At 46.8% G+C, this 142,289-nt stretch overlaps 2 protein-coding genes across 2 annotated transcripts in view; both read left to right on the top strand.

Moving 5' to 3' along the window:
- The first annotated feature begins 57,889 nt into the window (after nucleotides 1-57,889).
- LOC149349441 (solute carrier organic anion transporter family member 4A1-like) lies at nucleotides 57,890-125,520 on the top strand. Its single transcript, XM_089575455.1, has 11 exons — nucleotides 57,890-58,275; nucleotides 62,852-63,060; nucleotides 63,379-63,478; nucleotides 70,384-70,522; nucleotides 70,587-70,728; nucleotides 101,888-101,977; nucleotides 106,562-106,754; nucleotides 106,814-106,952; nucleotides 108,327-108,511; nucleotides 110,389-110,453; nucleotides 125,249-125,520. Exons 1-11 carry the CDS (start codon nucleotides 57,890-57,892, stop codon nucleotides 125,518-125,520), a joined length of 1,920 nt encoding a protein of 639 aa, XP_089431581.1.
- A 14,498-nt stretch (nucleotides 125,521-140,018) lies between these two features.
- LOC149349440 (solute carrier organic anion transporter family member 4A1-like) overlaps nucleotides 140,019-142,289 on the top strand; it is a 26,351-nt gene continuing 24,080 nt past the window's right edge. The window contains exons 1-4 of the mRNA XM_089576779.1: nucleotides 140,019-140,710; nucleotides 140,773-140,894; nucleotides 140,951-141,106; nucleotides 141,171-141,260. Of these exons, the coding sequence (XP_089432905.1) occupies nucleotides 140,019-140,710; nucleotides 140,773-140,894; nucleotides 140,951-141,106; nucleotides 141,171-141,260 (1,060 nt within the window). The remainder of the gene's footprint in view (nucleotides 140,711-140,772; nucleotides 140,895-140,950; nucleotides 141,107-141,170; nucleotides 141,261-142,289) is intronic.

Here is a 142,289-nt window from a genome sequence, read left to right as displayed (position 1 = left end):
TGATTTCGGTGATCTCATTGCGCGTTCAGGACTCACAATGTCCCTTACTCTGCATACAAAGATTAAAGAACCCATGCTTTATGTACGTCGCAGGGCACCTTTAATATCCCGCAATGGATTTTACGGTAGGGTGTCTCGGATTCAGTGCATAATTCTGCGCAGATTTATATCATGATCGCTCTAAATTATCTCCCACACAGCCTACACAACGGCCCTGCCGACCAAGGAGGGGCGGGAGCTCTCCGGAAAGCTGCTATTGCTGGCCGTGGGCACTAAACTCAGCGAAATAAGGAGCGAGAAAGAAAAGCATCGACGATAAGAAGCATACAGAACTATAGAACCACAAGAGCATTAAATGTACCCCAATAAAATTTCCTGCGCAATTTCTGTGTGGTAGTTGTGTTACTTGTGTTACCTATGCTACATGATTATCAGGAGCTTTAGAGCAGCATAAAACCGAGTGGTTTTTCAATTTAAGGCAGCACTTAGAGATGTATTGGATGACATTTTTTAACGTTTACAGATTTTTATTTTACAAAGTGCGAGAGATATGTCGGTTTGGTCAGTGAAGGTGGACCGTACAGCAAGACGGGCATTATGTACGTAATAGAGCTCAATAATCTGAAAAATGATTAATTATTTTTAACTAATCAGCTTTCATAATTTTGATTTTGGGGCGTAAGTCTGTATCGCGAAAATGAAGGCCGTCAGTAAAGAAAGATAACCTTAGCTTTTAAATTTTCGTAATCGTTAATGTGGTTCGAAATACTGAACATACACACTTGCAAGCTCAGTGAATTGCCTTGTCCGCTTCGCATATTCATAAACGCGTCGCTGCGCGTCGTATCGTCGCCGAATTCAAAGAAACTTTTTCTACATCATAAAATACACAAACGGTGTCCGTGTTTGATGCATAAAAAAAGTGACCGACAGTTTTATGCATTTTCAATGCGGGTAAACCAACTCAGCGAGCTTTGAAATGCGCAAAATCTGGCGCTCGATATTTCAAACTCCTATACCAATTAAAAAAAAAAGTTAGAAACTGGGCTCACCTTTTACGATGACGGCCTTTAATTTGGCAACATAATATTGCCCCTTAGAATCAAAATGAAATGTTCATTAGTTAAGGTTAGCTAATTAATCGTCTATTAAATCAGGTTTATCGCTTATATAATGTTAACCATCCTGTATAACCCCCCTACACACCCCCCTATAACCCCCCTATCTCTCAAAGTTTTAAAATAAAAATCTGCGTCAAAAGTTTAAGCTGTATTACATATCTGAAGTAGTAGCGGCAAGGACGTACTGCACAGTCGCTTACGTCTGCATGTGGCGGTAACGGCATATGTATGACAGCATTCTGCAATGGTTGTAACTAATTTCATTACATCTTTTGTTTGGCCGCCCTCCATCACTGTTTGGAGACGCCACGCCCCAGGCTCACTCTTTATTAGCTAATGTGATAGAAGGCCGCGTCGCTGTTGCAGGCAGTCACTGAGAGCGAGGAGTACAGAACTCGAATGAGAATAGTTTTACTCGCTGTGATGCTGGTGTTGTTCTAAAGTAGCAGCCTGCAACATTGGAGAAGGGGAGCCTAGGTGCTTGCAGAGATTGCAGATGAAGCGCGCCGCAAATCGTTGGATTTCTTCAATTTTTTTTGTACCGTCTCCTTCGGTAGATCTCGCCGTATGAGGGCACATATACATAGGGTGCCATTTATTATATATTTCCATATGAAAGCTTATAAGGTTTTAATAAGGGAGTAATCACTCATTTTCATTCCGCCAAGCAGTCACACGGCTACAAAGGGACCCGACACAGCTTCCACAGAAACTTGCTCTTTCGTAAAAAGATTCGTCCTGGTCTGGGGACATGCTGTATGACTGTGCTTGGATGGATGCGAATAAGTAATTAATAGCTTAATGGAAGTCTGCTCCGCCTTAGGGGAAATTTCCCCTCAACATTTAACCAAAAGTATATAAGGTTATGTGCAGATCTGTCAGTATATGTTCGTATATAGAACTAGCTCCATATATAAGCTCCAGCCAAATATGGACATATACAGATTTATCTATATTTGGCCATATATGGCCCATATAAGTATATTCATCCATATATGACTGTTCGCAGATATGGCTATATACGGATTTGGCCGTATCTGGGTATATAAAGACCATATATAGAAATCCCATATATGGGCTCCATCAGATATGTTCATATAAGGATAGGACATATCTGGCTATATAAGGACCATATATACATATATTTCCATATATAAGTTCAATCCATATATGAATATATAGAGAATGGGGCATATCAGGCCATATATGCCAGATATATCCATATATGAGTTCAATCATGATATGGATATATAGGGAATTGGGCATATCAGGCCATATATGCCAGATATATCCTTATATGAGTTCAATCATGATATGAATATATAGGGAATTGGGCATATCAGGCCTTATATGCCAGATATATTCATATATTGTCATATATGAGTCAGTCATGATATGGATATATAGGGAATTGGGCATATCAGGAGATATACGACCATATATACATATATTTCCTTATATGAGTTCCATTCAGATCATGGTATATAGGGAATTGGGCATATCAGGCTATATACGCCCGTATATTCATATAAGACCTTATATGCCCAATTCCCTATTTGTTCATATCTGGATTTTTTCATATCAAACCAGATATGACATTTCCGTACGGGTCACCACCGGTGCCCCTCATAGCCTGAGTTGCTTTGGGAAGTTAAACCTCCATAAACCCATCCTGCATAATGGTGTTGCCGAAGGCATTGTCCAAATACTTCAGTCCACACTCACGAAAGTCACTAGCATAGCTTCAGCTAGCTCAACAGATACTAGTCAATTATGCGACAGCTCTACGGAAGACAATAGTTTCTTCACATGTACAGCTACAGATGGGCTGTGAATTGAAGTAGCATTCGCCGTGCAGCACCCAGATTTCACTTCATCAGTCCTGCAGAAACAAGCAATGCTCATGCAATAGAGAGAGCTCATGTCATGCCTTGTTCTTGACTATATGATGCAGCTTTGTCTGAACCCTTCATCCACGATCTTCCGGGGTCATCATTGATGTAGCAGACACAAATATTTTACGCGTCCATCTGCGGGGTAGCCAGTACTGGACTTGCCTCCAAGAGCATGTCTATTCTTATCTTGGTACCCCAGATAGTTGGTATCATGGTAGTTTTCTGGGGAACTTGTCTACGTCTACAGAGCCAGGACCATCTTTACTTGGCAAGCCCAGGATGCAAGAATTTCTCAAGCTTAAAATTAATGAATAAAGTTCACAAGCATTGTCACTGTGCACATTCCCCTCTAGCACCTCGCACATCACTGCCTGGTTAGAGGAGCTGCTCTAATAGGAGGCCGGTTGTGCACTTCTTTATTGTGTTAGAGGGTCAGTTCAATCATTGCGACGTATTATGATGTGATGTGTACTGAGTGAACTTGTGCACAGCCGCCGCGGTGGCTGAGCGGTTATGGTGCTCGGCTGCTGGCCCAAAAGACGCGGGTTCGATCCCGGCCGCGGCGGCTAGAATTTCTTTGGAGGAGAAATTCTAGAGGCCCGTGTACTGTGCGATGTCAGTGCACGTTAAAGAACCCCAGGTGGTCGAAATTTCCGGAGCCCTCCACTACGGCGTCTCTCATAGCCTTAGTCGCTTTGGGACGTTAAACCCCATAAATCAAATCAAATCATGAACTTGTGCACAGAGTGAACTTCTTCATTTACTGTTAGTTTCCAAGTGTTGTGTGTGTATTGTAACTGTGGAAACTGCTTGAATACAAGTGTAGCAGTGTGCACATGTTACTTTTCATACAAAACATTTTAGCTCTGCACAATTGTTAGCCCAGTTCCTCCCCTCGTTTCTTTTTTTTCCAGAGGCAGAATGGGTAAATTAGCTGGGTACAAGTGGTGCTTGTGGAATACCAATACAAATGGCATTGGTTTATTGGTCCCACATATTCTGTGTACCTGGAGTAGCAGGCTAGGCTAATAACCAGTCAGACATCTCTTTTATTCATTAAAGTCTCTCTTTCTCTTGTTCTGTGTACATGCTGATGTCTATTTATAAGAAAAAGTGGCACTAAACTTTTACTTTAAATGTTGAGTGTGTTTCTGCACTGCTCCAGCTCCTTGGTGAGTGCCAACCCGAGCTGGTGTTGAAGGCTTTTTACACGTCCAACTATCGTTTACCTGGTGGACAGCTCTGTAACATTCCCAATGGTTCTTTTCACATGTTGTTGAGTATAATCTGCATTGCAGTGTCTGTGCACCAATTTGCGGCGTATTATAGTTTACATTGACCATATAACTTGAATAGGTGTTCCTGAATAGGTGCTGTCTACACGCTGCCTTATATTTGGGGCTGCGGACTCGTCAAGTTGCCAAGTGGCAGCTTTTTTTCCGTAGCCCTCCATCTGTAGCACCGATGGAAATAAAGATTTGATTTGATTAGATACCTTTTTGCTGTTAACTTTGCTGTGTCTATTGTGCGGCCCTTTATCCTAATTAAGCGGACTTCTGAGAAATGTCATTAGTTAGCATGAAGCGCAAGAGATGAGAACATGGCATTGTCTGCTTGTCCTTCTCATAATTGAATATATTTCAGTGCGCTTATTTCAGCTCTGAAATGAATCACGTTTTTAAGTGCCTGACGTTTCCAGTGTCTTTGCAGTTATGCTGCAGTTATCGTTGTAATGATGCCATGGCAACGACTGTGCTTGTTTTCACCTGCCCATATGACATGCTCTCTTTGTAGTCATTTTCAAATCACATGGTGCCTGTCAGCACAAGTGCAGAAGAATGGTCTTGGGCACTGCCCATTCTTTCTGCACATACTTTTGCAAGACTCCTGCTCTCTAAGTACAGTGTTGTCAAGAGAGTTCACAACAGAGCCCAAAGCCATTGTTGTTGAAAGAGGCAAAATTATAATTCAGTCCATGACACGGCACTTGATTCTGTGCTGCATGCAATATGCGATGTGCAGCAGTCATAAGCAAATATCTTTTGGGACTGTAGGACTGTATCAGTGTTGTGTGAATGAAGTATTGATGGCCTGATGTCATAGGAATGGAATATGTCAAGCTTTGTTGCGTGCTTCCTATGTAGCTAGGCCAGCTCTGCTGTCTTGCACAAAATCTGTTTCTGTACCTGAAAAAAAAAATCGGTTTCCATGAAACTTTTGGTACATATGCACCTGTTGTAATGGTTGGCCACATGCAGTCCTGATTTGTTTAGCACAATGACACTTTCTTTTAGTCGAATGCTGTATGTTCATAAACGAAAAGGGATTGTGCTGCAGTTAATGATCATGCATGATACAAGTCTTGGTACTCATGGGTTGTTCATACTGCTCTAGAGAGCAGCTTTTTAAATGAAAAACAGAGAAGTTAGCCAGCGTTTAAATCTGCTGACATACCACACTACTTTTGCATTGGTGCTTTACGCCAAAATTTTTGTGGTTGGAGCAGATGTCTGAAAATATTTGTGCTTTCTTGTGTTACTTCTTATTGAAACATAAGAAATCCGTGCCTCCGACTAACAGCTTCTTGCACTGCAAAAACATAAAATGAAAGAACTCTAATGGTGCCTTACATTTTTATGTTTACGCAGTTATAGGCGACGACACATATCTAGAACCCGTTATTCTTCAAGACATGCATAACCAACATCGTTGCACACCAGCGGCAGTGCTTTACAAGGTATGCAAGTCTGGCTTAGTTGTCTGTTATGGAAGTCATAAAACTAGTACGTTTACAGAGTCTAAGCTATTGGTATGTCTAGACGCCGCACCTTTCGGTTCAAATGGAAAAAGACCAATAACAGTATACCCAATTCATTTTTGGAAGTTTGTTTCAACCAAGAAGGGTCAGTATCCTCGAGATGTCCACCACTGCTTGCTGGCTATCGAGTACGAGTCACATTTGAATATAAAATAAAGTATGAGAACTAGGAGCATGGTGGGAAAGTGGGATTGTCAGACTAAGTAATGCTGTTGGACACTGAGGCATTACTCCGCTATCTTATACACATAGCGATGCATAGGGGGAGTGTCACCTGTTCATAGACGTCGCTACCTCATTAGAACTGTGGTGTATGGGAACCAGGCAGACATCCTTGCCCAGTTTCCACAAATATATATTTGTAGGCCCACTTTGCAAGGCGGGAAAATAGACTGTGTGCCGAATCTCTTCTGCCTGCGCGCACACGTAAGTTGTCACTAGTCTTCTTCTTTTTCAGCCGGACCATCGTAGCAATTGCATGGTAGGCCGCTACAGAACCATAACGTCGGATGCCACCGGCGGCAGTGGTTGTTTTATCTTCTGCTTTTCTAATCAGCTTTAAGTGATAACATATTCAGTAATATTCTAAATTGATCAACACCACAAAATAAATAAATAAATTAAATTAAAAAATATCCCCTGTGCCCCTTGGTTTCTGTGGCTGTTGGCTTCTTTCATATTTATAACGAGCCCCTCATACCCCTTCCCTTGTTTGCTTAATTGCTTAGCGAGGGCCTCGGTTCTGGCAGCCTTGACGCCATAGGAAGCATAAGAGGGTTCTCACGCAGCTTCCACCCTCTCCGTTCGATGACGTTCTACGTCACACCTGCGGCAACTCAGGACGTTCTACGTCCACCGCTTATGAACGTGGGTGGCGCTGATGAACACTCTCAAGGTTAGGTTACTTGTAAACATAAATACCCCCGAAAGCAGAAGATTTGACAGCCGTCGCCGTAGCTCAGAGGTAGAGCACCGGACACGTAATTCGGAGGTCGTGGGTTCGGATCCCACCGGCGGCAGTGGTTGTTTTTTCTTCTGCTTTTCTAATCAGCTTTAAGCGATAACATATTCAGTAATATTCTAAATTGATCAACACCACAAAATAAATAAATAAATTAAATTTAAAAAAAAATCCCCTGTGCCCCTTGGTTTCTGTGGCTGTTGGCTTCTTTCATATTTATAACGAGCCCCTCATATCCCTTCCCTTGTTTGCTTAATAACGTTGTTGAGGTGGTTATTGCACTGCATGTGCGGACACCAACAATATTCATAACTATAATAAGCCAACATCAATGCAAACCATGCACAAACATCATGGAAAAGTGTTGCATCCTGGTTTCCATGGCGGTTCACTCATCAGCGGATTTCTTTTCATACTGGGTGTATTTCTTTTCAGCAGAAAAATTTAATTTTTGGGAAGTGTTTCCTGCTTTCACGTTTCCTTCCATGACTCGAAGCAATGAACAGTGATTTGGAAGCAAGAAATAGTTGTGAACTGATGAATACCAGATAAACTGATCAAGAGGGGAAGGGGATAAGACAGACATGCCATTCCACTTGCTGAAGTGTGACAACTTTAGATGCACATAGTTTACCTTTTGTTTTTACTCATTTTTAAAATTAGTTTTAGGCTCAACGAGGCTTTTGGAAACTAACTTGGATTTATCTTTTAGGTTCAAGGCCTGATCACTCGACTCTTGCTCTACTACATTCCCTCTGACGATAGCAGTTCATTTTGTAAGCACTGCTGTATATGTAAATACAAAAATGTGGGCATTAAATACAGGTAAATCAAACATTGGTACTAACAAACTAGCAAGCTGAACTGCATGTCAGTTTAACTGCATACAGATGCCACTTATGTCACCGAAAAAATTCTGGCAATTCTTCTGTCAGAAGTAACCCAACAAACACAAAACCTCCTCAGAAACTCCAAAAAAGGATGGAATGTCCCAGTCCCAGTACAACGTTTATCAAACGTTTCCAGACCATAGAGGCACGACATAGAAACACAAGCAAAAAGGCAGTGCTCCCACTAAAGGCCTAGAAACGTTTTTTCTGGAGTGTTAAGCAGCAACAAAAGCGAGTTAATGCATTTTCGTCCCAGAAATGTAACTGGGCATAACGTTTTGGGACCAATGATTTTCAACAAGAAATAAAAATCGACTGCTCGCGCTCTCTTTTCTCTCTCCTTCGCGCCACAAGCTGCGGGGAGAGAAGGTTTTGCTCTTGCACTCGTCGTTTTGAGAGATGAAACGGCAGTTTCATTCGAACAGCCGAAGGAAGCGGTTAACCCCGCATCTCTCTCGGTGCATGCGTTTCTCGCACGTGGGCCGTCGGCTCCATTGCAGGCAGGCGGCGGCGGTCTGCATTTTCATCGCGCCGCCGGCAGCGGCGGTCAACATCTTTCCCGTCTTCTAGCGTTTTCCCAGCTTGCGCCCAACTTCAAAATTGTGTGGTGGTCCCTCCAGGCGTCTCCGACTATCGGCACTCCTCGCTGCGCCGCTGTCTAGCAGAAGTGCGGTAATGGCCTCCCGTCGCTCGCCCGGCTTCCTCGCTGGACGGACGCCATTTTGCGCGCGCTTATATTCGCGCTGCCCCAGACGTTCGAGCACAAGCCCCAGCGCGCGGCAGTTCTTGCTCTCGTCGCTGCGCCAACTGGGCTGTCGTGGACTTCGTAGCTACGGATTCACGGAAGTTTTCCCGCGCACCTCGGCGTGCCCACACCATTCCTTTTGGAACTGATGCCGCGGCTGCGCATCGCAAGTCCTTTGCGCAGCTCCACGGCCCTACTGATGCCGCTGTTCGAGGCGGCGTTCGTGGCAGCGGAGTTCGTGGCAATAGGTGACTCCTCGCACGCACCCTGCATTCCTCAGCGCCTCCGACGACTGCAGCACGTTGGTGGTGGCAGCGTGGCCGTACGTCTACTACGGTCTGAGGCGGGAAGGACCTTCCGAGACCCACCACTCTCTTTCTGCGAGTGCCCATGGATTAGCCTGCTCTACCAACTTCGCCACCGCGCAGCCATCCTGCCGCAGCGGTATAGTTTGTGCAGTGTTCGCGTGGTTATATTGACTCTCTCCCACTGGATTAATCGTGCCTTGATCTCGACTCCCACGCTGGACTGTGCCGCATGCGCGGTCTGCCGCACCATGGATGCAGCGCGCCACCGCACGTACTACCTGAGCACGTTCACCTTCCCGCCTGGTTCCAAGCAGTCTTATCCCCACACTTAGTCACAAGAAAATAAAACTCCCAGGATCGTTACGAGGGTGTAACGCGTAGTTTGAGCGCTCGCTGTGCTGTGAGAAGGCGCAGGACAGAAGCCTGCGTTTAATTTATGGTTTCAGCTGTTGCAGCCTTGTATTTCATCCCTGGGTTTCCGTAGGCAACGTCGTCAAGGTATGTTGGTTTATTTTAATTATTTATTTAATTTATTTATTTAAGCATACTGCAGGCCCTTTTCGCATTTTTTTTATTTTCGCCTATATAGTAGAACTAATATTTTTTTTCTGTTTTGATAACACGTCGCTGAAGCTTGCTCCGAGTCTCTAAGCGTGAGGGGGGTTTCAACTTGCAGAAAATCCGTGAGCTGAAACTGCGTGTCTGCAGCGTACGCCCATCTCGTCTTTTCTTTTGTCACCGAAGTTGCTCTTTACATACGTTTGCTTTTGCATGTGCATATCTGCTTTTGAAGACCTTAGAATGCTCGTTTAAGGTGCATCAACTTTCAGCCTGTATTCTGTTTTACTTGCTTCATATTGCAGATTTCTCAGGGCTGGAGAAAAAAGTGGCCATCATATGCATGGCGCCGTATGTACACTGTGTATTAAATGGTGCATACGTTTGCGTCTGCTGTTTGTATTCATTCAGATTGGCGCCGTTGAACGTAAGTTTTTCGGCACGGACTTTCAATTCGGTCTGTATTGTTTTTCTTTGACTGAAACATGAATGCATTTTGATTGTGGTGGTGTATGGTGCGGTCGCCGGCATGGACGACAGGATGCAATTCGTGCTAAGAGCACACCTAGTAAACTGAAATTACTTCTGTATGGCGCTGCTATTTGCTCTTATATGAGCCAAATTGGGTGACTTTTTGAGTTCATATTTCCTTTGTGTGCAAAATGCTAGGACATTTCACGTAAACGGATAAGTGCAGAACGGCCGAGCCAGCACGCATTCAGACGAGTGGAAAGGTGGATTACACCACCTGTAACGTAAGTATGCACCTGAAATTTGTCACATATGTGCGCTTGGATGCCTGCAGGCTGCACGAAAAATAAGGAATAATTTTATTGAACCAGAGCCGAGAAATTGAGCATTAACCTTTTGGGGCTTTCCATGGGACGCACAACTTTTTGGACATTGCTAGTTGTGGGGACGTTTTTTAGATGTGTTCGGGAAAAATGAGCACCTCCTGGGGAGATTCCAGATGTCCCGATGGGTCATTTTTGGGAGATTTTGAGGAGGTTTTGTGTTTGTTGGGATTAATATTCACCCCCCCCCCCCAAAAAAAAAGAATGGGTTCTGAAATTAGCACCGGGAAAAGGTTACTGCATTTTTAAATAAAAACTGAAATGTTCAGCACCGAGATATAATTCAGTCCTTATGTATAAACTGTACAATATAAGTTGTATATTCTTGTGCTTAACCTGACAGCTTTCTCAAGCACTAAAGACAAACATTGTATGAATAGTATTCATAGACTTTTGTTTTTGCTAACCTATGTTATGATCAACGTGCTAACATTCTATTCTGCATGCTCCTTTTTTGTGGATGGTTATGTGATGTTGCTGTCCTTGATGACCACATCACCCTTTAAAATGACTTAAACGCCATGTTTAGATGACGGAATGCTAGGCAAATGGCTCCTTACACATCTAAGTGAAAATGAGGTTACCTTTTCCGTGAGAGCTCCGGCCTGATTTCTCATACACTGTTATAACACCATAGCGGCAAGGTAACGATCCTTTAACTATTCGACCCGCTGCTCCCAGCGTTCCGGCCTGCAGGCGTCGGCGGGTGGTTCGCCCAACTGGAGGCTGCGATGTACCTGAACGGTATTACTATCCAGCCGTTTAAACACGCAGTCCTTTGCGATTCCTCCCGCCCGACCTCCTGCGTCGGCTCACCTACTCTGCCTTCGGCTGCCGGACATACGATGAGCTGCGTGCGGCCGTCTTGGCTGACTTCGGCGCCTACTATGTTCCACCGCCGCTCTACGACGCAGCGGACCCGTTTTCGCCGCCGCCAGCCTCTGGCCCTGCACCGGCCTCGCTCGCACCCACGCAGCCTTCATCAGAACCCGGCCCGCCTCAGCAGCCCCTCGCCGCCACTCCAGTCCAGCGTCTCCGGCCCGGCTTCTTTAGCACCGACCGCACCAGACGCTGCCGCATCGCTTCCGACAGCACGTCCTGCTACTCCGGACACGCTAGCAGCACTGTGCGACGACTCCACGGTCCCAAGTCCGCAGTCATTCCCTCAGCAGCTCAGTGATGTGCCTGGCCCACCGCGGTTTGCCACGTCAGCGAACTCAGCGACAGATGCGCCTCGCACCACCCTGTTCAGCGCCTCCGGCCATACCGCCTCCAATAAGGACGATACAGCGTCTTCGCGGCACAGCCCGATGAGCAACTTCTCTCATCTCCAATAGTGCTGCCGTCAGTGGAGCTCTTCCTCGACGAGTGCCCCATTCCGCCAACTTCTGTAACCTACTGCGTGGCATCGCTGCCAGCCGAAAGCTCACCTGCCGCGTCATCGCTCATTCTGCCAAAGCCGTCTGTCACTGACCTGAGCGATCGTGCTAAAGGCGAAGTGAGATTGCCGCCACCGCAGCAGATGCCACATACCAGCCCCACTACCCTGGCGGCCACATCGCCTTCCCAAGAGGCCCCACCCCAAGCCCTCAGTACTGTCAACCGCTTCTCGGAGTCTGACCCTGGCAGCTCGACACTGTCGCAGCAAGCGTCTGCTTTGGTGCCTGACTTAATTGAGCCACCTTCAGCAACGAATGGTCGAGCCACCCACACCGAGTAGTGCGGCAGTTGTCCATCCACCAGCTGTGTCTCTTGCTGTCAGCCAGCCATCTGATGTAGCAGTCTCAGCTGTACGGCCTGTAACTGCCACAACCTTCTTGCAGCCACCCACTGCCGACCATGCCCACACGCGAATCACCATTGGCCAGTCGCTCCGGACTGCCACTCCCGCTTCACCCAAGCGCCTGGCATTGAGCCCAGGAGCTTCTTCCGGCATCGTCACAGCTGTCGCCGTTATGTTGACGGTCCCACCACAGCTCCCAGTAAACCATAAAACGTACCATAGACATCAGCAAGATATTTACGCTGGACATTAGACACCTCCATTAGACATCCATATTAGTACCGTTTACGAAAAATCTACGTACCTACAACATGAAAATTGGGGTCCAGTTCACGTTGTAGGTACGTACTGCAGACATCACGCTCTACATTTATCAGATATTTGTGAACATGTAAGTACGCCCAGTCTACGTAGCCTAGACGTCTATATAAAGAGAATATGACTATACATAGATCAATATCCAGGTGAAAATTTCTAACTGGTTCCAGTCCTACTGTTTTAAGAGACACATTTCCAGACTGGAACCAGCTGACACCTGTTACAATTCCAGATGGAACGGAGACCTACTGCATCCCAGCCACAGACTTCCCTATGGAGTCGTCGGGACGTCCAAGCACTCTAGCTAGCTCAAATACAGTTGAGTAAGCGAGTACATGGCCATCATGGGAGCCCAAAACACTACAGATGACTTCCGAGTGCGTCAGTATTTTATTGCGCTCGGCGCTTTCACTGAATCTTCTCGTTGAGCATAATCATCAGGTTAACAGCTGCGGTGGCATCAATACTCTTCTGCCGAGCCCAATAAGCCAGGGTTGCTGCAAAAGAAAGCATAATTGTTCACTTTTACAGGTGACAAGAGAATGGCACAGCAACCACAACAAACAAACCCAGTAATTTACGCCACTTTTACCGACGCAAGTCTATGAGGCGTCGAAGGTTGCCCTTGCAGCACTAAAAGGCAGTCGTGCTGAGCGGAGTGTGCTTGCACACGCACTTCGGCACACCATCCGAACGCATGCCCACATTTCGGTAGTAGAGGCCAGTTGCATACATCACCAGCCTTTGTTTCAATACACAGCGAGTTTGGCAAAACAGCCAAACGAGTGAGCGTAAAAATATAACGTGCCGATAAATGCGTTAGAATTTTTTCATTACGAACGCAAAAATAGCATAAAATACACTTCAATGAGTAAACTGAGACTGAGTACGCACCAAGAAAGGTCACGATCCCAGCCGGTGAAAACGACTTGTAGTCCTAATTCGTACTGACGGGTCCACTTCGCCGAGTAGTAAAAGCAAGCAAACTGTCTTCCTTCAGCTCCATCAAGGAAAGAACGGTTGAACAATCTCGCCAGCAATAATAAGGGAATAATTAATTCTGTGTCGAGGTTCTTCAAACACAATGTTCCCACGGAACACGATAGAAACCGCACACGCCCTGCGCTCTACACTGCCGCCATGGCTGAACCTAGCCTCGTGCGGATGTGCGAAACTGTCACATATTTTGTATCGTCTCTTTTTTGTACTTAGTAGCAGGCTTGCTGTGGCACGAAAAATAAGTTTATTTTTAAATTGTAGCATATTACTTTTTTCACAGCTGCAAACGCCATGCGCAGTTTGCGCTATTATTGATAAAATACGATACGAACTACAACGCGATGGCGGCTTAGACAATTCACCGCACTTTCCCCGCCGCCGCCTGTCCGCGGCATAGAACAGGCATATGGGCAGCGCATATTGCATGAAGGCAAGATAACCAATTATCGTTAGGGTAACGGGCTGGATTCAGAGAGAATGCAAGCACAGCAGAGAGGATCAGGGCAGGTGGGCAGATGAGGTTCGGAAGTTTGCTGGGATAAGGGGGCCGCCGCTCCAATAGTTATCATTGCTAGCGCGATTAGCAGATTTAAGACATTTTTGAAAAAAAATAACTCCCAAAAATTGAACTGAACCAATTCTTGTACTTTAAATAGTTGGATAAGTTGAATAAAACATGCTTAATCAGAAAAAATGGTTATTATATAGTCCTGGCTGCTAAATAACAAAAAAGTTTTTTAGTGTGTCCTCACTTTTCAGTGTGGTTGAGATAGCTTGCAGGCTGTAGCACAAGGTATAAATTGAATGTAAGAATAGTAATGAAATAACAATGCGAATCCTGACCAAAGTGACTGGCATTTCAAACCAACTGCGTACAGTTGAGTCAGAAACCTGATGCGTGTGCATTCAGATTTGTCTTTACTACTTCCCGTATTTTTCTTCTTTCTAGGTAGGATAATGTTGTCGTGAAGCGAGCACGAAAAAAACACAAAAACACAGGCAGCGCTGGTCATGCCTCCAATTTGTAGTCAACAGCGATTTCCAACTTTAAATGCAGTAAGGCAACACGAAATATTTAACGTTTGAAAAATATGGAATTCTTAAATTATTATCTCGCTTACATACCCAGGACGTGACAAGTAATATCTACGAGGAGTCTAGGTTAAGGCAGATTTAATGTCGTGGGTACGTCTGCAGCTTTTCCACGAAAAAAGGTTGGTAGATAAGACGTCTGAGAGATTTCGGTTTGGTACATAGACGTTCAGACTTAATATGGACATCTATGGGAAGTTTGTGGTTTGCTGGGCTGCTGTCAGTCCATGGAGCCGTTTCGGCCGCTCCTGTGCTTGTGACCGCGTACACGGCGCATCATATCCTCATGGACATCAGCCGCAACGTTCCAACACTGACGACACTTGTGTCAGCGGGCAGCACTACAGCCGGTGACGGCCCGACCATGGCCTCCCCTGCCCCCATGACCCTTGTCAGCTCGGCACCCTGCATCCTTCGCCCGTTGCGCAGCAGCCAGGCTCGTCCACCTGAGCCCGCGCACTCCACCCGACAGCTCTTCCCGGCCCCTGACATGAACTTACCGGACCTTGTAGCGACCCCGTGGGGACACTGTTCCTCTAGCTGCCTGCTTGCTTGCCGTGGCTACTCCATCTCTGCCCCGTCGGCGCATACATTTCGATGTTCCGTCTAGGCGGGGGGCCCTATAGCGCCCGGCGGCGCTATAAAGCGCAGGTGCTGAGATCGGCGTTCCCGCGATAGAAGAAAGTAAAGATGGACAGCGCGTGCTCGGAGCCCAAGCCCGGCACGGGCTGTTCGGAACTAGAAGCCTGCCACGTTGGTCATCTTGCTCTGGTGCTCCGCTGCGACCCCGCAAATCCTCAACAAATGTATTGTTTTCTTATTAACATTTTCAATATTAACTTTATTTTGGCAAAAATAGTTTAACAGAGTGGACAGAGTATGTGCGAGCATTTGCTGGCCAAACGTCGTTCGTACGAAAGGTACTGTCCAGTTATGAGCAGAACGCAAAGGATATGTTCGTGTAAGTGTTGTTAAATTGGCAATCAAAAGCATTGTACTCTCAGAGGTAGTTATGTGCTGTTTGTAGCGAACTGCAAAGTTATACGAGTAGAGGTAGTGTACTGACATTATTTTGAAATTCTTAAAAAGCGGCTTTTGCTACTAAAACTGCACATGATAGGGCTCGATACTGACGTACTAAAATGGCTTGAGTGCTTTTTAACAGACCGTCAGCAGTTTGTAGCAACTAATGGGATTAACTCACATTTACACCCCGTTCTTTCTGGCGTTCCGCAAGGTACCGTGCTTGGGCCCTTACTCTTCTTAATGTTCATTGATGACCTGCCTGATTCTGTTACATCATCAATTCACTTGTTTGCAGACGGCTGCATCCTTTTCCGTGAAATAATAACCGATGATGACGCACGCGCAATTCAAACTGACATTAACAACATCTCCTCTTGGTGCAAAGCATGGCAAATGACGCTAAACGTTATCAAGTGTAAATTCCTGCACGTATCAAGGTCATCTAGCAACTCACCTACGTATCGCCTTAACAATGTAGCTCTCGAATCAGTAGCATCATGCAAGTACCTAGGCATTCATATCGCTTCTAACCTTAGCTGGAACAGTCATGTCGAATTCATTGTCAACAAAGCTAACCGCATGCTAGGCTACTTAAAACAGAACTTCCGCTCGGCCCCTTCTAACACCAAGCTTCTCTTTTACAAAACGTTAGTTCGTTCGCAACTTGAATACGCATCGTCAGTTTGGGACCCAGGCACTACTGATCTCATTAACCAGCTAGAAATTATTCAAAATAATGCAGCTCGTTTCATCTTCTCTAATTATCACCGCACCGCTAGTGTATCCTCAGTGAAGTCTAATCTCAATCTGCTACCCCTCACATCTCGTCGAAAGCATGCACGGTTCTGCCTCTTTCATAAGACCATGATGGCTTACACGGTAAATTGCTCATTCCGCCTTCATATCTATCATCACGCATTGACCACGTTCACAAAGTTGGCGTAAATTCATGCAACACTAAATGTTTCTCTGATTCATTCATACCCCGCATATCTGAAGACTGGAACCGCCTTCCCTCTTCAGTTGCAACAATCAATAAATTTTGGTTATTTCAGTCTGCCGTGCCCAATATAGACCATGCCAGTTTTTCTTAACATTGTATAAAAACCTACCTCTCTTCCTGTGTGTTCATATATTATTTAATTTCACCACTGCCTACTCTCAAACGTTATCGTGAATTTCGTTGTGTTATATTAATTAAGTGTTATGGGACTGTTTAGATCCTTTTGTAACCAACATCAACTGTCACTTACAGTGTTACTTGTATGTTCTTATTAGTGTGCATATTTTTTGTTTCTTTACTGAATACAACCCACTCCCCTCTGTAATGTTTATACCCTGAGGGTAATAATAAATAAATAAAATAAATGAGTGTAGTAGTCTTTTCCAGCTATATGGCAATGGCAAATAGCCTTTTTTTGTAGTGCATATATTCGATTTAAATTTGTTCGTGTAGTTGTTGTATCCCATGGAAGGAAACAATAGTTTATTTGAGACAAGAATAACTATAGGTATGTAGCTTAATTTTCGGCAGTAGGAAGAAATGGAGTTTTGCTAAAATACCTACCGTTTTTGCCAGGCGTGAAATTATTTCATTTATGTGCCTACCCCAGGACATATTTTTGTTGAAATAAATGCCTAGTGTTCTCATTTCATCAACAACTTCAATAGGAACGTGGCCAAAAATTAGATTATTATTTGAGGGCATGATAGGCATCGGAGACTGCCTTGTGGAAAAAAGCACGGCTTTTGTTTTGGTTGCATTTATCTCCAGTGAATTCAATTTGCTCCAAGCATTTAAATTATCCAATGATTATCCAAGTTCTTGTTTGTATGTGCACTTTAATAAAAGTTATAATTTTTTAATTTGGAAACCATATGTTGTATTATTTCCTACTGTATTGTTTTTCATTTGCACCATTTATCATGCAGCACCTGCCACCTTAAATAAAATCTATAATAGTCGCACAACACAAAATGGTGCAACGAAAATAGTTCAGTTTCAGAAACAATTTTTTAATATGGCCAGTCAGGTAATGTCTCCAGACTAAATTTTCCCCTCATCCCTTCCTAGGGTGGCTCTGGCCAGGTGTTCATGAGGTGGCTTTTTTTCTCTCTGAGCACTCTTACCATCCTTTGATTTTGCCGCCATTTATCAGCCTAAAGGTTTTGAAATGTCTGCTGTTCTCCCCGCCGGTGTTTCTATTTTAGTACAGTGTGATGTAAGCTCTGGGAAAATTAAATGGCCTACTAAAAGTTGTTTAAATGCCCAGTTACACTTATTCATTGCACATTGGCAGTGAATGTCAGGTAATATATGGGAATGTAGGTGTCTGCAAAAAGAACAGGCGAAGGGAGTAGTTGAAATTGGGATGCCCTTACAGATATACATGTATCCTCTATTGCCAGGTGGATGGAAGAGAAAACAGAAATATGAAAAAATTGCTGACTATTACGTTACTTTCTAATGCGAAATTTGAGCACAGCACATCAGTTGTTTCAGCTTTTCGATAGATTGAGGCAAATAATTCGAGCAAGACATGCGTTTACAATTACATACAACTTGTTATTTTTCACACATATTCCTTCCTCAAGAAATAGATAAATATATGCTCGACTTGCTGCACCAATGCCTGGTTCTCAAAGATGAGGTCTGTGCAAGTATATTGCGAGGTTGTCACAGCTATGGGAGCCGTTACGAGCGAGAGGAATGGGATGTTCTCCTACATGAGTGGCAAGGAATTCCTGTTTGCTTGTTTTTATATCTGCATTAAAGTTCCCACCCACCCTGCCACCCTGGTAGGTGGCAGTTAATGGTTGATCGCGAGACTTCGTTCACCGTTGTTAACGCTAACACATACGGCTAGCACACATCTCTCTCTCAACGTTGTGAATGCCTGCAGCCCACATCTCTCTCTCATCACCCCACGTACCTATAAGCGCGATTCAGGCGTCCACTGACCCAGGGAGCCAGTTATGCGCATTTCCTTTCCTTAAAATGATCGGAGCGTAAAACGCCTACGCCAGTGAACACAACGGACGCCGAAGGGCTATGGCTTCAGTGCCACGTTTCTGGTGCAACGTTGTCAATGCCAACACATGCAGCGCACATCTGTCACTACCGCCACATAGCTTAAAGCACGATTGAGGTGTCCACTGTTTCAAGAGGGCAGTTATGCGCCTTCCATCTGGTTCAGGTGTCCACCAAGATGTGTGAGACAGATAGTACGCCATTTCCTTTCCTCAAAAACCAATTTACCCATTTTGCCTTCTACTTTGCAAGCTCCCGCTCCATTGGTTTCGCAGCTTAAAGTGCGACTAAGGTGTCCACTGCTGGTTACAACGGCGATGCCACGAAACGCAGAAACAGGCGCCAAAGAGCTGCGCTCTAAAAGGTAATGAGAAGGGGGAAGAATTTCAAGGCAAGGTGTTATGCATTGTTAAGTGCCTGAGAAGGTCTGAAACGGCTATTTAGATGAAGGGTAATCAAGACTGTATTGTTGTAGCGCCGAGAAGCTGCTAAAATTGATAACAGCACCACTGTTAATCAATGTGATAAAGGCCCTCAGTTAGTCTTTACGCAGTTATATCACTCACGCAAATAAGTAAAATGTCCGTATACATAAAAGTATGTTTACTTATGCTTTCACAACGCAAGTATGCATCGCTTGCGCGAGCTTATGCACGCGCATAAGGCTGAAGCAATTATTAACGTTTCTTTCGTTGCCCAGGTTTGGAGATGCTGACCTATATTTGGTTCAGCATACATTACACCTGTTCGAAGAACTACGCTTGGCGATTCGGCAGCAAACAATGAACCATTTACAACAAAAAAGACGTTTAAATGAGCATGGACATTAAACCTTCAGTTGCGTGTTTCCTTCTTTGAAACGGTGCATAGCACACTAATGCATATCGATCGTAACTTTCAATTTGTGTGCGCCTACAAAATAATTTCAAATTAGCATTGTTGTTTCTGTATGCTTATAACCTGTTCAGAATTGAATTAGTCCATGTTGCTAATCGGCTGCTGAACACTGAAACCAGGACAGGAAGAAATCATTTGCTATTTACATGAATTAATAATTTTCGATGTGGCATCCTATATTTACTAATGTATTATGCTTAATTACACAGACAGAACATACAGCCGAAATGCTGTATCTGTACTGTTTTAATGACTACACGTCTTGAGGTGTGCACGTTATTCAGTGCTAGCGAAACTAAAACACGCTAGATTCCGAACTGCTGGCATGCATTTCGACAAGTTTTCAAAGCACATTACAACCACGGTGATTACAGCATTGCAGACATCTTTATTTTCTTTTTCAAACGTGCTTGTATTCACCACTAGGAGCCCCAAAAGCGCTCGACCATATGGCCGCCCCCATGCTACTTGTGCTGCATTTCAAAATGTTGCGAATAGTTCGCAGTCTTACGACAAGTAAGTGAGCATTTCAGGTAATGTAAATTGATTCAGTGCCTGCTACTGTTGAAAATGGGTTCACAGAAAGTTGCGTAGCTGGCTTTGCATGATTTTGTGGCTCGGTAAGGCAGCTGCAGGCAATTGCGTGGGCAACAAGTGTAAAAGCGGAGGTAAGCTTTCCTTTTGCGGAAGAATATTTTTGAAATGGTGGAAGGTGGGCAGTACATGAAATACAAGTCTTTTATGGTGCAGATTTAAAGCACTGATGATCATTAATTTCAATCGTCAGGTCCTATCAGTTGCGTCACGCATTGGATGTTTCATTTTTGTGTATGCATTATACAACTGTGCAGTGAACCTTTCACCTTGTCTGTCACGCCTGCATGCTACTTTGCACTGAAAGTTGTGTGGATGTGAATGCCAGGCGTTCAGTTGAGCTTCACGTTTAAAGAATGCCACAGCAAGATTGTATTGCCGTTGCGGTTGATGAAACGGCCTGAATGTGTCCATTTTGATTGCTTCGATGTAGAAAGTTGCGGAAAAAGCTGTGCCTACGAGTGTTGCGACAAAGATAGGAAGAAATTGTAATTAAGACTGCAGCCAAAGGTTTCACGACCATTGTGTCCCTTCGTTGGCTCTTGTGGCCTTAGGTCTGTGAGCCAGTAGGCAAGGTGAAAGATCATGTTGGGATATCACCGAGAATTTCGGACATTGGTTGGCCTGCTGCTTTTTCACTTGTAAACGAAGGTATACATGGTATTCGACAACCGAGCCAAATGCAGGTGGCCTGAGCCTACAAAGGCTCCACCACCCATGTAATTCTAAGGAGAAAATAAGAGAAAAGCGCCACATACCAAAGTGTGTAGGTAGATATTACCTTGTGCCCATGATATCTGTCTGCATGCGCAACAGCACAGCTTTCCATCTAAAAAATTGCTGTCACGTCATGGTCTTAGTTTAACTACTAACATGGATTTGCCAAGACACATGAATGGGCTGTTTTGTGCCACTGTTTATGAGGTACCAACATTTAGCAAGTGTGCCAAAAAGCTTCTATTCTCATATCGACCGTACAATGAAGTTTTCACTGTTTCATGCATTGCTGTGCTTGGGAATCGTGTACTCTGTAATTTGAAAAATGCACACCAATTGCCACTGTGATAATACAACCATGGATGTTTTCACCACCTTCCAACCTGTAATTTCTAACTGTTTAATGGTTTGATTGCAAAATAAGTGGGGCTGATGCTGTCTATGCTGCCTCGCCATTCATTCCCTTAGGCATTGAGCTTCTACTCCCTAGCCTTGCTATAAATTGCTCTGCAATTAGCTGAAGCAATTGTTGCCCTTCTCTGGTAGGTTCTCAACAGGGTATTCATTTTTCAAAACACTCACAGGCTCCCAATAGGAGTAACATGTGAGGAGGGAATATACAGGAAGCGAAGGACAGAATAAAGCAGTCCGCAAATCATTATTCATATATACCAGCGTCGCACATGTAAGGCATTCGCATCCACCCAAGCGCAGCCATACGGCTACAAAGGAAAGCTAGTTTTCTCAGAAACTTCGTAGTTAAAGAAAAATTCGTCCTGGTCCGGGGTTCGAACCCGGGACCACCGCTTCACCTGAGCAGTCGCTCTACCAACTGAGCTAACCGGGACGGCAAGCTTATGGCAGGGCGAGAGCGAATTGATCAATAACTCGAAGTGGGAACAGTGTTGGTCAGATGTTTAGGGGAATCCCCCAAGGTGGAGTGGGTGGATACTTGGGTGGATGCGAATGAGTAATTACTCCCTTATTACAAATTTACTCCTCCATGAGTTTTTACTCCATGGTTGCCTGCTCTCTGTAACTCGTTCTTGCTGAGACTGGCAGCGTCGTTTCTATGCCAGAGCGCCCCTGGTGGTGTATTTTTATTTTACTTGCTTTGCAGGGCTTTTATCTAAGACAAACAAGTTATTTTTGTTGACCTAATATAAAACGCAGACAGGTGAAAAAATGTGTCTCTATTTATTCACACAATTTGCAGTATATTTACTGTTTGTCCGATCATCAAGCTCGCGCCAGGTGATGTCATATCCGCTGCTAAAACCCGCCACTGTGTGGCGACACCATCAGAGCCATGAATTTGTTTTTGGGAGGACATTAAAATATTAAAAAACGGAATATACGAGGTATTACCGACGCTAATAGCACAATTATAACTCACTGTATGCGATCAACAGGCAAAACAGTCAACTAAGATTGTGTTTCTGGGCCCCTTTAAAGGTTTTCGCCTTAAAACACCTGTGGCTGCGGAGCACTTTCAAAATCGACGTGGCAGCGGCACGTCAGACTGTCACGTTTGAAGCTTACGCTAAAAAGTCGCCATGTCCTCGTCATCGCGTTCATGATCCGCTTCTCAACCAACCTTGCCACCAACCTGAAGAAAATGGTCTTAATTGCAATCAGCACTTCCATCTACAAAATCAATAATATCCCAGGTTCAATGTGTTCGCTTCTGAAACCAGGCCTCGGCTGGCAAAAAATGTTTGCTCACACACAGAATTCACATTGAAGCTGGTTGCGCTGTTTTGACAATTTATCAGCAGGCTAGCGTCAACCCGTCGTTTCCTTGTGCGGTAAAATTGCCGCGCACGACTATCGGCTGACATCGTGAAAATATACCGCGTGTTCCGTATTTATCTGTCCTTGTTACGAAAAGTTCTGCTGCGCAATCTACTCAACGCCGACTACAAGGTAGCTTATGATGGACTTCGTCTTTCGATAAGTAATTTAACATCTAAACTTGCCTGCATTTTCAGGAATCGGCGAAAAACTGCATTTGGGTGCGGCAGAACTTTTCTTCCAGGCGAGCAAAGAAGCCAAGTTTAATGCATGCGTGTTCGCAGATATGTCCTCGAAATGACATTTTGAGGACAACGAACCTACTCCCCAGATAACCACTTATGTCCTTTGAACATCCTAAGAATGCCTATAGTGCTGGACATTGTGTACTTCTTATAGACATCCTAATTAGTGCACGGAATGCACCGGAGATGTTCCATAGATCATCAGAAATGCATCGGCACCTCTGGCATAGGATGTGCATTAGATCAAATGGTTGCATATTTGTTGCATCCAGGAGATATCCATGATAATATAATGTTCTTCTAATGGATATCCTAATTTGTCCATGGAACACACTGAAGATATTCTATAAATCACCAAAAGTGCTTCTTTACCCTTAGCAATGGATGTGCACTAGACCTCGCAGTTGGATATTTGTCGCATCCACTGGCCACAAAAGTACATAGCCAGCGTTGCAGAGCAGCAATCGAGAGCTGCTGAAGCGTAATGCAGCCCTCTTACAGCAATACAGCAGGTGCTTGCAATCAATAGTGTGTGCACTAAAGCAAGGAAGGAAAAATAAATGACCTTTGTAATAGAACTGCACCATTTTAAAAAACAATGACAAGTTACTTAGCAGCAGTGCTTTTTATTTAGAATTTCTGCATCAGAAAAGTCGTAGGTAAAAATGTCATAATAAAGAAAATAAGAATATGCTGTGACTCTTTTTCAGCTTCAGACATTCACAAGCACTCTTTCTACAATTCTTGACACACTTGTCGTATAGCTCTGGTCACTTACAATGCTAAGCAACTTAGAGTGCATCTTGTTTCAGACACTGTTAGGGATCGTTAAGCCTCTGCCGATCCAAGAAGGAGTTAGTGCCGACTGCTGGTACCTGTCACCATAATTCCCTAAGTAGGGGGGGAGGCAGTTTGCAGACAGGCTTTGCAGACAGCCACATGAACATGTGTATGTTTTGCCGAAGCCAATAATTAAGGAGTAATTAAGTTTAGGAAACGAAAAGTGTGTGCGAGCGCCGAGATCGAAGGCGTAGCACGTATGAGTGTAATCTGCATGCGTCTCGCGCTCTGCTCAAGTAGCTCAAGGTCAATAGGTCACAGGACCGCCACTACATCTTGGTTACATCACAAATGATGGCAATGTTTTGCATTATCAATGTTCTGCATTATCGCCAAAAAGCGCTCAGTAATTGCTGATGGAAGAAAACTTTAATAAATTCTTTCCATGGTGCACATCTTAGGATTCAGGCTTTTCTTATATGTTCGAATGTGGCACTAAAGCCGCCGAAGATATATGACGCGTCCAATGTCTGCGTCTGGTGGACATTAACATACTTTGCACATCTATTGTTCACGCTTGGTGGACATGCACGAGATCATATGTTAGGCATCTAGTGTCCATGCTTCGTGGAAGTGCTCTAGATTTAAAAAACAATCATATTATTGACGTCCTGTAGACGTCTCGCGCGTCCAAACTTGCCGGTGATCCTTATGATGCACATCTAATGGACGTCCCTTTTAGGACATGACGTTTGGATCTTTCCGGTACGTCGAATGGATATTTGTGGTTCACTGGGTCGTATGACCTGGGGACATCGTTATGAGGACGTTTCCAGGACAATCCAACCTAGGACATTATGAGGACATATTGAGGATGATTTAGAAGCCTTGAGGACGTTTGGACCATGTGAGGACGTCCTCAGGATGTTTGGTGGTTTCTAGGTGGTCCTCTTTTCTGGTTATAAAACGTGCTGTGCAGAGGTTGTATTAAATATAGGCTTGGCATGGGGACCAGACAGGCGAGGCGAATTCGAGTTGGGAACAAACAAAAGTCTGATGGGCAAGTTTTTGGGTGATTAAAGGGGTACTAAAGAGGAACCTGAACTCATCTTTTTGCAGTGGGAACTCGATCTACACGTTCCGAGCATTCTTAGAGACTTGAAATTATTGTCCTATGTGGCTGATTTCAATAATTTAAATCGGATTCAATGTCCCGCCTCCCGCCTTTTTTTGAACTCGCCGCAGACGGTAGGAGTCAACCAAGCCTTCAGCCAGTCCCATGGCGGCTTGTCACAAAATTCGGCGCAATTTTGAAAAAAAACAAAAACATCGCTGCGCGGACGGCTCTCGCCGGCGCACGTCGTAAAACGGGGGAGAAGGAAACCCTCCTTGTGTGTGTGGCTGCCCCCTCCACCACTGCTCGCCGACACGGCGCGCGGGGGGATTGCGTCATCCTTGACGTCGAATGTTCTGGACTGTTGGAGTCGTTTCTCCGTTATCTTGACGGAGAGGGCGTAGCCTTGCGTGTGCTAAGAGATGTCCTCCCCCTACTCACGAGTGCGTCAGCGGCGGCGCCGCACCGGAAAATCTGGATGCTCCTTGAAGCCACTCCCGGCTTTTGACCAATCAGGGACGCGCACCCGGCGCAAGAAGGAGACTGCACATCCGATACTGTGTGTATGTGCGCGCCTGCCTTGGCGCGAAGAACAGACAGACGCGGAGCAAGCCTATATAAGGGCGTTGACCGCTGTCGACTAGTCCGAGCCGCCGTTTAAGCTTCATCGAAGCGTGCCCGCTCGACTCCCGGGACAGCACCACTCGCCCAGCCGCGGTTCAACGAGGCAGCGCGCGCCAATCTGCGGGACGTCATAGTCGTGACCCTCTGGTCGTCGGACTGTCGCAGTGCCCAGTGAACAAACAGTGTTTTGATTGTTTGCCTCTCTCTTGTGTTAGTGCACTTTAGGTGCAATAATTCTTCTGTGTTGTAATATCTCTCGATTGTAACTTTGCTCGAATTGCATTATTTTGTGCTCGTACGAGTGATTGTGTAAACCTCTGTATCGTCTCATTGCTGTATAAACTTTGTTTTGTTTGTGAACCTTTGGCTCCGACCAATTCTCTGCCTTGCGACCGGCAAAAGCTGGGCACCGAATGACCAAAAACCTCATGTCACTTGGTTGTTAGTCTCTGCTGAGCTTGCCACGCTGAGTCGAGGGCGTCTCCTTTGAGTCCGAGACCGCTACCCCACACGCTCCAAGGGCATCTGGGAATGCACGCCAAAGTGCGCGAAGTTGGGTGACAGCTTACTGCTTTGCCATCGGTGGAGTGATACTTAGCGATCAGTGAAAGCAAAGCGTCCACGCATATTTTTATTTCCGTGGGCCTGATTTGCAGCTATGTCGTTTCTTACTGGATCTATTCATTCACGGAAACCTAAAAAACAAAATAAAAGCGAAAGCGATGCTGCCACGCGACTGGCTGAAAGGCACTCCACGCGTTAGATGGCTCCTCCTAGCGTCTGAGGCGAGTCCAAAAAACGGCGGGAGCCGAGACGTTTAATCCTATTTAAATTATGGAAAGCGGTCGCGCAGGACAATAATTCGAAGTTTGTAAGAATGCTCAGAACGTGTAGATCGAGTTCCCGCGGTAAAAAGATGAGCAAAGATTCCTCTTTAGCGTACCTTTAATGGGGCATCTCTAGGACCAGACATACAAGGAGAATTCAAGTTCGGGACAAAAAAAAAAGTCTGCTAGGCAAGTTTTCGGGTGATTAATGGGGCATCTCTAAGATTGCATTTGAAATAGCTGAAAGTAGGGGATGCCCTGGCAGCAATTTTATTTATGCGAGTCTTCAAGGTATTTATATGAAGATATATGGGCACAAGGGTTAAAAGCGAATATGCAAAAAACTTTTTTTTAATTCTCTCTCTTTTTACGTTACTTTCTGTCACCCACACTTCGCGCACTTTTACGTGGGAAGCTCCCAGACACCCTTAGAGCGTGTGGGGGTAGCGGTCTCGGACTCAAAGGAGATGCCCTCGACTCAGCGTGGCAAACTCAGCGGAGACCAGCTACCAAGTGACAAGAGGTTTTCGGGCGTTCGGTGCCCAGCTTTCTCTGGTCGCAAGCCATAGAATGGGTCGGAGCCAAAGGTTTACAAAAACAAAACAAGGTTTATGCAGCGATGAGACGATACAGAGGATTTCACAATCACTAGTACAAACACATACAAAGTGATTAACAGAACAATGCAGCTCGTGCAAAGTTAAACTCGAGAGAGAGACTACAGTACAAAGGCAATATTGCACCTAGAGTGCACCAACACACGAGAGAGAAGTAAACAAACAAAACACAATTTGTTCACCGGGCACTGCGGCAGTCCGACGACCAGAGTTCCACGACGATGCCGTCCCGCAGACTGGCGAACGTTTCCTCGTTGGTCCGATGCTGGCCGAGTGGTGTTTTCCCGGGAGTCGAACGGGCGCGCTTCACGGGTGAGGAGGACGTGTCTTAGTGCACGCAAGGCTACGCCCTTTTCCCCCCGTCAGCTGTAGAAGCAACTCGGATGTTCTAGAGAAATCGGCGTGGATGACTCAAGCCCTCCGCGCACGCCGTGTCGGTGAGCGGTGGTGGAGTGGAGAGGGAGCACACGCGCACAGGCTAGGCGCCCAGCGGGGGTTTCCCCACTCCCCCTTTCGGCTAGCGCCGGCGAGACGCCGTGCGCGCGGCGGTGTTTTTCTTTGTTTGTTTCAAAAGCCTCCCACGTAGTAAATGTTGTGTCTGGTGTACCTCAGGGTTGTGTCTTGGCACCTGTTCTTTTCTTGATTTTTATAAATGATCTGACGACTAATCTCAACGTTAATATACGACTTTTCGCCGATGACTGTGTAATTTATCGCGAAATTAATACATTAGAGGATCATGAAGCTCTTAACAACGCATTACATTCTATAGCAAAATGGTGCACTGACTGGCAGATGACACTCAACGCTACTAAATCTGCTGTTATGACAGTTTCTAGAAAGAAACATAAATCCGACTTTCGGTATACTATAAATGGCACACCACTAACTGTAGTGACTAATCATAAGTATCTTGGCGTACTAATAACCCATGACCTCAGGTGGAACGCTCACGTGGACAAAATCACCTCAACAGCTTTGAAACGACTCTTTTTTCTTAGACGACGCCTCACATTAGCCCCTTTTCAAACTAAGCTTTTAGCCTACAATGTTTTGGTTAGATCTGTTCTCGAATATGCTAACGTCGTTTGGTTTCCTTATACTAATCAAGATATAACCAAACTTGAAGCCGTTCAAAGAAAAGCAGTCAGATTTATATTTAACAAATACAAAATAACCGATTCGCCTACTGAATTAATGAAAATTGAAGGAATAAAATCATTGCAGACCCGTGCAAAAGTCGCACGACTAAAACTCATGTTTCAACTAATAAATCGACATCTAAAACTCGACACTACTAAATATATTTCCCTTTCCGAAGCAAGATCAACGCGTCATAAACATTCGCATACATTAAGTGAGTATCATTTCCATACTAACTGCTTTAAAAATTCCTTTTTCCCACTAGCAATTCGAGAATGGAACAGCCTTGATCCATCTATTACTAACTGTTCATCATTGACAAAATTTAATATTGCAGTTGAGAGTATGTCATGTTATTAGTTATTCATTCCTGGTTGCTTGCGTTCTGTTTACTATTATACCCATGGTTATTTGTTTTTTTTATGTGTAAGTTTTTTTTTGTCAAACTATGCAGTGTTACTTAAACTAAACACCTATACTGTGTTAATGCCTTTGCAGTGTACGATTATAATATTTACTGTTTACTTATTGTCTGCGTATTATAACAACTAGCAATGTTTCAACATTTTGTTATTCTTTGTATAATACTACCGACATTAGCCTTATTTTATGCGTTATTTGATTGTTTTCGTCACAGCTCGGTTGTATTTTCGTTTTACCGTTTGTTTTTCTTAACATGCTGACCAGTTGAATGTTCCAATTATGCTTGACCGCGTTCTGTTAACCTTACTAAGCCCTCCTGCCACAATCCCAATTGGGATTAGCAGTATTTGTAAATAAATAAATAAATAAAAATGCGCCGAATTTTGTGACACTTTCGTAGACCAAGTTTGGAGCTGCCGACTATATTCTGGTCTGTCAAAGACGTCTGTAATAACAGACTGACTTTTACTGAACATGCATCAGTTTATTCAGGCACACTGCAGGCCACATTGTGGTCCGATTAAGACCTCGGGTATGTGATTGTGTGCAGGGAAGTAGGATCAAAAGAAGGGGGTGTTGCAGCTTTGCAAGAAGATGCATCTTGCTCTCTAATGCCAAATGTTCCTGGTGTCGAAGCTGTGTGGTGCCAGGCGTATCTGCAAGAATGTCTTCTACATGTCGGTACCATCTACACTTTCCCATTTCGGAGGAACCTAATGATTACATGCTGAGGCACGTGTGTGGGAGTAAAATTATCATGTCTGGTGACTTCAACCATCCCGATGTAAACTTGAACACTGTGAATACCAGAACAGTGGAAACTAACCGTAGTTCAGATTTTATGTTCATCTTCATGATCATACAACTCGTTGTCATGCCTATTCGAGTACAGGGAGTCTCAAGCTTTGCTCTTTACTTGATTTCTATAATACTTCTACATAGCAATGTAGAAGTATTATATTGGCACACTGCTGACACTCTGCCGGCGCCACCTGGTGGCCGAACCTTAATTCCCAGCGCGTAGCTAGGCGTCTTCTTTGTCATAACGGAGCTCGCCGGTTCGGCGAGCCTCGCCCTAGAAAACGGCTGTGCTTCCCGCTTCCTGCTGCGTTTGTCGGTTACATTTAGTAGAGGTGCGGGGTACCACCCCGTACATACCCTGACCCCGACGGCAGCCGTGCGTGACGCTTCTCCCCGACGCGCGGACACCACACCCGTCCACAAAGCGAGCCCTCACATGCGAGGCCTGCAACCCGAGTTGGAACCACTGACAAGGCCTATGAGAGCTATGACGTCAATCTTCCCTCTCTGTCATACTCTGCAACTCGCGTTTCCTCCTTCCTGCTACCGGTGGAGTACATGGAAAGCAGTCGACTCTTTCATTAATTATTCGGCAACTCTGTTGTTTTGCAGCATTCTTTGCAATACCTCTTATCATTAATTATTCGGCAACTGTGTTGTTTTGCAGCATTCTTTGCAATACCTCTTATCATGGATGAGTCCACCACTGGAAGCTAGACAGGTCAGTACTCCGGCAGTGCCTACCCGCCGCGGTGGCTCAGTGGTTACGGCGCTCGGCTGCTGGTCCGAAAGACGCGAGTTCGATCCCGGCTGCGAACCTCGATGGAAGCGAAATTCTAGAGGCCCGTTTACTGTGCGATGTCAATGCACGTTAAAGAACTCCAGGTGGTCGAAATTTCCGCATCCCTTCACTACGGCGTTCCTCATAGCCTGAGTCGCTTTGGGACGTTAAACCCCAACAAATTAAATAAATCTAACTCCGGCAGTGCCCCACCATTCGTCCTTCTTGCACCTCGGTCGCCACCATCCTTCCACGGCGACCGGTTCGAGGATGTAGAAGATTGGTTGGCCAGTTTTGACCGTGTGGCCGCATTCAACCAATGGGACGCCAAGCGGAAGCTGATGAATGCGCGTATGTCGCACTGCACGGCTCGGCGAAAACTTGGTTTGAGAACCACGAGACGTCCTTCTCCAACTGGGCAGCTTTTCGCCGTGAGTTGCTCGCCACATTCAGCTCGAACGAACGAAAGGAAAATGCTGAAATTGCCCTTCGTTCCAGGTCACAGCAGTCCAACGAGAGCGTGGCCATGTTTATAGAGGACATGACACGCCTCTTCAATCGGGCCCACCCTGCCATGCCCGAAGCTACAAAGGTGCGGCACCTTAGGCGTGGGGTGAAGGAGCAGCTGTTTGCTGGCCTCATGCGCGACCCTCCGCGAACCGTCGCCGCCTTCGCCAAGGAAGCTAGAAGCATGGAACGTTCATTACAGGAACGAAGTGCCCATTACGGCCGTCAGGCAAATGTAGCGGCCGCCCACTACTTCGCATTCTTGCCAGGCCCCGGGGACGCCAGGGACGCCTTACTCTCCGTAAGGTTCTGACACCTTGGTGTGGACCCGTGATTCGCACCACCGGTGGCCATGTAGTGACGCCGATCGTCCTCTGCATCTGCCGCATCCAGATCCGCGGTCTTACTTTCACTGGCTCCTTTGCCGTATTACGTGACTGTTCCAAAGATCTGATTCTTGGAATGGATTTCCTTCAAGAGTATGGTGCGGTCATCGACCTTCGGCAGCTCGTGGTATCTTTTTCCGCCCAGCGAGCCGTTGACACCAACACCGAGCCCAGAAGAGTAATGCTGCGCCTATGTGACGACCACATAACGATCCCTCCGCGAGCCAGCAAGTTCGTCACAGTCGAGTGTAGTGACAGCACCTGCACTCTTGGCATCGCTGAAGCAAACATGTCGCTGCTACTCGCTCGGCAAGTTTGTGTAGCTCGAGGCCTAGTAGAGCTTGCCAACGGTCGCACTGATATCTTAGTAACCAACTTTACCCGTGAACCACAACATTTAACGAAGACAGAGATCGTCGCTTATTTTGACGAGCTTGGAGAGTGTACCAGGCAGTGCTCTTTGTCCACCACGTCAGACATCGGCCAGGCGACGGCTACAGCCATTCCGAACGACGTAAACCCGCATCTCTTGGCCAGTCAGAAATGCTGCATAGAAAATCTCATCTATTCCTTCCGCGACTGTTTTGCATCAACTTCCAAGGTGCGACAGACGCCGCTCACCAAGCACCGAATCATCGTTGCTGACGACCGAAGACCACTATGTAAGCGCCCTTATCGGGTGTCTTCAAAAGAACGGGACGCCATCCGCCGCCAAGTTACACAAATGCTCCGGGACGACGTCATACAACCGTACACGAGCCCCTGGGCATCGCCTGTCGTCCTCGTCACGAAGAAAGAAGGCACCCTCAGGTTCTGCGTGGATTACAGGCGCCTCAGTAACGTCACGAAAAAGGATGTGTACCCTCTGCCACGCATTGATGACTCCCTAGACCGCCTGCGCTATGGCACCTACTTTTCGTCCCTTGACCTCCGCAGTGGGTATCGCAAATAGAGGTCGACGAACGCGACCGAGAGAAGACCGCCTTTATTACTCCTGATGGCCCAAGCAACCACAGATATCCGTCGGACGTCCGAGCTAGATCCGAACGTCTTTTGCCGAGATCGGACGTCCATCGGACGTACGAACACAATCCGATTTCGGATATCCGTTTCGTACATCCGCCGGACGTACGGCCAGTGTCCACTTTTGTATATCCGCATGAGAGACGAGGTGTACGTCTGAAGGATGTAAGGCCGAGTATTTTTCCAGGCCATGAGTATGAACGTTTTTTATTTCACAGAAAATTCGCGTCTTTCGTGTATGTATACTGCTTTATTTGCATCAGTTGGAGGGTTTGACGCCAAGATGTTTGTAAATTGGTGCGATTCCACTCCTACCTGCAGTGCAAGAGCCGCCAACGAGCTAAATTTATCTAAGAGGAGAAGCAGGTGTTGCAGAATTTTGCAAGAACTCAATGACTAGTTTTATATTTATAAAACTTCTCCAAATTAGTGCAGTTTTGCGACATGTCCACCATTTTGCTAGCTAAACTTGCCATTGAAACCATTCGTAAGAATCAAAACTCCCGTGCATTCTGCCATCACCATCATCATAGATGTCAGTTCGCGGTCAGTCCAATCCAATCCATCAGTACGGCTCTGTTGCTCTCAATAACGAGAAATGCCTGAGAGGAGCTGTTAAAGCTGTGTTAGTGCTTCCTTTATGTGAGTTGTTCTGTTTCATGTGCTGTTATTAAAAGATAAAATTCAGCTGTGAATCAGCATTCGGCCTGATCATCAGCATGCCCCATATATTTGAATAAAACTATTTTAGCCAAAGCTTTGTGTTTTAAATCACTGTGCAGCATAATCCAGGCCTGTGTTCTAACTTTGTGTCGTTTTTACTATAGCATCGCTCTCGGCCGTATGCAAATGGCCGAAATGCCAGAAGCGGAAGCTGGTTCTGTTGCAGCTATGAGGCACTGCTTCTGCTTCTGGTATTTTGGTCAGTCATGCGTGACCAGTAGAGACCCTTTTGAAAAGAACACGAGGTTATATTGGGTCCTGGCCAAGGAAAAAATAAAAATAGTAACGTCCTATTGCAGTCCTGCGAAGGTCCTAAAAATGTACTCGGCAGACATCAGAAGGACTTCTTTCGGCGTTTCACTTCGGATGTTTTCAGGATTTTTTCGGGACAACCGCGGGATGTGCGTAATGTCCTGCCGCGGACTTCCCAAGCACGTCCTTAGGATGTAGGTGTGTTGTCTGGGTATGAGCTTAAATCAGCACTGTGTTCGTCCTTGTTCTCTTCCTGCTTCTCTTGGCCACGTGCCATTGCGCTGAAAAACTATGAGCTTAAATCAGCACTGTGTTCGTCCTTCCTGCTTCTCTTCTTTGGCCATGTGCCGTTGCGCTGAAAAACTATGAGCTTAAATCAGCACTGTGTTCGTCCTTCTTCTCTTCCTGCTTCTCTTTGGCCATGTGCCGTTGCGCTGAAAAACTATGAGCTTAAATCAGCACTGTGTTCGTCCTTCTTCTCTTCCTGCTTCTCTTTGGCCATGTGCCGTTGCGCTGAAAAACTATGAGCTTAAATCAGCACTGTGTTCGTCCTTCTTCTCTTCCTGCTTCTCTTTGGCCACGTGCCGTTGCGCTGAAAAACTATGAGCTTAAATCAGCACTGTGTTCGTCCTTCTTCTCTTCCTGCTTCTCTTTGGCCATGTGCCGTTGCGCTGAAAAACTATGAGCTTAAATCAGCACTGTGTTCGTCCTTCTTCTCTTCCTGCTTCTCTTTGGCCATGTGCCATTGCGCTGAAAAACTATGAGCTTAAATCAGCACTGTGTTCGTCCTTCTTCTCTTCCTGCTTCTTTTTGGCCATGTGCCGTTGCGCTGAAAAACTATGAGCTTAAATCAACACTGTGTTCGGCCTTCTTCTCTTCCTGGTTCTCTATGGCCATGTGCCATTGCGCTGAAAAACTATGAGCTTAAATCAGCACTGTGTTCGTCCTTCTTCTCTTCCTGCTTCTCTATGGCCATGTGCCATTGCGGTGAAAAACTATGAGCTTAAATCAGCACTGTGTTCGTCCTTCTTCTCTTCCTGCTTCTCTTTGGCCATGTGCCGTTGCGCTGAAAAATTATGAGCTTAAATCAGCACTGTGTTCGTCCTTCTTCCTGCTTCTCTTCTTTGGCCATGTGTCGTTGCGCTGAAAAACTATGAGCTTAAATCAGCACTGTGTTTGGCCTTCTTCCTGCTTCTCTTCTTTGGGCGTTTGCCGTTGCGCTGAAAAACTATGAGCTTAAATCAGCACTGAGTTCGTCCTTGTTCTCTTCCTGCTTCTCTTGGCCATGTGCCATTGCGCTGAAAAACTATGAGCTTAAATCAGCACTGTGTTCGTCCTTCTTCTCTTCCTGCTTCTCTTTGGCCATGTGCCGTTGCGCTGAAAAACTATGAGCTTAAATCAGCACTGTGTTCGTCCTTCTTCTCTTCCTGCTTCTCTTTGGCCACGTGCCGTTGCGCTGAAAAACTATGAGCTTAAATCAGCACTGTGTTCGTCCTTCTTCTCTTCCTGCTTCTCTTTGGCCATGTGCCGTTGCGCTGAAAAACTATGAGCTTAAATCAGCACTGTGTTCGTCCTTCTTCTCTTCCTGCTTCTCTTTGGCCATGTGCCATTGCGCTGAAAAACTATGAGCTTAAATCAGCACTGTGTTCGTCCTTCTTCTCTTCCTGCTTCTTTTTGGCCATGTGCCGTTGCGCTGAAAAACTATGAGCTTAAATCAACACTGTGTTCGGCCTTCTTCTCTTTCTGGTTCTCTATGGCCATGTGCCATTGCGCTGAAAAACTATGAGCTTAAATCAGCACTGTGTTCGTCCTTCTTCTCTTCCTGCTTCTCTTTGGCCATGTGCCGTTGCGCTGAAAAACTATGAGCTTAAATCAGCACTGTGTTCGTCCTTCTTCCTGCTTCTCTTCTTTGGCCATGTGTCGTTGCGCTGAAAAACTATGAGCTTAAATCAGCACTGTGTTCGGCCTTCTTCCTGCTTCTCTTCTTTGGGCGTTTGCCGTTGCGCTGAAAAACTATGAGCTTAAATCAGCACTGAGTTCGTCCTTGTTCTCTTCCTGCTTCTCTTGGCCATGTGCCATTGCGCTGAAAAACTATGAGCTTAAATCAGCACTGTGTTCGTCCTTGTTCTCTTCCTGCTTCTATTTGGCCATGTGCCGTTGCGCTGAAAAACTATGAGCTTAAATCAGCACTGTGTTCGTCCTTCTTCTCTTCCTGTTTCTCTTTGGCCATGTGCCGTTGCGCTGAAAAACTATGAGCTTAAATCAGCACTGTGTTCGTCCTTCTTCCTGCTTCTCTTCTTTGGCCATGTGCCGTTGCGCTGAAAAACTATGAGCTTAAATCAGCACCGTGTTCGGCCTTCTCTTCCTGATTCTCTTCTTTGGGCGTTTGCCGTTGCGCTGAAGAACTATGAGCTTAAATCAGCACTGTGTTCGGCCTTCTTCTCTTCCTGTTTCTCTTTGGCCATGTGCCGTTGCGCTGAAAAACTATGAGCTTAAATCAGCACTGTGTTCGTCCTTCTTCTTGCTTCTCTTCTTTTGCCATGTGCCGTTGCGCTGCAAAACTATGAGCTTAAATCAGCACTGTGTTCGGCCTTCTTCTCTTCCTGATTCTCTTTTTTGGGCGTTTGCCGTTGCGCTGAAGAACTATGAGCTTAAATCAGCACTGTGTTCGGCCTTCTTCTCTTCCTGTTTCTCTTTGGCCACGTGCCGTTGCGCTGAAAAACTATGAGCTTAAATCAGCACTGTGTTCGTCCTTCTTCCTGCTTCTCTTCTTTGGCCATGTGCCGTTGCGCTGAAAAACTATGAGCTTAAATCAGCACTGTGTTCGTTCTTCTTCCTGCTTCTCTTCTTTGGGCATGTGCCGTTGCGCTGAAAAACTATGCGCTTAAATCAGCACTGTGTTCGGCCTTCTTCCTGCTTCTCTTCTTTGGGCGTTTGCCGTTCCGCTGAAAAACTATGAGCTTAAATAAGCACTGTGTTCGTCCTTGTTCTCTTCCTGCTTCTCTTGGCCATGTGCCATTGCGCTGAAAAACTATGAGCTTAAATCAGCACTGTGTTCGGCCTTCTTCTCTTCCTGTTTCTCTTCTTTGGGCGTTTGCCGTTGCGCTGAACAACTATCAACTTAAATCAGCACTGTGTTCGTTCTTCTTCTCTTCCTGTTTCTCTTTGGCCATGTGCCGTTGCGCTGAAAAACTATGAGCTTAAATCAGCACTGTGTTCGTCCTTCTTCTCTTCCTGCTTCTCTTTGGCCATGTGCCGTTGCGCTGAAAAACTATGAGCTTAAATCAGCACTGTGTTCGTCCTTCTTCTCTTCCTGCTTCTCTTTGGCCATGTGCCATTGCGCTGAAAAACTATGAGCTTAAATCAGCACTGTGTTCGTCCTTCTTCTCTTCCTGCTTCTTTTTGGCCATGTGCCGTTGCGCTGAAAAACTATGAGCTTAAATCAACACTGTGTTCGGCCTTCTTCTCTACCTGGTTCTCTATGGCCATGTGCCATTGCGCTGAAAAACTATGAGCTTAAATCAGCACTGTGTTCGTCCTTCTTCTCTTCCTGCTTCTCTATGGCCATGTGCCATTGCGGTGAAAAACTATGAGCTTAAATCAGCACTGTGTTCGTCCTTCTTCTCTTCCTGCTTCTCTTTGGCCATGTGCCGTTGCGCTGAAGAACTATGAGCTTAAATCAGCACTGTGTTCGTCCTTCTTCCTGCTTCTCTTCTTTGGCCATGTGTCGTTGCGCTGAAAAACTATGAGCTTAAATCAGCACTGTGTTCGGCCTTCTTCCTGCTTCTCTTCTTTGGCCATGTGTCGTTGCGCTGAAAAACTATGAGCTTAAATAAGCACTGTGTTCGGCCTTCTTCCTGCTTCTCTTCTTTGGCCATGTGTCGTTGCGCTGAAAAACTATGAGCTTAAATCAGCACTGTGTTCGGCCTTCTTCCTGCTTCTCTTCTATGGCCATGTGTCGTTGCGCTGAAAAACTATGAGCTTAAATCAGCACTGTGTTCGTCCTTCTTCCTGCTTCTCTTCTTTGGCCATGTGTCGTTGCGCTGAAAAACTATGAGCTTAAATCAGCACTGTGTTCGTCCTTCTTCCTGCTTCTCTTCTTTGGCCATGTGTCGTTGCGCTGAAAAACTATGAGCTTAAATCAGCACTGTGTTCGTCATTCTTCCTGCTTCTCTTCTTTGGCCATGTGTCGTTGCGCTGAAAAACTATGAGCTTAAATCAGCACTGTGTTCGGCCTTCTTCCTGCTTCTCTTCTTTGGGCGTTTGCCGTTGCGCTGAAAAACTATGAGCTTAAATCAGCACTGAGTTCGTCCTTGTTCTCTTCCTGCTTCTCTTGGCCATGTGCCATTGCGCTGAAAAACTATGAGCTTAAATCAGCACTGTGTTCGTCCTTGTTCTCTTCCTGCTTCTATTTGGCCATGTGCCGTTGCGCTGAAAAACTATGAGCTTAAATCAGCACTGTGTTCGTCCTTCTTCTCTTCCTGTTTCTCTTTGGCCATGTGCCGTTGCGCTGAAAAACTATGAGCTTAAATCAGCACTGTGTTCGTCCTTCTTCCTGCTTCTCTTCTTTGGCCATGTGCCGTTGCGCTGAAAAACTATGAGCTTAAATCAGCACCGTGTTCGGCCTTCTCTTCCTGATTCTCTTCTTTGGGCGTTTGCCGTTGCGCTGAAAAACTATGAGCTTAAATCAGCACTGTGTTCGGCCTTCTTCTCTTCCTGTTTCTCTTTGGCCATGTGCCGTTGCGCTGAAAAACTATGAGCTTAAATCAGCACTGTGTTCGTCCTTCTTCTTGCTTCTCTTCTTTTGCCATGTGCCGTTGCGCTGCAAAACTATGAGCTTAAATCAGCACTGTGTTCGGCCTTCTTCTCTTCCTGATTCTCTTTTTTGGGCGTTTGCCGTTGCGCTGAAGAACTATGAGCTTAAATCAGCACTGTGTTCGGCCTTCTTCTCTTCCTGTTTCTCTTTGGCCACGTGCCGTTGCGCTGAAAAACTATGAGCTTAAATCAGCACTGTGTTCGTCCTTCTTCCTGCTTCTCTTCTTTGGCCATGTGCCGTTGCGCTGAAAAACTATGAGCTTAAATCAGCACTGTGTTCGTTCTTCTTCCTGCTTCTCTTCTTTGGGCATGTGCCGTTGCGCTGAAAAACTATGCGCTTAAATCAGCACTGTGTTCGGCCTTCTTCCTGCTTCTCTTCTTTGGGCATTTGCCGTTGCGCTGAAAAACTATGAGCTTAAATAAGCACTGTGTTCGTCCTTGTTCTCTTCCTGCTTCTCTTGGCCATGTGCCATTGCGCTGAAAAACTATGAGCTTAAATCAGCACTGTGTTCGGCCTTCTTCTCTTCCTGTTTCTCTTCTTTGGGCGTTTGCCGTTGCGCTGAACAACTATCAACTTAAATCAGCACTGTGTTCGTTCTTCTTCTCTTCCTGTTTCTCTTTGGCCATGTGCCGTTGCGCTGAAAAACTATGAGCTTAAATCAGCACTGTGTTCGTCCTTCTTCTCTTCCTGCTTCTCTTTGGCCATGTGCCGTTGCGCTGAAAAACTATGAGCTTAAATCAGCACTGTGTTCGTCCTTCTTCTCTTCCTGCTTCTCTTTGGCCATGTGCCATTGCGCTGAAAAACTATGAGCTTAAATCAGCACTGTGTTCGTCCTTCTTCTCTTCCTGCTTCTCTATGGCCATGTGCCATTGCGGTGAAAAACTATGAGCTTAAATCAGCACTGTGTTCGTCCTTCTTCTCTTCCTGCTTCTCTTTGGCCATGTGCCGTTGCGCTGAAAAACTATGAGCTTAAATCAGCACTGTGTTCGTCCTTCTTCCTGCTTCTCTTCTTTGGCCATGTGTCGTTGCGCTGAAAAACTATGAGCTTAAATCAGCACTGTGTTCGGCCTTCTTCCTGCTTCTCTTCTTTGGCCATGTGTCGTTGCGCTGAAAAACTATGAGCTTAAATCAGCACTGTGTTCGGCCTTCTTCCTGCTTCTCTTCTTTGGCCATGTGTCGTTGCGCTGAAAAACTATGAGCTTAAATCAGCACTGTGTTCGGCCTTCTTCCTGCTTCTCTTCTTTGGCCATGTGTCGTTGCGCTGAAAAACTATGAGCTTAAATCAGCACTGTGTTCGTCCTTCTTCCTGCTTCTCTTCTTTGGCCATGTGTCGTTGCGCTGAAAAACTATGAGCTTAAATCAGCACTGTGTTCGTCCTTCTTCCTGCTTCTCTTCTTTGGCCATGTGTCGTTGCGCTGAAAAACTATGAGCTTAAATCAGCACTGTGTTCGTCCTTCTTCCTGCTTCTCTTCTTTGGCCATGTGTCGTTGCGCTGAAAAACTATGAGCTTAAATCAGCACTGTGTTCGGCCTTCTTCCTGCTTCTCTTCTTTGGGCGTTTGCCGTTGCGCTGAAAAACTATTAGCTTAAATCAGCACTGAGTTCGTCCTTGTTCTCTTCCTGCTTCTCTTGGCCATGTGCCATTGCGCTGAAAAACTATGAGCTTAAATCAGCACTGTGTTCGTCCTTGTTCTCTTCCTGCTTCTATTTGGCCATGTGCCGTTGCGCTGAAAAACTATGAGCTTAAATCAGCACTGTGTTCGTCCTTCTTCTCTTCCTGTTTCTCTTTGGCCATGTGCCGTTGCGCTGAAAACTATGAGCTTAAATCAGCACTGTGTTCGTCCTTCTTCCTGCTTCTCTTCTTTGGCCATGTGCCGTTGCGCTGAAAAACTATGAGCTTAAATCAGCACCGTGTTCGGCCTTCTCTTCCTGATTCTCTTCTTTGGGCGTTTGCCGTTGCGCTGAAGAACTATGAGCTTAAATCAGCACTGTGTTCGGCCTTCTTCTCTTCCTGTTTCTCTTTGGCCACGTGCCGTTGCACTGAAAAACTATGAGCTTAAATCAGCACTGTGTTCGTCCTTCTTCCTGCTTCTCTTCTTTGGCCATGTGCCGTTGCGCTGAAAAACTATGAGCTTAAATCAGCACTGTGTTCGTTCTTCTTCCTGCTTCTCTTCTTTGGGCATGTGCCGTTGCGCTGAAAAACTATGCGCTTAAATCAGCACTGTGTTCGGCCTTCTTCCTGCTTCTCTTCTTTGGGCGTTTGCCGTTGCGCTGAAAAACTATGAGCTTAAATAAGCACTGTGTTCGTCCTTGTTCTCTTCCTGCTTCTCTTGGCCATGTGCCATTGCGCTGAAAAACTATGAGCTTAAATCAGCACTGTGTTCGGCCTTCTTCTCTTCCTGTTTCTCTTCTTTGGGCGTTTGCCGTTGCGCTGCACAACTATGAACTTAAATCAGCACTGTGTTCGTTCTTCTTCTCTTCCTGTTTCTCTTTGGCCATGTGCCGTTGCGCTGAAAAACTATGAGCTTAAATCAGCGCTGTCTTCGTCCTTCTTCTCTTCCTGCTTCTCTTTGGCCATGTGCCGTTGCGCTGAAAAACTATGAGCTTAAATCAGCACTGTGTTCGTCCTTCTTCTCTTCCTGCTTCTCTTTGGCCATGTGCCATTGCGCTGAAAAACTATGAGCTTAAATCAGCACTGTGTTCGTCCTTCTTCTCTTCCTGCTTCTTTTTGGCCATGTGCCGTTGCGCTGAAAAACTATGAGCTTAAATCAACACTGTGTTCGGCCTTCTTCTCTTTCTGGTTCTCTATGGCCATGTGCCATTGCGCTGAAAAACTATGAGCTTAAATCAGCACTGTGTTCGTCCTTCTTCTCTTCCTGCTTCTCTATGGCCATGTGCCATTGCGGTGAAAAACTATGAGCTTAAATCAGCACTGTGTTCGTCCTTCTTCTCTTCCTGCTTCTCTTTGGCCATGTGCCGTTGCGCTGAAAAACTATGAGCTTAAATCAGCACTGTGTTCGTCCTTCTTCCTGCTTCTCTTCTTTGGCCATGTGTCGTTGCGCTGAAAAACTATGAGCTTAAATCAGCACTGTGTTCGGCCTTCTTCCTGCTTCTCTTCTTTGGCCATGTGTCGTTGCGCTGAAAAACTATGAGCTTAAATCAGCACTGTGTTCGGCCTTCTTCCTGCTTCTCTTCTTTGGCCATGTGTCGTTGCGCTGAAAAACTATGAGCTTAAATCAGCACTGTGTTCGGCCTTCTTCCTGCTTCTCTTCTTTGGCCATGTGTCGTTGCGCTGAAAAACTATGAGCTTAAATCAGCACTGTGTTCGTCCTTCTTCCTGCTTCTCTTCTTTGGCCATGTGTCGTTGCGCTGAAAAACTATGAGCTTAAATCAGCACTGTGTTCGTCCTTCTTCCTGCTTCTCTTCTTTGGCCATGTGTCGTTGCGCTGAAAAACTATGAGCTTAAATCAGCACGGTGTTCGTCCTTCTTCCTGCTTCTCTTCTTTGGCCATGTGTCGTTGCGCTGAAAAACTATGAGCTTAAATCAGCACTGTGTTCGGCCTTCTTCCTGCTTCTCTTCTTTGGGCGTTTGCCGTTGCGCTGAAAAACTATGAGCTTAAATCAGCACTGAGTTCGTCCTTCTTCTCTTCCTGCTTCTCTTGGCCATGTGCCATTGCGCTGAAAAACTATGAGCTTAAATCAGCACTGTGTTCGTCCTTGTTCTCTTCCTGCTTCTATTTGGCCATGTGCCGTTGCGCTGAAAAACTATGAGCTTAAATCAGCACTGTGTTCGTCCTTCTTCTCTTCCTGTTTCTCTTTGGCCATGTGCCGTTGCGCTGAAAACTATGAGCTTAAATCAGCACTGTGTTCGTCCTTCTTCCTGCTTCTCTTCTTTGGCCATGTGCCGTTGCGCTGAAAAACTATGAGCTTAAATCAGCACCGTGTTCGGCCTTCTCTTCCTGATTCTCTTCTTTGGGCGTTTGCCGTTGCGCTGAAGAACTATGAGCTTAAATCAGCACTGTGTTCGGCCTTCTTCTCTTCCTGTTTCTCTTTGGCCATGTGCCGTTGCGCTGAAAAACTATGAGCTTAAATCAGCACTGTGTTCGTCCTTCTTCTTGCTTCTCTTCTTTTGCCATGTGCCGTTGCGCTGCAAAACTATGAGCTTAAATCAGCACTGTGTTCGGCCTTCTTCTCTTCCTGATTCTCTTTTTTGGGCGTTTGCCGTTGCGCTGAAGAACTATGAGCTTAAATCAGCACTGTGTTCGGCCTTCTTCTCTTCCTGTTTCTCTTTGGCCACGTGCCGTTGCACTGAAAAACTATGAGCTTAAATCAGCACTGTGTTCGTCCTTCTTCCTGCTTCTCTTCTTTGGCCATGTGCCGTTGCGCTGAAAAACTATGAGCTTAAATCAGCACTGTGTTCGTTCTTCTTCCTGCTTCTCTTCTTTGGGCATGTGCCGTTGCGCTGAAAAACTATGCGCTTAAATCAGCACTGTGTTCGGCCTTCTTCCTGCTTCTCTTCTTTGGGCGTTTGCCGTTGCGCTGAAAAACTATGAGCTTAAATAAGCACTGTGTTCGTCCTTGTTCTCTTCCTGCTTCTCTTGGCCATGTGCCATTGCGCTGAAAAACTATGAGCTTAAATCAGCACTGTGTTCGGCCTTCTTCTCTTCCTGTTTCTCTTCTTTGGGCGTTTGCCGTTGCGCTGAACAACTATGAACTTAAATCAGCACTGTGTTCGTTTTTCTTCTCTTCCTGTTTCTCTTTGGCCATGTGCCGTTGCGCTGAAAAACTATGAGCTTAAATCAGCACTGTCTTCGTCCTTCTTCCTGCTTCTCTTCTTTGGCCATGTGCCGTTGCGCTGAAAAACTATGAGCTTAAATCAGCACTGTGTTCGTCCTTCTTCCTGCTTCTCTTCTTTGGCCATGTGCCGTTGCGCTGAAAAACTATGTGCTTAAATCAGCACTGTGTTCGTCCTTCTTCCTGATTCTCTTCTTTGGGCGTTTGCCGTTGCGCTGAAAAACTATGAGCTTAAATCAGCACTGTGTTCGTCCTTCTTCATGCGTCTCTTCTTTGGCCATGTACCGTTGCGCTGAAAAACTATGTGCTTAAATCAGCACTGTGTTCGTCCTTCTTCCTGATTCTCTTCTTTGGGCGTTTACCGTTGCGCTGAAAAACTATGAGCTTAAAGGGCCCGCGCCCACCACAGCGCTGCAGACACTCTCAACCTCTCTTTGAGCGAGCCTCCTCTCCTTCCATTCCCTCCTCGAAATTCTTCTCTCCCGCTCCTCGTCGAGTAGGCTCGGCAAGGCAAAATCACCCCTTCTTTCTCCGCTGTAAGTCGGAGGCGTGGTGTCTGTGGAGTGCGTCACAGGGCGACGTCATGGCCCCGCCTTCAATAGAATTCTTTTCTTGGTTTTTGCATTTTCTCCGCACACTGAACGATCGAGAGGCGCGATCGGCTCGACCACCTAGATTTGTTAGCGAGCGCATCCTTTCATACATCTGTTTGTCATTCCCAGTTAACGAGCCACCTTTTCATTTTCTTTTACGCCTCCCCACCGTTTCACGAGCGGAGGGGCGGAAGTCGGTTGTGTTCGAAACACACGGCGAAGCGCGGACCCGGCAACCGCCCGTTTGCTTTTCTCCATGCGTGTTTGTGTTCTGTGTGTTTGTGTCTTTTCTCCGCTCCAAAGCATACGTCATTCATTGGAGTCAAGGCGTACGCAAGATGCACGAAAGATAAGCGGTGTGTGTGGGGAGCGGTCAAGTGGGCGAGCGAGGGAAAGGCTCTGCTGCACTACTAATTAAAACCTTGTTTTGGGGGGCTCGCATAGAAGAAAATAAACTGAGAAGGGAGCGCGCACGCAGAGCGTCTCGTGACGTGATCACGGAGGGGGGGGGGGGAGGGTGGGGGGCGAACCAACTCCCTCAGTTTTACTATTTTTTTACTTTTTATGGCTAGGGTTCAAGGCTGTCGCCGCACGCTCCCTCCGCAGTTTTTTTTTTGTTCCTTCATGCGGGTTTGTAGGCATGAGCCAGAACAGAAGGCGCTGCGGAAAGCCTTGTGCAGACGACGCGATGCCAAGGGTACGCCCAACCTTCTCCCGTCAGTCAGAACGATGCACCAATGGAGTGCCTTTAGCGAAAGTAGCCCCCCTTGACGTCAGCGGGGTGCAGAGTAGTGGGCCGGGCCCGTTTTTGAAGGAAGGAAAGAACGAGCGGGCTTTGATTTGAATTTTGGCAGCTTTTCGGGGCGCGCATGGCTCTAGTATTTTGCAGAGGTTATCTTCGATGCCTCATCTATGCAGTGGGCTTATTTTTCAAAAATGTCCGAACCCTGGGCAGTGGCCCTTTAAATCAGCACTGTGTTCGTTCTTCTTCTCTTCCTGTCTCTCTTTGGCCATGTGCCGTTGCGCTGAAAAACTATGAGCTTAAATCAGCACTGTGTTCGTCCTTCTTCCTGCTTCTCTTCTTTGGCCATGTGCCGTTCCGCTGAAAAACTATGTGCTTAAATCAGCACTGTGTTCGTCCTTCTTCCTGCTTCTCTTCTTTGGCCATGTGCCGTTGCGCTGAAAAACTATGTGCTTAAATCAGCACTGTGTTCGTCCTTCTTCCTGATTCTCTTCTTTGGCCATGTGCCGTTGCGCTGAAAAACGATGAGCTTAAATCAGCACTGTGTTCGTCCTTCTTTCTGCTTCTCTTCTTTGGCCATGTGCCGTTGCGCTGAAAAACTATGTGCTTAAATCAGCACTGTGTTCGTCCTTCTTCCTGATTCTCTTCTTTGGCCATGTGCCGTTGCGCTGAAAAACGATGAGCTTAAATCAGCACTGTGTTCGTCCTTCTTCCTGCTTCTCTTCTTTGGCCATGTGCCGTTGCGCTGAAAAACTATGTGCTTAAATCAGCACTGTGTTCGTCCTTCTTCCTGATTCTCTTCTTTGGCCATGTGTCGTTGCGCTGAAAAACTATGTGCTTAAATCAGCACTGTGTTCGTCCTTCTTCCTGCTTCTCTTCTTTGGCCATGTGCCGTTGCGCTGAAAAACTATGAGCTTAAATCAGTACTGTGTTCGTCCTTCTTCCTGCTTCTCTTCTTTGGCCATGTGCCGTTGCGATGAAAAACTATGTGCTTAAATCAGCACTGTGTTCGTCCTTCTTCCTGCTTCTCTTCTTTGGCCATGTGCCTTTGCGCTGAAAAACTATGAGCTTAAATCAGCACTGTGTTCGTCCTTCTTCCTGCTTCTCTTCTTTGGCCATGTGTCGTTGCGCTGAAAAACTATGAGCTTAAATCAGCACTGTGTTCGTCCTTCTTCCTGCTTCTCTTCTTTGGCCATGTGCCGTTGCGCTGAAAAACTATGTGCTTAAATCAGCACTGTGTTCGTCCTTCTTCCTGCTTCTCTTCTTTGGTCATGTGCCGTTGCGCTGAAAAACTATGAGCTTAAATCAGCACTGTGTTCGTCCTTCTTCCTGCTTCTCTTCTTTGGCCATGTGCCGTTGCGCTGAAAAACTATGTGCTTAAATCAGCACTGTGTTCGTCCTTCTTCCTGCTTCTCTTCTTTGGCCATGTGCCGTTGCGCTGAAAAACTATGAGCTTAAATCAGCACTGTGTTCGTCCTTCTTCCTGCTTCTCTTCTTTGGCCATGTGCCGTTGCGCTGAAGAACTATGTGCTTAAATCAGCACTGTGTTCGTCCTTCTTCCTGCTTCTCTTCTTTGGCCATGTGCCGTTGCGCTGAAAAACTATGTGCTTAAATCAGCACTGTGTTCGTCCTTCTTCCTGATTCTCTTCTTTGGCCATGTGCCGTTGCGCTGAAAAACTATGAGCTTAAATCAGCACTGTGTTCGTCCTTCTTCCTGCTTCTCTTCTTTGGCCATGTGCCGTTGCGCTGAAAAACTATGTGCTTAAATCAGCACTGTGTTCGTCCTTCTTCCTGATTCTCTTCTTTGGGCGTTTGCCGTTGCGCTGAAAAACTATGAGCTTAAATCAGCACTGTGTTCGTCCTTCTTCATGCTTCTCTTCTTTGGCCATGTGCCGTTGCGCTGAAAAACTATGTGCTTAAATCAGCACTGTGTTCGTCCTTCTTCCTGCTTCTCTTCTTTGGCCATGTGCTGTTGCGCTGAAAAACTATGTGCTTAAATCAGCACTGTGTTCGTCCTTCTTCCTGGTTCTCTTCTTTGGCCATGTGCCGTTGCGCTGAAAAACTATGAGCTTAAATCAGCACTGTGTTCGTCCTTCTTCCTGCTTCTCTTCTTTGGCCATGTGCCGTTGCGCTGAAAAACTATGTGCTTAAATCAGCACTGTGTTCGTCCTTCTTCCTGCTTCTCTTCTTTGGCCATGTGCCGTTGCGCTGAAAAACTATGTGCTTAAATCAGCACTGTGTTCGTCCTTCTTCCTGATTCTCTTCTTTGGCCATGTGCCGTTGCGCTGAAAAACTATGAGCTTAAATCAGCACTGTGTTCGTCCTTCTTCCTGCTTCTCTTCTTTGGCCATGTGCCGTTGCGCTGAAAAACTATGTGCTTAAATCAGCACTGTGTTCGTCCTTCTTCCTGATTCTCTTCTTTGGGCGTTTGCCGTTGCGCTGAAAAACTATGAGCTTAAATCAGCACTGTGTTCTTCCTTCTTCATGCTTCTCTTCTTTGGCCATGTACCGTTGCGCTGAAAAATTATGAGCTTAAATCAGCACTGTGTTCGGCCTTCTCTCTTCCTGTTTCTCTTCTTTGGGCGTTTGCCGTTGCGCTGAAGAACTATGAGCTTAAATCAGCACTGTGTTCGGCCTTCTTCTCTTCCTGTTTCTTTTTGGCCATGTGCCGTTGCGCTGAAAAACTATGAGCTTAAATCAGCACTGTGTTCGTCCTTCTTCCTGCTTCTCTTCTTTGGCCATGTGCCGTTGCGCTGAAAAACTATGAGCTTATATCAGCACTGTGTTCGGCCTTCTCTCTTCCTGTTTCTCTTCTTTGGGCGTTTGCCGTTGCGCTGAAGAACTATGTGCTTAAATCAGCACTGTGTTCGGCCTTCTTCTCTTCCTGTTTCTCTTTGGCCACGTGCCGTTGCGCCGAAAAACTATGAGCTTAAATCAGCACTGTGTTCGTCCTTCTTCCTGCTTCTCTTCTTTGGCCATGTGCCGTTGCGCTGAAGAACTATGTGCTTAAATCAGCACTGTGTTCGTCCTTCCTGATTCTCTTCTTTGGGCGTTTGCCGTTGCGCTGAAGAACTATGAGCTTAAATCAGCACTGTGTTCGTTCTTCTTCTCTTCCTGTTTCTCTTTGGCCATGTGCCGTTGCGCTGAAAAACTATGAGCTTAAATCAGCTCTGTGTTCGTCCTTCTTCCGGCTTCTCTTCTTTGGCCATGCGCCGTTGTGCTGAAAAACTATGACCTTAAATCAGCACTGTGTTCGCCCTTCCTCTCTTCCTGTTTCTCTTCTTTGGGCGTTTGCCGTTGCGCTGAAGAACTATGAGCTTAAATCAGCACTGTGTTCGGCCTTCTTCTCTTCCTGTTTCTCTTTGGCCATGTGCCGTTGAGCTGAACAACTATGAGCTTAAATCAGCACTGTGTTCGTTCTTCTTCTCTTCCTGTTTCTCTTTGGCCATGTGCCGTTGCGCTGAAAAACTATGTGCTTAAATCAGCACTGTGTTCGTCCTTCTTCCTGATTCTCTTCTTTGGGCGTTTGCCGTTGCGCTGAAAAACTATGAGCTTAAATCAGCACTTTGTTCGTCCTTCTTGCTGCTTCTCTTCTTTGGCCATGTGCCGTTGCGCTGAAGAACTATGTGCTTAAATCAGCACTGTGTTCGTCCTCCTTCCTGATTCTCTTCTTTGGGCGTTTGCCGTTGCGCTGAAAAACTGTGAGCTTAAATCAGCACTGTGTTCGTCCTTCTTCATGCTTCTCTTCTTTGGCCATGTACCGTTGCGCTGAAAAACTATGAGCTTAAATCAGCACTGTGTTCGGCCTTCTCTCTTCCTGTTTCTCTTCTTTCGGCGTTTGCCGTTGCGCTGAAGAACTATGAGCTTAAATCAGCACTGTGTTCGGCCTTCTTCTCTTCCTGTTTCTCTTTGGCCATGTGCCGTTGCGCTGAAAAACTATGAGCTTAAATCAGCACTGTGTTCGTCCTTCTTCCTGCTTCTCTTCTTTGGCCATGTGCCGTTGCGCTGAAAAACTATGAGCTTAAATCAGCACTGTGTTCGGCCTTCTCTCTTCCTGTTTCTCTTCTTTGGGCGTTTGCCGTTGCGCTGAAGAACTATGAGCTTAAATCAGCACTGTGTTCGTCCTTCTTCCTGCTTATCTTCTTTGGCCATGTGCCGTTGCGCTGAAAAAATATGAGCTTAAATCAGCACTGTGTTCGGCCTTCTCTCTTCCTGTTTCTCTTCTTTGGGCGTTTGCCGTTGCGCTGAAGAACTATGAGCTTAAATCAGCACTGTGTTCGTCCTTCCTGCTTCTCTTCTTTGGCCATGTGCCGTTGCGCTGAAAAACTATGAGCTTAAATCAGCACTGTGTTCGGCCTTCTCTCTTCCTGTTTCTCTTCTTTGGGCGTTTGCCGTTGCGCTGAAGAACTATGAGATTAAATCAGCACTGTGTTCGTCCTTCTTCTTGCTTCTCTTCTTTGGCCATGTGCCGTTGCGCTGAAAAACTATGAGCTTAAATCGGCACTGTGTTCGGCCTTCTCTCTTCCTGTTTCTCTTCTTTGGGCGTTTGCCGTTGCGCTGAAGAACTATGAGCTTAAATCAGCACTGTGTTCGGCCTTCTTCTCTTCCTGTTTCTCTTTGGCCATGTGGCGTTGCGCTGAAAAACTGTGAGCTTAAATCAGCACTGTGTTCGTCCTTCTTCCTGCTTCTCTTGTTTGGCCATGTGCCGTTGCGCTGAAAAACTATGAGCTTAAATCAGCACTGTGTTCGTCCTTTTTCCTGATTCTCTTCTTTGGGCGTTTGCCGTTGCGCTGAAAAACTATGAGCTTAAATCAGCACTGTGTTTGTCCTTCTTCCTGCTTCTCTTCTTTGGCCATGTGTCATTGCGCTGAAAAACTATGAGCTTAAATCAGCACTGTGTTCGTCCTTCTTCTCTTCCGGCTTCTCTTTGGCCATGTGCCGTTGCGCTGAAAAACTATGAGCTTAAATCAGCACTGTGTTCGTCCTTCTTCTCTTCCTGCTTCTCTTTGGCCATGTGCCGTTGCGCTGAAAAACTATGAGCTTAAATCAGCACTGTGTTCGTCCTTCTTCTCTTCCTGCTTCTCTTTGGCCATGTGCCGTTGCGCTGAAAAACTATGAGCTTAAATCAGCACTGTGTTCGTCCTTCTTCTCTTCCTGCTTCTCTTTGGCCATGTGCCGTTGCGCTGTAAAATTATGAGCTTAAATCAGCACTGTGTTCGTCCTTCTTCCTGATTCTCTTCTTTGGGCGTTTGCCGTTGCGCTGAAAAACTATGAGCTTAAATCATCACTGTGGTCGTCCTTCTTCCTGCTTCTGTTCTTTGGCCATGTGCCGTAGCGCTGAAAAACTATGAGCTTAAATCAGTACTGTGTTCGGCCTTCTTCTCTTCCTGTTTCTCTTTGGCCATGTGCCGTTGCGCTGAAAAACTATGAGCTTAAATCAGCACTGTGTTCGGCCTTCTTCTCTTCCTGATTCTCTTCTTTGGGCGTTTGCCGTTGCGCTGAAGAACTATGAGCTTAAATAAACCAAGTATGAATCATGTCACTGCAGCAGCCCAAGAATCTGAGTGCCTGAAAATAATTCACGCTGTGTCCTACCGTACAACTTGCAATGGCGCACCATCATCAGCCTGACTACGCCCAGCGAAGGACAAAGACCTCTTCCTTATCTCTCCGACTAACCCTGTCCTGGGCCAGCTGCAGCCACCCTATCCCCGCAAACTACTGTGCCCACCTAACTTTGTGCCGTTTCCCTGCTATTCTTTCCTTTCTCTTGGAATCCATTCCGTTACCCTTCAGAGCTATCGGTTATCCTGCCTTCGCATTACACGCCTTGCCCAAGCCCATTTCTTCCAATTCATTTCGACTAGGATTTCATTAACCCGTGTTTGATCCCTGACCCACTCTTCCCTCTTCCTGACTCTTTATGGTTACACCTTTCATTTTCCTTTCCATGGCTCGCTGCGCTGTCGCTAACTTAACTTGAACCCTTTTTGTTAGCCTCCGCGCTTCTGTCCCGTATGTGAGTACCTTTAAGATACAGCTTTTTTATACTTCTCTCTTGAGGGATATTGGTAAACTCCCATTGATGATCTGAGAACACCTGCCATATGCACTCCACCCCAGTCTTATTCTTCTAGTTATTTCACTCATGGTTTAACTGCGCGAAGGAAACAAGGACAGAGACAGAAACACACGTACACACTGAGCGCAGAACTTCCAACTTTTATTCGAAAAAGGCTTCGGGCATTAGCTTTTATACGCACTAAACAACCACCACATGACACAGCCGGGATAAAAACCGATAAGTATTGACAGTAACGTGTCCATGATGCGCCGACCCGCCAGAGCGCCAATCTAAACTATACCAGTGTGTGCAAGCTTATGCACCATTGATACCTAGATACAAGGAAAAAGAAAAGGGAGACTGGAAGATTAAGATCCTAAAAGTGAAGATAAAACGAATACCACCAAAGAGGTCATCAACAAAACGCTGTATTACTAGCGCAACCTACTCAGCAATGGGATGAGACGCGGAACAACAGTAATAACAATTAACGATGAAGGTGCAAGGCCACTAAAACACGTAGGCTGAAAAGAACTAAGAAAAACACACGAGAGGCTAAAACTGTGAAACTGAGAGTGAAAGATGGAGAGAACGAACAACAAAGGTAAAGGCGACGCGAGCAATGAAAAGGCGACACCAGGCTAAAATCTATGAAGGAAGGCAAAAAAACAAACAACAAGAGTAAAGGTGCAGGGTTAAAATGGACGGTTTAAAGTGTTGCCTTCTAAAAACGAGATTTCTTTATCAGAAAGCATAATGGACGGTGTGCTCACACAATTCTTCGAATTCTTTGCGATTAGGAAGGCCTCTATTATCTCCCTTTCCGTTTTGGTTCTAGCCGTAGCGGGGAACTCTGTGCTTTCGAGAAACGGTTGACAATCACTTTTCTCGCACTTCTTACAATGTAAAGCTAAATTTCCTCCTGAGTTGGTAGAAAGATTGCGAACATGTTCAGCCGCCCTCTCATTAAAACATCGCCCAGTTTGTCCGATGTACATCTTTCCACAGGATAATGGCACCTGATAAATAACTTCTCTGGCACAATCAGTGTACTCAAGGCTGTGATTTGAGGTGCATCTTTGCTGCCTATCGTCTCGGTTCATGAATGCACACAGTTTAGATAGCTTGCACGGCGCCGCAAACACGAGTTGGACACCGTATCTTCCTGCTACTTTCTTTAAATTGTGAGACACTCGGTGCAGGTAAGGCATGACACACACTGGTTTTCGGTCTTTGTTCGTTTGGCGGTTCGCATTCTTCATCCTCTGTAGCAGACTCTCACAAACACAGGCTATCAGTTGCGGCGGATACCCAGCAGCATACAACCTCTCAGTCTGACGGTTAAGACTTGAACTCATTCTGTGTTCACATGATTTTTCTAGGGCTGAACGGCAGGCAAGGTGAACAATCGCTCTTTTAACTAACTTTGAATGCGCACTGTCAAAGGGTAGTAACTGCTTGTTCATTCTGGGGTTGTAGGACCAACAGATGTGTGAGGGCGTAAATTCCAGACTAATATCCAGAAACTGGATTTGGTTGCCTTTAGGCAATTCATGTGTAAAATTAAGCCCTTTTCCTTCACGCTTGAAAACATTAAGGATAGTACTAACTGACTGAGGCAGACTACAGTTAGAAGAAAGGTTTAACATCACGAGATAATCATCCACGTAGCGAAAAATGCGCACAATGCTTTGGTCGGAGAGACAACTTTTTAAGCGCTGGTCCAAAGAAGAGAGAAAAATACTACATAAAACAGGTGCCACAGACGACCCTATGCAAATACCACTTTTCTGAATGTAAAACTGTCCTTTGTGGCAAATCGCAGTCGACGCAAGGTAAAATTTCAACAGTTCAAGAAATTGTTCCAAAGACATTGTGCCAGAGAAGTTATTTATCAGGTGCCATTATCCTGTGGAAAGATGTACATCGGACAAACTGGGCGATGTTTTAATGAGAGGGCGGCTGAACATGTTCGCAATCTTTCTACCAACTCAGGAGGAAATTTAGCTTTACATTGTAAGAAGTGCGAGAAAAGTGATTGTCAACCGTTTCTCGAAAGCACAGAGTTCCCCGCTACGGCTAGAACCAAAACGGAAAGGGAGATAATAGAGGCCTTCCTAATCGCAAAGAATTCGAAGAATTGTGTGAGCACACCGTCCATTATGCTTTCTGATAAAGAAATCTCGTTTTTAGAAGGCAACACTTTAAACCGTCCATTTTAACCCTGCACCTTTACTCTTGTTGTTTGTTTTTTTGCCATCCTTCATAGATTTTAGCCTGGTGTCGCCTTTTCATTGCTCGCGTCGCCTTTACCTTTGTTGTTCGTTCTCTCCATCTTTCACTCTCAGTTTCACAGTTTTAGCCTCTCGTGTGTTTTTCTTAGTTCTTTTCAGCCTACGTGTTTTAGTGGCCTTGCACCTTCATCGTTAATTGTTATTACTGTTGTTCCGCGTCTCATCCCATTGCTGAGTAGGTTGCGCTAGTAATACAGCGTTTTGTTGATGACCTCTTTGGTGGTATTCGTTTTATCTTCACTTTTAGGATCTTAATCTTCCAGTCTCCCTTTTCTTTTTCCTTGTATCTAGGTATCAATGGTGCATAAGCTTGCACACACTGGTATAGTTTAGATTGGCGCTCTGGCGGGTCGGCGCATCATGGACACGTTACTGTCAATACTTATCGGTTTTTATCCCGGCTGTGTCATGTGGTGGTTGTTTAGTGCGTATAAAAGCTAATGCCCGAAGCCTTTTTCGAATAAAAGTTGGAAGTTCTGCGCTCAGTGTGTACGTGTGTTTCTGTCTCTGTCCTTGTTTCCTTCGCGCAGTTAAACCATGAACGAAAAGAACCAACTAGCCCGCCAGAAGACTATTCTTGAGTTATTTCACTCTCGTGATCCGGATCTGTGGTCCTTACCTGCATTAAGTAGACGCCTTCCATTACTGCTTCTAGCACCTCGTTGTAAACTGCTGCCTTCTTGGGCTTCTAACACATTACTTTTATTTTATGCATATTTCTTTTTAGATCCGCAGTACTGCTCTACCTAATTCATTCTCATGTTTTGCGGTTCATCTCCTGAGTGACTTAGGAAGGCAATGCCACCAGGGAATAACAGATTACTAAGGTATTCTCCATTAACTATAGCCGCCGCGATGGCTTAGTGGTTATGGCGCCCGGCCGCTGACCCGAAAGAGGCGGGTTCGGTCCCGGCCGCGGTAGTGAATTTTGACAGAGGCTCGTGTACTGTACGACGTCAGTACACGTTAAACAACCCCAGGTGATCGAAATTTCTGGAGCCCTTCACTGCGGCTTCCCTCATAATCTGAATCCCTTTGGGGAGTTAAACCCTCATAAGCCATAAACCATTTTTCATTAACTCTTGTCCCGAAATGTTCCCTATTCAGGCCTCTGAAAAGCTCCTGAAAAAAAGGCAGTGAATAGCTTTGGCGAGATCGTTTCTCCCTGCCTGACACCCTTTCTTATTGGAATTTTATTGCTGGTTTTACGTAGGACTATGGTAGCTATGCACCCGCTATATATACCTTCCAATATTTTTACATAAGGCTCTTCTACACCCTGATTCCGCAATGCCAGCAGGGCTGCCGAAGTTTGAACTTTATCAAACGCTTTCTCGTAATCTATAAAGACTATATAAAGGAGTTGGTTACACTCTGAGTATTGAATGATAGTGTGAATATGGTCTACTGTCGAGTACCCTTTACGAAAGCCTGCCTGATCATTTGGTTGATTGAAGTCTAAAGTTGCCCTGACTCTATTAGCAATTACCTTAGTAAATACCTTGTAGGCAAGGCACAGCAAGCTGATCGCTCTGTAATTTTTCAAGTCCTTGACGTCTCTTTTCTTATGGATTAAGATGATGTTAGCGTTCTTCCAAGCTTCTGGCACGCTCGAGGTCATAAGGCATTGCGCATACAGGGTGGATAGTTTTTCTAGCACAATCTCCCCTCCTTCCTTCAACAGATCTGCTGTTACCTACCCTCACCAGCTCCTTTACCCCTGTTCATTGCGCCTAAAGCTGTCATCACTTCCTCTTTCGTTACTGGCAGGATGTCCCAGTGCTGTGCGCTACCGCCTCTCGCATTAACGTCCTGAATACAATGGCTACTGTATAGATTTGTGTAGAATTGTTCGGCTACTTTAACTATCTTATCCATATTGCTAATAACATTGCTCTTTTTGTCTCTTAACGAATACATTTTGTTTTTGCCTATGCCTAGCTTCCTCTTCACCGCTTTTAGGCAACCTCCATTCATTACAGCAAGCTCGATTCTCTCCATATTCAACTTCCTTATGTCGGCTACTTACGCTTACTATTTGGTACTTCTGCTTGTTCTATTCTGTCTGTCCAGCTGGCGCACATGTGCTCTTAATGCAGTAATCCAATGATAGTGAGCAATTATAATATAATGATTTATTTTCATTGATATCGCCCTGATATCTTGCAGTTAAGGTATATGTGGGCCAAAGGTCCTCTTGGATACTTTCTGCGGAGGCGAAAAAACCATTGGCTCCAATTGAGGTTTTTCACTTGGATCCAGTTGGAATGTCCATTTAATTCTAAATACACAACTGGAACTAAGTGGATATTCCAATATCCACAGTCGGTTGTTCGCATGGTTGCACAGAGGACACCACTTCCAGAGAGCAGTACTCTCGGTATACCTCGAGCGCTCGGCCATGAGGACAGTGGCCAATAGGGCGGCGAGTTGGAAGTTCCATTCCTGCCGCGACACACATGTCGGCGCCCCTCGAAGGAGGACCTCTCGTTTCGGACTGAATTCGTCATAGTTACTGCGCGCCTTTTTCAGTGGGTTCCATAAATAGGGCACCGGTCTTTCGCTCCGTCTCATCTCGCCTAAAAGAAAAGGTACATATATGTGATGCATTTGCTTTGTTTTAAATTTAGAGTGACAATTCAGCCACTTCTAGGCTTGAGAGGAGCGTCGGTTTGTTGATAAAAATGGTTCCCGTCCATACAAACACTTGGCGCCTATAGGCTGATCTTTTCGTTGCATTTCTGTTTGCATAAAATCAGTAAGTGAGAAACGGCGTAATGCCCCTCAAAATACCTGTATTTAGCGCACGTGAGCTTGCATATGCTTATGGTACGTAGAAAGCGTCACTTAACCTCTTTTCTTGTCATATCTGTGTACGCCGCGAGTTGACGGCACACAGACGACGAGCGGCGACGTGGTGGCCGGGAAGTGTGAACGTGACGGCATTTCGGCGGCGGCGGATTTCGCTCTCTCGGCGCTATCATAACTCGGGTAGCAGCATCCCACCGCTGCCACCAGTTGTTACGGCTCGGGCAGCAGCATCCCACCGCTGCCACCAGTTACCATAAGTCGGGTAGCGTGACCAGTGGTTGCGTCTCCCTGTGGGCTCGTCCGGGATAAGGAAACGGTCTGAAGCTTCGGATTTGGGAAAAGAAAACAAGCACGTTTAATGGCACTTTTTAAGACACTTATTTACATAAAGAAAAACAGAATAGAAGAGCAAAGAATAAAAAATAAGAGTTCATGACGTCGAGCGACTGGATGAGCCTTTTCGACAAGGCCCAGAGCGTTCGTTCTCACTTAGGGCGCTGGTTAAATAACGCTCTGCCCCTTTACCAGGCGGCAATTCAACACGACACACAGATCGGCACAACACACGACAGCACGGAGGCACCTGGTGCAGAGTCCACGCGTGGGAATTGGCGAGGAGGAAACGCAAGTCTGCACCTCTTTCGCACTGCGGTGCAACATTACTGCAAGCAGCACGTGTCCATCGAACACAGGTGTGGCGTAGGCGGGCTGGCGCCGCGGCCGCATCTGCGCCGGCTTCCTCCGATCCGTTCCGGTTCCTCTCAGACGTGGTGAATCCCTTCTTCCCCGTCGTCTGTCCATCGACGGTCGCTTCTTGCGGGGTACCGAAGGGAAAGTCGTTCGCACCAACCCGAGTATGGGAAGAGCTCCATCGGCCACTTCCCAGCTAGTCATCCTTTTTTTGGCGGGGTCATCTTGGGGTCAAACGACCTTTAGAAATTTCTGCTGCTGTTGCCGCCACCGTGATCATCGCGGGTCTCAAGCTGAGTCGTAACAGCGCCGACTACTCAAGTGTGAAAGCGCCTTAACAACGACGAATTCAGTTAGAAGTGAGGGTATGGTAGCCGCCATAGTGAGGTGTCCTGCTTCGAAAGGAGCAGCCATGTTTGCCGTTGCGGCAATGCAACTTCGTACTCACCGTTCAAATGGCCGATGGGAGTCTGCGGAGTTTTTCCAGCGGGAGAAATCGGTCTCGGACTTTTCGGGCTTTCCGCTGGGTATTTCGGCGGAATCTCTGCCAAGGTGGCGGATTCCGCTCGCTCTCGCCGCCGAATGCGCAAGTGTGAACACGCCCTTGGTCTTTTCACCAACTGTCTTGCCACGTACCCTGCGAGCAAGCTGTGGCTCAATCTTGCCCTCTTGCAGCTCGATATGGCAGGCGCTGAACAGGTAAAAAAGGGACTCAGAAAACCCGAAGCTGTATTTTTGGTACTAGTGGCATACCTAGCACGATTTGTGGATTTTCGATGTTATCATACAACTATGAGATTGTACTTGAAAGAGTTCTCTCACGGCAGAATTGGCTGGCCCTGTAGTTGCATGAAACCCGAGGGAAAGTTCTATGACCTGCAAAGCTCTCCGTGGCGCTGGTGTGCGCAGCCTGCAGGGGGTGGGCCTCTGTGCTGCCGCGCTGCGGTGGCCCGCGCGTGGCGGAGGAAGAGGAGGAAGGCCGATCGAATCAGCACAGTGGGTGAGTGTTCATTTCTCACACCCGCTGCAGACGTCAAACAGAAGTGACATCCAGCGACCACAACACATGCGTGTTGCGAGGAACGGCCGCAATGACAGTACTGGCCCCTCTCGCCCACATATGCCTGACTAGGACTAACGTGTATTTTATTCCAAAGCGTATTTGAGATCCACGAGATGTGTTTACAGGTGCGGCACGAAGTAAACTACCACAGTTTGTGTTCTTATGCGGCCTGCATTCGCGTCTCCCTGAATCTTAGGGAAGCGCTGATGGTTCGAACTACGAGAGCCTCCATGGCACTAGACACAGGATGATGCACGGAGTTTTACGGCTCCCGATACGGGTAGTTCTGTTTACTCTGTGCCGTTTGGGCACCGCGCGTACTGGGTATGGTTTTGTGAACGAGGTCCACTGAACGTTTGCAAGCCATATGATGTATCTCAAGCGTTCGTGATGCCTCAGGTGTGCGCAGAAGAGCCCTTATGCGTATAACACATACGGGCATGCGTTATGCCTCGGGCACGCGCATATCGCCCTCTACATCTGATGCAGTTGTTTGTAAAGCACTGCTTTGCAGCAAAGGAAGCCGTTGCTGCAGCGTCTCCACAGATCTTCCCGAAGACGCAGGGAGGGTCCGTAGAAAAATCTAACGATATCGATTGAAAATATGACAGGAGCAAACAATGATTCATTTTGCGTGGTACTGCAAGCCAGATCTGCGCATATTGTGAATTTTTTCACCTGGAATGCAGAGAAGACTCAATGCTTGAGCCCGTTTTGAGCAGGTGGCGCAAGCTACCACACTTTTGTTTCAGGCAACGCTGCTCAGAAAATGAGCTGAAACTCTCCACACGTATGTTGAAGATCTAGATGTCGCGGATATCTGTGGTGATTATGCAGACTTTATGCGTAAAAATACGCAGATGGCCACACAAACCTACAACAACAGTAACTGTATTGGTATACACTGAAACGCTTCCCAGCAAAAAAAAGTGGCATGACGTGCTAGCGCATGAAATGAAAAAGTCAGAGTTACAGAGCAGTTGTACTCCACTGACCGAAACGAGACAGCCGGGAGGTCTACACAGATTACTGTAGTGCGCCCGAAACAGCGTAAAGTTTACGGTTTATGGGTGTTAAACGTCCCAAAGCGACTCAGGCTATAAGGAAGTTTGCTGACCAGTGAAGCTCGCAGGACACTTAAGGAGGCGAATGGTCTTATTCATTTTGACCCGCGTTACTGCACTTGCAGCTTCGGACAGCACTCCATTCGTGTGCCGGCAAAGTACCTCACGTGGGCGATCTGCACACAGGACGCAAGTTCTACAGAGCAGAGCCAACGGCGCGTACTGAACTGTTGTCGTGTGTTGTGGTGGTGCACCTTCCAACCCATGGAATGTCTTTTCAGGGTTTGTGCAGGAAGCGGCGCGTCCGACGTCATGCTGCGGAGTAGGCAGGCGCGGGAGGTGAGCGAAGTGGACACGCGCTGCGGCTGGTGGGGTTGGCATCCAGCCCCACTGCAGAGGTTTGCGTCGGCCGAGTGGGTGCTGCTGTGCTTCTGCGCGGCCGGCTTCGTGCAGGGCATGGTCATCAGCGGCTTCATCAACGTGTCGCTGCCCACGCTCGAGCGGCGCTTCCACCTGCGGAGCGTCGAGACCGGCCTCATCGTGTCCATGTACAACGTGGGCTCGCTGCTGCTCATGACGCCGGTCACCTTCTTCGGGAGCGAGATGCACAAGCCGCGCATCATGTCCAACGGCGTCTTCTTCATGGGCATCGGCTCTTTCCTTTACACCCTGCCGCACTTCGTGGCGCCCCAGTACAAGTGAGCGACAACACCAGACGCTTTACTCATTTTATGGGCGGGGTTTTTACCCGCCTTTTCACTGCGGAGCTCAATTTCATTAGGTCGGTCGACATGTGCGCCATGAGGATCGAAAGAAGGAGTTGGAGGTACTGCAATTTGTGCACATAGGAACAAGCGGAATAGTTATGCAAGACGAAAATTTACAATTTTTGAATAACAGAATAATGCGGCACAAACAACTATAGCACTGAACAGCAGGAGCAATTACACATAACTTCACGCAAAGATGCAGGAGGATACAAGCAGTGATGAAATATACACAGACAAAAAGAATGAAAAGCAAGAGAGCGCGAAAATAAAAGTTCAGGAATAGTTCCAGGCAAGCAAACTGTCTCACGTCCTGGCGTCACGGAGGCGATCGGAATTGCCGGTGACGCGTTGTAGCGGGGCCGCATCCGTAGGCACCCGAGAGTCTGTATCTCCCCAAAGCGCACGGACTCGACGGACGGAGCCCACCTTTTCAAACCCTTCGTCAGGGTCGTGTGGTGCGGCCGTCAAGGCCACGAGCCACCGGGTCAGTGCTCCGAGGAGTCCGTCGGAACATGTCCGAATGTCCGGGTGGCCCGCCCGCATTTTCCGGGATGTAGAAATCGGCCTGTCCAACCGCCTTGTCGAGTCAGCCCTCTTGGGCCAGCGGGCACATGAGGTCTTCGCACTGCTTCGCAAGCAGAACATCGGGGTCTCGCGTTTGCGCACCTCGAGGCTAAAGCTCGTGAACGAACTTTACTCGGGGTCACATCTTAGCACCGCTTCCCGCGTCTTAGCCCTGCAAGGTTTTGAAGGGCCGCTCTTCCCCTTGGGAACTCGTGCGTCTCGCTTACCTGACGTCACCCAGCCTTCTTCTTTTGCCCTTGCCGCGACCGATCTGCAACGTCGGAGCGTTGGAATTTTCAGGGGAATGACCGAGTCGAAAAAAAATGCAGTAATAACGTAGTAACTGTTGCTGTTATTACCTCTTCTTGACCGTTACCCTTACCACAGGGTTCGGTGCTTGGGCCATTCTTGTTTAACATCGAAATTAATGAAATCGTGAAAGACATTCCAGTTCATATTAAACTTTACGCTGATGGTTTTGTGCTCAATTCTGAAACTAAAAGTATGTCAGGTCAGATAAAACTAAACGAACCATTCCAAAAAGTTACTCCATGGTGTGATTGATGCATTGCAGATGCCGATTAACTTCCAACAGCACGGTATACATGAGAATCACTCGCAAAAAAATCCCCTTGTATTCCATTATTCTTTTGCTAATAAAATTCTCTCTGAATTTTGCGCTACAAATATCTAGGACTATGGCTCGCTAATAACCTTGACAGGAGAAAACACATTAATCAGGTTTTAAAGAATGCAAACTAAACTTTTTTTTTCTTAGGCGTGCATTAAAACTGTCCGCACACCGAGTCCTGCTTCTAGCTTACAAATCGATTGTCCTTCTATAATTAGATTATGCGGTGATAATTTGGGACCAGTTTACCAAAACGAACGTTTAAAAAATTGAAAAAAGCGCAAAAGAAAATAGGTCCCTTTGTTTGCACTTGCTATCGACGCTCATAAGTGAGTGATCTGTTAAAAGAGGGCAAGTGTAATATCTATAACCGATAAGAATCGCGTTTCTAGAGTTAAATTCCTATATCAATTAGTCAAATGTGAGTTTAAGATTAACCTTGGTGGGTTAATATCTTTCTTTCCAGGTTACACTGCATGACAAGGTCAGAATCACCCCTTTTCGCCAGCACAGTAACTGCTTTAAATATCCGTTTTTTTTTTCGAGGACAGTAACGGAGTGGAATTAGCTTACAACGAAGTTCTACAGCAATCTCTGACATATTCATTGGAAGCCTGAGTGTTAATTAATTACAACTTTTTTGTTGTATTGCGCTCCTGACTCCGCCCTTGTTCTGAATTTATTATTATCGACTTGGGGCTCTTTGTGATAAGTATTAAATTATTCGCTCGAGATGTGATGTCTTCTTGTCAATTTTCTATAACTACTGTTTTGCTGCACTGACTTCATTGCTTCTTTTCTTCTTTTTTGTTGCTTCGTTTTGTTTTTGTTTATGGGTTAATCGTTTGTGGCATTTGTTTTGTTTACTGAATATCATACTTGTATTTTGATTTTGTATGACCGTCCTGCGCGAATCCCTTCCTGTGATTGCAGTATCAATCAATAAATAATAAATAAATGAATACTGCCTTCTTAATACCTCGCAAGATATCCGGTGCTATATGTACATTGAATAGAAAATGTACGATAGCTTGATTGACCAGAATATTCGCGTATGGACAACTGCAACAAACCAGACAACAGTTCTGCCAGATGGCATATGCATCTCTTTGCAGATCATAATGTGCAGCAGCCATTTACGACAAATCGGGCTAATTCATGCGTAGAAAACGAAAAACATCGATTTTCGTCCTTTCTGGAAACCTTCCCGTATTTCATTGTATATTCTTCATGGGAAATAAACATCTAATAATTTATTTGCGGTTGCGAAGCATTGCGTCTTAAGTGCACACTGTTAGGCCCTTCTCATGTGACTAAAAACGGGATTTCAACCTTGATGCATTTGATTTAAGGCTTACCGCAGCCTGTTGCAATAACACAGAGAAGCGAAATCTAAAATAATAATGAATAATAATCTAAAATAATCTCTAAAATAATGGAAATTCGACCGGTATACCCGACCAACACCTGTGCTTTGTGTATAAGGCTATCGTTTCGTAGACTGGACTGCCTGCTTTAATGGCTGCTTCTTGCTGTTGTTTCCCTTTGCTGGGAGGGCTCAACTATTTTCATTTACTCCCGAAAGCGGGCGAACGCCTGTGGCAAAAGTAGTTGGTCCCATATCACTAACTCGAGTGCGTAAATGTTGGTACAGGTATCTGCTGTCACTTCTTTCTAGATGTAAATTTTGCTACCGGAACTGTTCCAGCTGAGGGCGTCCCTGGGCGTCATCATATTTCTAGCACGGCGAAAGCGGAACCAGTTATTACAAAAGTGCAAAAAGGAAAGAGAAGATATAGGCAATTGCTGTCTTAAGCACCCGAAGGAGAGGATAGCAAGGAGAGGTACAGGGGGGAGCGATACAGAGAAAGGAGAGGGATGAGCTTTCCTTTCGACAGACTTCTGTCTTTCCTTTCGACAGACATTCGACAGACTTCTGTCGAATGTTTTCTTTTGAATTTACAGTATTTACAGAAGCCTAAAACAAGTGGACAAGTCTGCGGCAATTTTAACCGTGCGCGAGTGACCACTGCACACATTAGGAACATAGAAACGCTGTATATACAAAGCAGCGCTTACGCAACATCCTGTCGCTAATGGATCGCGGGTGGGTTGCACAAGCGGCCGGGGTTGGCGCCCGGCAGCATGTCGTCCAAAGGAGCGCACACGGAGCGTTCTCGTCACGCGCGCACAGTGCCTGGTGATGAGAAAGCGGGGCCCACCTGCTCGGTGTATGCACAGAGGCTCACCACTATTCTGCCGCGAGTGCGCGCACTGCAACGCGGCAACAGGAGCGCCTTCGGGCCTCGCGACGCGGTTCTGAGAAAGCGGCGCAGTGCACATGCTGCAGCGTCGCGGAGGGAAATTCCGCGGTGGAATCATCGCCGACGCCTCCTTGCGCGATGGGTGGGCATCCAGAAAGGAAGTGTACGCGAGTCGGCGCGGCCGTGGTTCCACTGCGAAACCAAATAAGTCACTGCACTCACAGGATCACGAGTTCAGCACAGTACTGCTTTATGCACGGCTACGCATGGGACCCATTAATGCCGGTATAATTTTGGGTCGCTGTGAGATTTATTCTGTTACTTCGAATGCAAACCTGTGCCCCTCATGACTGATAAGGTAACTTGACAATGACCCATCGAGAGTGGAGGATTTTCACGCCAAATGCTACCCCATCACAACTAATAGATCGTGGCCTGCTTGACGTATTTGCACGTACGGACATCCGGCAGAGCGTTTGGTGCATTCACTTGGCCAGGCTTCTTAAGAGCGCACCATGTTTTCTGCTCCAGATATGTCAAATTTTTCTTGTGGACGACGCGACCAGCGCACAACTGCCCTTTAACAGGTGACGCTGTGAATATACCGCCGACAGGCACGCGAATTGCGACAGAAGCGAGATCATTAGTGAATTTTAACGGAACTCACTCATCACACTTCTCCCCTCATCTGAATCAAAGCTGCTACTTCTGCCCACTAGGCCAGCTCTTGGAGCTCTGCGATCGGACACGATCGAGCCTTGACCGACTTTAACTTCCGATCTGGTGGCGTTATTAGAGAGTAAAGAGAACCTTTCCTCTAGTTGCATTAGACCCACTTGTTTTGAGCCTGCCGGTAATATAGGTGCGGAAGCTGAGCAATTCCACTCTTGTAAGCTCTGGCTGCTGGTTCGATAGAGAAAGCAGGACGCTTTTGAACGCTTTGTCTGTTACAACTGGATTCTCACACTAGGCACTGCGGGCTCCTGACTTGAAGGTGAGCAAACGCGAAGTTGCCGCTCTGTGGTACCGGTTCGTTCGCCACCAGGTACAGCCAGGAGGTGAAGGACCTGTGCCCTTTCGAGGCAAGCAAGTCGACCATCGTCGACCCCGCGGGCAGCCGCGCGCTCCGAAATTATCGCTTCGTCTTCATGGTGGCCAACCTGGTGCACGGCTGCTCCACAGTGCCCTTCTACACGCTCGCCATTGCGTACCTGGACGATAACCTGTCGGCTCGCAAGTCCAGCTGGTACATCGGTACGCTCCGAAACTGCGCACGCCGTGTCGGTTTTTATGTTGATCTTCTAGAAACATCTCAGCCATTGCCGCTCACGCAGCGTGTGATGGGGAATGGCACAATGTGTTTTGAAACAGCCTAATTCTTGCAGAACTGCGCCTGAGGGTGTGCAAGTAATTTTTGTTTGCATATCTACTCTTTTCCATCTGTTCTCGTCAAGAGCGAAGACACGAAGCACATACAACCGCTGTAGCTTTGCGCGGTAACGTGATCGCTCGTGTGAACTTCTTAACGGCGTCGGCGGACAGTTTCCTTATTCTTTTTTTTTTTTGCCGCAGGCATCTACTACACAGCAGCCATCATCGGGCCCGCCGTGGGTTTCATTGTGGGAGGCATGCTGCTCAACGTCTACACCGACATCACCGTTGATCCCAAGAGGTACATTTGACAGCAATCGCCCGCGGTTGGCAGCGGTGCGTGACGCACAAGACAAACGCTGTTATTCACATTCCATTTCGGCGCTAACGCAAAGCCTGACCCACATGAGGCGTTTTCCCAGGCGATTCGACGGCGTTGCCGGTGTGCTCATCTTCGTTGAAAAAAAAAGAAAAGAAGTTAGGCAGTGTTTAACCTCGGTTATACCCAAAGGTTGAGAGATAGCATTTTGGCAATGGCCCGGGTCAAATTTAGAGGTCGTCATCGTATCGGGCACGGTGAATTATATATGGCTGGACATCGGTTTTGGTCCAAATCGGTGAATGTGAAATTTCGGGAGTGGCCTAGGCGAAATTTTGGAAATGACCCGGGCCGAATTTGTCACCATTGTGTAGGGGACGCTCAATTATGACTGGACATCGACTTTGGTCCAAATCACCATCATCATCAGCCTGATTACACCCATTGCAGGGCAAAGGCCTCTCCCATGTCTCATCAATTAACCTTGCCCTTTGCTAGCTGCGCCCACCGTGTCCCCGCAAACCTCTTAATCTCATCCGCCCACCTAACTTTCTGTCGCCCCCTGCCACACATGCCTTCTCTTGGAATGCACTCCGTTACCCTTAAGGACTAGCGGTTATCTTGCCTTCGCATTACATGCCCTGCCCAAGCCAGTTTCTTCCTCTTGATTTCGTCTAGGATGTTATTAACCCGCGTTTTATCCCTCACTCACTCCACCCGTTTCCGATCTCTTAGCGTTACACCTGTCATTATTCTTTCCATAGCTCGCTGCGTTGTCCTTAACTTAAGCTGAACCCTTTTCGTTGGCCTCCACGTTTCTGCCCCATAGGTTAGTTACGGTAAGATACAGCTGTTGCATACTTTTCTCTTCAGGGATATTGGTAAACTTCCATTCATGACCTGAGAGAACCTGTCATATGCGCTCCACCTCATTCCTATACTTCTACTCATTAATGCGAAAGCATTACTAGGCTATGTCGGCGAGGTCGTGTCACCAAAACGTGTCCGCAGCAGTTGTGTCGTGCTCAGAAGACGTAGGATCAAACGAATGGTTGTAATCGATAGAGAACGATGTGAGGATGATGCGCAAAAAATTTGATGTCAGTAGAATTAGTTAATTAGAGCATAAATGTCGAAGAACTGTAGAAATAGCGCGGGCTTCGATATAGCGCGTGGACGGGAAAACAACCGTGGATGGTAAAATAGTGGGAAAATAGGCAAATGAGTGAAAATGAATTTTGTAAGTGATTTAAATGTGTTCGCAGTGATAAATAATCGAAGAAAAAACTTGATTTATATAGATTAATTAGTTAATTAGAAGCAAAAGTCGTTGGAGGGTCGAATAGGCTGGACGGGGATATAGTACGCGGACGGAAAAGCAGCAATGGCGCCAAATTTGAAAAATCAAAATGCATGATTGAGATGAAACTGGGTGTTCTCAGAGTGAATATGATTAATTAAGGTGATTAAATAATAAAAAAGTAAAATAAAGTAATTGCAATCGATAACCGTAATCAAAGAACATTATTAATGAAAATTAAATAGCTAATTAATGTGGTAATGAAGGTCAATGCGATGCTAATTATGAGCAAAGAGGGGCAAGAATAACAAAAAGGGGCAAACACTATCAAAGAAAGGCAAAGAGAGACGAGTGCCGTGGAGGCGTCAATGCTTTCGCATTTTCCCAATCCGCCCCGCCGCGTTGGCTCAGTGGTTATGGCGCTCGGCTGCTGACCCGAAAGACGCGGGTTCGATCCCGGCTGCGGCGGCTGAATTTCGATGAAGGCGAAATTCTAGAGGCCCGTGTACTGTGCGATGTCAGTGCACGTTAAAGAATCCCAGGCGGTCGAAATTTCCGGAGCCCTCCACTACGGCGTCTCTCATAGCCTCAGTCGCTTTGGGACGTTAAACCCCAACAAACCAAACCAAACCAAACCAGCATTCTCCCAATCCGCCCCGCCGCGGTGGCTCAGTGGTTATGGCGCTCGGCTGCTGACCCGAAAGACGCGGGTTCGATCCCGGCTGCGGCGGCTGAATTTCGATGAAGGCGAAATTCTAGAGGCCCGTGTGCTGTGCGATGTCAGTGCACGTTAAAGAATCCCAGGTGGTCGAAATTATCCGGAGCCCTCCACTACGGCGTCTCTCATAGCCTCAGTCGCTTTGGGACGTTAAACCCCAACAAACCAAACCAAACCAGCATTCTCCCAATCCGGGTTGCCGCAGTAATCTCTAACGTTTTCTCTCTCATGATCTTGATCAGCGGTCACTACCTGCCCTTTGTACCGCTTCCAGCTCCTTCCTAATAATTGTGAACTGCTGTTCTCTTTCTAGACTGTTGAACATTACTTTGGCTTTCTGCATGTTAATTTTTAGACCCACCGTTCTGCTCTGCCTCATTTATCACGCTCTGCAGTTCATCCCCTGAGTGACTCAGCAAGGCAAAGTCATCTGCGAATCGCAGATTATTTACGTAATCTCCTTTAACTCTTATGCCCAACTGTTCCCAGTTCAGGCCTCGGAATACCTCCTGTAAACAGGCGATGAATATCACTGGCGAGATCGTGTCTCCCTGCCTGACGCCCTTCCTTACTGGAATTTTATTGCTGACTTTATGGAGAACTATGGTAGCTGTGCAGTTGCTATATATATCTTTCAGTATTTTGACCTAAGGCTCTTATACACCCTTCTGCAATGCCTGCGTGACTGCTGAGGTTTTCACTCAGTCAAATGGTTCCCCGTAATCATTAAAGTCATTAAAGGCTATAGGTAGGGGTTCGTTATATTTTGTGCATTTATCTATCACCTGATTGGTAGTGTGAATATGCCCTATTGTGGCATATCCTCTACGAAACCCTGCCTGACCTTTTGGTTGATTGATGTCTAAGGTTGCCCGATTCTATTGGCGATTACCTTAGTACATGCCTTGCAGGCAACGGACAGTAACGGACTGTCAGTTGGTCCAAATAGAGCAAGGTTAAATTTCTGGGGTGGGTCTACTTTAGGTTGGGGAAAAGCACAGATATGCGGTATGTAGAAGGCGACGATGAGCAGGCCGTGCCGCCTGGAGGAGCAGTTGGAAGTTGACGAAGACGACGCTCTGCAATACACAGCGCTAGAGTGTGGGGCAGTGTAATACGAGGCGATTCGGCTGTGGCTATAGCCTAGTTGTGTCTTTCAGCGTCCTCTGAAACTGATCTCTTCGTGCCGCAGGTTCGACTCCCAGTCGAGGATGGATTTCTTTTTTCTATCTAGGCACATTTTTACTTTGCCTAGGCTGAAGGCCAATCTTAGACAGCGGACAGATCACGTCGTGTTGAGCGGGCTTGGTGCATCGAGTCACGGCCCCTCGATATCGAGCGGCCGTGACCGAGTAGCGCTATCGCTCTAACCTGTGAGAGCCGGCACCACCGTCGCGTGATGGTGTGCACAGCCGGGCAAGGACCAGCGGGTCCAGCGTACCAATGCAGCGGAACGTTTGTCTTGTCGCTGCCACTCGATGGCGGGCCTCAGTCTTATGACTGCATACAGTTGGTCTGCGTTCTCGTCTTGGAGTTGGCTGCCTGTGCATTACTGACTGGCTGGAATTTAACGAAAAACTGACTGGTGGAGTCGAACGGCCACGTACCTTGCATTACAAAACTGAATGCGACTCTAAAAAAAAAAAAAGGCGAGAAGATTCACTGCAGGGCAGAGGGCGTTTTGCCTGCGCGAGCATTAATTATGCAAACAATATAGAAAAATTAGCAGCCTAATCTGTGCTACGCCTAGATTATTCCACTACAGGAATGCGTGCGTGCTGATCACCCATGTTCTGTTGCCATAAACAAAGCAGAGTTTGAAGGAACTTACTTTTAATCATCGTTTGCTCTGTGCTGTCGCGCTGGACAGCGAGTAACGGCATGCGATAACTGAAGTCAGACACTTAGCCCCGAGATGCCGGATTTTCGGCCACCTCACGGACAAGTGACGTCATCTGGCGCCACCACCGCGATTCTTGTTTGAACGGCTGTGTACCGCGCGAGGCGGCGGCAGTCCTTGGCGCCGGGGCGCACGCGCTGGAAACTCTCCCAGACGAGCAAACTTGCTACTTCCCAATGCCTTTATTGTAGGCAGCAATTAAAGATATACAGCCGATTTGCGTGGTTTGTGAAATGCGAAGTAGATGTGCTAGCCCTGCTTACCCCTGCTGTACTCCTATAGGCGACGCATAGTGCACCGGCGTCCTATGAGGCCGCTCCGCCTTCTCATCGGTTTAGACAAGATACGCGGTCTCTCTTTTTCCCGCTCTCTGTGAGCTTGAAGCGCGAAGGAGACGGGGCGACCTACGGAGTTAGAGAGAATGAGAGCAAGAGAGCAGGGGTGGCTTGCACCAATCTAGTAAGGCAGTCTTATTCCGAGTCTAATCTTATTCGCGGTGTAAAACCTCTCTCGGTTTTGAGAAAAGGAAAGGCGCATAGCTAGTTCATTTTTTCGGCGGATGCCTCAAGCGCGCCAAGAACGCTGACTGAAACATTGAGTTACCAAGCTTCTAGCCTGCGTTCGTGATGCGCTTGAGGTGTCCACCGACAAAGTGAACTAGCTATGCGTCTGTCCTTTTCTCAAAACAGAGAGAGGTTTTAGACCACCCGGCCCAGGTTTCGGGCTGCGATCGGCGAAATCCGTGATTGTGGCTAGAAGTGCTATGCACTAAAAAAAAACCGTTCACAGTTAGTACTGCTTCACTTGACGATACTTGAAGTAATACAACAACACACGAAAATTTTGAAACTCCTCTGAGCCTCACTACGGCACCTATGGGTGTCCTGTAGCCTTGGTGGACGGAACCGCGACGGACAATGGTAGTTGAAAATGTAGCCGTTAAATGCATTCCTGCATTAACGCGGGGCTCGAAAAAGAGACAATTACAGCGCGAAGCTTGGGGAAGGTGGCAAGAGAGCAGCGTTCGTCTGGCGCTCCGCGCGTTTTCGCATGGCAAAAAAAAAAAAAAAACGCCTCATATGCTGCCTGTAGCGCGTGTGTGAGCATTCGATTTCTGCGGGGCGCGCACGTTAGTTCAACTGAAGTCGTGCAAGTATGGTAGATGATGTGGGAACGAAGGTGACCCACTATTTGCGTCGTTCGCCCAACGCGCATTTCAGTGAAGTAAGCACTTGCATGGTATTATTTCATTACCCCTTTGGACACGCCAAAAAACTTGGAAAATTTATTAACAAGGCTGTTATACCCCTGTCTATACCTGATGCCTAGCCGAGTGTCCTTCAGAACCCCTACTGTGGGAAATAAAAGTTTTACCACCACCACCCCTGTCACAGGGCATTCCTCGAAGGCCTTTCCAGCAAAGCACCTCTTTTCACCAAAGGAGTGAAAGCTCAAAGGAACATCGACGCAGCTGCTGTGCATTATGTGGCTGAAGTGAGTGTTTTAAAATTAAAGGGGGTACTCTATTCATTCGTTGAGCTCAGACAATTGTTTGTTCCAATTGGTTCCTTAAAAGAACGGCAACACCTACTCTCATCAGCAGCAGCAGCAGCAGCAGCAGGTTTCGTGATTGCCGTGGCCACCAGGGGCACTCGTTGTTGCTGCAACAATTTTATGGCCTTCAAATCTTGGCATAAAACATTAACACTCGTCCAAAAAGCATAACCAGACATACCTTACGTATTTTAAAAGATGTTTTCAAACATCGGTAGCTGCATATATTTTTTTCTTTGTTTGCGATTGCAGGTTCTCAAAGGCCGCGCCTTTGGGCTGCAAAGCTCTTTGACGCGGGCCTTCGCCTCCAAGGCCCTTAGCGGCAAAGACACATTTGTACCGTGTAGCTGCGCTCCTTACTCCTTTGAACAAAAGGACCTGATTCTCAAAGGCCTTTGCGGGGCCCGTGTGACCGAGGCATTAATGAAGAAAATGCGAAAGCATTTAGGTTGCCTGCTATGGTGTTTACGATGAGGGTCTAATATTATTATCTTCTTGTGATTTTCCCGCCGGAACTCCCGGTTGGAACCTGTTCTATTTTCCTTATATGGTATGAATGAGATGTTCCAGTGCCTTCGATTGAATTATCGTACAGGATTTTCATAATCCGGCCCACTAACCCACCTTAATCCACCCAGTAATCTTCAATAATTCACTTTAGCCCAATTTCCGGGGTGGGCCTACTTGCAAACTTTTGGAAGTCACTTGAAATATTTGAGGCTGTGCCAGCTTCTGAATTTTGGGGCTCCTCAGATTTGCAAATCTGGCACTACGATTGGTCCACATTGGTCTACTGGTAGTCATGTGGTGTTTATGACGTAACAATCCTATCACTCGCATTCACAGATAGCGCGGAGTCCTCATACCACTGCTGGCACAATTGTGCAGCGATGCGCCACTGCTCCTGCAGGTAGCTGTTCCAAACGCTGTCATCGATGGGGCTTGTTAGACCCAGGTTGCTCTTGACGATCTCCCGTACGGCTCATGCGCAGCGCCACGGTGGGCAGGTGGAAGCTTAATCCAGTTTATTTGAATTAATTTCATTGTTTGCGTGTCACAGAGGGCAAGTAATTCTCAACATGGTGGGCAATTTCCCACCTGCCATAGCGGTCACGTTGTGATGACGTCGCAAGGTCACGTGGCCTCTATCGCCAAATCATTAATTTGACTGCCACCGGCCGCGGTGGGTAGTTTGCTCACAATCCGGTGGGCACGCTGTGATGATGTCACAGGGTCACGTGACCTATCTCGACCAATTCGGAAATGGCGTGACAGAGAAGCTGGACATTTATTTTTTTTTTGTAAGACGACAATCTAAATGCTATCGCATTGAAATCTGGCGGCCAGGTTATGCAGCGTCACCAGAAACCAACAAACATTTACACTGTGAGTGTGTGCGCGCTTATCGGCCGCAGCCTCGGCCTCTCGCCTTCAAGCAACGTCTGGATCGGCGCTTGGTGGATCGGCTTCCTCATCACCGGCTGCTCGGCGATGCTCATCAGCATTCCCATCTCCGGCTTCCCCAAGACGCTGCCCGGTCAGTCGCGCGCTGCGGCCGCCCACTGCAGCCGCTCACACGGGTGGTGCGCGCGCAGGCACCGCGGAGATGTTGGCCCAGAAGCGCGTCGAGGTCGACACGCGCGCCCTGGAGGCGGAGCACGACGCGGTCCAGCTGCGGCTCTCCGACATGCCCAAGGCCGTCTACCACCTGCTCAGGAACAACACGTTCGTCTTCATCAGCCTGGCCGCCACTGTCGAAAGTGAGCGCACATAATCGCGTGCTCAGCCACCGAGGAACTTCCAGGTTCCGTCCTGGCTGCGCGTAGCTGGTGGTGCAGCCACCGTGATGACCGCTATCTGCCTCATCGTTATCTTCTGTCAGTTCCTCCGTTGTGCCATATAGCTCGTTAGTGGAAGTCTTTTTGCTCTCAGGGGCCCCGGGACAGACGTAGTAGTTCTTGCAGTCAGGAAGTGTCCTCGGTGAACACGAAAGACGGTGGCCAGCACACTTTTTTCCGTCACCGAGCCCGCTTCATGAAGAGAGCAGATATAAAGGAACAGCGCGCGTAAGCCACAGCTTACAGCAGGGCTCTCTAATGCATATTTCTATGCGGGCCGCATTGAGAAAGTTTCGCCCCCCCGCGGGCCGTAAGCACGAACATAAAAAGAGAAGGAGGTGGTCATTAACAATGGAGTTTTTTTTTTATGGATGGGGGGGGGGGGGGGGTTGGGGTGAAGAGCGGCAATCTTGCAGTGTGTGAAATAACAAATTCTGAAGAGAAATGGCCTTGTCAAGAAGAGGTTTTATTTCTTAATCGTAGGATTTACCCTTCAGTTCCAAGCATGCTGTTGCTTGACTAACAATATTTTTTAAAGGATATTTGCTCTAATAAAGTGTCTGTTCAACACAACAAATTAATTTCAACGGTTCGCTACACCGCGAAAGCCAGTGTTGCTGGCAAAAGATATGAGCTTGGAACCGGTTTTGGCGGCCTGCAAACAGCAAAAATCGTAATATGTGAGCATTATTTTGTAATTTCTTCTCATAATTTATTTAAATAAATATAAAACTTGTGTTTTAACTATTCAACACCATTTATTATAATTTTTGCTTAAAACGAAAGTTCGCACGTGCGGCGTACAAACTCTCTAGATACTACTTTCCGCAAATGAACACTCGCGAGTTGAACGAAATGACCGAGCTCATTACCGAGTAAGGAATCATCATTTTTTTTAAAAATAAGAATGCTTTGCTCGAACTCCCGTCTCCACGGCGCTGGTGGGTGAGACCACGGTGGTGAGACCCATCGGAAGCAGGAATCCGAGTTCCATACCGCGGTGAGTTTTAGTTTGCATAGGGAGAGTTATCGTGTGTTGGTTCTTTACACTGCAATATTTTCGTACAGATGCCGCTGCTCATGAAAGGGGGCACGGAGTACTTTAAGAAGTACTACAAGTTGTCTTCTGACAAGTTTCAGGAGCTGCATGCCTTTGTCGAAGGGCATGCAGCATGCAGCAGACCCATACCGTCACGAGCAAGACTCGCAATGACTCTGAGGTACTAGCAAGTGCGCCGACTTTTACTGACGATCACTGCGGCGAGTATGCCTAGCTGACATTTCTACGTTTTCTTCTAGGTAGATGGCATCAGGGATGCAGATTCAAGATGACACTATGACCTACACAGTGGGCATTTCCACAGCGGATACTGTTATCCACCAGACATGCAAGATGCGTAGCAAGTTCTTCAGCCCACTTTTCTCAAGGTGTGTTGTTGGTAGATTGGGTCCGGTAAACGAACTAACTTTTGGCTTTAGAGCACCCTGATTGTGCAGAAGATGCACCACTGAAGGAGAGCTGACTCGCAACACAGCTCAGCGAGCTCCAGGAAGTATTGGTATTATGGAATTCGTTTGAATAGTTTTTCTCTTTTTTGCTTCACATAACCGAGCAGGAATGTACGTAATAGAAAGGCACCAAAGGTTCTAATGCATAATACACATTTATTATTGTTAAAAATTACTGCTGAATCTAGGACGTTTGTTTTTAGGAACAGCTCAGCAATGAATGTTGAGAAACATACGCTGTTTGCTCTAATTACACATTACAAATGACGAAATTCGGTAGAGAAACTATGAGACATGCGGAGAAGCGCATATCAGAGGTGTCCAGATGTAACATGGCCAGGAGCCCCTGTCCCTTTAAATACAAACTGTACATGTACAAACAGCAGTAATCATCGCATATGCTACAAAAGGAATTGCAAGCTCATTAAGTCTTCCGTCCACACAGTATGTCTGAGTGTCTGGATTAGTAAACTAATCCCACAGCTTACATACCACCCTCCTCCCCTCCCAAAAAAGAAAACGGTACGTGATCAATTGCTTGACACACTAAACAATTATCGAACAGTGTATGTTGCTGACCTTGCTGGTTCAGAGGCGTTGAGAAAGTGCAAGACGGGCGCTCCTCACGCATGCCTGTTTTTAGTTTGCACAGCTCGTCTTTTTACGCCAAAAATTATTTTTTGTGTCTCACTGCCAGCGCAGGTGCCAACTACTGCTGATTGGCAGAAGGTAGCTAGGGATTTTTTGAGAAGTGAAACTTCCCCCATTGTGTAGGTGCCATGAGTGGGGAACACGTCAAAATACAGCCCCACCAAATTCAGGAAGCCTGAACTTCAACTATGAGGTAATGTCCACATTGACCCACCCCCCTTTTTATTGTAAATAACAATATTCTCTTGCATATATGAACTGTTCATCATTGCAGGACACGTACTCTGACAGCAACCTGAAGTTTGTTTTAGTAGACGATGGGGCCTATGGAAGGCAGAGCGACAGCTGAACACTTGGGGCCTCAAGGCTTGGTAAATCCCTGGAGAATGGCCACCAAAATTGTTGCCTGAAACTAACGGTGGCACCCCATGTCTCCATTGCGGACGAAGCTTTTCAGCTGCGACCAGATTTTCTTCGGCCTTACCCGGGCAGAGGCCTGGATGACGACAAACGAATATTCTACCGGCTCAGTCGACCAAGGTTTGTTGCAGCGACAAGTTGATTTATTGCATGGGTGTCATCACTGGCCGGGTGGCAAAGAATGCTGACATATATTGACGCGGCTCTCGAGGTCATAAACACAATGTACCTTATCAAAATTCATTTCAGGAGGTGTGTTCAAAACGCGTTTGGGGTGATGACCTCCTGATTTTGAATTTTTCGCCGGGTAATCATTCCGCTGCCCAAGAATGCAGATTATATGGTAATGGCTGCATGTGTCTCGCACAACTTCCTCAAGAAAGATGCAGCTTATATGGCTCCAAATTATGCAGAGACGGAAGATTGCTACGGCAACGTGACTGAAGGTCAGTGGCGGGAAGAAGACACGACAGCCATGCATGAATTGGAGCCTCCAGTGGGCTATAACTAAATTCACAATGCAGCTGCAACAAGGGAAATTTTCACGGACTACTTTACAGGCACGCAAGGAGCCGCGCCATGGCTGTGGGCATCAGCTGGGTTGCGGCGCTGAAGACAATGCTTTTATGCCGCCTATGTGCGCGCGTGTGTGGTGCAGCAAACAAGTGTAACATAGGAAAACAAACATTTACTGCAGATATGCTTTATTCGCCACTTGGCGCTCTCACAGCCAGGTTAATGGGATACTGCACTCGATTGTACAATCCACACACATGCAGCACTACAATTTTCAAATGCATTTGCACTTCTGGTGGAGTGGAATCCAGTTGCGGCTGCAGAGCGCAGGAAACGTCTTGAGGCGTCCGTACGCCTGTGGGCCGCAATGGCGTTTCGCACAGACTGTAGTTCTCGGTCAGTTTCTTCCAGTCCTTGACGTTTTTTGTGGCGTTTAGTTGCCGCCGAAGAGCACCGCTTGCGCTGGGGGTTGCCGCTTAAGATAGCCCGGCTTCGCTGCCCTCTGGACAGCCTGGTGCTTGAAATATTGCGTCAAAGCCTGTCCAGAGGGCTCCTTTTCGCCAGCCCCTGGGCTGGCCACGAGCTTCTTCTCTGTGCGGCTAACTGCAGAAGCTCCTGGGTGGAATACTGACTACTTTTCCTCTGCAGAACAATGTTTTCCTCAATACAATATAGTCCCGATACAAAGCATGTACGACTTTCGTATGTTGCGCTCATATTTTTTTTAGCGTCACCCGCTTTCAAACAGTTTATTTCGTCGATCGCATCCTTACAATACAACCAAAATATTGCCTGTGCACGCAGCACTGATCTTTGGCTCATTCCACGCTTCCGCACCAATTACAAACTACAGTCTGTAGAACAAAACCTTCCCTTAATACTCAATAAATATGAGCATTTTACCAGCCCCAACCTTAACCGATTGCGGCAGTATTTTTTGTCCCTTTAAAATGGAGTGATTGTTATTTATTTTATTTTATCCAAATTTTTCTACGTTTTACTCCTCACATGTTTACCTGTCCTTTTTACAACGAATTTTTCACTTGTTCCCATATGTGCTAAGAATTTATGTATTTCGTTATTGTAATCTATATTTACTTTGTAGTACCTTGTAAAGTATGCCCCGCCTTGTTGTGTGTTGTACCCTGAGCCTTGTCAAGCTGACATGACAGCTCTTAGCCCAGGTGACCCATCAGAAGTTTCTGAGAAATAAAATATTGAATTGAAATTGTTTTCAAATTTATATTACTCATTGCTTACCATCTAGTTTCAACGGTGTCCCTGAGGAACTGCATCTGCTGCATGTATGGCCAGGAAAACTTGCTGCCCCACCATTCTTGCTGTCAGCTTCGCCTTTGTTCTTTTTGCTGAAAGTGTCCTTCAAATTCTTCCAGCTTGTCAGCATATCTTCTGTTGTCACTGAAATATTGAGCAGCATGCATCACGGTGTTAATAAAAATAAGGGGTTAAGAATTACGAGTGCACATAAAAGTGTCAAACTCATGCATGAACAAGCGGAAATTGCTCTCAGTGAGCACACTGCTGAAACAAGTTAACACCAACGCGAACTCGAAAGGGCCGACTCGCGTTTACAAACTCGTCGTAGAGTTGCACGTAAAAGCAGGCGGACAGTGCATTAAATTACTTTCAAGACTGACTAGACGGCTACAATGGAATGCCAGTTTTTTTCCCACAGCTGCGTCATGGAAATAAATAATAGCGGTGCAACTCGACTACACATGACATTCGCGCGCACTGGAAAAAAATTGGCTGTGGTTTAGCTCTGGTTAAACTTGGAGGATTGCGAAAGCAACATCTCCGCGACGCCTTATATTGTTGCGTGAGCTACACTGCCCACAGTCTTGCCGTTTCGCGTGCTCTCTCACGACCATACTGCGCATGCGCCAGGAGCAAGTGACTTCACTACGCACAGCTGGCATGCCGGCAGCCCCGGCACTCTAGCTGTGCGCCGCTACTGCGCATCGTAGAGGAGAGAGAGAGGCGATGGAGAGCGCGCGGCAGCGGCGGCAGCCACGGCACGCTAGCTATGCGCCGCCACTGCGCATGCGCAACTGGCGAGCGCGGCAGCGGCACCTCTGAGTCACCCGCGCAGCGAAGGCCGCGGCGCGCCAGCTGTGCGTCGTGTGACGTCAATGCTCCTCGCGAATGCGCAGTATGGCCTTTCCTCGGCTCCGCGAAATGGCTCGGCGACTAGCGTAGTGTTGCTTTCGCAACAAAAAAAACTAGATTCTGAGGAACCTGCAGTAATTTGGGCGTGAGCCGGTACAACGCACACACGCACACGCACACGCGCACACGCACACGCACACACGCACACGCGCACGCGCACGCACACGCACACACGCACACACGCACACGCACACACACACACATATATATATATATATATATATATATATATATATATTATATATATATATGTATATATATGGGAAGGCGATGAGGAGCTCGTTATAAATATGAGAGAAGCCAACAGCCACAGAAACCAAGGCGCATAGGGGATTTTTTTAATTAATTCATTTATTTTGTGCTGTTGTTCGGTTTAGAATATTACTGAATATGCTATCGCTTAAAGCTAATTGATTAGAAAAGCAGAAGAAAAAACAACCACATGCCGCCGGTGGGATCCGAACCCACGACCTCCGAATTACGCGTCCGGTGCTCTACCGCTGAGCTACGGCGACGGCTGTTAAATCTTCTGCTTTCGGGGGTATTTATGTTTACAAATAACCTAACCTTGAGAGTGTACATCAGCGCCACCCACGTTCATAAGCGGCGGACGTAGAACGTCCTGAGTTACCGCTGATGTGACGTAGAACGTCATCGAACGGCGAGGGTGGAAGCTGTGTGAGAACCCTCTTAGCAATTAAGCAAATAATTACGAGGAACTTTAGCGGCTAAAGTGGTGAAAGGCGAAAGCCTGAGTGCTGCATTCTGCTACGCGATTGTTCACTGCACATTTTGTTGGTGCATTAATTAACTGCCAATTAATGGCGCTTAAGGTTCGCCTTTAGGAGTGGAACGCGACAGCGTGTTGTAGCGCTGCCACGGAGTCCAAGGAACGCCACCACCCGTTCGGCGCGATGCGTTGCCCTTTGAACGCAATGCTTTTTGAGGAAAGGAAATGGGGCTGTAATTCTCTGTCATCTCGGTGGACACCTGAGCTGCACCGTACAGGAAGGGAGGAAGTGTGAGTGAAAGAAGAAAGAGGGGCCGTAATGAAGAAAATGAAAATTGTATTTGAGGAAAGGAAATTACGTATCAACTGTCTCACATATCTCAGTAGACACTAGTCGAAAATTGTATTTGAGAAAAGGAAGTTGCGCAGTAACTGTCTCACATATTTCGCTGGACACCCGTCAAAATTCGCGCGCGGTGACGGCACGACAATTTGGACGAATCTGAAACGCGGACAAATACGCCTTGCTCGTCGGTAAATTGGTTTTTGAGGAAAGGTTGGTTGGTTGGTTTACGGGGTTTAACGTCCCAAAGCGACTGAGGCTATGAGAGACGCCGTAGTGGAGGGCTCCGGAAATTTCGACCACCTGGGGTTCTTTAACGTGCACTGACATCGCACAGTACACGGGCCTCTAGAATTTCTCCTCCAAAGAAATTCAGCCGCCGCGGCCTGGATCGAACCCGCGTCTTTCGGGCCAGCAGCCGAGCACCATAACCGCTCAGCCACCGCGGCGGGGTTTTTTGAGGAAAGGAAATATATCTGTCTCTCATATCTCGGTGGACACCTAAACCTCGCCGTAACGGGAAGGGAGGAAGATGGGAGTGAACGAAGACACCGTATTCACTAGACGCACCTTTGTTCATTCCAAACCATCGAGCTGGCATGGTCGAGTGGTAGCGTGCTCGACTCGCACTCCGGAGACCGGGGTTCGATTTCCACGCTCGGCCGATTTCTTACTCGGTTTTATTAATTTATATGGTCTGGCTAGAAAGATTAATTAGACTAATCGATTACGTAAGAAATTAACTAAACTCAGTCAAACTTACTTGGAGCATCACTATACCATCCCTTTAATTGGTTGCATGGTTAGTAGCCAAAGCAAAATTGACCCCGTTTGAAATTCGCGCACTGTGACGTCACTACCGTTTCGACCAATTCAAAAGCGTGACATTTCTGTCGACAACTGCTGCTTACAACGATGAGACATTAAAGTCTTCCGCCTTAATAAGGGCAAATTAAGCAAATTTGATTAATTGCTTAGCGAGGGCTTGCGTTCTGGCAGCCTTGATGCCATAGGAAGCATAAGAGGGTTCTCACACAGCTTCCACCCTCGCCGTTCGATGACGTTCTACGTCACATCAGCGGTAACTCAGGACGTGCCACGTCCGCCGCTTAAGAACGTGGGTGGCGCTGATGTACACTCTCAAGGTTAGGTTATTTGTAAACATAAATACCCCCGAAAGCAGAAGATTTAACAGCCGTCGCCGTAGCTCTGCGGTAGAGCACCGGACGCGTAATTCGGAGGTCGTGGGTTCGGATCCCACCGGCGGCATGTGGTTGTTTTTTCTTTTGCCTTTCTAATCAGTTAGCTTTAAGCGATAACATATTCAGTAATATTCTAAACCGAACAACAGCACAAAATAAATAAATAAATAAAAAAAATCCCCTATGCGCCTTGGCTTCTGTGGCTGTTGGCTTCTCTCATATTTATAACGAGCTCCTCATTCCCCTTCCATTATTTGCTTAATTGCTTAGCGAGGGTCTCGGTTCTGGCAGCCTTGATGCCATAGGAAGCATAAGAGGGTTCTCACACAGCTTCCACCCTCGCCGTTCGATGACGTTCTACTTCACATCAGCGGTAACTCAGGACGTGCTACGTCCGCCGCTTAAGAACGTGGGTGGCGCTGATGTACACTCTCAAGGTTAGGTTATTTGTAAACATAAATACCCCCGAAAGCAGAAGATTTAACACCCGTCGCCGTAGCTCAGCGGTAGAGCACCGGACGCGTAATTCGGAGGTCGTGGGTTCGGATCCCACCGGCGGCATGTGGTTGTTTTTATGCGAAGCATATTGCTAGAGCTACCACTCACGCCGTCGCCGTGGGACCCCCACGTGACACCGTGACGTCACACCACGTGACACCGTGACGTCACACCACGTGACATCGGATGAGAGAGCCGGCCTCCACCTCGCGCCGTCGCCGTGGGACCCCTAGCCATCACGCCACGTGACACCGTGACGTCACACCACGTGACATCGGATGAGAGAGCCGGCCTCCACCTCGCGCCGTCGCCGTGGGACCCCTAGCCGTCACGCCACGTGACACCGTGACGTCACACCACGTGACATCGGATGAGAGAGCCGGCCTCCACCTCGCGTCGTCGCCGTGGGACCCCTAGCCGTCACACCCGCGCATTCCCGCGCATTTCGAACGCGCGTTCACACTCGGTGTAGGTTAAACGCTCGCTCCACCGGGCAGGCAGACGCGGCTTCCGTGGCAATCCAGGCGCTCACCCAACGCGCGTCTCGGGGTTAGTCGGCGTTCCGCTGTAGCCATGCCGTTGTCTTCCCCCACGACGAAGGCTTCTAGTGGTTGTATTAAAATGACCAAGTATTCAACCAAGGAAAGCCATGTATTACCAAGCCTAGCCACTAATATGCTTCGCATTCCCCAGGCTTAGCCAAGCTGAGCCTCAGCAATTTTTCTTCTGCTTTTCTAATCAATTAGCTTTAAGCGATAACATATTCAGTAATATTCTAAACCGAACAACAGCACAAAATAAAAAAATTAATTAAAAAAAATCCCCTATGCGCCTTGGTTTCTGTGGCTGTTGGCTTCTCTCATATATATATATATATATATATATACACACACACAGGGTGTCCCAGCTAACTTGGACCAAGGTTTATAAAAAAACTAAGCGTTCTTCAGAACTGAAATCGCGTGGATGTTGTTGAGGTTTGTCTAAAGTTACAGTACCATTTTTTCGCTTCTCCTATTTGAATAATTAGTCGAGATAAATAAATTAACTTTTTAAATATAGCTTGAATAGTTCAGGCGTCAATAGGAAAGTTGTGGAGCTCCATAAATATCGGCTAACCCAGGCACTTCCAACGAGATAGACTTAGCGTGGCCGTTTTTATTCGGGAAAAACGAAAGCCCGCGGAGTTTAAAAAATACCACGTGACAGCGCCCTCCGTCCGCCCGGATGCGCCGCGATTACAGCGCTCTCATCCGTGCTTTGTAAGAAACATCACCCGCTTCGGGCCTTTCGTGCTGCCCAAGACGGGGTTTCGCGATGTGCTTGGTTCCAAGATAAGCGCCAGTGGGTTCGGGCGGGAGTGGAAAGAAAGCGCGGCTCCCGTTTCTGCGGCAGTAACTGCACACTCACGTTGGCAGAATGCATGTGGACGAACGATGACAATCTCAGGAGTTTGAATATGGGAGCAAGATCCCAACAAGCAAAGACGCATATAACAAGCCTGATAACGTCGTGTGAATTACGCTGAAAAACAGGAGCCGCGCTTTCTTTCCATTGCCGCCCCGTACCCACTGGCGCTTATCTTGGAAACAAGCCAATCGCGAAGCCCTGTCTTGGGCAGCACGAAAGGCCTGAAGCGGGTGATGTTTCTTACAAAGCACGGATGAGAGCGCTGTGCGCATCCGGGCGCACGGAGCGCGCTGTCACGTGGTATTTTTAAACTCCGCGCGCTTTCGTTTTTCCCGAATAAAAATGGCCACGCTAGGTCTATCTCGTTGGAAGTGCCTTGGTTGGACGATATTTGTGGAGCTCCACAACTTTCCTATTGACGCCTGAACGTTTCAAGCTATATTTAAAAAGTTAATTTATTTATCTCGACTAATTATTCAAATAGGAGGAGCGAAAAAATGGTACTGTAACTTTAGATAAACCTCAACAACATCCACGCGATTTCACTTCTGAAGAACGCTTAGTATTTTTATAAATCTTGGTCCAAGTGTGTGTGTGTGTGTGCGTATATATATATATATATATATATATATATATATATGGTTTGGTTTGGTTTATGGGGTTTAACGTCCCAAAGCGACTAAGGCTATGAGAGACGCCGTAGTGAAGGGCTCCGGAAATTTCGACCACCTGGGGTTCTTTAACGTGCACTGACAACGCACAGTACACGGGCCTCTAGAATTTCTCCTTCAAAGAAATTCTAGCCGCTGCGGCCGGGATAGAACCCGCGTCTTTTGGGTCAGCAGCCGAGCACCATAGCCACTGAGCCACCGCGGCGGCATATATATATATATATATATATATATATATATATATATATATATATATATATATATATATATATATATATATATATATATATATATATATATATATATATATATATATATATATATATATATATATATATATATATATATATATATATACATTGTCACCTTCTCGGTACCATCGCGTGTTGGACGAACTCACCTAGCGAAGCATCGCAATATTACGGACGATAACGTGCACCCTCTCCGACAGTCCCCCTACCGAGTGTCTATCGCTGAACGCGACGCTATTGGCCGCCAAGTCAAGGAAATGCTCCGCGACGACGTAATTCGTCCTTCCCGGAGTCCCTGGGCAGCGCCAGTCGTCCTTGCGAAGAAGAAAGACGGAACATTGCGGTTCGCTTGAACAAAATCACCAAAAAGGATGTCTATCCTCTCCCCCGTATCGACGACGCTCGCCTCTGTAGCGCAAATACTTCTCTTCGATGGACCTCAAGTCAGGTTACTGGCAAATTGAGGTCGATGAGCGGGACCGTGAAAAAACAGCTTTTATTACTCCAGATGGCCTGTATGAATTTACGGCCATGCCCTTTGGACTGTGGTCTGCACCGGCAACTTTCCAACGCCTCATGGATACCGTCCTTGCCGATTTAAAATGGCAGACGTGTCTCGTCTATCTTGAAGATGTTGTCGTCTTCGCCCCGACTTTCCAGGAGCATCTTCACCGCTTTGAATTGGTCCTACAAGCAATAAGGTCTTCTGGACTCACGCTCAAAAATGAGAAATGCCACTTGGCGTATACAGAGCTGAAGTTCTTAGGGCACGTTGTGAATCAAGCCGGTGTTCAGCCTGATCCAGAAAAAACAACAACTATTGCCCATTTTCCGCCGCCGCAAGACCTGAAAGCTGTCCGCCGTTTTCTTGGATTGTGCGCGTATTACCGTCGCTTCGTGAAAGATTTTGCTCGCATTGCCGAGCCGCTGACGCGCCTAACACGGTCGGACACACCTTTCAGATGGGAAGCAGCGCAAGAAAATGCATTCCGCAGCCTTCAAAGCCTCCTGCAGGCGCCTCCCGTTCTGGCTCACTTCGACGTAAACGCCGACACGGAGCTCCATACTGATGCCAACAACATCGGCTTAGGTGCTGTCCTGGTCCAGATCCAAGCAGGTCAAGAACGGGTCATCGCTTACGCAAGTCGGCGTTTGTCACCAGCCGAATCAAACTATTCTGCTACCGAGAAAGAATGCCTTGCCATTGTATGGGCCACTTCGAAATTCCGAACGTACCTTTACGGCAAAAATTTTAAGGTGGTGACCGATCATCATGCCTTATGCTGGCTCGCAAGCCTCAAAGACCAGTCCGCTCGCCTCGTCCGATGGAGTCTGCGGCTCCAGGAATACGACATGACTGTCGTGTACAAATCCGGGCGCAAGCACTCTGACGTCGATTGTCTGTCCCGCGCCCCAGTAGATCCTTCTACCGACGCCTGTAATGATGACGACTAATGGCGGTGCCATTATATATATATATATATATATATATATATATATATATATATATATATATATATGAAGCGTTAATGGCAGCCATTGAAGAAAATATGTTGCGAGAGCATGAAGTACTTGACTGCTTACAAGAGTATACAGCGAAGTTACGCTTCGTTAAAGGAAACATTTATTCGACTCGACGTTTCGATCGGAAGACCGATCTTCTTCAGGAGAAGGTCGGTCTTCCGATCGAAACGTCAAATATGTTTCCTTTAACGAAGCGTAACTTCGCTGTATACTCTTGTAAGCAGTCAAGTACTTCATGTTCTCGCAACCTATTTTCTTCAATGGCTGCCATTAACGCTTCAAGGAAAGTTTTCTGGAAATTCCCACTCCACGCACCAACATGGGCCTTAATTCGAGATTCGCAAACGAAGCATCTCTACAACCACTTCGACGCTTCAAGCCTGTGCGCCCCGGCCTTCATTTCGCAACCCAGAGCCGGCATCAACGATGCAAGAAACCTCCTGGATTTGGTGCCTCCCAGTGTCATCGGACTGATCCTTCATTTGGGTACCAACGACCTCTACGGTTCAAGCACGGACACGGCCCTTAGCCGCTATGAGGAAGCCCAAAAGTTTATCCGCTGCGCGCGGCCTGAAATCGAGGTAGTGTATGCCACATTAGTATTGCCATGGGCCCCTAATCGCCGACGAGGCTCCGGAAATAGGCGGACAGTGGATAAATTCAATCAACGAGCCATCGAGTTCAACTGTAGACTGATCCAACTGTGCGCCGAAAACCAAAACGTGTTCTGCATCCACCACTCCCTGGAGGCCTTCCCCGCGACCAGAGTCCTAGCCGCTGACGGGGTGCACCCAAGTTTTGGAGGGGTTTCGGTGCTCGCTTGGAATATCTACAACCTTCTCCGTAAACCAACATCCAACAACATTAGACCGAACACCCAAAGAGCCACACCTTCTGGAAAATATATTTAACCTGTCAAGCTCACAGCTCACCCCCGAGGAAATGTCACTTCTGTCGCGTGGTCTAAAATTCTGCCCAAGCCATGGCAAGTATAACGAGTACAAGTTACTCCGGGATCTAGATAACTTTTCGCGAACTCTCAGATTACAGGAATATTTCTTCGACAAACCGAACACAAATAATGTTCGGTACCCCCAACCTCAGCAACAGTGGACACCCAAAACTGGTAGGGACAGACATCTAGACCTATATATAAAAGCGGTACAAAAGGAGATTCTTCAAGCTTTTGGCACACGAAAATCTGGGCCACCTAACCTCACAAAAAAAGAGCGTAACGCCTTAGGCTCACTTAGCAAACGAACCGACATTGTCATTAAGCCCGCCGACAAAGGTAGAGGCATAGTTATTTTAGACACAGATAACTACATTCAGGAGGGCAACCGCCAGCTCAACAACCCAAAATTCTATACTAAACTCCCATCAGACCCGACCGCTAAGCAAAAGAACATCGTAGAGCAATCTATAAAAAAACTAACAGATGAAGGTGAATTACCACCGAGAGTAGGTAAGGCGCTCACGCCAAGAAATTCCTCCGCGGGGCGCTTCTACATGCTTCCGAAAATACACAAACAGAATCATCCAGGGAGACCGATTGTTTCTGGTATTGGCACAATAACAGAACCGATCTCAGAGTATATCGATTCGCTCATCAAACATATACCTCCGAAACACCCATCTTACATACGCGACACTAATCACTTCCTGAAAGAATTATCCAATGCCACCTTCCCTCAAGGCGCTTTCCTAGTTACCCTGGACGTGGTATCACTTTACACTAACATCCCACATGACGACGGAATTCAGGCAATGGTCGCATCATATAAGGAATACAAAATTCTAGACAACCCTAATCCAAGTGCTGTCGAGACACTTGCAAATTTGGTCCTTAAACTTAACACCTTTGAATTCAACAACTCATATCTTCAAACTAGCGGTACAGCTATGGGCACAAAAATGGCTCCAAGTTACGCCAACATATTTATGAACAAAATTCAGTCAGACTTTCTCTCCTCATATCCAACTAAACCAGCTTTTTACAAACGCTTTCTGGATGACATATTCATAATTTGGACAGAAACCGAGGACGAACTCATCCATTTTATCGCCTCATTCAACAAAATCCATCCCAATATCTCTTTCACACACACCTACTCAACCAATGAAATTAACTTCCTGGATGTTCTGGTTCGAGTAGAAGGAAGTACATTAATCACTAGTGTCCATAAAAAACCCACAGACAACAGTATCTTCATTTCAACAGTTGCCACCCACGCCACTGCAAAACTTCAATCCCATACTCACAGGCCATCAGATTCAGACGAATTTGCTCACGTTCAGAAGATTTTCACGAAAATGCTAATCGCATGCGGGACACTCTAAACAAACAACATTACCCGTCTTCTATAATCAACGATGTAATAAAAAGGCAGAAGCAACTAATATTAATCATGTCATTAAGGAATCTCAGCCAACATCACACCGCTGTAATCTCATACTAACCTTCACAAATAATCTCCCGAACATTAGCAAAATCCTAAAAAAACACTTCAATATCATAGAACAGAGTGACCGGCTTTAAAGAATTTTCACAACGGTCCCCCAAGTAACATATAGACGACCAAAAAATCTGCAAAACCATGTTGTCCATTCGACAGTCAATAAACCGAGAGCTGTACGTTGCACACCATGCGGAAAAAGCCGATGCCAAGTCTGCAAACACATGGAAACCACGGCACTGGCTAAAAGCACCCACTCAAATTTCAAGCATTTTATCCGGGAAGACTTAAATTGCGATTCCAACAACGTGGTTTACATGCTCGAGTGTGGCGACTGTCGAATGCAGTACATAGGCCAAACAGACAATTCCTTCCGAGTCAGATTTAATAACCACCGCTCACATACCCAATCCCTCCCCAACCTCCCTCTTTCGAAACACCTCCGCGAGAAAGGCCACAAAGTGGCTTCAAAAACACTCGTGAGCGCGAACAACGAGAATCCTATTTTATTTTTAAATTTAACACAGTGTAAAATGGCATTAATGAAACTTACGGCACCCTCATCTCTCTTCCGAGGTCATAGGCCTACGAAATTAAACAAAGCGCCACTGACTATGTCGTCTGAGGTCATACCCCTTTCTGCATACCGCACCTGTGCCGTTCCTCCCCCCCCCCACGGGTGTGCTCACCTTGTGGTCCCGCGAATGCCACATATATATTTTTCTTTTTTCCTTTTTATTTTTACTATGTAAGCTTACATTTTTTTACATTCCTTCCAATACTTCCGCTCAACCGGGCGTGTGTGCATTATTGCTGGGTGCGAAGAAAAAGCATTGCTTTAAAGGGTTTTTTTTAACCTATTTCACTTTTTTTTTCTGAGGTTTCTTCCCTGCTCTTTTCGTTTTCTCGTTTTATCTTGTCTTCCCTCTCTTCAGATTTATATATTTTTTATTTATTTATTTCTTTTTCTTGCCCTCGCGGCCAGGAGAAGGAACAAGTTCTCGCATTTTTTTACGAAAGTTGCTGCACGGCCACGCACCTGTCGAGCACCTCCGAGCTGGACACGCCTGTCAATAAGCAAGCCTGTGGTGCTTAACAATGCAGAGGCCGTTGTATTTTCTTACTGAGTACCTCTTCCTCGCACTCTTTTTTTTTCTCGTGTGCGTCGCATTGGCTCTAATAATTTTTATGTGTTTTTTCCTGCTATGTGCTTTGTGTTTCCCACTTACCTGTACTGTGCCCTCTCCTATAAAACGGGATGCATTAACAAAGTAAAATCACTCCTGAAGAAGATCGGTCTTCCGATCGAAACGTCGAGTCGAATAAATATGCTTCCTTTAACGAAGCGTATGCTTCGCTATATATATATATATATATATATATATATATATATATATATATATATATATATATATATATATATATATATATATATATATATATATAGTCCTGAACTTCTTCCCAAAGGGCCTCTTTGCACGCGCTATTCCTGAAGTTATTGTCCGTAGCGTCCCACAGCAGTGGCGCTTCAGAAATCAACAATTCGTTAAACACCTCGCGTGACATGTTGTTGGTTGCACGTGCAGCAGGGAAACAAATAGCTTTCCTGCGCTAGGCCTCTGCTGGTCACGTGACAGCGCCGGGCCGTGATTGGTTCAGAAGCGGGGCTGCCGCGTCGCCGCCGCGAAGAATATCCAACTTGCCCGAACATCGCCGCTCCAGCCGCTAGAGCTGCCGCTGCCGTTCGGGAGAGGGTGTATGCGCCGTGGCGGCGGGATTCGCGAGCGTTTCGTTGGCATGTTGTAGTACGTTCGTTTTTTGGGCGGATCCGCCAGCGAACGGACCGCTCGCTTTCAGCCTCCGCCCGGGCGTGGGGCGGAATGGTGTTGTACGATCACTTTGGTGCTGGCGGACGAGACGGATGGTTCGAACGTTCCGATTGGCGCTCCCGGCACTGCCGTCCGTCTAATCGCGTGCGGCGGTGCAGGCATGCGTTCGTAGCGAAACACGCAGTTATCTTGCGGTAGAAATTGCCCGTATTAATTGCGGTGTATTCAAGACAATATCCGTTGCGTCAACGTTTCTTTTGCTGCGGGATTTTCGTCGAAGGTAGATTCGTGGTCGCCTGTGATTCGGGCTGGGACGGCGAATCTCGGTTCAGACGACCCTGACGGCCGCGAAACAATTCGCGACAAAACTTTCCAAGATCGAAGGCGAATCTGCTCATCTAAAGCGATGCCGTCGGAAATGATACGTGTTTGGATCATTTCTACCCAAGAGACTGAAAAACGCGTCACATCGCGTCCCCGTTCGACGATACGTTCTCACAACGGCCGATTATTTCTGCGCCAAAATAACAGAATGCTGCCTGCTCTGAAAGCTACGCTGGCCCGACGACTTCACAACGACGACGCGATTCTTACTGCGAATTCTCGATCGGGCCAGGCTGCAGCATAGGCTGCTAACAAACGTCCGTAATGACAATCGGTATAATCACATTTTTCTAAATAGTTAAGATTAAATACTTAAAATTTTTAGTTAGTTATTCACTGCAGTGTTTTTGCATTGCTGACAGAGAAAAAACAATAATTGGACTTCCAGCCGTTCCCAAGAATTTTGTACAGTCACTGTAATATGTAAACGGCCTTCTCTTTGGCTCCCTGTACTGTTATTGCAAAAGGCATGCTTACCTATTCAATATATAAGGTGTGTGTGTGTGCGCGTCAGTGTGAATTGTGCATGCATTTAACATTCACAATTTAGCACAACACTGCTGTCAAACACAAATGCTAATGGACATGAGAAATTATATTTCCAGTTAATTGGAACAGGTAGAATCAGTTGTAATTAAAGCAGTTCTGCATTTCACAGAACAGTAAAAATGCAACAATAGCGATTTATTTTTGTTATGTTTTTCAGACCATTATTAAAGCCAAAATAGAAATAGCACTATGTGGCTACAAAGGGGCTTAGACGTGCATCACTGGGCTAAAAGTGCATGGCTTTGTTCTGCACAGTGACAGCGGGCCATCAAGTTGTGGTTTAGCATTCCTTCCTGAGCTCATATTGCAGTTGCACAAGCCAGAATGCAGTGTTGAAAACAAGCATGGGAAGTTCTGCTGAAGGCCATGTCATTGTTGCCATGTACAAAACAAGCTGGCATATACTCTGTGCAACTCCAAAGAATTCTCAAATGTTGTTGTGAATACAAAACAAAGTGGGTGCCTTTGTATTGCATAAAAGCCTGTACATGCCATTATCATTAATATAAATATAATGAGATGTCGGAGCCAGTAAACTGGATTACAGGTAGAGTAAATGCAAGAACCAATTTGGAGGGTTTACATGGCCACGGCTCCCGGCTTAGGCTGAGAAAGAATACTTGTACAGTCAGGGGAACAAGGTACGATGGCCATATTATCTGCTTATCATAGCAAACACTAACATCTCAAGCAGAATTTGTAAAATTGGATTTCCAGTAAGGGAGCTATGATGTCGTGCTATAAAATGAAATTACAAATAAGTCGTTTAAATATATGACAGGTATATATGCGTATGTTCTCTGATACAGCCTTAAAGGAATGTCTGAAGTTATTTTCACTGATAAGTAAAATGTAGAATGGCTGAATGTAACGATGACCACTTCCCAAGGTAGCAAGCAAAAGTGAACATTGCTAACTGCTAAGTGATATTCATAGCACTTAACATATGCTGAATTTTAGAGTGCTGTTAGTTGCTCACTATCAACATGTTCAGCAAAATATACCTATATCACTGCCAGTCTGCTTTCAAAAAAAGAAATTAACTAAAGCATTGACAGGCAACAGAAATTTGGAAAATAGCAATATGAAGTTAGGCCGAAGAATGCCGAAGAGAAACAGAAACGCAGTGATGGCTTTTGTCGTTTCTTGCATCTCTATACTGCAACTTGAAGTTGACGGCTTTTGTGTTTAAGATGAACCAGCAGTCCTGTAAACACTATGCTGAATATATAAAAGTCACATGCATATGTATGCATTTGTAGCATTCTCACTGAGCCATGTTATGAATTCGATGTCTTGCTTAACTGAAGATACAATAAGAGAGAAGCGCCAAGGAAAGACTGACACAGATAGGCACAGTAATGCATGCTTAGCTTTTCAGTACACGAGTTTAGCTGCCTAGACCTAGCTTGTGTAGTGTGCAAGTCAGCCTAAATGCAACTGTATACCGTCCAACAAAACTGTTGTGTAAATCTGCCCCAATATTACTTGAAATAGATTGTGAGGATAGTTCTTACGCATAAGATAGCATTGTATTGGTTTCCTGAGCTGAGCAAGTGGCAAAGTACTTTATTACAATCACTTATTTTAACATTTATTATACCTAAACAGCACTACATGACAATACTTGAGTGGTGAGCTAACATGATACGCCAAGTAAGAACTTAATGAGTTTGTAATTTATACTAATAAGAAGTAATTAACCATTAGCATCCAAGTACAGCCATACCGGTACAAAGGAAAACTTTGTAGGTTTTCTTTGTATCCTTATGGCTTCACTTGAGTGGATGCTAATGAGTAATTACTCCCTTATCACAAATCTTTCCCCGCAGGGAGGCGTCTGCAGCATGCAGACGTTGGTGAGTGGCGACACCACGGGGTTAACCCGAGCATCCGCAGGGACATCCCCGCAGGGGGATGATGGTGAACCATGCATCACCACGGACCCGAGCATCCGCGCTTAGCCGTGCGTGGCATCGCCGTGTCCGGGGAAAAGGGGATCCTGGTGGTTGAGTCGATGCCGAGCGTTTGGACCTTTAATGCCCCTCGGCGGAGGCAACACACCACTTTGGCCCCAGCTTCCTGTAGACGGCACCTCCGGCCTGACCCGACCGGGGGAAATCGGCAGTCGCCTTTTCCTGTTCTTCTCTCCATCTTTCACTGTCCTATCTCCTTTCTTACAACTTTCCTGTATCCTCCTCCCTTCTTGGTTTTTTCCTCTTTTTCCTGGCGGCGAGGGTTAACCGTGTGTGACCAACTACCCTGAGTTGAGTCATATTAGGTTATAGTTAAGGTGTACAGCTGGCGTAGGCAGGACTTTCTTTCAAGTTCCTGTCGCGTCCCCTTGTTGGACTCCATGGTGGGTGGCTGGCACCATGACCGAAAAACATCAATTTTTTATGGCTCCCACCCTTTCCAAACTTGATCGCTCTCTCAAAAGAGTGCGGAACGAAGCAGCAGACTTTTTTTCGAAAAAGAAACCGACATTCACTAAGTTTCATGTGATACACAGCAACAGTGACGAAAAGCAAGCCCGAATAATATCCCCATTTCTTGTTACCAAATGCCTAACAGATACCTTAGGGCCTGGCTACAAGGTATCCAAAATATCCAGCGGCGACCTACTCCTTGAACTACGTGAGAGCATCCAGTGCTCGAAACTTGCAAACATTGTTTCTATAGGGGACATCTCTGTCTCCGTAACTCCCCACCGATCCCTCAACACAGTCAAAGGCGTGATCTCAGAGGCTGACTTTATCCACCTTACAGAAACCGAAATGCTTCAAGGACTCTCCGACCAAAATGTCATTGACGTCCATAGGATCAAAATCCGCAAGGATAACAAGGAAATAGACACTAAACACATGGTCCTTACATTTAACACCAGCAGCTTACCCGAAACAATCGAAGTAGGATACCTGAAAGTCAACGTAAGACACTACATACCCAATCCCCGTCGCTGTTTCAATTGCCAGAAGTTTGGCCATGGCTCACAGAGCTGCCGCGGCCGCAAAACCTGCGCGAAATGCGCATCAGAGGACCACCAGTCTGAGGAATGCGACGCAGCACTACGCTGCGCAAACTGCGAAGGAGACCATGCTGCGTACTCCAGGGCGTGTCCGTCCTGGAAAAAAGAGAAAGAAATCATTACCATAAAGACAAAAGAAAACATTTCATTTAAAGAAGCCAGAAGGCGTTTTGCACTTACAAATACATTCTCCTTCTCAGCAAAACCAAACTTCGATGATGTGGTGCGCAGGGGCGTAGCACCACACAGCACTCCGGCACCTGCCGAGGCCAGTTCCACTGTGCCTGTAGCAGGGCCACCCACGCCCCAGGCAGAGACAGCGAAAGCTGCTCTGCCAACTCCAAGCCAGGGAGTGCCGGCCCATGGGTCGACATCCCGCAGGACTTCCCGTCGGGGGAGACCTGACACTCACACACGCGGGGCTTCCCCGCGGTCGTCCAGCACCTCTCGCGAGGTGATGGACGTATCCCACAGTCCACCTGCTTTAGAGCGGCGGAACAGCTCTCCTGAGCGGAAAAAAGGCAGGGCCACCATAATGGCCCCAGAAAATAAGTAAACTCCCAATCGTTCCTATCCCAAACATAAATATGGCTTTTCTAGTTCAGTGGAACTGTAGAGGAATGTTGAGGAACTACAATGACATAAAAGATATCCTAGGGTCAATCTCGCCCGTAGTCTTATGTCTTCAAGAAACAAATCTAGGTCCACAACATACAAATATCCTGAAACATTATAAAACTTTTAGACGCGATCGTGAGCACGCAAATAGACTATCTGGAGGCGTTGCGATTGTCGTGCAAAGCGGCGTCCCTGCTCGAGAAATCACACTCAAAACAAAACTTGAAGCCGTTGCGGTCAGTGTTGTCAGCCATAAAACAATTTCTATCTGTTCTGTATATATTCCTCCACATTTTACATTAACAGTCCACGATTTACAAAAACTTATCAATGAACTTCCAGAACCGTATCTAGTAGTTGGGGACTTCAACGCTCACTTCCCTTTTTGGGGAAGCGAGCGCTGTGACTCTAGGGGTCAAATAATCGAAGATTTTATCATCACAAACAATGTATGTCTTTTAAATACAGGAAAAGCCAGCTACTGCTCCCCTACCTCGGGGAAAATGTCCTTTTTAGACTTGTCATTTAGCTCACCTTCTGTTTTTAATGATTTTAAATGGGATATCATTGACAACCCACATGGCAGTGACCACCTCCCTATACTAATCACTTTAACATCCCCACCGGAAATAATCCCCACAAGGCCACGGCGCTGCAAGCTTCACCTCGCCGACTGGTCACTTTTTAGAGCAAAGGCAAATTTAGAAATTATACTTTTAGATAATCTCTCCATCGACCAGATAAATGAAAAGTTCACTAATTGTATCATAACTGCCGCACTCACAGCTATTCCACAGTCGTCAGGAGTGGTGCAACAAAATCATAAAATATGGTGGACAAAAGAGTGCAAGGAAGCAAAAAAATTACAAAACAGAGCTTGGGGTAAATTTCGCAGGTATCCGACACATGAGAATCTCATAAATTTTAAAAAAGCAAGAGCTAAAGCTCGGTACGTCCGTCGTAGTGCCGAGAAAAAATCTTGGCAAACTTACGTCTCTTCTATAAACAGTCACATCACATCTAAAAAAATGTGGGAACATGTGCGAAAATTAAATGGCAACTTTTCACCATTCACAATTCCTTTATTGACAACACCTGGCACACAAACAAGCATAGGGGAACAGGCAGACATATTGGGGAACATTTCGCAGCAGTTTCAAGTTCATCACACTATGCGCAGTCTTTTTTAAATACAAAAACACAGCCGAAAAACAGACTTCCAACTAGTGGAGGGGCAAACCAAAAATATAACAGTGTGATTACCCTCCAAGAAATAAATACAGTACTGTCTGCTGGTAAAAAAACCGCTCCAGGACCCGACCAAATCCACTACGAAATGCTGGCCCATCTCTCTCAACCTGCCGTAGAAGCACTTTTAAGGTTCTTTAACACAGTTTGGATATCGGGAAAAATACCTGAAGCCTGGCAAAAAGCTATTATTGTGCCGCTTCTTAAACCTAGTAAACCCCCAACCTCTCCTAGCAGTTATAGACCCATAGCCCTGACCAGTTGCCTCGCCAAATCCTTCGAAAGTGTCCTAAATATACGACTAACCTTTGTTCTCCAATCCTGTGAACTTCTTGATATCCATCAGTGTGGTTTTAAAAAGGGATGCTCCACTACAGATCACCTAGTCCGTCTCGAAAATACAGTCAGAGAAGCTTTTATACACAAACAACACTGTCTTGCAGTCTTTTTTGATTTAGAAAAAGCATATGATACAACCTGGAGGTTCGGAATCCTCCAGGACTTAGCTGAACTTGGCATCCGTGGCAGAATGCTGAACTCCATTAAAGATTTTTTATCTAACCGTTCATTTAATGTCCGTCTAGGCTCAACCCTTTCGAGGGATTTTATTCAGGAAAATGGAGTGCCTCAAGGATGTATTTTAAGCACAACTCTTTTTATTGTAGAAATGAATTCTCTTAACAAAATAATACCAAAGTCTGTTATGTATTCACTTTATGTGGACGACCTCCAGATAGCTTACACATCCTCCAACATATCAACATGTGAAAGACAAATACAGCTGACAATAATTAAACTGACAACATTGGCAGACAAAAACGGTTTCAGATTTTCACCACAGAAAACAGTGGCCATTCCGTTTTCACTCAAACGAGGCTTACAGGCAGACCCCACCCTACACCTGAACGAAATAGATTTACCCGTAAAAAATGAACATAAATTTCTAGGCATAACATTTGACAGAAAACTCACTTTCCTGCCTCATATTAACGCGTTAAAAAAGAAAACTTCCCGATCACTAAACATCCTCAAAGTCCTTTCGCATAAACACTGGGGTTCTGACAGGGCAAGCCTTCTAAAAATTTATCGTTCTGTGGTACGATCCTCATTAGACTATGGTAGTATTATATATGGTTCAGCAAGGCCCTCGTTCTTGAAGCGACTTGACCCAGTGCACAATTTAGGTTTACGTCTTTCAACTGGTGCTTATAGGACGTCGCCTATAACCAGTCTTTATGTTGAAAGTAATGAACCATCACTTACAGACAGACAAATCATGCTCACATGCTCATACATTCTAAAAATCCGTTCCCTACCGAAACATATCTGTTACGAAATAGTTACAAAGTGTCCATCCAGAACACTTTTTAATAACAAACCACAAACTACCAGGCCACTCCTCCCGTGTTTTGAAGAGATGTGCGAGAGTCTCGGGGTACTGAACACGTTGCCTAACATTGCGCTCAGAGGAGAGCCACTACCTCCATGGTACAACTTTCCTGCAATATGCGACTTCACTCTTACACAGTTTCACAAAACGCAAACCCCACAACAACATATAGTACAAGAATTTCTCGCACTCGAGGTAAAATACAATGGTTTTACGGACTTTTATACGGACGGTTCAAAAACAGATGCCTACGTAGGAAGTGCAGTAGTACGGGGTCATGAGAAAGAAATAATCAGACTTCCACAGTGTGCATCAATTTTCACAGCCGAATGTTATGCTGTAGGCTTAGCCGTAAAAAAAGTATTAAATGAAAACCTTAGAAACAGTATAATTTACACAGACTCCCTTAGTCTACTTACAGCTCTCCATTCTAGAAATGCAATTACTCCGATGCTCGGTGACATCATACACAACATAGCAAAAGCCATAGCTCAAGGAAAAGACATAAAACTTTGTTGGGTGCCGAGTCACGTCGGAATTAAAGGCAACGAGAGAGCAGACCTCTGCGCTGCGCAGGCTCGTGGCAAGCAAATAACGAAAGTAGATATTCCCTTTAAAGATTGCATGAACTCGGTACTTTGTGAAATAAAGAAAAAATGGCAGTCTGCCTGGGACAATGAAGCCAACAACAAACTACACTTCATAAAACCAGTTTTAAGAGAATGGAAATCCTGCACCCACCAAGAACGCTTCAAAGAAGTCATTCTTTGTCGTCTTCGTATAGGACACACTCACCTTACACACAATTTCCTACTGACAAAAAAAGATGAACCTATTTGCGTGGAATGCGGAGTTGAAGTTACGATTAACCACATTTTATTCTCTTGTACGAAATTGGAAAAAGTAAGGAAAAAGTACTTTACTCAATTTTATAACGAATACATCCCTTTTCACCCTAAACTGCTTTTAGGAGATAATGCAATTGTTGATATATCACATGTTTTTAGCTTTCTTAAAGAATCAGGATTTCTTAAGTGTCTCTAAATGTGTTTTACCCACTGGTCTGTTTTAATTCTAATGCACCTCAGCCAATTTCTCACTCCCGAGAAGACGGCTGAGGTCCCTATTCCATCGGTTGCGGACCTCGAAATCCTTGCACAGCCAAGGATGGCTGCTGAGGTTCCGACCCTCTATAAAGCTTTTACTATAAGTCACTTCTAAAATTTTGTCTTCTATTTTTCTAGGTTCCATGAATTAACTTTTTAGGCCCTTTACACCGCCGTTCATTTAGTCTTTTGTATAACATCCTATATAAAACAATTTTCTTTACCCTGAGCTTGGCGCATGATAGCCTTAGTTGCTTATGCGCCGTTAAACACAACACAAATCTTCATCTTAGGGGATTTTCCTCATTCAGTGGATGAGCATCATCATTTACTGCATGGATTTATGCAGTGACTAGATCAAAGGACAATACGTTAGTAAGCCCTGTGAGTTGGAAGGCCATTCCAGCCTTTTGTGGCAAAAACAAAAATGAATCTTGAAATGCAGTGGCATGAGCTAACTGAGGCACAACACTGCTTGTGCGACTAGTGCAGAAGGAACCATGACTCAGAACAGATTAGTTGGTTATGTGACAATAAACAGTTTAAAAAAATCTGCAGTTTCTGCACGATATGCAGAAATTTGAAGATTCACTTTTAGTGCTGTTACACTGGAGCTTCAAAAATAGTCTGAGAGAATAAAACAAGCGCCTCAGGTCTGAATTCATTCCGGGATTCTAGTTAAGTTAGATTTCGTGGCATGTGCCATTCGAATACAAAAGCTGTTGCTACACAGGGGATTTGAACGCAAGCAACTTGGAAGACGGTGATATTAAGGACACGTCGAGTGTAAATATCATGGGTTGTGGGTGGGTGTATGAGGATTATTAGGTATTTGAACCAGTATACAGTGAATATACCTTTATCGGAAGGCCTTATAAGTTGGCAAAATGTAATGCTGACAATAAAAAAACAATATTAGTGCATTCTTAGTAACATTAGCAAACAGGCCAATCAAGGGCATGCTAAATGTTGTTTTGGAGTACTGAAATGCTGGTATTGATTGCAAGATGGCAGACCCCATATAGCTGTCAGTGAAGGCATGTGACAAAACACTGAAGGGAAGGTATTAATGCAAGTAATAGAAAGCTGAGGCCCAAGAGAGTGCCTTGGGGGACGTCCGAGATTGCAGGAAAAGGCAGGATGCATGAGAATTGGTAAGGGAAATCTGCCGACGGCTGGGTGTTTAAGCTTGGATCCAGTTTAGAGCTATTGGATGAAAGTTAAAACGCGAGAAAACGAGCCTTACATAAATAAGTGAATCGGATGCTTTTTCAAATCAAAGAAAAAAAGCATCATAGGGTGATGTTGCAGTCAAGGTGCATGTCGTGAAGAGCAAGAGCAAGTTGGCTATTGCAGAAATGTTTTCTTAAAGCTTGCCGATTTGTATGAAAAAACTTAATGGGCCAAAATAATCTAGCAGGGACAATAGTATGAAATGTGTTTGGTGATTTGCAGCACATGCCAATGTCACAAATAGGACCATAGGTGCTGGGTGTTGAAGGGTAAGAAACACAGATGAGCCAGGCTATGATGAGGCAGGAAGCTATCTGCACAGCATGCACTAGATACGCCTACACAACCTGCTTCCTCACACATTGTTGCTTAATGTAAATTTCACAGAACTTGATCATAGTGTACTGTGAGGTGAACCGGTGGCCAGTTGACATGTCGAAACTGTGCTAAGGGACGAAGAATTGCTACCCTGTGCAGTAGTGTTGTTCCCATTATATTTGTTCCTAGTGTAGCTTAACCAGCTCCACTGGGCTCATTTTGCAGTCTGCAAGTAATCATGTCTGTAGCAAGCAGTAACAGGCAAATGAAGGTAGCAGATAGACATATGCAAGTGCATCGACGACATCTTCTCAAAGCTTTGAGTGTGTCTTGTTAAAGAAACTGCTGCGACTGACCCAGGAAGCGCTGCTGAACAACCGCTTAACACCAATAAAGCCGATTTCGCGAACAGCTCTGCAACAATAGCATCGTGAACACATCCAGTTTCGTATCGCTGATCTCCAGAACAAAAGGGACCGTGAGCAAAATCAACAACAAACACTGTCATTGCCCTTGAGGCGCTTCAAGACCACTGTATTTTTCTAACTGCAGTGGGAACCAACATCCCACTTCAACTTAATATTGCCAAGCATTTGTTAATATTGACTTAACACTGCTAAACAAAAAGAGAAGAAAAGCAATGGCAAAGGTTTTCTCAATCATATTTTTTTTTGTTTTTCATCAAGACTCGTTAGGCCCAACTTGCTCTGTGGACACTTTTGATTGCATAAGCTGCTGCCACATTTTTTTTCTGTGCTACATCAATTGAAATGCTCATGAAAAACAGACTTATGAGTTGGCACATATTAGAGATTTGTACATTGTCAACCAGCCGTGATTTAAATGCGGCAGTGATTCTTGTTTCTAATCGCGTAATACCATGTTGTTACAACCTAAACTGAAATGGCTACAGGAAGTGTTCAGTCACCCATTCATGACGCCGATATATTTATTGCAGGCAAATGTGCGCACAGCGGGCAGGAAACAAAAAGAAATGACGCTTCCGAAGATACATTGGCACTGTACCGATGTTTTCACACAGGTTACACAGTTCCTCCGGCGAGTCGTAACCCGAGCACCCATCATCACAAAATGTATTGAATGGAGCACCAAGGCGTAGAAGGATGGCGACATCGCTGTTGTCGCCGCAGAAAACAGTCCGACGGCCGTGCAGCCAAGCTCGCGTCACGTCGCACACACGGCAATTCTCAAGCACAGTGCCAACACGAATCGCGATTAAAATGGTAATGAATGCGTAGCAGAAACAACGTCATATGCACGCTTCGGTCGCGATCATTGCAACCATCGCAACGAATGCGACTAGCTGCACAACGCCACGTTCATTTCAGCATTCAGAAAGCACGGCGTGCGTAGTGAGCTCTCGCGGGTGCACATTTCACTGCCTTGACGTAAAAGCACTCGCTGCGATCGCAATCACTTTCACTACGCGGACACTAGTCACGCTGCTAGGCAGCTCATGCACGCACAAGAAGTTCACCGTGGGCATCTGTTACGCGGCGCTGTGCGTGATGATGCTCGCAGGAATTAGGAACGCTTGCAATAACCACAAACAGATCCATATAAACACTTCGTGACACCGCCAGCGCGTAGGTCTTCCGTTGGTTTGAAGAGGCGCTCTGTCAACTCCATCAGCGTCGATGATTACAGAATTCAACTCGGGAAACTGTCGCTTGCCTCTGCTGCACGCGGAGAAGTTCGCAGTCGCTCTGAGCATTCGTAATATCAACATGTGGCCAATATAATATGCTTCGCGGCATAGCTGCCACCACCTGTGTCTTGCTCCCCAGTTCAGTCGACGGACGGCCATCTTGCCCCGGCAGAAGCGGAGGCACGGCAGGCCTGAGACGTCACGTAAAAAGCAGCCAATCGCTGCAATCTGGTCGCCGGGCGGATCCGCTCATCCGCCCGAAAGTTGAAGTTCACCAACTTTCTTTCCGCCTGCCGGACGGGGCGGATGCGTATTGTCTGGTCGGGTGGTCCGCCATCCGCTTGCCGGGCGGATCCGCCCAAAAAACGATCGTACAACGGCCCTTACGACGTCGGAAGTCAAGCGCCGTTGGAGCGCGTTGCAGTGCAGAGGGTCTCGCTTTGGCCAACGTGACGTCGTCGTGCCGTACGCATGTCGGAGTATACTACTTCGGAGTTACGTCGGTGGTTACCAGCAACCCCCCCCCCCTCCCTGCGCACGCCTGCCGATAAACGCCTAACCGTGCTATGCAAGTGTTATTCAATTGTTTCTTTTCAATGTCATTTTTCATGCACCTGTGTATTTTTATGTTGTTTGCATATTCATCAGCCCGTGTGAATGCGCATATTAGTCTCGCTTAGATATGCCCCATTACTCTTCCTGTTTGCTGGTTTGGTTAGCGCTCTCTCGTGCAGCCCGTCTCTGGATATCAGCAGCTATATAAGCGCTCCTGGCCTCATTTGTACATTGTTGAGGTTGAATGTTGCCGTCTCTATTCTACTCTACTAAAGTTGAAAGTCGTCTCTACTTTTAACGCGAAAGTGCTAAGGAGCTCGTGTCGCAGAGAAGCCGGTGGTGGTGGTGGCGGTGGTGAAAACATTTATTAAGAAGGGACAGGAGGTATGTTTGGATCATCCCGTAAGGGACCGATCCTTACAAGTACTAGGTGGAGGTCCCTAGTATGGGACCGGCGTTGGCGACGTTGTAACACGATAACCTCCAAATGAAATGACAGCAAAGCAGGTGTTTAAGTTTGCGAGGAGAGCACGCGCAGAACACGCTACGAAGGCTCGTTGGTTTGAAATGAATAAAAGTGGACCTAGAGAATGCACTGTGGTCTTTGACTTCGTGAAGTGTATTTGTGTAATGATGCGTACATGAGCAATACCCTGACAGCGCTGCAACACGCTGTCGTCTTCCAGTGTTAAAGATGAAGCTTAAGCGTCCTCCAGTTATTTTTTCCCTTATGAACGTCTATTTAGCGCACAGCTTTTCAAAAAAATGAAAGAAAATAATGTACCAACTAGCCCGTCAGTAAGTCGTCATTAAACCAGAATATGACAAAGGAAAGTTGTTCGCTCGGCAGTGAAGCGCCGTTCTGGCACCGATGCTGTATCTGCCAAGCTGAGGTCCAGAAATTCATAGATACGCACAGTAAGTGGGCGTTGTGCGATCTGAGTGCACATTAAATAACCACCCAGAGCCCCCCCATTTGCCCCTCTCTGTTAGCTCATCTGCAGATGCCGGATGTTAAGCCTAATTCATACCTTGCCCTTTTCCTCTCGCAGTACTAATGTACACATTACAAGGCCGTCCATGGAACGCAAGAGAAGACTGGCGAAACACGTCTACATCGGGAGTGCGCGCATATACATAGCTTGCACTGACACCAGTGAAAAGAATCGTCGGATATACTTCCGCCATGTTTATGAACCACCAGTATGCGCAGTGTGCATTCCGCATCGTTTCAGTGTGGCGGTGTATGGGCGGCCCAAGCGCTGTGTTAGCCACGACGAGCGCAGCGATAAAGCGAAGAAGGAACATCACAGTAATCCTCTCAAACCGACATCATGCAGTAGACGGTGCCGAAGGGTGGAGTGCCCGATTCCCGAGTGATTAGTCCCTCACATTGTTTTCCTTTGTTAGGCCATGCAGTTCCAAATGTTTTCCGGTATTACCCAGATAGCTATACAATTCTTGGGAGTGGACGTTCATATCTTCCAGTGTGAGAACCTCTCTTTTCCGTCACATTAATTTTATCGAGAGGCACTCGATAAAAGCTTCGTTTATCGCGTTCTTGTTGCTGCCTACTCGCAAATTGACTGGCAGTACTTCTTTGTCTGCAATATTCGATTGCACCTGTACATGCTCCTCAAGTTGTTTGTGTACTCATAATCTGCGCTTCCTTCTTGGTGGGTACAGCCGAAATAACAAGACGCAGACACAGAAAGGAACACGTAGAACGTAGACGAAGCTGACTGTCAACTAAAATTTTATTGCGAAACCCGCGCTTTTTGTTTCCTTGTCAAAAAGATCTTGCTTTTATCTCCCGTGGGGTTCGTTCAAGAAGGAGAGTTCTTTTCTTGATAGAGAGATTGATGGTGTACTAACGCACCGCTGTCCTGTTTCCCGTATCGCCAATGCCTCAAGGATCTCCCGTGTCACTTGGTCTGCAAACCTTTTCATGACTTGAACTTCATGCAACTTGGGCTCACACTTGCGCACTTTTTTTCCTTTTTTGTTTTCTTTACAATCTCTGCAATGCAGGGCTAGATTGCTGCTTGGGGCACCTGATAGCGATGATGCATGTTCCCTTATCCTATCATTAAGGCACCTTCCCGTCTGCCCTATATATTGTTTGCCACAAGCCAGAGGGATATTATAAACCACACCTTTAACACACTCGCTGAATCTTGCTGCGCTTCCGCCTTTACGGTCTCCAGCTTGTCCATTGCACCCTTCCCAACTGTGTCATAGAATACGCGAACCCTCTTCGAGGTCTCTATGAAGCGGTTCCGTGGAAGCATACATTGATATACTCTTTGGTACTCCTTGATTTCCAGCCACTTTGCTGGCGCTCTCCCTCCCTCCATAGCTATGAAAACGTCCTTTACTTACTCCCTCTTTCCGAGCCTTTTGGGACCCCCTGAAAAAGCTGCTGCTCTACAAGCATGTCAAAATCTTGCTCTGTTGTTTCCATTGATGATGATATATGATGCAACTAAAGCGTCCGCTCTCGTTTGCAAATGTGGCAATGCAGTTTTTGTTTTAAAAAAAAAACCATGTCTTTTTTTGAATTTCTGCCAAAACCGCATCGTGAGTCTGTCGGTAGTTTACGATGTATAGAACTTTTGCTTCTAAAGTCACTTTTTGATCATGTATATGTATATCAGTAACGTCAGCGAGAAAGTACACGATTTGTTTGTATAGCGTTGTTTGTGTCGTGCTGTTTTTCTCATTGTCCTGTAGTCGAGTGTGCTCGCGCTATTTTGCTGTTTTTTTTTTCTTTTCTGTGACAGCGATGATTGGCTCCGGCTATTCTAACTTCGCCACCAAGCTGTTCGAGAGCCAGTTCAGCATGACCGCGGCCTCGGCGGCTCTGCTGCTAGGTAAGCGCGCAGAAAGACGCTGGCTTTCTGGGCGTTTTCGCACCTCACTTCACGGTCACTTGTACGGTGGTGGGCAATATTGCAGAGAAAAACTTTTGCGCGAAACTGCGCATTTTCTGGTTATTTTTGCCCTAAATTAGACATTAACATGTGGATATTACACGCCTATAGAAAAATTAGTCAGAAAAACGAAAAACGTGTGGTTGTCAGACATAATTATGGAATAACCAATAAATGAATGCTCGAACACTGTTCCCTCCCATATTAATCACAACTGTACGTCGGGAGTCGCACTGTGTGTCGTGCTCATGTGACCTTGCGAAACGATGCCGGGCTCGGACGAGGAAAATTTTCCCTAACCTGTAAGCGGAGTCATGCGGCTGCCGCGTGTTAACCACGCAGCGACGGGTGAGAGATATCACAGCCCAAATGCCCTTCTCTGCCATCGTGGGTAAAAATTGCACCCGAGACGTTTCTGGTAGCGGCTCCAGCTCTTCAAAGGGCGTCTCCGGAGGGCCTGAAACAATTTTTGGCGAGGCCGTAAATGTTCTTTTTGCGCTGAGAACGTGAGTAGATCTAAATCATTAAGGGCGAGAAAAACGACCCCATTGTACACGCATGAGTTAGCCGCCATTTCGTCACGCAGAAATCCCTAGCACTTGAAGCGTGCATTTTATTTGTGGCATGTATTTGATTGTTTTGAGTACGACGTTGCCAGTGGTTGTGAGAACACGGAGAGAGGTGCGTCGCGTTCTTTATTGGTATTAAGCCGGGAAAGTAATGCACGGGCAGAGCTTGCCCATGCCGCGAACGTGCATGGCCTTCTTCACAAGACACAAGCGCGTACGTTGAATCTCCAGTTTAGACATTAGGCTCAACTCTCTACTGGAACTCTGGATGTCTACCGAAGTGCAGGAAAGCAGGCCACACGCTGCACATCTACCTTTATTGTCCATCAGTGTGATGGGGCATGTAGGGAGAAAAAAAAAGGCAGGGTTTTAACGTAGTCATACCAAAGTAGGTGTGCGAAAGCATGTGTTTTGCCTGATTGGCTCGTGGTTTTGCTTTGCTGTGTCGTCGGCACGTCTGGCGACGATATTAGACTCGGGTTGGTCGAGGTTAAGCTGATCTGATCTGTTCGCTCCGCAGATGGAAGCTGACGAACACTGAGATGTGCAGTGCACAGCGCGTGAGTGTGCGTTGCAGTTCAACACCAGGCGTGATCGGCTGCGGCGATAGCATATAGTGCTCTCGCGCAGTGGCCAGCGAAGCTGATCTGCTCGCGGGATTGAATCCCAGTGCGGAAATATTTGTTTTATTTATTTATTCAAGGTCAAGGCTTCAGCGATGACCCGGCTTTTGCAGCTTTGTTCGCGAAGTAGACCTGTCACTCTGAAAGCCGAACGATCGTCTTGACGCGCTCACCCCCCCCCCCCCCCCCCTCCGGAAGAAGAAACGCAAAGTGAAAAGCCATCAACAGAACACTGTAGCGTCCGCAGAATGGTTGTCTGTTCAAGAATCACAGAATAAAAATGACAACAATTGCGCGAAACATGCTCAGAAATTTTTTACTTCAAAGAAACAGTGAAGTCACAGTTCGTGCAGGAAAAAAAACAGAGGCCGAATTTTGTTCCTAGTAGCAGCAAAATAATGAAGGTGAAAGTTCGAAGCTGTGAACACGTGTCAAACTTTCGCACTCATAAAACACAGCAATACAATGCCACTTATTAAACAACAAATTGCAGGTTTTACAGAAATAGAAAAGGGAAAAAATGACAATCGTGGCAAACAAAACAAACTAAACTTTTCCTAGCAGAAACATATCAAGGGCACGGCCAATCAGAAGTCTTCATAAGAGCATATCAAGAAGAAAGCAGTCCAGTCGCGGATACAACTGATCTAACTTGCTTCAGTGCTAGCTCAATTTCAATGCCATGTTTATCCAATAAATTCAACAAGTTTTGGAGAGGATTTGAATTTTATGAGGTTTAACGCCCCAGGCGACTCGGGCTATGAAGGACGCCGTAGTGAAGCGCTCCGGAAATTTCGACCACCTGCGGTTTTATGCGAAGCATATTACTAGAGCTACACTACAGCCCGTCGAGCGCGGCGGTGGAGCTACCATTGACATTTAGCGTGACCACGTGACACCACGTGACAACATGACGTTACAGCAGAGGAGAGATGGGCTGCCGGCTCGCGCGGTCGGCCGCGGCGGTGGAGGCTCCACATCAGAGGCGCGGCGGCTGACCACGTGACAACATGACGTCACAGCAGAGGAGAGATGGGCTGCCGGCTCGCGCGGTCGGCCGCGGCGGTGGAGGCTCCACATCAGAGGCGCTGCAGCTGACCACGTGACGCTACAACAGCGGTATAAAGCTGAGCTTGCCTCGCTCTCCGGGCACTTACGAGGCGGCCAGGTGTTGGGATGCCGCCTAGAAGCAGGGCTGATTTGAACGAGAAGCGAAAGCTTCAGCGTGCCACAGAGACCGATGAAGAGCGGGATGAACGTCAACCAAGGAAAGCCATGTATTACCAAGCCTAGCCATCAATATGCTTCGCATCTGACTAGGCTTAACCTTAGCTAAGCCTCAGCCATTTTTTTCAACGTGCACTGAGATCGTTCAGTACACGGGTCTAGCATGTCGCCTTCATCGAAATGCGCCCGCCATGGCCGGGATCGAACCCGCGCCTTTCAGGTCAGCAGCCGAGTGCCATAACTTATGAGTCACCGCGGCGGCTAGTTTGGGAGGTGATACAGCATCATTCGTTTGCCATAATTTGTCCAACATGACACTTGACTTCATATTTGCGGGCTACGGGCGAGTATTACTTTTTTCTCTAGGGAAGCCAGTTCGCTAAAAAAACATTGTTTTTAATTTCCTTTTTATAGGCTAAAGCTAAGTGGCAAGCGCACATATCATACATGGTCATTATGTTACGTTTCTGAAAAAGCGGAAGGGACGGATGGTCGTAAGGATCGTTAGAAATATTGCTTAGAATATTTGATGCAATCTATACATTTTATCCATGTTACTGAAGGTTGTCGTTCCTTAGAACGAGTGACAATATTTTATGTAGAACAGTGCATGCTATATGAGAAATTTAACCTTCGTAAGGTTAAAAGTCATGTCTGTTTAAAAACAGATATCTCTGGTAAGACATGTCTGTTTATATTAGTCAAGCCAACGACTCATGACAATTTCTGTATATATATAGTAGGATCCTCTTGGGCATGATATGACAACTGTGCCATGAACACTACAGCAAGTATTTTAATCAGCTTATAATTTCTATCGTTTGATTATTATGCCGGATATCTCCACCGATGAATACATTTCGATTTTTTGAAACAAAGAGAAAATCTTTCGTTTTATTGTCATTTAATTTTACATGTTTCGTTTAGACCATAATTCAAGACTTACGAGTGTTGTGTTTTCCTGGTTAACTAGTTGATTAGGCGCAGCAGCGGAAAACAGTAATGTCATGTCGTCTGCATAAATAACAAATTTGGCTGCGTCGTCTACGTTGACAATATCGTTCCCGTATTTATTAAATAAAAACGACCCGAAGATGCTACCCTGGGGCACACCAGAGAAGATTGGCTTCATAACAGAGATATATGTCCCAAGTTGAATTAACTGTTGACAGCTGGCCAAATGTGACTTTAAAAGTGAGAGGGCGGTTCCACGGAAGCCATTTATCTCCAACTTTTTCAAGATTATACCGCGATTTTTGCAGTGGAACGCTTTTGCAAAGTCAACATAAATTTTTAAGGATAGTTGTTTTTCTTCGAAAGCATCCATGATGAACTCTCTTTGCGTCAATACGGCAAGTTCTATCGATCGATGTTTCCGGCAACCAAATTTTGCTGAGTTTAGTATACCATGCTTATTGCTAATATTAAAATTCTATAAAAACCGGCAGCACTGATATAAATCTGTAGTTTTGTTCTGTCGTTTTCGCTTCCTTTTCTGTGCAAAGCTTTCACTTGAGCTCGCTGCATTCGCTTGACGACTTGACCCTGTGACAAGCAGAGTTTGAAAATGTGGCTAAGGCATGCTGACATGAAGTCCAGAACATACCTTACTGATCTCATTTTCAGATCATCGGCATCGGAGCTAGCACTCTTGTATAATCCTGCAAAGACTGAACCTACTTTAGCGTCAATAACAGGACTCATAAAAAAAGGGTTTACCATTCGCTGACTAAACATAATTCAGTGAGTGGCACTCCTTCTGTGCTCGCTGTACTGAGCGCACATTTCTTCTTGCGCCTGACTCCTGCGGCCTTTTATCGCCCGTTTAGCTTCGCACCTCTCTCCTTCCCTCCTTTGTTTTCGCCAAAATCAGCCAGGTTTAACGGTTACAGAACGACCGAAGTTTCATATGCAGGCTCAAATTCTGTTAAAATTTTTCTTCCTCACGGAATGTTACTATGCCATGCATCGCATGCCTTTGATGTATTTTGCGCTCATTGTCTGCTTTGCAAAACAGCTTCAGTGTAGTGAAAAACGGGTGTCTTCACCGTTCCCGGTAACATATGCTGGAACAGCGGGCGGACCCAAGCGCTAGGCTCCTGCAGGCATGATCGCTATCCCGAGTGCCAGCCTAGGCTGCTTCCTGGGTGGCTACGTGGTCTCCAAGCTGGACCTGAGCTGCGGCAACATCATACGCATGTGCATCACCGTCTCCGTGGTCACGTGGTTCATCTTCTTCATGCTGCTTGTCTACTGCCCTAACCTGCACTACGAGGGCATCGACGTCGAGAAGAAGCTGTGAGTGTGTGCGTCGCGAGTGGTCGCTTCCACGGGTTGATCGTTCTACCCGTGCACAGTGTGCTGACGCCCAAGTGCACCAGCGAGTGCGGCTGCCCGCTCAGCTTCAATCCCATCTGCGGCCGGGACATGAAGATGTACATGTCTCCGTGTTTGGCCGGCTGCCGAAACGCCGCCCAAAATGCGGAGGCCGTCACGGTGAGGGTCGATTCTGACTAACGTGCGTAAAACGCTCTCTTTCACAATTTTGGACTCGCAAAAGCACTTTCCAAGGCTTTACTTCAGAGTAATAATCTACGAACTAGCTTGACCTTGTGCCTCCCGTCAAGTCCTTTAATGTCGTGTGGGCAAATTTTTCATCTTGAAGAGAAGAATAGCAGGTAGCCAATCCGTGGCTCTTCGCTGAGGAGTTCCGGTGGCTGATGGTTTAGCACGTTTTAAACAACCTTGCTGATTTCAGGGAGCTGGGAGGCTTGCATATCTTCCACTTTTGAAGCTGGCCCTTTGGAGGAAGCACTGGAAACAACCATTTACCACTAAAGCGATAGCGTGTTTCTTGCTTAACTTTGAAAACGAGCAAGTGAAAGCAGATGAATGAATCTCACAAAACACTTTTTGAAGGGCCGGTTCTTTTTTTTTTAATCTTTTTGGGGCTCTTAATATTCGTGGCAGTCCCGATGTGACAAGCACGTCTTCTTGACCCGTCACATTGCCGTCCATTTGTTCGCTGCTGGTCGTCACCAACATTTAATCTGTTGCAAATATATGTAAAAACTTTCCTATAACTATGTCGTCTTTTGCGAAGGTCACCGCGCATTTTCGTCTAAATTCTCCTTCGGATTGCCGCCTCATCGTTTAAAATGTGGAGGAAAGTAACATGATGCGAAAGGAAGCCCTATAGAGACCTCGGCAACGCCGTTTTTACCGTTTAGGCTCATGGAATGACCACCGCTGATGCTGCATACTGCTTAAAGTTGTACACGTATGCTTCCACGTTAAGGTAGGCGCACCGACAGAAGTTTCGAAATACGGAAAGCACGAAAAACAACAGAGTTTTAGCACAGCGGGCCAGCCGTACGGCAAAAACAATAACGCGTTGCCGTTGGTACCGTTGCCAGGCTTGCCTAGCCACGTTTGCCGTACGCTCGCAGTTACAGTAGTTGCCGTGTTAGCCTTTTGGCGGTGCTTCTATTGTCTTGCTGCTCGGAGGTATACCGCCTGGCGGTGGGCGATACACTGCGCAGTTCGCGCAGGGAAGTGCAGATTACTTCCTTCAGCTGGTGGTTACACTGTTACACCGCCAGGTAGTTAAGCTTTTTCGTGAGTTTTGCTTTCCTGTAAAGTTGTGGACACAAGTAAACGGAGCACGCTTCTGATGTGAAAATGAGAAGACGTTGAGCCGAGTAAAGTTAGTCATGCTGTGCCTGTGTATCAGTGTGTCAACGTCGCATTTATGTACATGTATACTAGGCCTTTTACTTTTCCCCTATACCCCGAACACTGGCGGAATTAGGTCATGAAGCCATGTTTCGTTTTCTTCTGACGTGACTGCATAGTGCAAATTTTGCGTAGGTGTACGGCAACTGCGACTGCATCATGACGGAGTCGAGCGACAACTCGAGCGAGTTTGTGGTGGCGGCCGAAAGGGTGCGCTGCACACAGGAGTGCTCCGCCTACCTCTTCTACACGATTGGCACATTCATTTGCCTATTCAGCACTTTCTACATCAGCGCACCCGGCATAAGCGTCACCATTAGGTAAGCAGCGTGCACAACACAGGTCACACCATGCCAAGTTCTCAACGTATTAGGCGACTTAGTGGCAGCGAGAAAATTTCCGGCCGCAAGTGTCACCCCGCGGAGACTCAATTTCGCAGTGCTTCCGAAGTTGTAAAGAGAGCATTCCAAATGGCATGCGAAACACGATGCAGCGACAGCAACAATGCGCCCCACAGAGTAGGTTATTTGGTGTAACATGAGGAACCAAGTATGTAAATAGGTTAAAGTGATAATACGTCAGAAATATAGGCACCGATATCTTTACAGACTACAGCTAGAACATTTTCCAAGCATTACACCCCTGGGAAATATGAAAACCGTGTTTCATGATGCTTTATGGTTTATGCTTTATGAAACCGCGCGCGAGATCCAAAATTCTGAGATAAAGGCTGCTGTCGTAGCGCAACCATAAACCCATTATGAAGCAGCGCTGCTAACTGAATCCAGTTCCAGTTCTTTTGAATATCGAGTACCTGGCTTGGGGCTGCCTCCACCGGTTAGATCTACTACAGTCGAATACAACTCAAAAACAAAGCGGCAGATGCCCCTCAAAGGAGGCCCCGCAGCCGATTCTCATGACGCCGTGGTTGAGACGACTAAGCCGTGGTTATTGGCCATTTATCTGCCACTCCCTATGATTTCACGCTAGCAGGTCCAAGGGGACCGGTCAAGAGGCAGAGAGGGAGAAGTGGTCAAGGGGCAGAATCGGTCGACGCCATTGGCTGGAGGCGCTCCTCTGAGCGTAATTTGCCGCTTCGCTCTTGAGTTGTATCCGAATGTAGTTGGTTTCGGCCAGGCCCACTTGCGAATCGGAAGCTCCCCACCAGGCAATCGCTACGTTATTGAACAGTCGTCATACAAAATGTATGAACACTGTAGGGCCTTTCATGCAGGGCTACTAATATGTACAGTCCTCGTCAAAAGTATACAGCCCAAGGGGTTTCCTTCTAAACTGTTTAGCTCGGCTCCCTAGCACCTCTAGCAGTGCAAAGCTTGCCAGGATTGAGGACTCGAAGCCATTTATGGTTCGAGAGATTACGGTCGCTTAGGATGCATAAGTGGGCACGCTGCAGCCCCTTAAGCAAACCCCTTGGGCTGTATAGATTTTGACGGGGGCTGTGCACAGTAGACGTATTTTCTTGGCCTGGAGAGACAAACGTGGAGTTTGCTTCTGCATGCATTCGAAGAGTTTAGAAGGTTTGTCACGCCTAAAAAGAGGAGGGGGGACATAGTGCGAGCTTTGACAACTGCATCCCAGCATCATCGATAGCTTATAAACAACGGCGACGGGTGGGTCGGATGAGATACACCTGATGCAGTGGTTCACCACAGACGCCACTCATGACCCTTTGCGTACCGAGAGCACACGGTGTTTGAATAGCACCTGTGGCAGTCCTCCCAGGCCGCGGCTTGCGACCTTCACTGGGAGGCGATTGCGAGAAGTGAGTGCGGTACTCGCATTGTGGCTGTATAACTGCATGCAGGCAACTTTAACGGTCGCACAGCTTCGGGTGGAGCGACGTCCTGCATGCCCACGGTCTCTCCTTGTACGTCGAACGCAGAAAACGCTGCCTACCTCTTAGCTTTCGCTTTCTCCCCTGCTGCGCGCTCGGGATAGTGAATGTGGGCAGCAAAAGTCACTGAGGAGCCCATTCGGCGGCAGAAACGGCTCCGCACCACCGCGGAAGCAGGCTGTGATTGTTACAATCCGCACCTTTGCAACTCAACAAAAGTTAACACTGTATAGCGACAAAACGTAGTCCTGCAAAGGCTGCTAATTAAGGTGGTTTTTGCCGAGCGTCTAACAGCGGCGGAGGGGTACCCTACTCTGCCTTGACAAAGCGTTCTCTCCGCAGGTGCGTCACGGCCAAACAGAAATCCTTTGCCCTGGGAATACAGTGGGCCATGATCCGCCTCTTGGGTACGTCACTTACTGAGCGAAACTGTTGCGCATGACTTTTGTGGTGCTGAAACAAGAGATACAAACAAATGTCTGTGCCCAATCTACTGGGCGCTCCAGGATCTTCTAGCAATGCTGAAAGAATTTAAAATGCTGGCAGTGCTCTACTCATGGCGCGAACTTCCGTTCAGAAGCTGCTGGTCAGTGACCTCCTGATCGAGCGAAGGTTGCTGCAAAAAGTCTGTTTGCAACTTCGATGTCCACGCCAAAGTGGAGAGCAGTGAGGACATGTTAACCACATTTTTGCATTCGTCGCAGGCCGTGCACGACCCAGGTTTGACCGGGCAGCAAGAGCATGTGGGGAATAGTATGCGAGATTTATGGATTTCTGGGCGCTGAACCATTGACTCACGCGTGTTTCCCGTCTGATTCCAATGGTAGTTTCGAGATACGCTTCTAGGTGTGTGGTTCGCTTCTGCACGCGTTTTAAGTTCTGCGCAGTGTCATGGCTTTGAACTTTGCATTTGAGCGACTTGAACCGGCAGTGAACAGTATGGACGGAGCTGCTGGTAACATCATCCTTGCATTCACATCTCTTGTAAATAGTCGGTGCTCACAATGAATAAGCCTGTTTCAATCAGATGGGACAACGTGTCAGAATATTAAAACCTGCAAATTTCAGCATTTTTTTACATCGGAAATTAGGGAACAAATACATGACGGACCGTGTGGCAAACACACAGGCCGGCGTAAACACAAGGTGAACTAGGAGGTCGCTGGGCTACATTCCGTATTCAGTCTCGGGCTTCCTGACAGTGAGACGCCGAGCCTGTGAGGCCCCCAAGTGGCGTTTCAAGTTCGTTCTGACTTCTTGAAAAGTCAGCCACAGTCTCAGAGGCCTGAAGTGTAATTGGTTCGTACGGCCGTCAGCGCGACTTTTTATTCCAGGGACGCCCTTAAGCACACAGCTGAATTCTGCCAACGTCATGGGCGCATGTCTTCGGCAGCGAATGCCTTTGTGCGGAGCCTGAGGTGGGCAGATGAGGAAACGATATTTGCCGTAGCTCGCGCAGGACAAGGCCAAGTATAGAGCAATGAAGGATCCTTTTTTTTTATTGCGACAGCATGCTTTGTGAGAATAGTTGGGGATAAAAGTTAATAGAGAATACCGTAGTCATGTGCGATTTGCTGATGACATTGCGTTGATAAGTCACTCAAGGGATTAACTGCAAAGCATGGTCAAAGACTTAGGGAGAGAAGAACGGTGGGATTAAAAATTAACGTGCAGAAAACTAAAGTAATTTACATTCAACAGTCTTGCAAGGGAGTAGAGAGGCTATGGAAGTGGTTAGGGAATACGTCTACTTAGGGCAGGCAGCGACTGCAGATCCAGATCACGAGAGGGAAACAACTGGAAGAATAAGGACGGGGTGGAGTGCATTTGGCCGGTTCTCTCAGGTCATGAATAGCAGTTTACCAATATCCCTCGAGAGAAAAGTATACTACAGCTGTATCATACCGGCACTCACCTATAGATGGAATGAGCAGGCTAACGAGAAGGGTTCAACTTGAATAGAGGGCAACGCAGCGAAAGAGGAGAGGAAATGATAGATGTAACATTAAGGGACTGGAAGAGGGCAGAGTGGGTCAGAGAATAAACGCGGGTTAATGACATCCTAGTCGAACTCAAGAAACGTGCGTGGGGTAGGGCATGTAATGCGAAGGAAACGTAACCGCTGCTCCTTAAGGGTAACAGAGTGGATTCCAAGAGAAGGCAAGCGTAGCAGGGGGTGAAGAAGTTTGCGGGGATACAGTGGCCGCAACTGGCAAAGGACCGGGTTAATTGGACAGACATGGGAGAGGCCTTTGCCCTGCAGTGGGCGTAATCAGACTGATGATGATCCGGATTCCCAAAGCCAGCAAGGCCGGCTTTGCAGCGTGTGGATATAGCCCATTTTTTAAATTGTCAGGTGAACAGCCGTCTGCGGAATAATCTGGCGTTGCAGAACACGGTGCGTTTCTCACGATTCCCACCCTTTCATTTCCATAATTACTGCAAACTGCTGCTCAGCACTGCGGCTCGTTTGATGATCTCGGCAGATTTCGGTTGAGTTCACTTGTAGGATCCGATGGTCGATTTGACAGAAGAAGCTTTAGCTTGCCGAGTCATTCTGCCTATGAGAGGTGGCTTAACTCACTTATATTAGAGTTTTAAAGTAGGATGACCCTCTCGGTTAGGGGAATAGGGCAATAGCGGTGTGCGACGTGGCCCCCTATCACCGGATAAGGAGAGGCAACAAGCCGCTCGCCTCACCACCAATTCGTCGTTGCCACTTCTCTCTCTCTCTCGCGTTCGCACGAAATGAACGGTGCACGAAGCTGTTTGTCTCAAGGCACGCATACCACAACATTCTAGCGATAAAACATAATAAATTTTATGATTTCTTCTGGCTTTCGACAGCCTGTCGGCTTAACGAGTGGGCGTTTTTTAGTTGCCATGGAGATACGATGTCTGAAAGCGCGGGATGTTCAAACCGGCCTTTGTTGCCCACTTGCGTAGTGTTCAGGCGACCGGATCAGGTCGCGGACGATCAGCGCGGGCCGCCTCCCTTGTGACTCAAACGCCACTCCTCTGAGTCCCCGTGAGCGTCCTGCGCCGAGTCCGATGGGGCACACCACGCTCAAGATCACTCAGAGTAGTGACATTTGTGGTAGGTGGTCAGCGCTGATCATCCGCGATCCGGTCCGCTCGTCTGAAGCCACTTTTACGAATAAAGAGGTTCCAAACTATTGAATTTCACATAGAACTTTTTTATTTTTTTAGTACTACTTTTTGTTTACGCTGACGCGAATAATAGTCTGCATAAATTTAAAGTTTTGTGGTTTGCAATTCATCATCGTCATCATCAGCCTGACAACGCCCACTGCAGCTGGGCAAAGGCCTCTAGCTACCATGTCTCTCCAATCAACCCTGTCATTTGCCAGTTGCGGCCCCTGTATGCCTGCAAACTTCTTAATCTCATCCGCCCACCTAACTTCTGCCGCCCCCTGCTATGCTTACTTTCTCTTGGAATCCACTCCGCTACCCTTAAGGACCAGCGGTTATCTTGCCTTCACATTACATGCCCTGCCCAAGCCGGTTTCTTCCTCCTCATTTCGACTAAGATGTCAGTAACCCGCGTTTGTTCCCTCACCCACTCCACCCATTTCCGATCTCTTAATGTTAAACCTATCATTTTTTTTCCATAGCTCGCTGCGTTTTGAGCTGAACCCTATTTGTTAGCCTCCACGTTTCTGCCCCATAGGTGAGTACCGGTAAGATACAGCTGTTGTAGACTTTTCTCTTGAGGGATATTGGTAAACTGCCATTCATGATCTTCGAAAACCTGCTATATGTGCTCCACCCCATTCTTATTCTTCTAGTTATTTCTCTCTCATGATCCGGATGAGCGGTCACTACCTGCCCTAAGTCCACATATTCCATTACTACTTCCAGCACCTGGCTACCAATTGTGAACTGCTGTTCCTTTGCGAAACAGTTGAACATTACTTTGGTTTTCTGCATGTTAATTTTTAGGCCCACTGTTCTGCTCTGCCTGTTCAACTCAATGATCATGCTTTGCAGTTCATACCCTGAGTGACTTAGGAAGGCAAAGCAATTCAGCGTACCACTTTTAAGCCGAAATGGGGCTGCGGGCGGCTAACGTGATCCAGATGTGGTTGGTCCTATTGTGGTGCTCAGGCTAGCTCGCATCCGGGCTCTATTTGGTAGCGCGTCTGAGTCTTCGGGTTAGGGAAAGAGTGAATCTTTGAAATGGGGAAAATGAACTTCTACTGAAAAATTACAGCCAATTTGCATAGTTAATGAGATGAGAAGCAGGTGCGCTAGCACTGCATACCCCTGCTGTACTTTTCTATGCATTTTTACACTCTGTTATGCTTCCTTTCCCTTTGGTATTAAAGGTTCTCATGCGCACGATGCGGCGCGGAGCTGAGGTCTAGAGAGCACCGCGCGTATACGTCTACTCCCCTGAAGGCTGAGGGGTGACTGACGCGAGGAGGGCGTGCGAGCGACTAACTCAGTCCGGAGTAACGCGCACTTGTACAACACTGCCCATGACTGCCCGGGGACGGCCGCAAGTGTGCTACGCTCCACTATCTCATTGGCTACAGCTGTACGGCCACTCCGCTACCTTCGCGGCGAAAGGGAAAGAGCGGCCTCGGACAGACATCGGCGAAATCGGTGATTGCGGCTAGTAGTGCTATGCACTAAAGGTATTCACATGAAATGCGATAATTGGGCCTATGCGGTTCTTCATCATGCTGAAGCGCGCTAAACTTTTTACGAAAAAAAAAACGGTTGTTCTTTGTGTGCCACAGTTGCACTTCTGGATCCCCTGCATAAACGGAAACCTGCTCCATTAAAAACCGGTTGTCAGTTCATGCTCTGTGTTGCGTCTTTGTTCTGTTTTTTGCCTTTAAACAGTTTAGCGCGTTTCACAATGGCGAAGAAAAGGTTTGAAAAGCAGATGGTCAAGAGTAAAGGTCTCGTTTCAATAAGCGTCTGCAGGAGGACTTTTTCCCACACTCCAGAACGTCGTTTCTCTCTCAGCACCGTTCATAACACTCCTCAGGCCGAGACCCTCCCTCAGGACTGTGGCCATTCAAACACAGGAGACATCCAGGGAGGAGAAATGATGCATGGGATGGCACAGCAAAGTTCCAGCAGGCGGAGTCGCTCGTAGCCTGTCCCGCACCTTAAGAACGAGCGAGGAAGCATAGGAATTCCGCTTCTCGCTTCAGTAGTGCACCAACGGTGGTGTAGGCGGTTTGCTTTCCTCTGAACATGTGAGGCATGCCCGACACCGCGGGAAGGGGCTCAAAAGAACGGCGGACTGTCCACTGTCGAACATACATGGCTCATCACGGACGAGTGTAATGGCGTTATGGCCGGGTCCCTTTCTTTCCTCAAATGGCAACCTTTTCGTCCGTTCGACGGTCCGTCGCTGTCCACTGGTGCCTCTCTCCTGGATGGACACCGTTGCTAAGCGAAGCGTGGAGAGCTCCCGCACGCTCATTTTGGCACTGCGCTTTGTTCAGATCTTCGGCTGTTCAGACGGCGAGCCGTAAGCTGTAGGATCACAAAAAAACCCTATCCTGAAGCTATCGAGAGCACACACCGCAAGACTGCTGTACGCAGTGCGATTAGTGGCCCCCTAAGCTTTGGGTCCCTAATTCTCCATTTTCGTTCAAGCCCACTTATGCAGAGTCGAGTCAGTAGCATGAAAATCTCGAAACTCGTTTTGTCTCTCCTCCGGGGCAACAGAAGCGCCGCGGCGGTATCGCTACGTGGATCTTTACCTACTTTTAGTGCGAAAGCACTACATGTGAAACCTCAACCTTTGACCTTTCGTCTTGACCTTGAACCATGACCTCAATCTTGCATGCGGTTTTCTTTGAGGCGGTGTTGCCTGAAGAGCTTTCGCATGACCTACTCAGTTTAACTGCGTTAAAACCCCACCATTTTTTTGCCAGGCTCTCAGGTGTCTCGCTGTAAAAAAAGAAATTAAAATGATAAATTATTTGGCGTGGTTAGGCCAAATGCGAATTAAAGTATGATACAATTAAAAAAGACAGCAGCTGGTAATAGTGCATTATGGCCCGCGGCGCCCTGTTGACTAGATCAAACAAGGAAGAGGCACAAAAGTTTTAATACTTTGATTTCTTCTTGTGATTAGCTTCTTGTTTAGGTACCAAGAAAAATTTCGCAATGGACTACTTTGTTGTCCTGGAGGAATTCTGTTCGGCGGTCCTAAATGTGGACGGAGCTACACTGCAGACTTCAGTTGTATCCGACTATAGGTGATCTCGCACTTCAGTTTTCACTTCGGTTTCGGTTAGGGGCTTGTTTTAAGCAGGTAATGCGAAAGCGCGGTGCTCTGGATCCATTGTGCAGGGATGGAAATTGATGAAGACGACGACGTCCAAAGCGCAGCGTGAGAGACGGGCAGTTAAACACGCGGGATGCTTGGTTGCGGCGATGGGTTACTGCTCTCATTCAGTGACTCTCATTCAATGTTCGCCATTGTTATGCCCGCGTCCAGGATGGGGCTAGGTTGTCCTTTAGAATGGGGTAGGGACTTTGTCTCCCGGGTTGTGCAGAAGTATTTCTGCTCTAGTGTGTTTATAATATCCTGATCCGTGCCTCGATCTACGTTCAAAAATTTTGGTGATTTCCTTTTAAGTCGACAGAAGAAAATCCAGGGCACAAAAACTTCACGAAAAATATTCAGTTCAGAAAGACACCGCGCACATGGGTGTGCAGAACATGCGGACAGAGACGCCTTTTTCCTGGCAGTTGTCGATCATCGAGGTTCTCCCCTTGCATCGGCGACGATCGATAAAACAAAATTTCCGGAGGTGGCCGAAGAAGTTGCCATAGCTTTATACCCCCCCCCCCCCCCCCCCTGTCAAATACAACATCAGCGATTTTAAAGCCGCAATTCGAATTTTGGCCAAAGGAAGGGCCCACTCAGCTGCCATAAAAATCTTACAAAAAAATCTCCAATACCCACCAGATCACATTCATCAGGATGGGCCGAATGGGCCCCGCCCATTCGGCCCATCCTGGAAACGAGGGGACGCACCAATTTGCTCGAAGATTCGTACTGCCCCAAGCTCGAGTCGGCTAAGGAGCGAGTGTCAACCTGCAATGAAATTACAACCCAATTCAAGAAAGACAAATTTTCCCGGAGCCACATAGATCTCTAAGTAAAACACAAGTCAGTTGGCGCCAGCTCCGAACAGACGCTTTCTCCAATCCGCACATGTACTCCATATGGTTCCCAGAGGAGTTCAGCCCCGTCTGTTCTCTCTGGGGATCCCAAAGCTACTAGGCTTTGTTCCGGTGCAACGTCCGTGGTGTGGATGGGATAGCCGGGACGCATCCTCTGGAGATGCGAAGCTCATGGGTGTGGCAGCGACTGTGAGGGCCAGTCGCGCTCGTGAGCGGAGGCAGGCCTGAGCGGAGGCAGGCCTGTGTTTATACTCAGGTTGGACCCACAAAATCGGGTACGGAAAGCATGTCCAAAATGAAAAAGGTTTTAAAATAATAATAAGTTTATTTCCATCAGATCAAATTCAATTTCATGGAGGGGGCGAGAAAAAAAGCGGCATTCCGCTTGACAGAGTTCTCACCTCCTGTTCAGGCGACAGCGACATGGACGAGAAACAACTGCTAAGGAAATTTTTCAGTAAGGTTCAATATACAAATGTATACAGTCAAGAAAATAAACATCATAATGTGCGCAGTCAAACAGAATACAAGGGATTATAAGCAATGAAAGAAAATAGGCGGCTAAGCATCAAACAATAAATAAGAGTGGAAGGCCCATGATACAAAAACGGTTGATGTATTAGTAATAACTGAGATGAGCTAGAATATTTCGCAGAGAGGAGAGAGTAATTACACGAAAGCTAACGCTAGCTTCAGTTAGCTTGTTTAGTGCGAGCGGTAACTTATAATTAACCATTTGACGGCCATAGATGGTTCTTGTAAATGGTAAAACCCGCTGCTGTTTATGGCGGTGCGGATAGGGTGAATCAGACTGTTGCAAAGGAAATGGTACCAATACGTCGTTTTTGCTCGATTTTATATAGGCGCAACAGTCCATAAGCATAAAGATTTAGCATGGTAATAATGCCGAGGGTAGTTATTATATCCTGGGTAAGTCATAGACTATACGAAGGAATTTTTTTTTGAAGCACAAATATCTTTTGTAAATTAGAATGTGTTGTTGTTGCCCAGACTAATGCACTGTAATTTAGGTGGGAGCAGAATAAATAATTATATTTATTTATTTATTTATTTATTTATTTATTTATTCAAATACCCTAAGGGCCCGTGTGGGCAGTACATAGGGGGGGGGGGGGGGGAAATAACAGTGAAAAAAATGAAACAGTATAAAAACTGGAATGACTACAAAGGTAGCAGCTGCGTACACCGTCACGAAATACACATAAACCACTGTAAACATACATGTTCATCTGACTGCGGTTTTTCACAATACATACACAATATGGAAGGGTCAACACTACAACTCGAGGTAGCGTGTCAGAAAGACTTCAAATTTGTCGTGATCTTTGAGAGATGCAACGGTGCGAGGGAGCTGATTCCACTGACGGATGGCGAGGAGGAGAGGTGAGTGAAAAAAAGAGATTGGTTCGGGCAAAGATAGTTTCTACTTTCATTTCGTGATCAAATCGTGGAAAAAATGTGACGGGCCGGTATGATATGGCACATAGCAAAGGAAGAATGACTATGATATATCTTGTGAAAAAAGGATAGAAGTGAAAACATTCTCCGTTCGAGCAAAGGCAAGTGCAGGTCCTTTTTTATTTCTTCGGAATCTCTTCGGGCAGTTCGGAATCAGTAACATCGGGAGATAACCACGTCTCTGTGCCTAATACAAGGTCAGCTGAGCATGCTTCAACATATGGACAGAAATAATCTTGCTTTGGAACGAGGCTTCGGAAGTTAGACACCAAAATTGACAGCTTTGAATTGCTGCATTTACGTGGCAGTCAATGGTCTGCAGTGGACGCGTCGTGTTCGGGAATATCAGGCACTTCAGGGGTGTTGGAACCCGAATGGGCCGTCGCGGTTTTTGTGTCACGCTTTGGAAGAGCGGTCACCTCTCTAGTGGCATAGTTGAATGAATATAATGTATTGTTCAGAAGTAGTTTGTCAAATAGGAGCTTATATTTCTCGCCTGGATTCCGATTATTTCGAACTAAATCTCTAATCTGTTTTCTAATAAACTGCATCCTAGGCGAAAAGTCTTCCTCTATCCAAACGGAAGCAGATTCAAGGTCTTTGAGCTTCGAAGCGTTCTTTAGAATACTGGTCTTATCTTTAAAATTTAAAAACTTCACAATTATCGGACGGATACTGTTTTCCTTAGCTACTCCGATTCTGTGGGTACGCTCGATTTCACCGGTTGAAATTCCCAAGTTTTCGGTTGCAAACGTTCTGACAACATCTTCGGTATCTTTCCATGTTTCTGTTGTTTTTTCTTCAATGCCTTTAAAAATCAAGTTGTTACGACGCATTCTGTTGTTGAGGTCGTCAACAACGATGCTACACTGCTGCGTTTGTCTTGTCTCTATGATCTGAAGCTGGCCTTGGGATTCTTTCAGCATCGAGCCTAAGTTATTGACCTCCTTGGAAACGTCACTGACAGCATCAGAGTTCTCTTCTATCTTAGATAAGCGCCGCTTGATTTCCGTAACACTCATTTGGACGTCCTTAACCTTTCCAAGGATGTCTTTATGAAACTTGTCACTGGACAATGCAATCTCTTTAATCGCGGAGAGAATCTGATCCACCTTGTCAGGGCCGGGATTTGTCTCAATGTCACCAGCACAGATTAGCAGAAGCCATATGCAGAACACGGTCAAGGTCAGCCGAGCGCCTACGCGTAAAGTAGCCGTAACTGACCCCGGGCGAAGCCGTACTGGTGACAGTGACACAGTTGTCCCGTCAAACGGATGGAAACAACCTATTCGAGCGCGGTAAGTGCAGAGATCAACACCCATCACTGCAGGATTAACGGTTCAGAGCAACACAAAGCAACACACAGTTGGGATCTGCAGCCAAGACTTAGGTAGTTGTCTACAGGGGCAATATAATTGTGACACTCACCTAGAATGTGAAGAACAGCAGTGTGTTACGGACAAGAATTCGGCTGCAAATCCCACTTGACAGTTGGTCGTCAGTCCTTTTATAGCAAACCCGGTAGGGGCGTTGTCACAGGCGATGATACAGGCGATGATGTCACAGGCGATGATGTCAAGGGCGATGATGCCACGTGCGATGATGTCACAGGCGATGATGACGCTTGTGCTGTGGGCGATGCTCACGGTCGGATGATACTGATCAACACGTGGCGGTGAGTAGCTGCCACGAACGGTCAATAGTCAGATGGGCCGCGTGGGTTGTCACGGTCCCTAGAATGTGAAGAACAGCAGTGTGTTACAGACAAGAATTCGGCTGCAAGTCTGACTTTTTTCTGGTAAAATGTTTCTATGACGCGATAGAAAGCCTACAACCTTCGATGCCTTCAACATGACGTAATTAACATGGTCGTCCCATTGCGTGTTTTCTTGAAGATAAACGCCCAGCGATTTAAGTGATTTTACTGTTTCAATCAATTGTGATTTGTAAAACAAAGCTATTTCTGTGCTACAAGTTTTATTCTTCGGACGGAAAACTACCGCTTTGGATTTTGTCACATTTATTCAGAGGGAATTCGTCTCTGACCATTCTGTCAATTTGTCCAGTATGCGATTAGCATGCATGTTTATATCATTGCAGGTATCACCAGGTATGAGAATTGTAGTATCTTGTGCATAAATTATAAAGCAGATGAAAGTGACAATAAGTAATGGTCATTAATATATAGATTAAACAGCAGAGGACCAAGCATACTTCCTTGAGGGACACCGGTGCTAACTGAACGTTGTGATGATTTAAAGTTGCTAATCTGAACGTATTGTTTTCGCGATGATAAATAAGATGTTTGATAAATACATGCTACTTCCCTCCGCACGCGGGAGCGTTCAAGTCTGGCTACCGACGCGCCGGTTTCTGCTTCTGGAGAAACCAGGTCTGCGTGGGGGCTCACAGTGGCCAGGCTCTGAAACGGCGCCTCGAGGAAGCGGCTTCACGGCCGGCCGCATGACTGTAATGGCCATTGCGGGACGCCGAGGAAGGGGGCGTAGTACGACCATGAAACGTCCAGTAAAAACCGTCGATGTTGTGGAGTACAGTCGGAGTAAGCCCGGGTCAGCTCACCCTTGGTTTGTGGTCCGGTCAGCCCAGCCTTGAACACTCCCTCCACAGTAGGAGAGGAGCAAGGTAGGGGAAAAAATAAGTGCTTGGTTGGTTGGTTGTTTGGTTGGTTGGTTGGTTGGTTGATTGGTTGGTTGGAAGCACAGGTGGGCCCCCAGGAGGTGTTAGGTCATGGTGCCGAGGGCCGATAGGCTGACGACCTAAGCCTCTACTGGCCGGATCACATCACACATACTTCCGGTGTCTGAAAAATCGCGAAAAGGTTAGTAGCTGGCAGGTCGGAAACAACCCCAAAGTTGTGAGGGGCCCTAGGTAGCTGACCCCTAGTTAGGTTCTCCTGTCTCCGGCGGTCGGAGCCCGTTGCGTTTGGTGGGTGGTCGGCGGCCGCACCATTGGGCAATCTTGACTCCCTCCCTGCCCTGGCCAGGCAGGCCAGCAATGAAGTCGAGATAACTGAAGGATCAGATCGAACTGCTCACTGTCCCCATCCCCACCCTAAATCCCATAACCCATTTCCTGACATCCAACTATCCCATCCATTTTGGCCACCCTGTCCGTTACTTCCGAGGGGAGACCAGGGGAGTCTCCCCAGGCCCGCTGCCCCGGCTGTGGGTCGCTACAGAAGCCCCCCCCCCCCCCCCCCCACCCCCCCCATTTTTTTTCCTTTTTCCCCACCTACGGGTGGTAAAATTATCATTGTCTACGGGCCTTTCTTTTATTTTCAAATTGGATTAAGCCTGTTATACGTATGTGTTGCAGGCGGGGGATTATTATTTTTATTTATTTTTAGGTTGCCCCAACCTAATATATATGTGGACACCAAAAGGCAGACACACCGCACATCCTATACTCATGTACTCAAGACAAGCCACTGCAGAGTCTGCAGCTCTCTACCCAATCGCAGTGGGAGGCCGCGCTGCTCAGCTCGGACCCGGAGGTTCAACTCCGAGTCACGGAGCGCGTCGAAGAGGTCTCCGAACGACATCGCCGGTCGGCCACCTGGCGTCCAGCCTAGACGAGGAGCCCACCGCGGGGAGGGGAACATCACCCCAATCCGCGCCTAAAAGACCTCTTCTTTAATAAAATTTACCTACTCCTCCTCGTTCAGTGGCCGCGCGGCTAGGCCAAATGCGAATTAGGTGCACTAGCACTTCGGTTTTCCCTTCAGTTTCGGTTCGAATTTCAAGCGGCTTCAGACAAAGACAGGCGAAATCGAACTTAAGCGCCGCCTTAAGGACATGACGCAATAGCGTTAATGAGTTAATGGCCATATATGCGGAATTGGTCATTCTTTACTTTTACATTCACAGATGGCTGGGAGTCCTCGTATACGACTCCTGGCGCAGAGGTGGAGCGGTTAAGCGATGTCCCTTCGATGGCAGGTGCTGCCACCGGCGGGGCTTCTGACACGCACGGAGAGAGGCTTTGGATAGGCAAACATCAGCGAAATCTGGGATCGAGGGTTTTAGTGCTCGCGCACTAAAAACACCGTGTGTGCGATTGCGCCGTTCCCGTGGCTGTAAGCAATGTGGCCCGTGCTGAGCTAAGTATGCTCGGCCAAGCTGATAATCCGATATTCTGGCGCTTGCTGAAGATCGTTTAGGAAAATGTAGCAGCCAACAACAATATGCAGTCCAGGCTAAGCAACGAGGCGCTATGTCGTGTAATGCGCTACACTCCTGGAGAGCTGTGTTTCGTTTGCGAACGCCAACACTGCTAGAATCGAGGCTCGTTCTTCCCAGTCCAGCTTCCACATTGCTTTCCCTCGCCCGTGGGCGCCCGACGCGTGCATCTTGAGGGGCATCACATATATAATTAAGCTTTACAGGTTTCTTAATAGGCGCCGAGAGGTACAGCAATGTGGGACAAAAAGTGCACGGAATGTCACCGTCAGGCACCTAATAGAGTAAAATCGATTAACGTTTTAAGGCGGAAGCCTTTAATGTCTCATCGTTGTAAGCAGCAGTTGTCGACAGAAATGTCACGCTTTTCAATTGGTTGAAACGGTCGTGACGTCACAGTGCGCGAATTTCAAACGGGGCCAATGTACTTTGGCTCGTAACCATGCAACCAATTAAAGGATCGTATAGTGATGCTCCAAGTGGGACTGAGCTTAATTAATTGCGTAATTACCCAATTAGCCCAATTAACTCTTCTAGTGAGGCCATATAAATAAATAAAACCGAGTAGAAGATTCGTCGAGCTCGGGAATCGAACCCCGGCTTTCGGCGTGCGAGACGAGCATGCTATCCACTCCGCCATGCCAGCTCGAAGGTTTGGAATGAACAAAGGCGCGTCTAGTGAATACGGTGTCTTCGCTCACTCCCATCCTCCTCCCTTCACTTCCGGCGAGGTTTAGGTGTCCACCGAGTTATGAGAGACAGATACATCTCCTTTCCTCAAAAACCAATTTACCGACGAGCGAGGCATAGAACCGAATGGGCGATGGCGTTCTATGGACTCCCTGGCAGCGTTGCAAGACGCTACCGCGTTCCACTCTTAGAGGCGAAGTTTAACATCTTAACCACACATCAGTGACCCCACTTTAGGTCAAAAAAGTGCCCCCTCAATTTTGACGGGTGTCCACCGAGATATGTGAGACAGTTACTGCGTGATTTCCTTTCCTCAAATAGAATTTTCATTTTCTTCATTACGGGCCCTCTTTGACTTCTTTCACTCCCACTTCCTCCCATCCTCTACGGTGCGGTTCAGGTGTACACCGAGATGACAGAGAATTACTGCGCCATTTCCTTTCCTCAAAAAGCGTTGCGTTCAAAGGGCAAGGCATCGCGCCGAACGGGTGGTGGCGTTCCGTGGACTCCCTGGCAGCGCTACAACACGCTGTCGCGTTCCACTCCTAAAGGCGAAGCTTAAGCGTCATTAATTAGAAGTTAATTAGTATTCAGGCACTAATCAGTAATTAACCATTAATTAGTGATTTGTCATCACTTAGTAAATAGTACTCAATTATATGTGCGCCACCAGTGCCACAGAGGCAGCCAAAGTGGTGCGGAAAACCCTTTCGCCTCTACGCACTTTATACAGTCAAAGTGCCCCCTGAATTTTAGTGACTCCAGTAAGCAGGCATGTTTATATTGGCCACTAAGAGGCAGATGCATTCCCATGAGATTCTTTTTGGCAGAATTCTCCTAGATCAGAGAAATTCGCGTCATGGCGGTGATGATCGGCGCGAAAATCCTGACGGGCGTTTCGTTTGCCACCGTCGTAGAGCGAGTGGCCATGCTGACAACTGTTTCCATTGCACTTTCGGCCATCGAAATGGCAGAAACGCCCGGCGCAACTGCTGCATCACACTGGGCGGGAATTTCGCGTCCGCTGCCTTCGAAATTACTCGCAATGAGTGGAACGTTAGGGGCGAATAATATCTGAGAACACGAGTGCTCTAGAAGAATTCTACCAAATGGAGTAGTCTAAAATTGCGATCACCTCTATATTTTCAATATACATTCGCGCTAGGCGCCGTTACCGACAAGTTATCAATTGATTTTGATTAATTAAGTGCCTGACAGTGCCAATTATAATCTCACTTTGCGCCCCCTGGCTGCGTAACTTATGTGCAGAGGGGCATTTCATGTACATACCACAGTGCCTATTAAAAAAAAAATCTGTAAAGCCTAATTTTGATCATCTTGTATAACTCTGCCTTCGCTAATACGGCAAAGACCACTGAGGACATGCCTTTACAGTATGAAGTGCGTTTGGTCTGTGGGAGCGACTCGAGGCACAGGAACATTGCTGTGCAGGTCGCTACGTGACTGAGATGGGTGCCTCCATTTTTGGATTTCGTGGTCCTTGCAGGTAGGTCATTCATCAGTGCTGGAAGGTGCCTTTTTAAGCTGAGATAAACTATTTTTGTGAAAGCGATTTTTACTTTACCACTGATGAATTTCCATCTATTGAGACACGAAGGGCCGAAACCACCCTTTCTGTCCAACCGATGCAGGCACCATACCGGCGCCGCTCATCTTCGGAAAGACTGTGGACATGGCATGCGAGATCTGGTCATCAGTGTTCGACGGCCTGCCGAACGAGTCGGGGAATTGCGTGCTCTACAACAACGCGTCGCTGAGTCGCAACATGTCCACCCTGCTCATTCTGCTCAAGACGATGTCCGTGGTGCTGTTCACGTGCGCCAGCCTCAGCTACAGGCCGGCCGAGGACATGCGTTCGACGACCCAGGAAATGTCTCCGCATGAAAACGAGAAGATAGCGTGACAATAAACAGGCCCCTCAGCGCCTGACCGAGGGCACAGCGTCAACTGTTTAAGGCGGCCTCCGCGTAGTAGTCGAACGTCCCCGAACAAGTTACCACCTCAGCCGGAGCACTAGGACGCGCGGTCGCAACAAGACGCATGCATGACGCGGGCGTGCGCAGTAGCATTGGCCGCAGTTATGGTAAAGCTACCGTTGGCAGCGTCACACTGCCATGGATGCAGCCGATGGGGAGCATACTGCTCTGCAAGCGTCAAGTATACGCGCGAGGCCAGGCCAAAACCACATGTTTTGTGCGACGGGCCGAACAGAGGACAAATACTCTCGCGACGCTGCACGACAAGACTTGAGACGACAAGGCACTCATTCTGTTCCTCTCAAAACCGAAAAACACAATCGCCACCAACTCATTCGTCAGAGCAACACAGCAAATGCAACAGTTGCAAAACCACCACAATGTGAACCAGCTAGTGCTGAGTATGCACGTATGTTTGCCTTCTGCAGAGCCCTAAGGAATTGCGTCAGGGGGTGGGCAATCGATTCTTTCAAGGTACGGACGCACTGCTGCAAAAACACGAGGCGCGCCACGAAACCTGTAATTAGCGAATTGGTAGTGGGGTCATTGTCGGCGGGTAGCCGCGGAGACCATTGAGGGCTTTCCGACTCAGTCGCGTAGGTATGAGCGTGTCCTATGAAACTGGGTAGTGGCAGCTGCCACCATGCTCGGCTTTTTTTACTTTCTTATATTTCTTTAACGATGTATTATATTTCTTAAGAAATTAAAGATAGGAACCATAAATATACAAGTCAACGCATATTTAGTAAAAAAAAGTAAAGTGGTAGGCTTTTAACGTTTTTAAACCGAGTCGTCATGCGAATGCACGTGTTCAGCCTGTCATGGAAACGATTTGAGCGAGAGTCCTTACAGCTGCGCCGCCACCAGAGCGGCGCATGCGTCAGCGACAGCGTCTTCGGAGTCTCGTAGTGGACGAAGCCAGTGCAAGGCGCGAAGGAATCCCAAGAGGTGCACGCGCAGTCCTGGTTGCACATGATGAGCGAGGCGACAACGCTGCGTGAGCTGCCGTCATTACGCAATGCGCGCACCGGCGACACATAGGAGCCCACATCTAAAGCGGTACATGTAGTCCCCGTAACGGCACAGGTCCCCTGGCGCCATCTACCAGCACGGCCTGTAATCAGCTCAGGTCGCGCGGGTAGCCCTTAAAGGGCCACTGCCCAGGGTCCGGACATTTTTGAAAAACAAGCCCACTGCATAGATGAGGCATCGAAGATAACCTCTGCAAAATACTAGAGCCATGCGCGCCCCGAAAAGCTGCGAAAATTCAAATCAAAGCCCGCTCGTTCTTTCCTTCAACAAAAACGGGCCCGGCCCACTACTCTGAACCCCGCTGACGTCAAGGGGGGCTACTTTCGCTAAAGGCACTCCATTGGTGCATCGTTCTGACTGACGGGAGAAGGTTGGGCGTAGCCTTGGCGTCGCGTCGTCTGCACAAGGCTTTCCGCAGCGCCTTCTGTTCTGGCTCATGCCTACAAACCCGCATGACGGAACAAAAAAAAAAACTGCGGAGGGAGCGTGCGGCGACAGCCTTGAACCCTAGCCATAAAAAGTAAAAAATAGTAAAACTGAGGGAGTTGGTTCGCCCCCCCCCCCCCTCCCCCCGCCGTGATCACCTCACGAGACGCTCTGCGTACGCGCTCCCTTCTCAGATTTTTTTCTTCTATGCAAGCCCTCCAAAACAAGGTTTTAATTACTAGTGCAGCAGAGCCTTTCCCTCACTCGCCCACTTGACCGCTCCGCAAACACACGCAGCTTATCCTTCGTGCATCTTGCGTACGCCTTGACTCCAATGAATGACATGGGCTTTGGAGCGGAGAAAAGACAGAAACACACAAAACACAAACACGCATGGAGAAAAGCAAACAGGCGGTTGCCGGGTCCGCGCTTCACCGTTTGTTTCGAACACAACCGACTTCCGCCCCTCCGCTCATGAAACGGTGGGGAGGCCTAAAAGAAAATGAAAAGGTGGCTCGTTTACTGGTAATGACAAACAGATGTATGAAAGGATGCGCTCGCTAACAAGTTTAGGTGGTCGAGCCGATCGCGCCTCTCGATCGTTCAGTGTGCGGAGAAAATGCAAAAACCAAGAAAAGAATTCTATTGAAGGCGGGGCCATGACGTCGCCCTGTGACGCACTCCACAGACACCACGCCTCCGCCTTACACCGGAGAAGGAAGGGGTGATTTTGCCTTGCCGAGCCTACTCGACGGGGAGCGGGAGAGAAAAATTTCGAGGAGGGAATGGAAGGAGAGGAGGCTCGCTCAAAGTGAGGTAGAGAGTGTTTGGGATTATGGGGTGGGCAGGGGCCCTTTAAGGCCAAGCTTCGCACCATTTTCTTGGCTAGTGCAGACCTCGTTAAAGAGCGCTTACGCACTAAAATTAATACAAATGCTGTTTTTAGAACCCTGAGCAACCTACTTTATTGAAATTGTACCTTGTTGCTGACGATACGTCCTTTTAATTTTATCCATCTTAACGTACGTGCATATGGTAATTTGCCGTTGTAATATTTGTATTATTCGTATGTGCGAAATTGTACATGTTATATCACCATACATAGAGTTTATGCTGCTATGTCAAGAGCATCAGGGGTGATGGACCTCCTCAGGCTTACTATGCTTTTGGCACTCCCCCTCAAGTATGTAGTCGTGCCTGAAATAAATCACCGTGCTTCCTTCACGTGGACGGAAACAGCTACCCACGGTCAGAAGGATACGGTCAAACTGGCACACGTGCTGCAATGCGGGGAAGCGAGCAAGACACTGTCACAGTACCGAATTCCCAGAGTGTTCTAGTTACGTTAATGAACGTCTCACATGTCGTAACAACAGAGAACTAAACGCGGCCGTTGCGTTAAATTTTTTCCTCGCAGTTTTCATGAATTTAGGAATTTAGTGTCACTAAAAGCGCAGTGGCAGCCACATCGCATCGCAACCAGACTTCAATCACCTGTGCGTTCGCAATAATTCCTGATGCCCTTCACTGAAGATGGCAACAGATGCGATACCAGCCTAATTTGAAAGAGCCGCGAACACGCCCTGTAGCCTCCTGTGAGATTTGTGGGAGATCCGGTGCAGTGAGTAGGCAGGGCTACCCTGATCATGTCAGCCAAGTTGCATGACCCTATATAGGGCGTGCAGTGCTCTCAAAGCGCAAAGGTTGAAGATCCTTCATTTCGTACGGCTCCTGCGACCATACTACCCGAGGCGTTAGTGGTTATCACCGCCCAGATTGACCAGCGCCGCCGACAGTAGTCGGAGCTGGGTTGTCATGTCAACTGTCCCGACCGCGGCGTTGGTCATGCTGCCGGGGACGCAAGACCAGGGAGAACAGAGAGGATGGGAGGACAGCGTTTGACTTGAGTTAGAGTCCATGCTGTTTTATTCTGGCTGGCGTGGCGTCCGGGGTGGAGGACTGCAGACTCAGTTCATCTCACCTTCGATGCATATAACGAGCAACGCAAGGTCTCTGCGCTTTTGACAAAGGCTGCAAATTTTGGATCTGTTAGTGCATCATCATCATCATCAGCCTGACTACGCCCACTGCAGGGCAAAGGCCTCTCCCATGTCTCTCCAATTAACCCTGTCCTTCGCCAGCCGCGGCCACCATATTCCCGCAAATTTCTTAATCTCATCCGCCCACCTAATTTTCTACCGCCCCCTGCTACGTTTTCCTTCTCTTGGAATCAGCTCCGTTACCCTCAAGGACCAGCGGTTATCTGGCCTTCGCATTACATGCCCTGCCCAAGCCCACTTCTTCCTCTTGATTTCAAATAGGATATCATTAACGCGCGTTTGTTCTCTCACCCACTCCGCCCGCTTCCGATCTCTTAACGTTACACCTATCATTTTTCTTTCCATAACTCGCTGCGTTGTCCTTAACTTAAGTTGAACCCTCTTTGTTAGCCTCCACGTTTCTGCCCCATAGGTGAGTACCGGTAAGATACACCTCTTGTATACTTTTCTCTTCAGGGATATTGGTAAGCTACCATTCATGATCTGAGAGAACCTGCCATATGCGCTCCACCCCATTCTTATTCTTTTAGTTATTTCCCTCTCATGATCCGGATCTGCGGTCACTACCTGCCCTAAGTAGACGTATTCTCTTACTACTTCCAGCACCTCGCTACCAATGGCGAACTGCTGTTCCCTTGCTAGGCTGTTGAACATTACTTTGGTTTTCTGCATGTTAATTCTTAGCCCCACCGCTCTGCTCTGCCTGTCTAGCTGATTGATCATGCTTTGCAGGTCTTGTCCTGAGTGGCTTAGCAAGGCAATATCATCAGCGAATCGCAAATTACTCAGGTATTACTCTTATCCCCAACTGTTCCCATTCCAGTCCCCGGAATACCTCCTGTAAGCAGGCAGTGAAGAGCATTGGCGACATCGTGTCTCCCTGCCTGACACCTTTCCGTATTGGAATTTTATTGCTGACTTTATGGAAAACTATAGTAGCTGTGCAATCGTTATAAATATATTCCAATATTTTCACATAACACTCTTCCACACCCTGATTCCTCAATGCCTGCATGACAGCTGAGGTTTCCACTGAGTCAAATGCTTTCTCGTAATCAATGAAGGCTATATATAGGGGTTGGTTATATTCTGCGCATTTCTCTATCACCTGATTGATAGTGTTAATGTGGTCTATTGTCGAGTATCCTTTACGAAAGCCTGCCTGATCATTTGGTTGACTAAAGTCCAAGGTTGTCTTGATCCTATTAGCGATTACCTTAGTAAATACCTTGTAGGCAACGGACAATAAGCTGATCGGTCTGTAATTCTTCAAGTCCTTGACGTCTCCTTTCTTATGAATTAAGATAATGTTAGCGTTCTTCCAAGCTTCTGGTACTCTCGAGGTCACAAGGCATTGCTTATACAGGGTGGCTAGTTTTTGTAGCACAGTCTCTCCTCCGTCCTTCAACAAATCTGCTGTTACCTGATCCTCACCAGCTGCTTTCCCCCTTTGCATTGCTCCTAAGGCTTTCTTTACTTCATCCTTCGTTACTGGCGGAATGTCCCATTGCTGTGCTCGACTGCCTCCCTCAGTAACTTGATGATTACATTCGCTACTGTATGGATTTGTGTAGAACTCTTTGGCTAATTCAACTATCTTATCCATATTGCTGATGATATTGCCCTTTTTATCTTTTAGCGCATACGTCTGGTTTCTACCTATGCCCAGTTTTCTCCTCACTGATTTTAGGCTACCTCCGTTCCTTAGAGCATGCTCGATTTTATCCATGTTAAACTTTCTTATGTCGGCTACCTTACGCTTATTTATTAACTTCTATAGCTCTGCTAGTTCTATACTGTCTGTAGAGTTAGACGTCCTCATACTTTGGCGTTTCTTAATCAGATCTTTAGTCTCCTGAGATAGCTTGCTGGTATCCGGTCGAACCATCCTACCACCTACTTCTGCGGCGCACTCTATAACGATAGCTGTAAGATTATCATTCATTGTTCCAACACTGCGGTCGTCTCCTTCAGTTAAAGCGGAAAATCTCTTCTGCAGCGACATTCTGAATTCCTCTACCTTATCTCTTAATGCTAACTCGTTATAGCCTTTCGATTCACCAGTTTCCTCCGTTCTCTCTTCGAATCTAAGCTAACACGGGACCTTACCATTCTGTGGTCACTACAACGGACCTTACCGAGGACCTCTACATCCTCTTCAATGCCAGGGTGAGCACACAGTATGAAGTCTATTTCATTTTTAGTCTCACCACTGGGGCTCTTCCACGTCCACTTCCTGTTTGCTCGTTTGCGGAAGAAGGTATTCATAATCCGTAAATTATTTCTATCTGCGAACTCTAATAATAACTCTCCCCTACTGTTCTTAGAACCTATGCCATAGTCACCTACCGCCTTGTCTCCAGCCTGCTTTTTACCTACCTTTGCATTGATGTCGCCCATCAGTACAGTGTACTGTGATTTTACTTTGGTCATTGCCGATTCCACATCCTCATAGAAGCTTTCAACTATCTGGGCATCATGGCTTGATGTAGGCGCGTAGGCCTGCACTACATTCAGCTTGTACCTCTTATTAAGCCTAATTACGATAGCTGCCACTCTCTCGTTAATACTGTAAAACTCCTCGATGTTGCCAGCTATATCCTGATTTATGAGGAATCCCACACCTAGTTCTCGCCTATCTGCTAATCCACGATAGCACAGTACATGCCCGCCCTTTAGTACTGTATACGCCTCATCTGTCCTCCTAACCTCACTAAGCCCTATGACATCCCATTAAATACCGGCTAATTTCTCCAACAGCACTGCTAAGCTAGCCTCACTTGATAAGGTTCTTGCGTTAAACGTTGCCAGGTTCAGTTTCCCATGGCGGCCTGTCCGGAGCCAGAGATTCTTAGCACCCTCCGCTGCGTCACAGATATGGCCGCCGCCTTGGTCAGATGCTCCGCAGCCGCTGGGGACTGAGAGTTAATTGGTTTGTTCATAGAAGGTTGTGGCCAAGTACTACACCAGGGTGGCCAAATCGTGTTCTGGTGAGGAAGTGCGTTGTCGGTTCAGGTCACCGATATCAGGCCGCACTCCAAGCCTGGTTATGCAATTCCATCGACATGCGGATTTTTTTTTAATCCGGTGGAGAATTGCGTGACACCGGGATTCGAACCCCGGTCCTCTTGCACACGAGGCGGATGCTCTACCTCTACGCCACCGCTGCAACCCCCCGTTGCAATTGTAGTGCAATTGCCTCGAAATTCTCGAGGACTGCATCGGAATCCGTGTCCTCTGCAGCACACAGCCTGCGGCAACATTCGCGTAGCCCCACCAAAGCATCCACAGCAGGGTGGCCTCCGGAAAAACGCAGAAATTTTCTGGCAGCTGCCCATGGATCACAGAAGACAGCAATGTCGTCCAACCAGGGCACAGCAAATGCTTCACAGCTTTTTAGAACCCCATCCATGAGATGGGGAAAAGAAAGGATGCATTTTTGAGCCCGAAGCTCAGCATTGTTGGTTGATAGATTCCCGTTGGAGGGACGAAAGCTGCGTATCTGCTGGCGCGCTCAGTGAGCGGCACTTGCCAGCAGAGGTGGGCCTTTGACTTCAAATACCCCGACCTCACCTCAACCTCAAATAAAATTTGGAGGCTTCACTCAACCCCAACCTCATCACTTGACTCAGCCTCCCTCACCTCACTTTTCCAAAGGCCACTAGCGACCTCACTCAACTTCAACTCAAACTCATATTGTGAGGTTAAGGTCGGATGCAGGATCTCAAAAAAAAAAAAATAAAACTGAAATTTGAATATATAATTAAGGATCTATCCACCTAAGTGATGAGAGTATCTTTGTAACGACTAGTTATGGGATTTAAGGGGGCACAATTATTATATATGTGGTGTACTGTCACCCAAGGTGACCATTTTGATCCAGAGACATGCCATTTAGCTCGTTTCGATGCGTCGCGCTCTATCTTGGCTAAACGCCGAAAGGCGCCACAGAAGCAGCGTGCCATGCAACCTCAACTGTTGCATACCACTTTTGCACCCGACAGTGCATACACTATCCAATGTATGCGCAAGAAAAACCGTTATTCTGGCAAGAGGACTCGAATGGTTTAGTAACAATGTGGGCCTTTTGGTAGGTCATACAAGGACATAGAAGAGAAGTGAACGGCACGAGCGCCAACTTTCAACTGATTTATTGAAGTACACAGTTCGTAATAAATCACTGGAAAGTCAACGCTCGTCCCGTCCACTTCTCTACTGTGTCCTTGTGTCTTTGCGCTTTCACGCCTCAACTTGTCGAAGGGTTTATTTTAACTTCGTGGCTAGGTGCCAATCCAAAATCTCGTTAAGGTCGTTCTAGAGGGATAATTGATCATACATGTTATTAACAGTTTGATAAAGAACACAATCATGACCAAACATACGAATGTTACAGGGCACACTCGACAGGAATACTGATTGTTAAGCGGCGACAGAAGCCAGTTGCATTAATTTATTCAAGCGGGTTCGTTATTGTATTTAGGAGAGCAGAAAGTTGGGCAAGTTGGTTGATATGCATACTGAAAAAATTGCGGAGAAAAAACGAGGACAAAGCAAAGACAAGACAAGGACGAGCGCTAACTGACAACTGAAGGTTTATTCCGAAACACACGCACATATAAACAGGAAAAACAAAACGAACCATACCAATCTGACATCAAGAACATCACATGTCACCACCTGTGTACCCCAGTGATTTTGCCAAAAAGCGAGGGTAGACAGGGGGTGACATGTGATGTTCTTGATGTCAGATTGGTATGGTTCGTTTTGTTTTTTTCCTGTTTATATGTGCATGTGTTTCGGAATAAATCTTCAGTTGTGAGTTAGCGCTCGTCCTTGTCTTGTCTTTGCTTTGTCCTCGTTTTTTCTGCGCAATTTTTTCAGTATGCGTTGTTGTATATTCGGCTGTTATTATTTTTTATCATTTATTGGGCATTAAATTTCACTTATAAAAACAACTAGGCCACAGTACTCCATCAAAGACCGCCCGCGCGAAACCTCTCCCTCCTCTGCGTAGCACCTAAAACCTCTGCCAAATGACTGAAGAAAAGTGTACTATGCTGCCCCTCTTATGCAGAGCAGCTCGCCAACCTAACTCATCCGATGCGAAAGAAGGGCAGGAAAAGAAAAGAATGATGAGGAATCCATGCTACCAAAAATCGCACAGTAAAAGCAGGACAACGGCCGGACGAAAAAAGGAGAAGACAACTGCTCGCCTATGAACTGCACTCCACAACGTCACTCTGTAATCGGTTCCATTCACTGATTTTGAGTGAAAAAAGAAAATGAATGAATGTATTTGTGCGGCGCCAACCACGAATTTCGCACCCATGACTGAGCCATCTAAAAACTAAATCTGGCGGCTAAAAATACACGTCGTTGATAAATTTGAAACTGTGTGTGATGTAGCATCTGGAACATATTTTCTCAGCGTCTAAATTAGTGTTCCGCATGCATATGGCCCTGGAAAACGTGACGCTGTTTACGAAGCCGCCGAATGAGTCAACGCTTGTGCAAACAATTAGCCGCGTATGCCAGTCGCATTGTATTCGCCAGACCATCCGCTAATACCTTCTTTATACATTTGCATCGTTTCCCTCCTAATCCGGTTAAGTAAAAGCCTTATATATTCACCCCTTATAGCACGGTTTTTTGCCGGTATCGTGCTTCGGGATCATGTACAGTATAGATTTCGTTATGGATGCGCTGAATTATGGACAATTTTCCTCCTCGTCGTCCTGGCCGAAACCACTGTAATGCCAGCTTTCTGACCGTAGCGAAGTTATTTTTTTTTACAAAGCACGGAAATACTGATATGACATCTGTGATGAAAAGGAAAAAGCTGAGTCAGCGGTCGTATGTCGCCAGAACACGTTACGCTCTCCAGCGGCTGCAAGTTATCGTGAATGATGACCCTGGAATATCAATGAAGGGGTCATTGCAAAGCAGCTGCAAGTCGCAGAGTCGACTTTCAGGCTCGCTGTGCACGAAATCTTGAGGTACCATTCCTATGTCATCAGGAGAGGCCAATTCTTGTTCGATGAAACCTCTGCTCTAGTCCAAGCGCTTGCTAAGCAACCTGAATAACCCTGAGGAGCGTGGAATGCTCTACTTTTTTTTTTCAGGTGAAAAGACCTTTTACCAGCACCAAAAAGCTACCCGCCATAATGACAAGTGGCTGTGCAGAAGCGCTGATTAGGTGCCTACTGTGATGCAAACAAAATTTCCGTTGTCTGTTACGGTGGCAGCCGTCGTCAGCAACCAGAGTGACGCCATGCCACCGCACATTTTTTGCAGGACTCTGCGTAAATGCTGCTGTGTATTTGGAAGGGCTTGACGCCATTTAAAGCCCTGGATGGATGCTGTTTCAAAAAGAAGACCTCACGTCTTTGCGTTAGACAGGAGTGGCCTGCGCTACCCAGGAGTGGTTGGCCGACAACTTCTACGACCTTGTCACTCCCAACTTGTATTCTGAAAATTCATCAGGTTGAGATCCGCTGGACTACTGTGTCTGGAGCGTGGTTTAGAAAGAGGCCAACAAACAGCCACTTAGCACGTTAGACTCGCTGAGGGTCGCCACTGCTGACAGTGACCAACACCCGACCATAAGGACCACATGATTCGACCATAGAGCCGTTTCCGCAGCAGAACTGAGTTAGTTATTGCTGCGATGGCGGATACATTCAGCAGTTCTGTAAGTAAAGAATAGCAGAAGCGTTTCCCAAAGTTTGATGCAAATATGTCAGTTTTTTGGTGCAAAGATGGTTCTGTACCTGAAGTAAACGCTGTGTGTTCTCAGATACCTCGCGCACTCGGTACAATGCTTGCACGCCTCCACGAAGGCGCCGTGTCGGCACTGCTGAAATTCTTTAATAAAATTTGGAAAACTGGGAAAATACCGGAGGCGTAGAAGAAAAGCATTTGTAGCGCCTTTTTGGAAACCCGGAGAACCACTAACGAGCCCTAGCAGTTGCCAGCCCATAGCTCTTACCAGCTGTCTTGCAAATTTATTTGAAGCTGTTACAAATATCAGACTGAACTTTGTTCTTGAATCTCTGCGACTCTTGGATATACAACAGCGGGGGTTCAAATAAGCATGCTCGATAACCGATGACCTTGTCCGCTTAAGTGCAACCCTTTCAATGAACTTCATCCGGGAAAATGGTGTACCTCAGGGTTGCATTTTAAGTACCACACACTCTGTAGTTAAAATAAGCTGCATAGGTAAAATAATTCAGAAGTCCATTATGTATTCCAATTATGTATATGACCTCCAAATTGCATGCACGTTCTCCAGTGTATCAACATGCGAGAGACAAATACAAATTGCATAAATAAACTGGCTACTTGGGCACCCAGAAATGTCTCAACGTCCTCCAGGTGCTTTCATGAAAATACTATGGATCTGATAGGCATTGTCTTTTGCATATTTATCGCACTCTAATACGGTCTACGTTAGATTACGGGTGCGTAGTATACGGCATACGATACGGTGCGTAGTATACGATCTCAAAGCGTTATTATGAATAAAATCACTGTACCACGTAGAGTTTACTTGGATTCAGTGCACAGTACATTGATAAATCAATGGCAGACTGACTAGAATAATAAACTGAACAATAAACTAAGCTCATAATTTCTATCCTGGCTGAATGAAAATCATACAGATATCAAGAACGTTTTATCGAAGTAATTCAAGGCCGCCTATGCGTTGGACACGCAGATCTTGCACATAACCTCTTTCTGACAAAACAAGACAAACCTCAGCTTGAAGAATGGAGAGGAGAGCTCACAGTCGACCACATTTTATTCTCGTGCACAGAACTAAAGAAAAATCGTGAAAAATAAATTTAATCTATTCTACATTGAACCCATTCCTTTTCATCCAACATTTTTGCTTTTTGGTAAAAAGGCACTTGTTGATTTTTCTCGCGTTTTTTTCTCAATATAGCTAATGTTCTAAACGAATTATAGATTAAAAGAGAAAAATAAATTGCCCACTTAACACAGAAAGAAATATCTTAACCCTGTGTTTGGCGCATGATAGTCTTAGCTGCTTATATGCCACAAAGCCGAATGTAAAAAAAAATTGTATTATTTCTTGTGAAAGTGGTGGCTGTCTCTCCCTGACCTTCGGCTGCTGCGAAGGCTGCTCACGCCATGTGGCCCTTACCGCCATAAGTGTCGAATTGGCCTCGAGGCTTAGTACGAGTGCTCACGCCGTCCTCGAGAGCCGCGAGTTCACAACTTTATATCGTGATGGAGGGGCTGCAGGGTGTGAACTTTCAAGGCATTCCGCAACGAGGATCCAGCGATCGTACTAAAGTTTCTGGCGTCAAAACGGTCCCTCTTCGATAAGGGGCATTCGTAGACTCCACTCTTTCCAGTGTTGTCTGTTGTCGTACTCAGCTTAATTTCTTGTGATCATGACGTTCGCACTTATGTTAACGCAGCTGACATCCCTATATTCCCGTCTGCGGCTGAAATTGTCACGTACTGCTTCGGGACGTTGAACCCTACATACTAATTCACTCCATTTCATAGCGTTTGCAAGCGCATTTATGCGCCTTTGTAACATGGCTGGATATGGCTGATCTTTCGACCAAACTTTGCAACATGAGCTGTCGCGGACTGCCGTATTTCCGAGTTGAACCAGTAGAGTATCTACAGGGCTTATTATAAGCGGTAAACATAAACACGCCCTCGCATCGCATGTCACTGCGAAAGGTATTCATGGGGTCGGTATGCTGTGTACGTTGGGTAGCAGCCAAACAGGTAGACAGCATATGGTCTCGGGTGGATTTAAAAAAGGCGGACGGTGGGCCAGTCGCCAATTTCAGGCGCCGAGAATTCAGTATATGCTTTGCGCAAAGAGACATCTCTTCCCAACTCGTATACCTAGAGATGTCTATGATCTGCCCCTGTTTTAGGCTGCCCCTAATGCTTTACCGCACCTAGGCCCGCCGCTTCGGATGACGGTGAAACCACCATCTATAATCCAGACGCCACTTTTTGCTGTTTCCCTGCTACAAAAAAAGGAACATGCAGTTTTAGCAGAATCGCTTTAGCTGCCTTGCTGTCACGCTTGGGAACAGCGCCGGGAATATATGCTCTGTCCCACAAAACTTCATTTTTTAATGGCGTCGATCAGAAAGCTCAACTTTTTCCTCTTTTCCCTTTCTGTCCATCCCGATTTTACTCTGTTCTTCTTTTCATGCCTGTCTGACTCTGTCCAAATTCGAATTTTTTTTTCTTTTGTAGAGAAGGAAGAATAAACAGCTTTATTGAAGAGATATAGATAGATAGATCTTTATTTAGACAACAAGGTCTCGGATACAGGGGCAAAAGGCAGATGCACTCTGCCTGACGGGGCCCAAGCACCCGACGCAATGCTCAGGACAAGCGGCAAAAGAAGCAAGAGCTTCATACACTCTCATTACAAAAACAAAAAATAATTATGCAAGGTAAAAGTAGGAGGAAGGTGCATACTTTTGCAATGACATAATTAAAGTAAATATTTACAAGGCACATCACAACAAGAAAAACACGAGAATTCACAGAGTTGACGGAAGATCGTGAGAGAGAACGAGGGAAGGGAAATACAGCTGCCAAGGAAAAATGTTACCAAACTTCTTTCTCCTCGGATGGCAGAAGGGGTCAGCCAGCAACCGATATAACTCATAAATACAAAGGAATGAGGAGCTTCTATTCGTGCATTCCTTACGCGCGCCTTCGTACAAATTCGTCTGAAGATACTGACAAGCCGCAGCTTGAATATGGAAAGTACTTTGACCGTGCTTGCAAATCTCGTTGAGAAGTTCCGAGCCAAAACAAATAATCTGGCAACTTAAACCAACACGCACCAGCGGTGCCAACTGAGCAAAGTATCCTTAGCGAAACTTTCTCACCGGTGCATTCGTACAAGGTACGGTGTTGTAGTTATGCCACTGCAGCGGCGGCGGTGGCGGGAAAACGATGTCCTGCGTACACATAGTCATCCTACCTTACTGCTCCACTGCCTCTTCTAAACGCTCCTGCTTCCAGCAATTCACCGCCTATGTCTTGGCACTCCCCCGTTGTGGGTCTTTATTTGAGGCAAACCAACCGACTTGTGACCGTGCGCTGAGCAGTGATGTTGTTGTTGTTGTTGTAGCCTACGACAGAATGGCACATACCCACTCTGGGGGATCGGCCAAGAATCGGGTGGAAAAGGTTGGTATTCACCTGTACGTAGTAAAGGCAAAAGGAAAGCACACGGGAGAGGAACACCGGGGGAGTCTACCACAAAAAGGGCACGGAGAGGATGAATAAAAAAAAAATCAACAAAACTAAAAACAAATAATAATAATGCATGTGGCCCGTTTTCGCTGAAGAAGAAGAAGACTGCTGTTGGACCCTAAGGACCAAAATAGCAGCGAACACCCCTCACTGTTGTTTCTCAGTTTCGACAGTGTTCACCGGCGGAAACCCAGTGCTTACCCGGAGCCCAGAGGCGCCAGGTGCCATTCCGCCGCGACTCTCAACGGATCAACGACACAGGTTTGCACACTGAGCTCACGCTTTGCGATTCAGGACTGCAACCACCAAAAGGAAGCACCCTTGATCCGCCAACAGTCATGATAGTTTGCTTCGGTTTTCTTGCAACTGAAGACTAACTATTGCCTCTAACAACACGTTCATATCCCACACAAGCATTACAAGCGCAACATTGTAGGCTAGTGCATCGTAATGCCATAAAATGGCATGGTTGCTGCCTCTATGATCACAGTGTTTCCGGCGTCCTCGAATGCTGACATGGTTGTAGAGCCTCCCACCCCCAAAAAAGGCGGTCCCGTGATGAAGGATGAATGACATTAAGTCCAAGCCGTGACAAGAAGCGTCCCTTTGCCCAGCAAAACCAGCTGTCGCACATGATACGGAAAAGCCATGTTTCGCCGCCAGGCGCGGCGGAGGACGACGTGGCATGCGGCTGGGGAAGTGTGCAGCCGCTCTGCCTGCAGCCGCTGCGCACGCCGCAGGCGGCGTTGGCGGCTTTCTGCTCCGCCGCGTTCCTGCAGGGGCTCACTGTCAACGGCTACGTGAACGTGGTGCTGCCAACCATCGAGAAGCGGTTTCAGCTACGCAGCGTCCAGTCCGGCTCCATCATCAGCTTGTACAACGTCGGCTCGCTGCTCTGCTCGACGCCCGTGGCGTATTATGGCAGCACGCGCCACAAGCCGCGTATCATGGCCGCGGGCACGCTGGTCATGGCCACGGGGTCTCTGGTGTTCGCGGCACCCCACTTCGCGGCGCCCAGCTACCACACGCGGATGGACGTGCGCGACACGTGCCCCAACGAGCTGTCGTCCGCGGCGCTGTGCCCGGTCGGCCAGGGAAACCTGGCCGACTACCGCTTCCTCTTCATGATGGGCAACTTCCTACACGGCTGCGGTGCGTCGCCCTTCTACACACTGGGTGTGGCCTACTTGGACGACAGCGTGCCGACCAAGACGTCGGCCGTGTACCTGGGCATCTACTTCGCCATGGCCATCCTCGGTCCCGCGGTGGGCTTCATCTCGGGCGGCTACTTCCTCTCGCTCTACACCGACATCACCAGAGACGAGTGAGTGAGCGTGACGGCGGAGCCGCCAGGAGGCTGCTCGGCAAACGCGCCTTCCACCGCAGCGTCAAGATCACCCGCTTCAGCAAGGTCTGGGTGGGTGCCTGGTGGGTGGGCTTCGTCGCCGCCGCCTGCCTCGCCCTGCTCGTGGCCATCCCCATCTCAGCATTCCCCAAGGAACTGCCCGGTAAGTGAGCAGCCCCGGACTGCCCAACGCGCTCCATGGCCGTCCTTTTCACGCAGGCTCTAGAGAAATCCGCGCCGCGAAAAAGCAGGAAGCAGGCGACCAAGGGCTACCGAAAATTGGCCACGAGAAGCGCGAACAGTTCTTCGCCATGATCATCAACTTGCTCACCAATCGCACCTATGTTCTCCTCACCATCGCTGGGACAATCGAGAGTGAGTACCGGCAAGCCATCTCCGTTGTACCAGCACTCACATAATGCCCCTCTTTCCGCCCCAGCCATGATGGCTTCCGGGATCTCCGCGTTCATCACAAAGATCCTCGAGTCCCAGTTCGGCATGACGTCGTCCGCAGCGGCTACGCTTCTAGGTACGTCTATGGGCATTGCCGAGCAGCCGTCTGTAGGTGATCGGTTCGTGAGGCCTGCCCTTAGTGCGTACGTCAGCAGCAATGCACTCGCAGACGGCATGATGACGAGGTTTCTCAGAGAAGAACAAGCAGAAGAAAAAAGAACCATGCCACCGATGGGGTCCGAACCCATGACCTCCGAATTTTGCGTCCGGTGCTCTACTAACTGAGCTACGGCTGTCCATTCTTGTGATTTATGGAATATTTATGTTTGCGTGTAACTGAAACTTGGGAGTGCTCACCAGCACCACCCTCGTCTTATAGCGGCGGACGTAGTACGTCCTCTATATTACTGCCCACCCAGAAATCAGAAGTTTGGACAGCCGTTGCCGTAGATCAGTTGGTAGATCACCGGACGCAAAATTCTGAGGTCGCGGATTCGGAACCCACCGGGGGTGTGGTTGTTTTTTCTTCTTCTTCATAATTAATTTCTTTAAGCGACAGATTAATCCCGGTATTATTCTGTCATTGATAAAGATCACAAATTGAAAAAACTAACATTCCCATATATGCTCATTTGTTTCGGTAGCTGTTGGCTTCCTTCATATATATGTCAAACGATCGAACGATCGAGCCCTTTATTTTCCCTTCTGTCGTCCGATATATATATATATATATATATATATATATATATATATATATATTTTTTTTTTCTTCTGCTTTTCTAATCAATTAGATTTAAGCGATAACATATTCAGTAGTATTCTAAATTGATCAACACCACAAAATAAATAAATCAATTTAAAAAAATAAAATAAAAAAATCCCCTGTGCCCCTTGGTTTCTGTGGCTGTTGGCTTCTTTCATATATATATATATATATATATATATATATATATATGTTGTCTGAGGTGCAGCTCGGTGTCAGATCTTCCTGTAGGTGCGCATCCGTGTTCACGCAGCGCGAAAAACGCAGTCAGGAAGACGTGCGCAATACGAGTGCTGAGTTATTTTTTTTATTGTAGGAGCTCAGTTGGCTTTCTTGGTGGCA

This window comes from Amblyomma mixtum, chromosome 3 (assembly GCF_055824585.1).
Source record: "Amblyomma mixtum isolate Tamu chromosome 3, ASM5582458v1, whole genome shotgun sequence".
Lineage (NCBI taxonomy): Eukaryota > Metazoa > Arthropoda > Arachnida > Ixodida > Ixodidae > Amblyomma > Amblyomma mixtum.
This window is presented reverse-complemented; position numbering and strand designations above follow the sequence as displayed.

Bases quoted from the DNA above. Each gene is read 5' to 3' on its own strand.
- LOC149349441 (XM_089575455.1), top strand. From the start codon at position 57,890: ATGCTGCGGAGTAGGCAGGCGCGGGAGGTGAGCGAAGTGGACACGCGC. The intron at 63,061-63,378 runs GTACGCTCCGAA...TTTTTGCCGCAG, and splicing joins CAAGTCCAGCTGGTACATCG to GCATCTACTACACAGCAGCC. The intron at 101,978-106,561 runs GTAAGCGCGCAG...AGGCTCCTGCAG, and splicing joins CTCGGCGGCTCTGCTGCTAG to GCATGATCGCTATCCCGAGT.